This window comes from Neopelma chrysocephalum, unplaced genomic scaffold, assembly GCF_003984885.1.
Source record: "Neopelma chrysocephalum unplaced genomic scaffold, ASM398488v2 Primary Assembly neopelma1_23, whole genome shotgun sequence".
In the NCBI taxonomy this organism is placed as follows: Eukaryota; Metazoa; Chordata; class Aves; order Passeriformes; family Pipridae; genus Neopelma; species Neopelma chrysocephalum.
Genome location: NW_020897691.1, coordinates 17,870,403 through 18,014,581, shown reverse-complemented (window position 1 = coordinate 18,014,581; position 144,179 = coordinate 17,870,403). Strand labels below are relative to the sequence as shown.

The 144,179-nt window shown below is 38.8% G+C and overlaps 2 protein-coding genes across 10 annotated transcripts in view; both read right to left on the bottom strand.

The window, feature by feature from the left end:
* TIAM2 (T cell lymphoma invasion and metastasis 2) overlaps positions 1-37,517 on the bottom strand; it is a 195,245-nt gene extending 157,728 nt beyond the window's left edge. For 4 of the 7 annotated variants that reach the window (XM_027688771.1, XM_027688752.1, XM_027688822.1 and 1 more), the window contains exon 1: positions 20,668-20,767. The gene's annotated coding sequence lies outside the window, so the exon portion shown is untranslated. Of the gene's footprint in view, positions 1-888; positions 999-20,667; positions 20,768-37,496 lie in introns of those variants that run through there. The other 3 variants (XM_027688776.1, XM_027688761.1, XM_027688784.1) reach the window with 3 other exon arrangements.
* A 17,266-nt stretch (positions 37,518-54,783) lies between these two features.
* On the bottom strand, positions 54,784-138,611 carry SCAF8 (SR-related CTD associated factor 8). 3 transcript variants are annotated; one of them, XM_027688736.1, is made up of 21 exons: positions 138,360-138,611; positions 120,356-120,439; positions 118,753-118,797; positions 115,961-116,122; positions 112,988-113,144; positions 111,682-111,812; positions 108,628-108,804; positions 104,956-105,035; positions 104,432-104,552; positions 101,503-101,634; positions 101,265-101,377; positions 100,571-100,764; positions 98,404-98,504; positions 96,891-97,004; positions 96,405-96,561; positions 95,101-95,231; positions 93,944-94,088; positions 93,370-93,450; positions 92,578-92,799; positions 90,216-91,932; positions 54,784-55,039 (listed from the first exon to the last, which is right to left on the bottom strand). In XM_027688736.1, the coding sequence occupies exons 1-20, from the start codon at positions 138,387-138,389 to the stop codon at positions 90,230-90,232; spliced, it is 4,080 nt and encodes a 1,359-aa protein (XP_027544537.1). In that variant the 5' UTR covers positions 138,390-138,611; the 3' UTR covers positions 54,784-55,039; positions 90,216-90,229. The 3 variants fall into 3 exon arrangements, with proteins under 3 accessions (XP_027544537.1, XP_027544528.1, XP_027544543.1); XM_027688727.1 differs by lacking the exon at positions 54,784-55,039 and having other exon boundaries at positions 89,532-91,932; positions 138,360-138,610; XM_027688742.1 differs by lacking the exon at positions 54,784-55,039 and having other exon boundaries at positions 89,532-91,932; positions 104,956-105,032; positions 138,360-138,610.
* Positions 138,612-144,179: the final 5,568 nt, after the last annotated feature.

The following is a 144,179-nucleotide window of genomic DNA, read 5'->3' as shown; positions in this document are numbered from 1 at the left end:
AAGAATTGATCATTCCCTTAGTAGCAAACAAAAATGCAATGTTTTTAACTTGGCTTCCTTATGATATCATTTACCTTCTATAATAGCAATTGCTTTTTTTAAAACGTGGATTTGCACAATATTCAATTTGCCAGTTTCCACATATAGATACAAATTTACTGAAATAGCTGTTCACAAAATCCAAAGCCCAAGGGTGGAGTCCTAAAAATAAATATATGTAGTTTAAGTTTTTATATCCATACATGATAAGAAATCTGGTTCTTTTCTGGTGAGCCATAAAAGGGGAAGAATGGTAAAACCACAAACAGGCAAATAGAAAAGAAAAATCCATATCTTTTGCCCTACCCCCTCAAAATTGCATGGATACTTCAATGCAACCACTTGGCTAAATATTTCAAATGTTGATTTTTCAAAGTATTTAGCCATATAAACTGCCCTTTTGTTTCTGTTGGCTCCCAATATTACTAAGCTCACGAATTCTTCTTTACGTCTTATTATTAAAAAAAAAAAAAATTCAGCCAACACTGCCTTTATGGTGCAAGAAAAACCTGAGTATCATTTTCCAGTTAATTCTTCTTGATCTGCATTGAAGTGAAAACAGCAACAGCAATTTTAAGCCAGGTTTTCTAGTCATTGCACCTAATCACTACCTTTTTGAAGTATTTTATTTTCCAAGCAGTACCATAGAAAAATCTCTATAATTATAATATAAACTGAAGTCGCAAGAGTGGTAGAGCAAATGTTCTAAAAGCTTAAAATAGTCCATGCACCCAAAAAACCAAGAAGCAGCAGTAGGCAAGACTTACTGCCCTACTGAATGCCACAATCCCAGAAATATTTCAAGCAGAAAGCAGTTCTTTAATGGGAAAGACTTGCACTAAGACAGACCTGATACTGATCTCCCACCTTCCAAATGCAAGTATTTCAGTGAATGCACTTCTATCCTGTTGTTTTACACTATCATGAAAAGAAATTGCATAATTGTCACCTTCTTAATCTTTCAAGTATTCAGGTTTTTGTCTGGCTTCGGTAATCTGGGATATTGGTGACTAGGCAAGCAATTTATCTCCACTTCGATATTTTCCACTTATTTAGCCTCACACTCAGATCTCCAGCAGGTCAATGACTACATAGCCAACAGCTGTCAGTCACCGTCCTTTAATCAAGTCCATGAAAAAGCTGTTTCAAGCACCAGCCACTAGCTGGGAAAAAGAAGAAACAAAACAGTGAGGTCTATCCCCTTGAATACCACAGGTACACAATTTGCAGGTCTTTCCCTTCATTTCCTGCAACCTTCCCTCGTGTTGCATTCTTCAGGACCAGAGGACCCAGTCAGAAAGAACTCCAAATGACTCCAAACAGAAAAACGTATTTTCCCTTGCACCTGAGTTGAGGAATGAACTCCACAACACAGCAGTGAAAATTTGCATGCTGCTATTTTTCTCAAGAAGCGCTGCCCATCCCAACAATTCCTGGATGAAAAACCAGTATTCAAACAACAAAACCATAAGCTTAAGAGTTGACTCTTTAGTCAGAGAAACAAGATTTCTTCCAACTTTAAGGAATGTGACAATAACAGCGAATCTAACCCTGCTTGATAAGTGGCAGGCAATTCTCCATATAAGGTGAAAAATGTGCTAGTGCTGCTCATGCAACACTGCTAATTCCTTCCCCGTTCTCAATATTCAAGAACATAAATGAACATATAAATCAAATTTGTAAGTAAACCTTTTGCTTGCTTACAGCTATAAACCATCTAGACCATGCTCAGCACACAAGGAATTTTTAACTATTTAATTCCTTTTAAACACTTGGTATCCATATCACAGAAACTGCATAAACTAATATAAATCTGAGAGGTCCCATCCCCGTTCAATTTCTAAATTCCTTTTATACTTTACTATTACCCAGTCAACCTGCATACTCCAGCCCCTTACTAACAATATTGCTGGTGGCAGCACACTTGGCAGGCCAGGAGAGCAGCCTGGGGAGGGCGAGGAGGGGGCTGAGGGCTCAGTGAAGCCCAGGAGCCTAACACAACTACCAGTCACACTCCTCCAAGTCCCCAGGCTGATCTGTGGTGGAAGCACCAGGGTACTGACACAGGACTGCTGCTACTACTGCTAAGCACTTTTATTTCAGGTCTGATGGTCCCGTAATCTCTATGTAATAGCAACAGAAAAAATAAGCAGCATTTACCTAGTTGTGCATTACAAGAAGATGGCAGTATCACTCATTAAGAGACTGATGAAAAGACTTCCATTGATTTTAATGAGCTCTACATCAGGGTGTAACCCCAGAGGAAAGCTACTTTATATGATTCCTTCCCCTCAAAGCAAGTTAGAGCATCTGCAAAAGATGCATCAGTCCTGGAAATGAAATCCACTTTGTTGTGGCACACACCCCAGAGCCTCCCACACCCCCCCTTCACTGTTTTTTACACATTATTAATTATCTTACTGGTCCTTTTTTTTTTTCCCCTAAGGAATGATGTCATCATGGCTAGGCTTCGTGAACAAAGATTTGGGAAAGGCTCTATCCACATTTGTTACAAGGAATGATGTACCAATGACCAATAGGGCATAAAAAAAAGGAGATTCAGAACAAGTGCCCAGAGGTCTTTTGGAAACCATTCAAAATGATAAAATGATGGGATTATCAGGGACAGAAGACTTCCTAAAATCTTGTTGGCAATGATGGATTGGGGGGGGAAGGATTAATATGATTAAGTTATTAAAAAAAAAAAAAACAAACCCTCTGAGTTCATGAACTGCTTTGCAGAATTTGTACTCTAGCAGTCAGTGACTTGTATGAGAGGCATAGAGAGGAAGTTTCCACAGACATTGCACATATACATACCAAATGTGAGTGGGAAAAAAGTTCATTATTTTCTTGAACGTTAATGAGAAGACATGGGAAAGTTTGATTTGATTATTTTACCCACAAAAATTTCAGAAATATCAGATGATAGCTTCAGATTGCCAGTCTTCCTAGTTTATCCACATTCAGCCATTTTGTAATACTCCCAAGGCAAGAAAATGTAACATGATGTGCTGAGAAGGCATCATAGATCGATTAATTGCTACCATAAATGTAGGCTTCTATTAATTGGAGATTCTGTTTTGTTGACTCTTTTTGCATATCACCCATTGCATTATCATGTAAAGTAGCAACGCCCATGAAATACTATAGGGCAGCAAAGCATCACAGTGATATGCATCTGGATTTTAGGACTTGAATTACACTGTTACTTGTGTTCTACAACAGAAAAAAAAATCAGGAGAATTACCCCTAAACATTATTTAATTCTTACAGAATGACTCTTTTAAGCATGTTTACAGTCATTCACATGTAAGACTTCTCATTTCCTGGAACCTTATCTCATCTAAATTCCATATGGAAGATTTTAGTGGTCTATGAAGTTGCATACAAATTAACCACACTCCAACTCATTCAGATGAAATAAAACTAAATTTAATAGTGATGACACTAGAGCTGTCAAATTATCTCAGTACTAACAACAAAAAATTCAGATCTTTTTGTATAAATTTACTTTTAAAGGACCTTAATATAGCCTTAATTCAGAGGATAACTCTGATGTGGCTTAGTACAAACATGCTTCCAGTTGAGTTGCTTTTCATTCAGGGAATGTCTGTTATCCATGTGATAGCCAAGAGCTCACATGGCTAAACTTCAAACTTGAAGCTTTTCAGGGTTTAGTGCTTAAAGCTTCAGAGATTATGGCTCCTGAACCAAAACCAGTCCAGAAAGCATGGCAGGAACCAGGATAAGATACAGTAGAGAGAACTTCAGTGTACCTTTACAGACACGGTTTTTCCATAAACTTTCCATGAACTTTGGAGGACACCATTTAATCATTACTGTCTTTCTCTGCAAAATTACATATATATACATATATATATATATATATAAAATAAATGTGTGTATATCAATAATACATACAATAATAAATACAATAATATATAAAATATATAAATACACTTATCATAAAATGCCAATAATGAATGAAAAAAACTTCATGAAAACAATGATGAATAATTATCAACAATGCTTTGTACTGTAATACTAAGTGCAATATGATAAATAATGTATTACAGATTAAGTTTCTACAAACAACCTCAACTACAGCAATTCTACAAAGAAATCCATAGAGATGAAAGGAAAAAAAACAACAGTAAAACATAAAAGTTCCCCATAAAAAGGTCTTTGGCTGAGGAGCATAACTGCACAATAAGAACCTCCCGTCTCAAGAGGATATAGAGAATACAAGTGAACAAAAAGTTGATATCAACTTCTCATCCTGAGATCCAAAATCAGTTAGCTCCACATAGCTGCTTGAAGTATTTACCAAACAAGTTTTATTTGGCAGACTGTCTTCCCTATAATACAGAAGTCCCCATGAAATGCAAAATACTGCAAGAAACAAAAATGTCAGCATGTGGACCAGATGAAAAAGAACTGTTCCAAACTGAAGTAAATTGTTTTAAAAGAAACAAAATTGGTCAAGTACAGCTCAGAAACTGGAAAAAATCTTTTATTATGATCTTGTGATGGGGGAAAAAGAAGTAGTAAAGACAAGATTTTTAAATAACCTGGACACTTTTTTTTGATGCTTTAGCTCCATTTGTTACTCTTCATATCTGGCAAGCCAAAGGTCTTATTTTCTACACCAGTTTTATAAATAAGAAGTAGCCACTGTTTAGAACCATCTCCATCTGAATTCAGTGAATGGCAGTTAATATCTCCCCTCCTTTACGACTGGGATTTAATGTTCATAAAGTTCAAGAGAACAAACGTAATTGACTAAAGGCAAACTTGAAAGAAGCAATAAAAGTCACCCTTTTCACCTGTTCTTAGCCCTCAGTACACACTGTCATTTACAACAGAGGGTTTAGTGAATGGTCTATCAGTATTGGCCTTGGGTGACACTCTCCACTGTGCATGTGGAGATCTTGAAGGATGTGTTCTCTAACAAACATGTTGGCTCAGAGATTCGACAGTGACAATTCATCACAGATATTTTCACCCCTAGTATTATACCAACAAAAACTCAACTGTTTTATGGTACTACACCCCTGTGTATTATTGCAGGAAATATTTCATCATAACAGCATTGCTGATGGCCAAATACTGCAGCCAATCCGGATCCTGCCAGTGAAGAGCTTCCTCCCAGCAATGCATATTCTGATGTCCTGCCTAGCCCAAATTTAACTCCAGGGACAGGGCCCTCATCCCTTCCCCAAAGAAATGTTCTACTACTTATGAGATCCAACTGTGAAGATTATCTTCTTTTTATTCAGATTAAACTTCCTACTAAATTTACTACTTCCAATTTTTACCATTCATAATCCCTCACAGTGCCTTAAGTAATAGCCCCTTCTGCACAAGGGTTATAGCTTTCAGGGATGCTGATTAGCACGTTAGTCCTCTCCCCATTAAGCTGAGCTATCCCACATTCACATCTTAGTTTACTCTACTTGAACTAGCCTTCAGTATGCAATCATTTCTTACGTTCTTAAAAATACACACAATGTCCTAAACACCACAAATTTTCAGACTGCTGTGAACTGCCTGATAGTTTCTATACATTATATTCCTTTTAACTGATGCAATGCCCAGACCTGAAGGCAGTGATCCAGACGTAGCTCTGCACAACTGCAGCACACAGCAGCGCTATCCCCTCCCCGATTTCTATAATTCTAAAATTCCGGTGGTCAGTTTCTGGTGGTCAGTCATTGTTTCCATAAAACACTAGTTTGCCAGGCAAGTATATTCCATGTCTCTACAACATACTTCTCTATAATGACTACTAGCAGACTTATACCTGGTCCCATCTTCTCCTTCCTCCAGTTATTCTCAACTTCAGCTGCATGCCTCAAATTCAGCTTCATTCCCTTCATGCTTAGATCATCCTAAAAGATTTGCAAAGCATCTTGATCCATTTACAAGTATCAATCTTTTTCCTCATCCCTCTCCAGAACAATCTTGTGCTACTTTTGAAGAACACATTGGAGACCATCATGCACGTCCCTCCATTGCCAATGTGGAGGGCAATCAGCGTCAGGTGTTGGGGTCAGGCACAGAGACTCTACTGAAGCTTCATCTGAAATGCTTACTGACACCACAAAATTAATAAAATCTTTTCCATTGCCAGCGGTAACGGGCGAAATCCAAGGCAGCAAAAAGGATCTGTGGCTTTATAATATGCTACTCAAAATATCTGCTGATGGTCATAAGACAGAAAGAATACGCCAAAAAAACTGTATTATGTAGTCAGTTGGCAAATGGGGAAAATCACACACAAAATGAAATGCGTTCAGCACTGTAAAAGCAGGGCTGTGGGAAACTGTTGGTTCTCCATATAAGGATCCAATATTTTTTCAATTTGCCAGCATAGCATAAAGCACATAAAAATCTTTAAATAAAATTCTAAATGTTAACCATGAAGAACAGTTTTTACAATATTTCTTAAGAGTGTTTGTTCTGTACACCCATGAGTCTTAATTTTACAATTTGCAGCCGGTCTAAATGAAAAATTAGAGTTTTTTAAATTCTCCATAAAAAACATCAACCACCTTTTTAATTGAGAGCTAGAAAAGCGTAATTGAAAATTACTATCCTCAAGCACTCATTAGTGACAAATCCAAACCCTAGTTAAACATAGCCCTAATAGGATTAAAGAGACATGCAGGATGATGTATGCAGACCTGGTATGTAAGAAAAGCCAAAGAAAAATCTGGACCCATCCACAGAGAAGGGATCAGACAGAAAGCTCTGGGAGCAGCAGTACTTTGGTGCCAGAGGTGCACGCACGCTCCTCCTGATATCTCCCTCTATTGTTGGAGCCACAGATGATACTCACAGGTACACTCGGGACTGCAGTAGCTTAGACCATGCCTCACTGCAGCCTGGAGATACCAGTGCTGAGCCCAGAAGCTGCAAGGTCACCCAAGCTCCCACAGGAAGGAAGCAGGGCATAGCATGTCATGCACCTCACAGCAAGGCATTTTGCAGAACACAGCATCTTGTATGTTTTTAATGGTCCTTTGCCACTTCCCCTGCCACACAGAGTCCCTCAATAAGTGGGTAGTTTGGTCTACCACAGCTACAAAAATCTCACATACAGGTAGGCAGGGACCCATGCTGAGTTTCATGGTCTCAAAGTCCTTCTGCGAACATCAAAATCATTGAGCATGAGATTTCCTATTGATCACATGCCACTGGCTGCACATCTAAGGAGGCTCAGGAGGGTAAATAATTTTTTCCCAAGTCAATTTTAAATTGGCTTCCTAAATTGTCTCCAGATCCTTTCCAGACAGCAGAATGGAAATAATTAGAGGTGGTTGGAAAATGGAATTTTTGTCCTGTGGGGAAAGTCTGATAGTCCTGTACTTATTTTTATCCTGACATAGGCCAAAGTGTAAAAGCCTTAAAATATTTAGTAGAGCAAAATACCGTAAGGTATTCTGAAACAGCATCCTGAATACACTTTGACTTATTTTGCTGCTAGAGAAGAAATCAAATAGAAAACACCTTGAGCTTGATTACTCCGGGTGCCAGCTAGGTGTGAGGGGTACAAGACCCAACAGGCACTGCTATCCATGACTGCACCTGGGCTGGGAAGCAGGTAAGCTGCAGGAGGAGGGAAGCAACCAGGGAAGCTTTCGATACTGGATGCTTAACTGCAGCACCAGGAAAGGGCAACCAGTCCTGGCACCCAAGTAGTAGACAGGAACTCGGGCTGGTGGCCACCCCAAGATCACTAACGGGGACAAGGCATTGCACAAAGAACTCTTTCCAGATTTGGCAACACACAACACAGTGCTGGTCTGCTCTGTGGCCCTATCATGCAAAATCACATCTAAAGTCTGGGAAGAAACCAGACCACCACTGCAGCTCCTAATGGACAAAGTTTCTCTCCTCCAACAAGGGAAGCTGCCCAAATCACACATTTGGATGGGGAAGACCTGGGGAAGATGCCATTGCTAGGGTGGCATTCCTAGCCAGCAAGGCAAAGGAGTAGCCATCTACGCTCTACATCTCCCCACCACAACACAATTGGCACAAGGATGACCCATTCCTCACATGGACACGCCACTAGCCCACATAAATAGCTTAGTTTTCTCCCCAAGATTCTTTTTACTCCCCAAGACCACATGGAAGTCACTAGCACTGTTGGCACAAGCTGTCCACACACCTCATCCTATTCCTCTCACTAAATGTGTGAGACAGGCAGACAGCAGGAACTACACTTAATCACTGCTCCCTTGCTCATCTTCTGAAAACAAATTTAAATTACATGTTTTGGAGGTTTGGGTTCCCCCCCATTTTTAAACAAACTTTTGTGTCAGTCAGTAGTGGTTCATCTTAACTTTACTTCTGCTTACTGTGCAGCCAGAACTTGCCTACCACCCACAGGCACTCAGAGTAGCCATAGAGCTGAGACACCATGGGGAAATCCACAGAGAAGTGATCTGTAAAAGTTGTTACACAAACTGTGAACAAGAGTAGACATTCATCGCCTCTTAGGGAGAGGAATAACACATCTCCTCTCATGCTTTCCATGTACAGCACTATGCCTTCTACTGCTTAACCAGAGATACACTGCTGAACAAAGAACCTAGGTAACCAAGAAGAGTAAAACTCTTTCTTCCTGACACCATGGAGAGGGCTGCTTTATATGTCATGCAAGTAGAATGCCTCATGAGAAAACCTTCAGTGCCACCACTCTGTTAGGGGACTTCTCTGCAGCTGTTTATCTGATAGAGCCACAGAAATCCTGAGTACACATGAATTCTGCATTATCTGATTCTTGGCTTCAAGTGCCCTTGACTAGTATTCCTGATGAGGATGACACCTCTGTCTATAGGTTGCTCTAAGCCAGCACTCCCTCAGTGCAACTTTACACTGTACAGCTAAGGAGACCTTGGCATCTCTTCCTCTCCCAGGTCATCTGGCAACTGTTCCCAGAGGAACCTGTAGCATGCTGCCCGAGCGCAGCTGAAGCAGAGAGCCTGAAGCACAAAATGGCCAGACATGAACACCAGAAAAAATGCTTATACCATTGTATCTTTCTCCAAAAGCTCTTTCCAAGCCAGACCAAGATAGCAGGGGAAATAAAGGAGCCCTTGGTTATACACAGGGAAGTGAGTGATTGAATCAGTTCAAAATTTTCACCTCTGCTAACCTTTCCACATGGAAACACTGCTTCCAATAAGGTTTGTACTGAAGGTTGCTGAATCTAAAGATACAGGGCTCAAAAGAAGGCTTGACGAAGAATGTGAAACACAGTGCAGAAAAGATCTTTTGGCACTTTGGACTTAGCTGGCCACCAGATCGAGAACTGCCTGGAAAGCAGAGCCGCAGAAAAGGACCTGGGAATGCTGGTCAACAACTGGCCAAGCTTCAGCCAGCAGTGGGCTTAGGTGGCCAAGAAGGCCAATGGCATCCTGGCCCATATCAAAAACACTGTGGGACACAGCAGGACTATGGAAGTGATTGTTCCTCTGTACTCAGCACTAGCGAGGCCACATAAGTCCTGTGTCCAGTTCTGGGCCACTCACTACAAGAAGGACATTGAGGTGCTGGACCGTGTCCAGAGAAGGGCAATGGAGCTGGTGAAGTGTCTGGAGCACAAGTCTTACAAGCAATGGCTGAGGGATTCGAGAGTGTTTAGCCTGGAGAAAAGGAGGCCCAGGGGAGATTTTATTGCTCTCTACAACTCCCTGAAAGGAGGTTGTAGCAAGGTGGGAACTAGCAACAGGACAAGACAACATGGCCTCAAGCTGCACCAGGGGAGGTTTAGATTGGACATAAGGAAGAATTTCTTTGCTGACAGGGTGATTAAGCACTGGAACCAGGCTGCCCAGGAAGATTATGGAATCACCATCCCTGGAGGTGTTCAAGAAATGACTGGATGTGGCACTCAGTGCTATGGTCTTGACAAGGTGGTGTTCAGTCAAAGGTTGGATTGGATGATCCTGGAAGTCTTTTCCAATCTTAATGATTCTGTAACTGCTTCTTCCTATTTTAATTTTCTACAGAGTGAGGCAAGTTTTACAAAATTAAAAAAAAAATAAAATCATTAACAAACTCAAAGGCAGTCGGAGGCAAGATACCAAACCATGCCAGTTTCCTTTCATCAAAGACACAGATATACAGGATATATCTATAGGTTATGATGCTGACAGCTTCAAACTTGTTCTGAACAGACACAAGGAATCCCTGCCCACACTTGGAGATAACCAAAAGTCTTTTAAACACTTACCATGGCTCTGGGCCAAACTAATAAACTCTGCTGAGCCGCAGGGACATCTCTGTGCCATTACCTTGGGCTTAGCACAGCTGGCAATGTTCACAGTGCTTTGTGCTGGCTCAAACCACAGGCAGAGATCATTCCTGGCTGCCTTTACCAGAACATGGAGAGGGAAATGCCACCACACTCACAGCTTTGTCTTCAAGCCTTAACTTCAATCTTGGGGCCGTTTACACCCATTACCTGCATTATCAATGTAACAAAAAACATTTCAGGCCAGTTTTTGACTCAAGTGTCAATATTTTGACATGGACACAAAGTTTTTTGCCTGAAGGTGATGAAAAGTGTTGCAATGGGAATCTAACTAAACCAATACACTTGGCTTTAGCTTTGAATTACACTGTTTACGACAGCTTTTCTATTGAAAATTAGGAATTTACACATTTGCACGAGGCTTCTTAAGCAAACAAGCATTTTTTTTCAAGTGTTTCTTTGGAATGCTTCCTCAGCCCTCTGAAGAGTACGTCTTAGTGGGTTGGGGGGGGGGGCAGAGAAGGGGATGATGAGACATACACTGTTTACAGTGGGTAGAGCTGCCAGGGTTCTATCCAGTTTTAAGACATACAGCCTTTGAAAGCCCTTGTGTCTGGTCTTTGACTCAAAAATGACATCTCCACAGACAGACGAGGGGTATGGGGCTATAAAACCAAAGCATATTTTCTTAACACTGCTCCAGAAATATCCTCTGCTAAACGTGTAACAGATGCGTGTTCCTCATTAAAAAAGTGTTGCTATACATTATGTCTTGGCTGTAGACAGATTCTGGCAGAGATTGATACACTGTGGACATATAATTCATGTGTATAGTATGTGAAGTCTGGACCCTGCTTCTCAACCTGCTGAGGTCCTGTTGTGGATCTCGGGCCATGGAAATGGGAGCAAAGGGAGAAAGCAGGCAGACGTGGAGGACCAGTCGTGTAACTGAGAAAACAACAAAGCTATTGGACATACTTTTCCCAACACCATCCCCAGACAACCAGCTTTTATTCCCACTTGTATTGTGAACTGGGAAAGCAGCACCAATTCCAGCTACCCTTCTTTGAGAGGAAAGAGAAATCAACACTTCATGGTGACTGTTTTCTTCCTTGAGTAACCTCTTGCTTTTTGTTGAAATTTAATTTTTCGGTTTTGGAAAGGTAGGTCCTAATGATGAATTACAATATTTTTCAGCTGATTAGTGCTTAAAACCAGCCCATGTTAATCATAACTTCATAATCCACTGGGAGACCCTCAGTTTTATTCCTTGCCTGGTATTCAGACTTCCATTTAATTACTGGTTACTTAGATTTATAGGCAGATTTGCTAAAAACACTGACTCTCTGTGTGCAGACAATAACCTTTTGATGGGTATGGTAGTAAAACTGAAATTCCTATGTAAACAGGACCGAATTTTAAAAGTAGCTGGTGTACCTCTCTAATGAAATTGGCAGCACTGTGTAGGTACTTTGTCTTGGAGAATGCTAAATGGGGCATAGCCAGCATTTGCTCCATAAACTGTCAAACAAGAGAACCGCAACTGTTCGGTGATTTGTTTTTCTAATGTAGTTCTCTACTATGGGAAATGTCTTTTCCATGACCAAATGCAGAAGCTGTCAGGATCCAAAAGAAATAGAGGGGAGAAAGATGATGTCTAGAAGGTATCTCCCAACAGAGAAAAAAGGAGAAGGAAAACATTTCTCAAAGACTCAGGTTTGGTAGCAGTATGAAAAAGTAAAATGCTTAGGAAAGAATTACTTCAAGGATGCTATAGTTGAGCTTCAATTATGCTACTGTTAAACTCAAATATTTTCCATCATTAGGCAGTATGGATGATAATATTGTTGTGTATCCCAATAGGAAGATTAAACAACTATATATGCATCTAGTAACTTTCTTCTCAGGGCCTTCTACTACTTTACAAGAGGAAACAGACTTCATCACCTTAGAAAGGTAGAAAGCCCCCCTTTCATTACTGAAGAAACAAACACTCTGCAAATAAGTGGTACCTGAGCTACGCCTCAGCAAATGAAACAGTACATTAGCACTGTTTCCAAGCTTCCTATTTTGTTCTATATTCCTCTTTGCATTTCATTGCAGTTTTAAGCTCATGTCAGTACAACAGACAACAAGAGCAAGGTCATTTTATTAATAATAATAGAGCATAGGTAAATAGGTAAAGTCTTTACTCCTGATGAAAGCACGTTCCCAAATCAGAATTTTGAAAACAATCAATATGGACTGACTTTATTTCAGACAGGTGCTCTGGTGAAATCTCTCTCTCAATAATGGAAAAAGCAGCACAGCTCTCCTTTTTCCTACTTATGTTTGGACCACAGAAAAAGAAAGAAAAAAATGAAACACAGATTTCATCATCTGAATTCAAACCTCATCTGATCTGGTCCTCAGGAAGACACATAGCATTTAAGTATTTGCAATGGTTATTGAGGGATTGATTCTGGAGAAGTAATCAGATAGACAATATTTTGACCGGGGTTCAAGTATCCACAATACCCAGTAAAATAATCAAGGTGACCCTGAGCAGACTGCAAGACTCCTCTGTACGTGTAGATACTTCCCAGTGGTGCAACTGTAGCTGTTAATTAGGCCTTGCCACTACCTATTGCACACTTTCAAGCGGCTGATGTAACAGTTTGCTGCCCACTACCCTACGATTTTCCTGCCTGCTGCCAACCTAGGAACCAGTTGTTCATAATGAGAGCAAAAGGGAGGACAGGAATCTGAGAACTATTAGCAATAATATGCCAACTACAACAAATCTGCTCTAAAAGAAGGGAGTGTCAACACATATCAGTAGCCTACATTGCAATTGTTGAGAATCAGAGCTCATGTTGTTTTATGACCCTGAAATGTCAACTCAATTGCAAATTTAAAAACAATAGTTTTATCACTTTGCCAGTCATAGGGCAAATCTTAATAATCTTAGTGATATTTGATCCTTGACCAGGCTTGAGACAAGTAAGTCACAGATGCAGAGAAAACCAGAAGCCCACAGAGTAATTTAAAAAAATGAAAATCACAGCCATGGTAAGACAAACTAAAGCCCGGCTCAATCCCTACTATCCACTGCAATCTATATTACCCTTAGGGAATATTTCTAGATTAAGCTGCCTACTAGCAGCATCTTCTTTTATTGAATGCCCAGTGTATTACTGGCATTATATAAACAGATAAACCTTATGGATGGGAGAGTATTGTGAGTGTTGTGCAGATATTTCCCTTTACAGTTGTTAAGTATTACATTCTGATACAACTTAAAAATTGTCCCCTAATTCAGAACTCTATGAGTGTAGTGCACTTAGTTAAGGCAAATTTTTTTACTTTCACCAACAAAAATGATACTCTCACTAAATAAAAAATACCAAGGGAGGGGGAAAGATCAATAACAAGACCATAAACATGAGGGCACAAAAGTGTCAGCATGAGTAATTACACTATTTAAAAAAAAAAAAGTCCTTTTAATTATTTATAATAATTTAGCTTTTCAGGTGCTATTTGTGCTTTGTGATAATGAAAGAGCATAATAACACTTAGCACCATTTAACATTTTTCCATATAGGAAGTATTTTATAGCTACAGTATGCCAAACGGGGACCAGAGTTACACAGATTAATAGCTACACTGAAATCACTATTGTCAGGTGACAATGATATATTTTGTCAGTGAAAACGAACCTCAAACATGCAGCCCTGTAACTGTTCCACCATCAGTTTCTGGCTTTAGCCAGTTACTTATCTGAAAATGTGAACATCTTTAAGCAAATATTTTCTCCTGGAGATCTGACAAAGATGTGGTATATACACAAAGTATTTTAGTTCCAATAAAATATTCCTGTTGGTTTAAAACCACAATTAAAAAAAAAAATTAAATTATGGTAACAGGTTCTTTTTTCAAACAAGATGCCTTGCAGTCAGTTGGTAAAGCTTGAAAGCTGATAATTGCTTAACAAGCTTTGTATTCCAAACAAAAGTATCTTAATAGTTCAAATTTCTCTTCTTTCTGCTGTCATAAGTATAATGATCACACAAGTTAATTATAGAACATTAACATTGCCAAATGTCTCACACTAAAATGGTGACATAGTTCTATCAGAAATCACCAAAAAAATACACTAATTATTGGCGCCACTACCACGTTTAACCGTGATCGCTCTATATCTATGGGCAGTCAAGATTTGCACCATCTGGCCTAAAAGAACACTCTGCAGAGGAAGCACAGCTATGCCAACATCAGCTCCAGATTGTAGACTCAGTCTTTCCATAATAGGCTGGTTTCTTGAACTAGAATGAGAGGTGAATGTCTTATTTTTACAGCACTGCATTAAATGTTTCCTTCTAAAAGCTATTTTACTAACATTGGGGTGCTTCACAAACGAAACTAATTCAGCATACGGTTAACGCATATAAACATGCCTCCTACATCTGAAGAGATATAGTCTTTAGGAGCATTTTCAAGTGACTAATATCAAAACATCATCAATTGAAGATGACATTTTGGCAGGTAAGCATCCAAACTCTTCACAGAACCTGCAGAACACATATATAACTCTCATTTTTACACTCAATGAAGATGCACAGAGCCTTTTGAATTATGGTGATGCAATTTAAATGATTTAATTAGATTAATATGTTCTTGCCCTTGGCCGCTCTCTCACTGTAAAGTAGGAATTTCCTCTGAGCAGGCACAGCACACAAGCCAAGCTGCGACTGCTCTTCCCAGATCCAAGAAATGTGGTCTTACTTCCCATTCCTGGGAGACAACAGAAGGGTCCGCTAAATTCTTTTGACAAGCTTCCTTTCTTCACTAAGTCTAAATCCATCCTAAGAGTACAAGGAAAACAGGAGCAGTTGTTACTATGACACAGAGTTTAAAACACTAATAAGAGCTATTGAAAAGTATGCATGTTTCTACTACCTTCTGATTTACTTTTCAAATCTAAACCAGAAGTCCACTTCTTCTGCCAATGCGGTTTTTCTTTTTTAATTAAGAGACTTTAAAGTCTGAATCACTCTCTTTCTGGGGAAGACATGGAAGAAAAAGAGAGGACAGACTACTACCAACCCAAATTTATCTCAAACCATAAATTTTGTAATGGTTGGTTTCTCTAAAACTGGATACCAATTTAAAAAAAATACTATTTTTTAATTACAGTAAAAAATTGTTTTTACAGCCTTTCCTCTATTGTGTTTAAATATTGAGAGTAACAAAGTTGAATTTAACTTACTAAGCTTCCAAAAAGCAGTTAAGAACTGAAAACAAACAGCAAGACCAGTTTTCCTGCATTTGATTTTTATTAATGATTCAGAGAAATTTGGGTTTTTACGTATATGAGAAAGTCGCTGACTTAAGTGAGCAACAAACTTCCGCAACTGAATTCAGTGGAGGCCCAATTAATATAAAGAGACATTTGTCTTCTCTTTCCTAACTGGAGATAAGAAGTTCCCTTCTAAATTACATCCTAGAGACATTTGACTAAAACTATTTTCCCCCAGGCAAAAAAGTAAACATCTATAAACATTTTATACTAACACTGTAAAGCAAAAAAACAGACTGAGCACTATTAATGTGCACCTCTTTTTTTTTTTTTTCTTCATTGCATTTATAAGAAACAGGCAGTGATGCAAGCCACAAGGCTGGGATCTAATCAGACACAGTAAGGCCCTGTCTAGACAGGCAAAAGTTATTACAATCAGTTAGCGTGGTTGAAGAACTCCATTAAGATGCAGGCCAGCAAGAAAGAAACCACATTAGCAAATGGCACAGAACCACCAGGCGACAAGGCAGCCAAGGAGTGTTCTGGCACCTTCAAAATCGAGATTCTCTTTGACTCACTGGCAAGCTGGCGTGTCACAGCAGAGCTCCTTCACCAACATCGAGTTTGACAGACTATGGACATGTGGGCAGTGGGTGACTGCATAACCCCACAGTGCTCTGACCCAGTCACAGCATCGCTCAGCAAAAAGGAGTTCACAGGTGAGCAAAGGGGAGCTGGAATGCTATTCCATGATGCTGTACCCAGGCACAGTCAGACTCAGTCCCAACAGCAAGGCACCAAGTGCCCACAACAGAAGAAACACTGTTTACTCACCAGGTGAGGGTGTTATTCTCATCCCTCATCCCTCGGATTGATATCACTGGTGTTTACAGAGAAACACACTTCCCTGATATTTGTGATATAAGCACACAGATGCTAGACATAAGAAACCTATACTAAAGAAGAAAGAAAAAAAACGACTAAACAAACCATAAAGAAAAGAAAATTTAAAAATTAGTGATCAGAATTGCATATAAAGCAAAGTAAAATTGCTTCCATTGCTGCCATCTTACCCCTTGATCAAAATTTTTAAGGCTTCTCAATAACACCTATTTGCTTTGCCAACTACATATCACAGCATATTTATTACTCTTAGTTTATTACTCTTTCTCAAATAATTTAGTTTAAAATATAGAAAAAAATACACAATTCTAAAGAGACAAAGGAGGCAGTGAGATCATCCAGGAAATTTTTATCTTGACACCTATAGACAGTAGGAACACTTCTAAATTTAGACATCCCAGCACTAAATCATGGTCCAGAACAAATAAAAACAAAGCCCAGAAAAGTGCTCATATTTTAATTACTATCAACAATAAATGCTATTTTCAGCTATGCTATCCCAAGCAATGAACTACAAGCCTTGAAACTGCTATTAAAGCCCTCTCAAACTATTTGCTGAAGACAAGCAAGCATATACTTACAATACGACACATACGCTTTTGGGATGGGAGAGGAAGTTATAAACTATCCACAATTCACCAGGGAAAATCTTTCTTCTTTGAATCAAGAACATGCTTCATAATAAATTCCTTTGCTATTGTATTATATAATGTCATTGGTAGCATTTGTCCAAACTTTTCCAGTGCATTACTTTGTGTCACTGCAAGTTACTTTATAGAAGGGGGAAAAAATCCCACAGAGAATTTGAGAGTATACACAGAAACTGCTCCAACTTTTTCTAACAATTATGATTATATTATTAAATTTTCAGAAGCAATGCACTTCACTTTGGCACCATCAGAACGGTACCTTTGGCTCTAAATGGTACGGCAACCCTACCAATCGATAAGGGTGTTCAACAGCACCATGAAGGATGCTTATTATTGTGCCTACGCACAATCAAACACAAGGCTGGAGTTAAATTTGTCACTGCAAATGCAAGTAGACAGTGCAAGAAGCTCACCTGTGCAATTAGGGGGCAGGGCACTCACATGACCTCTGTAGGCATCTCACTGAAGGCAATTCAGTGAGGTCTTCAGCAGTGCTCGATGGTGATATCATTAGCTGAGCATGGAAGAGCTAAGATGTGGCTAACAAAACGCAGGTTTTGGAAGCATATCTGCTACTAAAAAAAAAAACACTGGTCTTTCAACCAACTCTTGGTCAGCTGTACCATGACTCAAGAAGAAGAATGTCCAAATCCTATAAAACAATACCATCAAGGCCAGCATACAAATACAACATAGAATCATAGAATGGTTTGGGTTGGAAGAGACCTTAAAGGTCATCTACTTCCATCCCCCATACTGTGGGCATGCAGCCTACCTCTCTTCTCCAGGTAAAAAGTAACAACCAATTATCACCTGCAGCAACAGTTATTACTTACAGATAGAATCAGTAGGGATCTAAGTTGTGACAGGGGGTGATCCCCAGGACCTGAACACCACATGAATACCTTCTGCCAGCTTCTCAAGGGACTGCAATAAGAGGAATGGAAGAAGCAACTGCACTATCAACTCAACACCATCTAAAACTACACTGCTACTGAAAGGGGGAGGTCTCATAGCACCCATCATCTCTGGCCATTGATGGCCACCTCCTGTCTTCAGATGATGCTATTACAAGTGCTGAAATGAAAGCAGTTCAGTCAGCATACTGATAGTTTTTTTTCCAGTTGTGAGCACTAACTTTCAGCCTGATCAGTGATCTGATCCGACTCACATCCAGTAGAGCCAGCGCAAGTGACATGCAGGAATTGTGTAACCAGGAACAGAAAGGACAGATTACCCATCTTCTGCTGCAGCAAAGACTTTGTTGTCTTATGCTGGGATCCAGTTTCTACTTTTCCATCAGCTCCAGGACCGAAAAACACACACACAGCTTATTTCATCTGGTTAAACAGCACCTATTCCTGTCAAAAGCCAATGTGATAATTACTACAAGTGTCATAACTGACTGTAAAACTTCTCGCTCGCCCTATGCATCAAATGCTAGACAGACACTGCAAAGAGCAGCAAAATCCAGTAAGAGCTTACAAACTCACACACTTTTTATGAAACGCTGCATGTTGTGCTGTGCTACCTACAGAGTTTATTATTTTCCAAAGCAATAATTATGCAAACACTTGGGCACTTGCTTAATTTTTCTGTTGCTAACTACTCCATTACATTTAATGGATTAATTAGCAAAAGCTCATTTTTATCCAGGGAGGAAAAGCTCCCAAGGATACATACTGGACAGGATCCTTGGGGAAAGCAGGGAGGGGGAAAAGCACCTGGGAGCACCTACAGTCACATTGCAGCTCCAAAAGCAGTTTTGGCTGCAATAACAAGTTTTGCCAACTTAAAAAAAGCTACCCTGCCTTCTCTCCACACCCTCTTCCCTTCTCTCTTACCCCCCAGTGAACCAGATCATGGAATTGATCCAGATTAAAATTACATTTGTTTTTGCTCAGTGTCTAGATCCAGATCACCACAGGGCAGCATAAGCATTTGTGCTGTTATGAACAGGGATAAGAGGCAGAGGTAGGCAGGGGCTGCCAGGGCAACCCGAGGTTATTGCAGTTTAAACCACACAAAGTACAATCATAGTCCAACTCTGTAGTTTCAGCCCTGCTATACTCATCTGACACTAACATCAGAGCGATAAGGGTGGTCCTCCCCTTCTTCCCCGCATCTCCTGCCCTCTCTCCACAGCAGTAGGGCTCAGCATCCCTCCCAGACACTCCTCTGAGAAGGCAAAGCTACAAAAAAATCTTGCAAAAAAAACCCTCTGGGGCTAGATTAGGTTTCTGCTGCATTGGTTCCTGGAACTGGCTTTCCACAGGGTTGGATGAACTGGCATAAAGGAGAGGGTCCGATGGGTCCACAGCAGAGCATCCAGAGCAAAATGTCTATATTTCTCTCAACAACAGAGAGCAAGCCTCTCCAGGACCAATTGATGCCTCCCACAGAGACCAGCCACAGAAGTAAATCCATTTGTGGGATTTTATGTCTCACTCATGCCAAAATCATAGAAGTACAGTATTGTAAGTTTAGTTAGATAAAAAAAGGTCATACAAAGTACTGGTTTCCTTTCACATTCTTTGCATATACAAAGATCCCAATGGTTCCAGTGGGATTTTCTTGTATAGCTTTACTGAAAGCTGATTAAAGAAAATGACCATTAATCCCACTGGTAACTTAAAACAAAACATCAAATTAATTTCAGTGGGAGTTCTGGATGCATACAAAACCGGTATGGTACCATCAGATTCATACACACGGCTCTCTTGGTAAATGACAAGAGCTCTGCAGACATGCAAAAAGGCAAAATTTACTCCACATTATTAAAATTCAGTACAAAAATCACCAAACCATTTGCACCAGGCTTAAAACTATTTCCACAAACCCGACCTTCTGAAATTGTCGTTGTTCACTACACTGTTTCCCTTTTCACCTCTTTCACTTTCAAAGCTCTCCCGCCGCAATCATCTTTAAACCAAGACCCACGCCAGCAAACCTTTTCATTTTGCTAATATTCTGACCTGCATTTTCCCAAGCTACTGTGCTCAGCGTTGCGCGGCCAACCCTTGAGGGAGCGGGGTTCCCCCGTAAGCGCCCACTGAAGTGCCGGGCACAGGCACAAGCATGTACCAGCTGCCGGACTCCCTGCAGGGGCACCCGAGTGCCCCGTGTGCCACCGATGGCCAGCGCCCGCGGACACGGCGCAGGGAGCGCTCCCGGAGCCGGGGACACTCATGGACGGAGACCCCGCGCTGCCGCTCCCACCGAGCTGCCTCAGCCCTACGCGGGGCGCGGACCGTGCGCGGCCGCGGCTCTCGGCTCTTTGTTCGGCGACGCCAGAGGCCGGAGCGGCCGCGCCCCGCGGAGCCGGGCAGGACGCGGCTCAGCCCCGGGGGCGCCGGCGGGGCGGCAGGAGCCCGCGGAGCCGGGAGGCAGCCGGACCCCTTCCCGCGGCCGCGCAGCCGTCCGCTCCCGGCCGCAGAGATGCACAGCGGAGTACAGGTCTCACCACAGACAGACAGACAGACACGCGGTAGCTCCTGCCAGCCCGCCGCCCATCCTCTCCCCCTTACCTGTCCGCGGGTGCGGAGCAACCCCGAGGACTTAGTCTCCGCGGCGCGCCCAGCTCCCAGCGGAGAAGTTTCTACCCCTACTTCGCTCCTTGCAGCCACAGCGACGCTTTCCTCGCCCGCCCACTCCCTCCGCTCCTCCCTCCCTCCCTCCGTCCCTCCCGTCAGGATGGGGGCGGCGGTCCGGAGTGCGGTCCGACGCCGCCCCGCGGCTCCTCCAGGCCGGGCCGGCACCGCGGGACGCCCGCGTGTCCTGGCCGAGCGGTGGGGGCTGCGGTGCGGGACGGCCCGCCCAGCGGTCAGGCTGCGGGACTGGGGGACGTGCCCATCCCGGTGGTGCCCTGGGAAGGGCTGGGCGTGCTCACCTATACCTGCTGGCCCCAGCAAGGGCAAGTGAAGGGTGCAGGATGCAGGCGTTGCCACCCCACCCTCCTCTGTTTGCCCGAGCAAGCCCTCCTGTCTTTTAGTCTTCGTTTATTTACAAACTTAACTGCGAGTTACTTAGCCGGTTAACACAACAGCGGGAGAAATTAAACCCAGGAGAAACCTCACACCTCTTGGGTTTTTCCACACACAGGTTTTTAATGGAAGAGAAACGACCTGGGATAGCTCTTCTAAAACGGGTTACACAGCGGAACGAACTCCAAAGGGAACAGCTCCGGCAGCACAGTTCGTGCAGATACTTAGGAAAGCTGGGACAGGCTCCTGCCTCTTCTCAGCGGAGGTATGAGGGCAGAGAGAAACAGACACACCATCTGCAATTGCCTGCTCTGTTCGATTCTCCTAATGCGCTTATTACCATTATTGCAACGTGCAAGCACAGCTCTGATCCGTGTTACATAATTAACCTTTGTTGTGTTGGTAGCTCTGTCACTCTACACAGGGCAATTGTGAACATGGGGAGAAGGACTTGATGTTGGAATTAGCCAGTTGTTGTTTTCCTCCCCTGACAATTTTTGCTTGGTTTCTCTCCAAAAAAACAAGATCAAAAAAGTTCTTTGCCATAGAGAGCAGCATAGTGAATGTTGTGGTAGGCCTTTGTTCCTCAGCTAGTCTGTGCCACAGACAGCCCTTAAAGTTTCCTCTACTCTCCAGGCAGGCTACACCCTGTCTTCAGAGAGGCCCAGTGCATCAGAGTAGCAAAACTGGGTGGAAGTCAATATCTACAGGAGGTTGAAGTGGAAAGCAGAGGACATATGTTCATGGTAGACTCAGCTTCTTAGACAACACACTATGTTGGAGTTTTCTGCTGGGTTCCTGCCTGCAGGTTTTTTTCTGTAATCTAGTGAAAGACGGAGTCATCAGAAGAGACTTTTCTTGCCAACAAGCGCTTTCTGTCAGAAAACACTACCTGCCCACTGTAGGACACCTAAGTGTGTGTCAGTGAGGGTTCCTGACAGCACTCCTGCCCCACAGACTAACTTAGCCAATTGTGATTATGACATTTCAATGAAGAAATCTGTACTATGACTATGAACTCTTTAAATATAAAGTACTAAATTGTTGTAAGACTACTATGAGGGGCATCTCCTACTGGTATAGTTTCCCCTACTGATCTTGCAGAGAGCATTTAAGCTAGATGTACTGTCTAGAGAACTAGAAATATACCTCATCATTACTGATGGAAGGAAGCAGAGGAACATTGCAAAATTATTATATTATGAGAATTTTTTATTATGTGAGGGTGAAAAAGAGAAGTATCAGTCAAGCATCAGTCAAAAAACAGGCTCTTTCATTGTGTTTAAGGTAATCATTCAGAAATAAGTAGACTTTCCACACAGGGTGGAAAGAGTCTGCTGAAGGTTATGCAGAGGGGCCATCTGTACCATATTTTAGTTTAACCAATGTCCTCATGGACAGAGGTCTCTGTTGCATAATTGGTGCATTTAATTTGGGGTTGGGGTGTTTATCCTGTTCCAGACCACCTTCTCCCCCCTGTGGATAGTTTTTCTTCTTTATACACCTGCAATTAGAATATCGCTTTGACTTTGTGCAACACCCCTCAAAAAAGGCTCTAGGGACAGACTTTCAACTGGTGACCATGGTGCTGGATCTATGTGCTGAGCAGGAGACGGAGCAGAACAAGTCCATGGAGAGCTGTTGGAAACAATCAGTGGCAGTACTGCTAATATGACATATGAAAAAGTCATACAAAAAGTCATATGGAAGCTCTTAAAAACTATTTGTTCTTCAACAGCTACCTCTCAAACTTTCAGGATTTGCCAGGATTGTGTTCCCAATTTATTTTTCACAGACCTCAGAGCTAACTACTTACTTTTAAAAAGAAATAGAAGCTTGAATGGTCTTATATTCAAATAACCTCTGAAACTAGGAATTTAAAGAACAAACTGAATATCATTAAAAATACTGATATCTGTGGCATTGGTAGCATTGCAGCAGTGGTGATGAGGCATTATTGCCCCTCTGAACCATACACCTTTGTTTTGCTCAATAGATTATGCTTATAGTAAATTCATATTAGTGGTAAATGCAGTTTGTAGTGTACTTCAGAGATGAAAATCTTTATGTTTACAAACACTGAACCACTTGCCCATCAAAAAAGATATTTTCTGTTGTACCAGAAAATATCATCTCCTGTCATGAATATTTAAGGTAGCATCACTGTCAAATGCTCTCAATACTGTAAATTTACTCTTAAGGCCACCATTAAAATTCCTGAGAATGTCACAAAATATGTCCCTTGCAGACTCATATATTACAATGTTTTGTGGTCTCAGATCCAGCCTTTACCTCATGACTCACTCAAGCAAAACGTCTATTGAAGTAAATGGGAATTCGGCAGAAAAAAAAGATGGAGATGGGCCAAAATCAGAAGAGGGATGGAAATACTCTGGTCTATCAAGGCAGTTGAATTCTTTATGTGGATCCAAAGTTTGCTGTTCACAGCTTAATTCTCAAGTGAGATTACTGAAGGACTTCCGATGGGACTTCAGCCATCGTGTCCTGGCTAAGTAGGCTTTAGTGAACACCATCTGTGATTGCTCCTCATGCACACCAGCTTCGCAAGGTACACAATAGAGTGTTATTTTTGTAAGAATATTCAGTTCCCCCTTTTTGCCCTGTATCGGTTGGTTTGCCCTCTCAAGGAATCATTGCGTTAGAAGTTTCTTCAATCTTAACCACTTTTATCCTCCTCCCTTTGGTTTGCTGCGGAACAGCATGTCTGACTGACTCAGTGCTTGCATGGATTTCCTCTCAGTGGTTGGTGTTCCTGCTTGTCCTCAATGTGTCTCTCTCTCTCCCTTTTAAGTAGTGAAATCCTTTATCTGTCCCCTCCTGACCTCCCTGTATGTCTGGCTTCTGGGCATCTGCTTTACTTTTGTTCTCTGCTCTCCAGCAGCCGTCCGTGTTCCATCCGGCTGCAGTGACTGGTCATCATTGGGTCTGCCTCTGCCTGTGACCCTCAGTGCTTCTGGAACCCCCGTATCCCCAGCACAAGTGGTACAGACTCTGGAGCTGCCTATTCCCTAAATTTCAACTCATAAAATCTGATGTTCTGCCAGTCAGGAGCCTGGGACCCCTTAAATATTTGGGATCTTTCTATCCTTTCTGCTCTTGTTGTCCATGCAGTATGGAATCACACAAACAATTTCTAGCTCTGTTATTGGAAAATTATATACGTGATGCAAACCATCAGGTGGCAAATATTCTACATCCTCTTCAAATGCACTTTCTTTCAACATATTTAATGAAACACAGTCTCTAAGAGTGTAATTAAGACAGAACACATTTTCACCGAGGGTAAATTAGTAAAGGTAAATTAGGAGTATGAAAATGTTTCTCTTCTACTCTCTGCATGCACACACATGCACAATACACTCAAACACACTTGGAGAAAAATGCCCATCTCCAATACATCATCAAAACAGTGTTTTGGCTTCTGTGCCCCCTCTACTGGCTGGCCTTTATGTATCTGTATTAACAAAGCCACTTTAAAAAGTTGTATTGAAATTATTGATGGTGCTGGCACCTTAGCAAAATTGGTCAGCTAATAAAACTACTGCAAAGAATAAGAATCTTTACCAATCCTGCAGAACAGTAACTCACACTTATTTGCTCTGAACATATATTCAGACTCAAAGTATTTTTAAAATATTAAGATAAGAGATGTCAAAAGCTGACGGAGTAGAGTAAAAATGCCTAAGAAAAGGAGCATCTTCAAAACACAGATGTGTGTAGGTGGGATCTTACATTAATTTTTTTGTAATTTCACACTTTTTGATGCAAAGACTTCCTCCTTTTGTGTTTTTCCCCATTAAAAACAAATTACGAAGACTGATTTATCATTCTGCATACTATATAGATCCAAATATACACATTTGTCAATATTTTGAGTTTATGCATTGAAACTTTTAAGGGAAGATGTAATTTCAAAAATAAATTATAAAAAAATCCAGAAAAATAAAATTAAATATTTGATACAAGCAAAAGTACATACAGAGGGAAACAGACAAAGGCATAAAACTTAGATAGCAGTTCCATTAGAGCTATGCTCAGCATCTGGAAAACCTGGACTGAAACCTGCACTGGTCTCATTGACATCAGTGTGACTGGTCTTTTCCAGCCAGAAGTTTTCAGCAGGAAGGCAAAGCTATTCAAAGCATGTCCAAACCCCTGAGGACTCACCAGTTCCAGTTCAGGTGTGAAAAAGGACCAGAGCAGAACTAGCTGTGGGGCTGAGAGGCCTAGAGAGTAACAGGAGTTACTCTAAAGAGTTTGAGCTGGAACATTTGAGAGAAAAAAGTAGATTGTCCCACTCCCTAAGGAGTTTTTATTAATTATTAAAAGAGAAAATATTTATTGTTCAAACAGCTGAAGTACAGTTTAATTCAAGATGTTACGAGTCAAGAACTAAAGGTATCGTTCTTAAAAAATATATATAAAAATCGATAGCTGTTCTGCAGCTTTATAATTTTAAAAACAGCAGAAAAAGTTGCCTCAAAGGGAAAATGAGCAAGCTCCCTAAACCCCTCTTGCTCATGACCCCCACACAAGACTTACCGCAGACAAGGCTTGTGGCCATGGCATTATTCTCAGGGAATACTTTGCACATGACTAGGTACCCAGGACTATATCACTGCAAGACAAAGCCACTTCTTTGCATTGACAGTGCAAATGAAAGCAATGACATTGTGCTCTTTAAAATAAGCAATACACGGGCTAATTTCTGCTGAACTTCAAGTCTCTTGTAGTTCCTGCAAGCACATCACCTCCTCCCTTGCACTCACCCTGCCATGTACACAGCTCAGCTCACCACCAGCCTGGCATTATTTTAGAGCCCCTTGCTGTTAATTCGTGCAAACAATGCTAGAACAAAAATGTTTTCTCTATTCTTTAAGCCATTGTACCAGCCAAGACAGTCAGGGAGCAGTGCATAGCAATGCATGTGTGGAGTCTCTCAGGGACCCCCCTGCATGACCACTTCCAAGTCCATGTGCCCGACCTCAGGTAGGAGAGGCTCACCAATCCTGCCAGGTCCTTCTCTTCTCAAAACCCCATCGTCTGCACAGAAAATGCCCTGGCCAAAGTCTTCAACAAAAGAGCTCTCCAAGGCCCATCTGGGATGGTAGTATTTTTCCAGTGCAATAAATCACGCTCAGAAGCCCTTGTCTGAAGCCTGTAAAGCCAATGCAGTTATATGTTGAATTGTCACATTCATCTTAAGTCCAAAAAGGAACACCTTTTCAAAAATGACTGTTGTGTGAGGGCATCCTCTGGTGAAGCCTCTTTGCCCTGTTAGACACCATCAGAGAGGGAAGATAAGGAAATGGCAACCTCTGGAAAACACAAGGTCATCTCTCATTTCATAGTTTCCGAAAGCTCTACTTAAAAGCTCCCTGTGTGAGAGGCAAAGCTGGGTCTGTCAGCTCACTCAAGATGCTAATTTCCCTTTGAGATACCAATGATACCAAAACTTTGAGTTTTAGCACATTCGGAGAACACTGATGGGGAGATGACGGGTGAGAGTCCATATCAAAGTCTTTCTCAAGCTTTTATCATGTTTGGACATTAACATTTTTCCAGTCAGAAATGGCAGAGCTGCCAGGACTGCTGACCCAACTCCTCTCTTTTAACGAGCTGGCACTGATACCATCACTGGTACAAAAGATACTACAGTCACATCATATCTTATCTGTCAGGGCAGGGTGTTTACAGACTCTTCACTTGACTTATTGTATTAGCACATGCCAGCCTACAAGACAGCTCCAAAAAGGGACTGTGCTCTCCGCCACTTCATTTAGGTGTCAGCATTTAACTTCTGTGCTCATTTAGGTCTTTTCTTCTTCTCCTTCCATTGATTCCTGTTGTTATATTGGATGTATATAAATCCAGTTCCCCTGTGAATTTATTAGTCCATTACTGCTAGGAAAAAGAAAAAGATAATCTCCCCTTCTCCATTTCTACCAGCAGACATGACTCCAGATAGAAGAAAGGGGCCAATTAATTATACAGAAACAGGATTTTTTTTACACATTAACTTTATAAAACAAACACGCGTTTAAAGGAACTTTGTAAAGGTGCTTTCTCCCTTGCAATTTCAGAGCTGTATTTATTATTTGTAAAGAAAGCATATAAGCAATGTTATATGACTAATTTTTCTTTTCAGTTCTCAATAGGTGCCAAAGCATGTTTAACATATTAGTTTTAAATGCATAATCCATGCTTTCTTGAATGTATCTTTCTTCATATAGACATGGCTTTGTAAACTGACTAGAACATCATCTCACTTCTTCATACAATCAACACTATCTGACCAAGATTTTTTGCATGAACTTTGAGGCACAGTAAGAAAAGTGTAACACTATCGCTCATTTCCATGGTTTTCATCCCCGATTCCTGTCTGTCCCAACATTTACAGCCACGACAGAGCCAGGCAGCTGTGACTTGGTTTTTACATTAATTCACTGCTAGCTCAAAAAAAGGGTGTGTTCTAATTAGGTTCCAGATTTTAATAGACCAAAGCATGTGCCTACGTGTTGTCCTGAACCAAGATGTCATCTGGAGTCCAGCCCTAAACTGCCAACACACACAGAGTTTCTTTGGAGGCCTCTTATCCAAGCACTGTCTCTGAACCTTATTAGCATGTGAAATGCAAAAAGTAGGAAAAGTGTTGAACAAACTCTGAGCGCTCGTACATGCAATGTAGAGGGCTGTGTGCATCTTAAAATCTAATAGTTGCTTAGAAAAGTAAAAAAACCCAAAACCAAGCATCTAAAACACTCTGGCCAGATACAGGCATGAGTTGTGAGATATAAGACTGCATATTTTAGAGGACTTCTAGATGTGCTGCATGTCCTGGCCTAACCTACAACACACGACTGAACTTCTTCCTGGAACAGGAAAATTATGCTATTGCTCTTTTCTATGTACTGTAGCATTTGGACTCACAGAGCTGCCCAGTGGTGACTTATTTCTTCTGTTTGCCATCAGTTGCTCCAGAAGAGTGCTTGAGCAGAGAAAAGGGTCAGCATTATGTGCCTGTGAGGCAGGCTGGTAACCTTTTACATAATGAGCCTGTACCACTGAATCCCAGACCACAAATTTCTGCAGCAGGCAGATTTTTCATAATTAAATCCTGATGAGGAACACAGACTTTAAAAGCATTGTGCCAGTCTGTACTGTTGCTTTGCACACAATCATGGAGCATAACAATAAGGGTCTGGTTGTGTGTGACCCACAGCTCTGACTTTTACTGATTTACACCAGGCAGTCCAGAGTTCAGACAGACACCCAATTTTCCTCATCCTCTATTTTGGATGTCATTTTAGTCCTTTTGAGGGCTGGCAAAGGACAGATTGGCTGGTTTAATTTTTTCCTTTCCTTCTTAGGGGTTTTGTAGGGGTTTTCATCACCATGAAATCTGAGTACCTATTTCCTTTTTGATTTTCAGAGGCAAAGAGGGACATGTGGATAATTCTAGTGGAAAGTTTGATGGAGTCCTTGTCAGCACAAGGAATTCCTAGAGAAATGAGCTGGTGGGAGACAAGGACTGACACTGGGTTTAAAGAGGAGTGTTTGGTAGGAAACTAGGGACAAGCTGGAAGCCACAGCCAATGATGTAATTAAAGCACATCCTGAGCAGCAGCAGTGGATTGTACTTATGACCGCCAATGAAGGCCCTGTGAACATGGAAGAGATGACACTTCATGGCACTGACCACTTGTATGAGGTGACTTGTGAGCCTATTGCACACTAGTCTCTGTGTGAAGGGGGTAGTTTTACTTGGAATGACTCACAACCCACTAATTGCACCTTCAGCGTCTGTGCCACGAGGAGGAGTTGGTGTGAGAGCAGTCCCCAAGAATTTAAGAGGGAAGGTGCTGCTTGGTCATTAGACAAAGGTCTTTGATAGGCAACTGCATTTTATCTTCCCTTTACATTCATTGAGCTTAATTTACCAGGTTTTTGTCTCATTTGCTGTTCTAATCACTCATTACTTCATTCCTCTGTCAATTCGAAACCTTTGAATAACCAGGTTACAGGCATTCATTATCAGTTAGTATTTACTTCCTTCTTGACTAAGTGTTGTATTCTAGATTTAATTTTTTTCCTGGTCTTTCCCTTCTCACATATTCACAGACAGCAAACATATTGCTCCTCAGAGAGAAAGATGTTAAAGAATTTTCTTTGGGAGAAGTGAATTTTTCTCCACTTCCTGAAAAGATCAACATTGCTATGAAGGCACAGATTGCTTGTCCTCCTGGTGTGGTAGGAATGAGCATTGCTACTGCACCTTTGACATTCCAGCAGAACTACCCCAAGGCTGAGCGAGCTTTTCACGCTACTTTGAGGCCTTGCCGGTGAGAAGGCAAGGCCACTGCTGCTACACTCCTCCCAGGGCTCAGTGAACATCAAACACACCCAGAGGGACATTAGGTAAGTACAGTGTGTGGCCAGAGAGAGGAGTCTGGACAGTATGAATGAGAGGAGAACTTGGCCTCCTTTTTGTTTCTTTTTGGAAGCAGAGAGGAAAAATGGGCTGTGGTAAGATGAAGACCAGTAAAAAAAATTCTGGATTTAGCAGGACTGGAATGTGCTGGTGTTCCTCGTGGGCCAGGGCTGACCAGCACACATTCCTTGTCTTTCTCTTAACCACAAGTCAGCTGAGCATGTTAATTTGAAATTGAGGCATTTGAAGTCAGTATTAATTAGAGCACGGCATCATATCCCTTGGACTGCATGGAAGTTGATGTGACAATAGACCTAGGTCTTATTTCTTGGCACTAAACACTCTTTGGTGCTATTATATTATGGTACCCAATAACAATGAACCCATAGCAACAACAGCATAAACTCCAGATCTGTTAACTACAAAGCACAACCAAGAATTATCTCTTTAACATTTTTAAATTGCTTTCAGCCTGGTTTATAAAGAAACAAGACTTAAGTGAATTGATATCTATCTACCCATCCATCAGCTTTCCTTATCATCCGTGCTGCTACTTGCAATGGATTGCATTTGAACTTTTTAATCAATTTCAAACAAATGTAGTGAAACATATCTCAAAACTGCCCACATTTAGTGTAAATCTGTTAAGGAGGTGGAGAAGTGGCCACATTAATGCTGCTTGTGATAGAAAGGTAGTCATCTTTTTTTTCTTTTGTTCGCTCTGAAGGGATTTAGGAGAAGCAGTTGGCCAATTAGCACTAATGCAGGTGGCTGCCTGAACAGCAATTTCTGCATGGCTTCTGAAAAAGCCCCAAAACACAGTGGTTTTTGCTCAGTTTCGGGGATAAGTAAAGGTAGAAGACCTATGAAGGGTCTGGAGGTAGTGGAGAATTGGCCTGAGGGAGCGGTTGGTGATTATGGGGATGTGGATGAGATGGGGATGCAGAATGAGCTCTCATGCTGTTTTTGGAAGTAGAATTGAATGTAGGAAAATATGATGCAAGTTTATAGGGAGTGTACAACAGAGACCCAGAAAATAACCCACTAGAACAGACAATTTCTCTCGTCCAGCTGCTTCAGATTCATTCCCTTGTGGAATTCCACCAAAATCCTCCTTGCTATGCACTACAGCTTCATCGCTGCAGCTAGTAACTGCAGTTGCTGAAAAAGAAAAACTGTCAAGATTTGGCTGCATATTTACTTTTCCATCTTATATGTGCTTTGGAAGCTCTTGAAAAGCACCAATCTTAAATATTATATGTTGGTTTGAGTTCAAAACCCAGGAGCAGTTTAGGCCCTTTTGGTTTTTTGCCTTTTTTTTCCCCCCTACTCTCTCAGACTCATTTAGTGAAAATAAACTATCTGACAAATGAGTGTATGCTGCTTACTTTGCAATAAAAGCTAGGCTTTCCTTCTGTTCAGTTCTCAAGATGATTGTTAATAATTACATACACATATAAATATTAATATATATACATAAAAACATTCAGATAGGTTGGGTATTGGTTTGGGTTTTTTCCAAGAATGCCTCTCCATGTGTCTCTGAATGGTTTCAGGAGGAGCTAGCTGGTTTGCACACACTTTCCATACATAAGCCAACTTTGGTTTGACACGAGACAGCTTGCAGCAACAACTGAAACACCAAGTGTGCCAGTGCTAGCCCCCTCAAGGGTACAGTCTCTGAACCGAGAACAGCAAAGGCTGATGAGTTTTGTCTCCAGAAGGACCCCAGACACAGCCTCTGAGTATTTATGGAGATAAAACACAAATAGTAGGACAAGTAGGAAACAAATACACAACACCTCTACCTATTTCTGCCTACTGGGAGCCTTTGCTTTTTCTCACTGTGGGAGGGGACCCTGTGCTATTAGAGGCATTTTTAAAGACCATGAAGTCTAATTATGCTTCCTGTGCATTAATTTTAGAGGCGTGCATATTTCTAGGGGGAACATTTCCCAGAGATAGCCAGCCTTTTAAGACTGTATTAAGAAAATCTAATGCTTTATGCACAGAACACAAGTAGCCTGAAGCATATTTCATTATCTGATCCTTTTGCAAACATTGAATAAGCAGTTGTCACAAGTTACTAGTGGAACACAATCCACCTAAGTGATTGGGATTTTTCCAAGCCTCAAAAGATGGTGTGGCAAAGCATTATCTAAGCTCCAGACTACCTCCAAAAAAAGACCTCCAAGATTTGTGTGTGATTTGTGGTCAGTAGATTTCTGAGAAAGGGTTTTATATGTAAATAACAAGGAGGGCCCTTCCCAAATGTGTAATTTACCTCCATAACGGATATTAAAAAAATCATTTCTATATATGATGGGACAGAGATGGAGCTAACTCAGAAATGATGTGAAGAGAAACTGATATCTAGCATTACTGACCTTGTGGGGTTGGAAACAGTTCCTTTATTTGTCCAAGAAATATACTGTAAAGCCTACCAGAAAGATGTAAAAAAACTGACTTTAATGAAAAACTAATAAAAAATTTTCTTTGCTTAGCTAGATTTTTTTTTCTGTTGTTCTGGTATGCACATGTTGGTTCAGTAGCATGATTATTTTTTGACAATTCTCATTATTTGTAGACCCCATGAGGGTAGAACAATTAAAAAATAATAATCTGTGGATTTCCAATGAATTTCTGCATGGTGACAAAGAAATGCGTAGGCCTGATTTTGTGTGTACCAGATATGTTTCTGATTCTCTCACTTTGTAAAACTGCATAAAGTGTCTAAAGTCTTTTTACTTTTTGTAATTCTGACCTTAAATAGGTTGAAAGGAAGTTATGATTCTCCCTTGCCTACTGAATTTCCCCTGAGCTGACTTGCAATATTGCTGCCCTTCCTTTGGCTCGGTGCATCCTTGATATATAGTCTTTCTTCAGCACAAGGAAATGTCATGCACAAATGCCTTTAATGCAAAAGGACGGGGTATAAGTGTGTGAAATACATACATGTGAGGATGCAACTCTGCCTAGCTTTGCTGAAGATTTAATGCACTCTTTTTGGTTATTCTGCAACAGCAGAATAGTTCCACCCACGAGGAAACCTTCTTCACAATAGTCCTGCTATCCAATATCCAATATACAAATTTAACTGCAAAATAAACAGCACCGTACACAGGTAAGTAACCTTTGACTAGCCAACTTACTGCAACCAAAATATTTCCCTAACTTTGTTTCTTTATGGTCTGTCCCTTCTTTCTTTTTTCTATGTTTTGTTGTCTCTCCTGAAATGTCATGACAGCAAACAGCCCACAAAAAATTATTGCCTTCTCTTCAAACACTCAGAAAACTTCTTTCGCCACAATAATTAGTTTGAATTGGAAGACTAATCATAGGAAGTTGTGCCTAGAGCAGTAGCACCATGAAAGGGCTATATAGAAATGCAAGTGTAAGTGAAATGTGACTCACAGTCACCCTTAGACTTTTTCTGCAAATGTGCCAACACAATGCCCTTTTTATACGTTAGTGATGGTGAATTTAGCTGCTTAAGTACAAGAATAATCTAGCCTAAAGCTAAAGCCACATACATGCATCTTGTTAGGTTATATGGCCCCATAGTTTGGCTTATTCACCTAAGGTCTGCTTGCCTTGCTCTGAGTAGACACCAAGATCTGCAGTGTACAGCAATGATGTCCTAAAATCTACAGTGGACCTGAAGTCTTAGGCCATGGAAAGAAGAACTGAGATTCAGGAGATGTGTTCTGTCATGGCACAATCTCTCTGACTGTATCTATACGGCTAAGTTAAACAGTAGCAGGAAACACTCAACTGCAGTTGATTGCTGGGACTTGAGCTTTACTTTATTAGACCTCTAGAACCATGATTAGCACAGTTTTGCCTCCCAAACTGTCTCTGGGCACATGTAGGGTAGGCCAAGTACCATTCCCCACAGGCAGTTCAGGTGCAGCCACACTGATTTGGAAGGCAGAAGAATTTAAGACTAAGGACATGGTTGGCTTCATCCAGGAAGTGGTCCTGGGTATTAATTTACTGGTATAGCTGTAGCCCATGCCTCCCTGAGTCAGTGAACATACATACCACAGATGAAGAGTAAAAACATGGTGAGATTCATGTTTCCTACCTACCTTACAGTGAATTTGGGAGCATAATCTAAGTGCTCTGAAATTTTCTATAAGGAACTAATGAGCAATGATTTGTTCTCAAACCTATTTCACATACATATATTATAGAATAGATGTTCCTAAGTAAAAGCCTTAAAGGGACTGACATATGCTGCTGCTTAACTAAGCTTTCTGTGAATGCTTATTTCCTGACAAAAATCAAGCCATTTACAGGCCGGCATGCTCAGTTACTCGCTTATCTTACATTCGGGTGAGTTCTTCTTTTTTTTTTTTTCTACCATGCAAGAACTGTGCATAACAAAGGTTAGACATAATTTTAAAAATTGAAGGGAATCATACTAAGTTACACATATCAGCAGTCTCCATCTCCCAGCAAAGCAAAAAGCAGTGGTTTTGGAAGCACTGAATAGTAACAGAAGTGAATTCTGCAGAGCGCTCTTATCTAGAGAGATGGGAAGTTGAGAGGAAGGATGTTCTTGGATCACATATTATGCTGCACCCAGGAAAATACAGATAATAATAGTTATCCTGATGTTTGTAAGGGCTCTGCAGCCCTAAGATGGGCTATGACAAAGAAGAGAGAGCAAGGAAAAACTATTGAATGGAGCAATCAGATATTACAGGGGTGGGTATTAAAGAAATTCCTATTAGAAATGCCAAAAAGTTCTCTAATCTTTTGTCAGCATATTTTTTTTAACAGATGAGACCACTGTAGTAATTTATATTTTGTCTTTGTTTATCATGGCATCTGCCAATCCCCCCTTTTGCATGTGTTGCTCAGTTACTCCTGTATTCAAACTGTCACAGAAGACTTCAGGGATGACCTCAGGCTCATTGCAGGTGTTGAAAGGCTTAGAGCTCAAATACATTTGTATTTAAAAATAATTCAGTTAAAATCTGGAGTCTGAACACAACTTTACTGTCGGAGAGAGGCAAAGGGAACTGTCATCAGAAACATACACAATTTGTCTGATTCAATGGGATTAATGTATGGCTTCACTCCCTTGCCCCCATTGCAAATTGGTTTTATATCCAAACCAACCTGGATAGGAAGGTAGCACACTGATAGATGAGCAAAGAAACTACATAAGCCAGGTGGGTGGGAAATGATCTGACTATTTCCTCCTCATTCTTCCAGCTCAGTGTCTGCATGGGGCAGCCTGGAGGAATTTAGGAAACCAGGACAAACTCTGGACTAGCTTTGCAAATCTAGACATTTCTTATCCTCAGGTGCTTTGGAGGACCCTAATGAAAAAAACAACTGGTAGTAGCTTGCAAGATTCTCTGCTCTTACGAAGTACCACATGGCATATCCTTTGCATTCTTTTGCATCTTCTCTCCCTCTCACTCTGAGCAGCTGTTTCTTTACAAGGAAACAACAGAATGGACACTACAGAAGCACCTTCTTTCAAACACTTTGTGAAGTGCTTGTATCTGGCTGAGAGGTAAATGGATCCAGAGATGAGGGGAGACATTGCTCTAAATTGCCACCATCCCAGTAACTGCCACCAGCCTGTAGGAACAAGCCATCGGTTTGTCTTGTAACCTGTGCTTCCTATAGAGACCCAACAGAGACAGACTAGGACCTGCTATAACACAACTAATGCACAATACCATGACCATGTCTTTCTGTTCCTTGATGTAGAAATAACCATGCTTCAAAGTGCAGTCTGGCTCTACTTTTCATCAAGGTTGTACTTGGGAGCACTGCTATTAGTGCAGCAGGGCCTTGGAGCTTTCTCTTCCATTCTCTGGAAGATGAAGACCCTGCATCTTCATGCTGTCACACTGGTTTTAGTCTGGTGGAGCTCATCAGTGCTCAGTAAAATTGCACCAGCATAAAACTGGCATAATGGCGCAGAGAATCAGGCCTGCAGGCTGCAATTTGTTCTGACATAATAGGATAAAACTATTTGTCTTATATGTACTTTCAAGTGATAGCGCTGATGAAATGTGTCAGAATAAAGGCCTGGAAAGTGGAGTCCTTTTTCTGTCCATTAATCAGGCACAGAATGGATGGGAAAGCAAAAGCTTCACCAGCCAGGCTACGTGCTGCTCTCCCAATATGTCTGCACCGAGACCCGGGTGTGCCCTCTCCCATGTGACAGGGTAGTTTTGTTTCCTTGTCCATTTATTTCATGGCATCTCTGTGGAGATCGCCATGGGGGACACCAGTCAATGTCAATGTCAGTTGTGATGCTGTTTTATTGTGCTCTGAAAATGTACCCTAGAAGTGGATCGGCAGCCCTCACCCCACAATAACAATCGGATAACCTACTTCCTCTCCTTACTGACCTACTTATTTGCACACTGGTGACCTAGATATGGAAGGCCTCGTATCTTGCTAAGGTCTCTGGGTCCTTCCACCATAAATGAGGTAGGATGTTATGTGTATGCACATTTCACCAGCATGAATTTGGTGCTAAAGAACCACCCACTGGGAGAGAAAAATCACGGTAAGGAGAGTAGCAATCAAATAAAGGAAAACATTATTTTTGCCACTTCTTATGGTTTTAGACAGGGATCATTTGCAGCAACAGAAAGGCTAGGATGAAAAGAGTAGTTATGGATTAGCAAATGGTAAAGTCAAGGGAATGTGAGAAAGAGAAATTGTTATGATTCTGCAGTTCGCTGATACAGTTTTTACTAAGTACAATCATGTAAAGTCTGAAGACCATTTGTTGTTCACAACTCAAGTTTTCAACACACGTAAATTATGAGGAAAAGTCTATACAGTGCAGTTACAGACCAGACATACAACTATTTTAACCAAGAATTATCTATTATCTGAAACAATTATCTTTTTCTGTTATATATTGCATTGCTAAAAATTCTGCAGTTATTGACATTACTGTTGTTTGGTGGGATGCATCCTCAGAAAGTGGAAATTAATGCTCCTGCATCAGTCTGGATCACTGGGACAGTCTAGTTGTTGCTGTAGGATATGCAAGAAATTAGACCCCTTCACAGACACTGACCTTGCAGTCTTTGATGTGAGAATAATGATTAATTCTGTACTCATTGTATTTTTATCAGGAGCAGATCCAAATCAGGATTCACAGTGTCAGAACTACAGATGAAAACTGAGGTCTCCAAACCTCTCGAAGTCTCATGGCAGGAGAAAAAAAAGAGTTTCTGAGCTTTACACAGACTCATTTTACATGCTGTGAGAAGCAGATGTCTACCCTCACCTACCTGCCTTCCAGCCCATCATTGTCAAGGATTTTTTGTAGCTCATGATATGTAAGAAACTGGTACTGCCAAAGCATCATACCTGGTGGCCCAGATACCTGTATCAGGGCCCTCTGGAGAAACCCTTCACACTCAACTAGCAAGGGGCTAGCACTGGGTTTGTGGTGAGACAATTTCACTATGCAGTCAGTGGACTTCTCACCTTGCACTTGCTACATGCAGTTTTTTTACTACTTATCTCTCTTGATTTTGGAACGCACTTTAAATCCATGTTCTCAGTAACAACATTTAATACAGAATCTGGAAGCCAGTAAACATCAAGCTGGCCAGAATGTTCTCAGGTCCTTCTGACATTGTCTGTTCTCATAGATGTCACTGGTGTGATGTTCACACACTGTACTTTGTCTTGGCTGTTTATATCTGCTGAGCAAGAGCTAATGTGATCCCTTCGAGCTGTCTGCCCTGGGACACACACAGTTATCCATGGTCCTCATCACCCTTTTGGGTTGAAGGTGGAAGAAAGCAAAAATGAACACCGCCTTTTGTTGCCTCATATGGCTCTAGAGCCAAATCCAAAGCCAAATCATACATTTTCCCCCAAACAGTAACATTTGCTTTTGACAAAATTCTGCTCTACTGACTTGCTTTTCTTGACAAGTACAGCTGTATTCTTCTGAATTTTCATCTTCTTCTTTCATTTTCAAAATGACCTGGTTGTTACAGCTTCTCACCATGCTGCAGCACTGTAACAGTGAATGGGAGAGGAAGAGATTGGTGAGAGGTCTGTCTACCTGCTTTGCTGTAAACCATCACTCTGAATACACTGTAAAGTATTTTCCCAATTTTACACTACTCCACCTTATTTTCTTTATCTATTTGTACCAACAGTGACCCATTCACAGACTTTGAATGTGTAGCCAGGGGAAAATGAGTTTTGCAAAAGCCATTTTTCCAAAGGCACTTGTGTGTGCCTGCAATTTGATGTATGACTTTGTGAAAGCTGTCACAGAGGTATTCCACATGCACCAGCACTGATGGATCAGCATACTGGCATGATGACACAAATACAGTATTTCATCATTGTCAGCACCTTTTGACTCTACATTTTAAAGCTGGACAATTACAAGCTCTGATTTTCCATTAGCCTCTCACATACCCCTTGCCTGTGCTAGAACAGACTTAGAGGTATGAGTCATACACCAAAAGTCCAAAATTTTGCTTACAAAATGGCTAATGGGGTAGCTCTGCATAACATAGTGACATGCTTTAGGATTACATGCAAGGAAAGAACTTCTGCTTCTATATCACTCCACAGTAAGGACATAAGACTTTCTTAAATACTTCTGCCCTAGAAACAGAGAGCTGTTGTGATAAGTCGTCAGTCTAAGGTGAAAGGAAAGCCCAATGAGGTTTTCCTGCAAGATGGAAAGCTCACCACTATGATCTCCTGTCTGGACTTCAACTCTGGCACCATGTGTCACTCTGCCATAGTTACTCAGACGTCTGGTGTGCACTGAAGTTGTATCCTTTGGCAGAAAGTCGACCTTCTTTTTAACCAAGGTGAAGCACAGCCCAGAGAAATGCCTCCTGCAAATGCACTATTGCAATAACGTTCCCTCTGACCTGTCAGGCCTGGTCACTGCAAAGAAATTAATGTTCATGGAAACAGAAGTCTCCCCTAGAATCTAGGGTGGCTGTCCAGTCCAATAGCAAGACATGCTGTGGGCATAGTCAGCTCCTGCCCCTGGTCCAGTGGGTGGCAAGTGGTATATTTTTAAATCAGAAACAGGACAAAGTACTGTCACAACAGCTGGTTGCAGATATCAGACACCAGACTGCTCTGAGGAAAAAAAGAAACCCTTATTGCCAGTGAGTCTGTAGTCTGATAACTCAAAGTTGCACACAAGGCTTCTCGATATCAAATGCTATTATGACTTTCCAGCAGCACTGGCGCAGCAGTAAGAGATTCCCTTCATCTCAGACAGGCTTTGCCACCTCATCAAAGGAGCCACTATTTCTCCCCTCTTTTCCTAACACATGCTTCTTCCTTTTCTTGTCCATTTACTTCAAAGAGTACAGCAGGTTGGGGCAGCTTAAACAAAATGAAAACTGCCAGTCAAGTTACCAAATAAAGCCAGAGGGCAGACACATGAGTAAATTCACCTTCCCAAAATACATTTGCAACAAAATAAACAAGAAACAAAAATCTGCTGGAACTTTTTACCAGGGTTAAACAGATATTAGCATGGAGTAAACCTATCCCTCTTCAATGTCAGCTGTATGCCAGGGCCTGTATCCAGACCACAGCTCTGCAGCTGGCTCCCAATGGAGTAAGCACTTAGGAGCTCCTCAAAAATGCAACACTGTCTGCACTGTTTCTAAATCAAGATGTCTTCCCCTTAAATTAGGCTCAGCACTTTGACATTACCGTTACAGAGCCTGATCGCAGCAGGATCTGCAGCCATTGTCAGCCCTCCCATGCCTGCTGCAGGAGTTGGTGGCATTGCAAGGAATGGCACCAGGCAGAGGCCAGCAAAATCCAAGGTAATGTTGCAACCCTGCAAATAGCACGAGTGTCACCTCTCATGGGGAAACAGAATAATCCCAAATCAGTGTCTGATTATTGCACTGCCTTGAAGGTGAAAAATACTACAACACACCTGGCATTTATAACATTGCTGAGCAGCCAATTTGTGACTGGTGGAGTTGCAACACCAGTGGTACGGATCTGTATGGTTTCTGGAAAAGGAAGGGTAATGTTCTAGTGGTACTCTGTGGAGCAACAATTATAACAGCATGACAAATAAAATATTAAAGGAACAGGTGTTTTGCAATGTTACCAAGGAGAATTTAGTGCTAAGACAGTGCTGTAGGCTGACACAGAGGGAGGTCATTGTTCATAGCATGTGTGTTTTCAGAAGAGGATGGGCTCAGTGTCTTCTTTGCCACATGCATTTGGCCTTTGTTCTTTTTTAAAGGCAGACAGATCATAGGATCATAGTTAGAAGGGACCTTAAAGATCATCTTCTTTCAGCCCCCCTGCTATAGGCAGGGAGACCTTTCACTAGACCTGACTGCTCAAAGCTACATCCAACCTGGCCTTGAACACTTCCGGGGAGGGAAGAAAAAGTTTTTAACAGGCTCAAGTGCTAGTGGCTGTCAAATCCTCCTGCAGTGGGTTAATGCTGATCACCTTAAGGGGTTATCACTGACTGAGAAGAGGCTTGGGACATAGTGCTGCAAACTTGACAGAGAGCCCTTATTCCTTTCTTTTGTGTCTAAAGCTAGTGGTGGGGTCATTGAAAATGCTTTCTGGTCCTACTGGCCTGGGCCAGACTGGTTGAAAGTTTCATTTTCTTCTTCTGTTATGTCGTTTCTCCGTCAGATTCAGAATTAGGTACTGGAGTCACTGACTGGCATCACTACTGGAACTGCTTTAAATTCAGCACAGGACTGGGATGACACTATATTTGACCTGTGAGAGACTCAGAAGGTATTTTTGGTTGCCCTGGCTCCTTCGTGCTGTGACAACTCTGCTCAGTACTAACAGCTGAAGGATGAGACAAAGATAATGTTACCTATGTCAACTGAGATGGGCTTGGACCCTGAGCTCAAAACTAATTTCTGGTTCATTCTGCCCATGTACCTCATTACAGTGTGGTGCCAAAGTAATGTGATGGGTGTTCAAATATCACGGTATATTGCCTGCACAAAACACAGCCAAAAGCAGGAAAGGGAAGGAAATGAGTCAAGTCACATGAGAGAGCTGAAAAATGTATGCATGTAAAGTCTTAAATAGTCGTGGAGAAAAGAAGGCTTCAGAGTGACCTAATTGCGGCCCTCCTGTACCTGAAGGGAGTCTACAAGAAAGGTGGAGAGAGACTATTTACAAAGGCATGTAGTGACAGGATGAGGGGCAATGGCTTCAAACTGAAAGAAAGCAGGTTTAAATTAGATATTAGGAAGAAATTCTTTAGTGTGAGGGTGGTGAGGCACGGGAACAGGTTGCCCAGAGAAGTTGTGGATGACCCAGCCCTGGAAGTGTTCAAGGCTAGGTCGGATGGGGCTTTGAGCAACCTGGTCTAGTGAAAGGTGTCCCAGCCCATGGCAGAAGGGTTGGACCTAGATGATCTTTAAGGTTCCTTCCAGCCCAAACCATTCTATGGTTCTATTATAAACATGGATTCAAAGAATGAGAAAATTCAAAAGCAATGTGTTTCAAACTTCTGCCAGTTATAAATGAAACTATTCACAAAGTTTCACTAAGTCTGACGTGAGCAGTTTTTAGTATGAATTCTCACCACAGAAATCCACCACTGGGGTGATAGAAATTATTTAACACTAATTTTCATGATGGTATTAATTTACAATGCAGCTAATTATTTTGTTTGAATCATTACATGCAAACCGTTGGTTTAAGAGAATGACAAATACAAGGACTTTTCTCTACATTTTTTCTTGCTATTGCAAGCTCAGTTTGTCATTAGAAAATCCCAGTTAACTAAAAAGTTTCAAGAAGTTTGGTTCACAAGCATCCTTTTCAAATGGAGGGCAGAGCCAATCCCAGTGGGTTTTGGCCCTCAGTCGCACAACACCAATAGCCAGAGAGCACAACTCTTAATAACAGATGCAATGCCTCCAGCATTCCTACAGGTTACTTAGTAACTACCTGTGAATAATGAAGGTATTCAGAGAGAATAAAGGTCACTTTGCAAATGCAATTAACAAAAGGAGGCTGAAATTTCTCAAGAACGTATTTGGGAGTGACAGGTTAGAGAAGGGCAGCAAGCAACAAAATTTTTGTTAATTAGACAGAGTGCAGGCTTTGCAAATGAGCTGAAATGAAACACAATGAGATGGTTAATGGTAGATGAGTGGGATGTTTAAACAAAGACTTGGTGTAGAGGACTTTTGAAGTGCAGTCCTAAAACACACAAAGCATTAAGGAATCTTTTTTAGATCTATAAAACAGCAGCTGATTATGGATAGATGAAAGTTAATGAACTGATATGCTCTGAAGTGTCTTCTTTTCTAGATACGGCTCTGTAACTTCCATTAGCATCCACAGACTCTTAAATACACAAACAGATTAGTCATGCATTGGATCACACCATACATTTTGTTAAGTATCCAAAGACCGAAGTGACTCATACGATCAAAATTTCTTTTCCCATGTGAATCAGATGCAGTGCTTGAGCAGAATTTTTAGAGCACCTAACTTCTTTAGGATCCTGCCTGCAGAGTGGTCACATCAATTACAAAACTGAGTTTTAAAAAGTGTATGAAAAAACACATCAAAACATCAGAAAGCAGTTGTCAGTGACATAAATGAAGTCCTACTCAGCGTTGTCCGGCCCACATGTAGCAAATTTGCTCCACTAAACATGAGTGCCTGATGTTACCAAACAGGGACAGCCTTGTTTTGCAATCACATTGCAGAGCATTAATGAAATTTTATCAAAGGCTACAATTAAAACTGTCCTCGTCCTTTTGCAAAGAGCCTGCTTTATCCAATATTTTTCCTTCAAAACCTCCCTTTGGTTTCCAGGTTGGGTATGAGTCATGTCACGACTCCCGAGGAATTAAAGAAATCGACGCATTCTATGGTGATTCACTGACAGTAGTTTTGCCATCTTCTGCATATGTTGTAACTCCAAGCAGCGACAATCGTCAGAGGATTTGCATTTGGCTTTTGTAATTCTTAATTCTCTTCCCCCCCCCCCCTAAGCTTCTCAATCTGTTTTTAATTAAAATCAGACCCAGGCAAATGTGGAATAATATGAAAAAAATCACCACCCGCACACCATGTAAGAGCTGCAGAATCTGGCAGCCTTCAAGTGTGTCACTCTCTTTTTAAAAAGGCAACTGGCCTCCCTGTGTGCATACGTCACATTCTTTGAGGAGTTTTATTTTTTCTGGGTAAACATGGCCTGTTAATGACTTCACTGGGAAGGTGGCTGCAGGCGCCTTCTGGAAACACTTCCAGAAAGTTCATGTGGGGCTCTGTAAAGTACAGCCATGCTGGCACCACTGGATGTAGTCCAGCAGTGGGACTGCAAAAGGAGATGTGAACTGGGTTAAGGAGATCCCTACCCCCTAGAGTGATCCTGAATTGCCAGGCTGAGCTCTGGGGAGCTCAAGGGGTTTTACCCCTGTGAACAGAACATGCTCTGTGGCTGCACTCAATCTTTCTGGGTCTGGGGGAGACAGCTGATTTATTTTCACAGCTGAAAATCCATTCAACCTGCCTTCTCGCCTATCTGCTTGCAGCCATCTCTCTTCTGTGACAGGCAATAAAAGCCACAGAGCTGGCCTGGCAGGTACAGGAGCTGTATTTTAACTGTGAAAGAGGTGGTTCTTTTCACTAAGCACAACACGTGTGCATACAGAAAGCTATCTGGTTGTACAAGAGCCACGTAAAGCAACCAGAGTTCATACTCGTGAGTTCTCCTTGGAGTTGACCCACAGACCTACAAATGAAGGAACGGAGAAAAGCTGTTTCTGGAGAGAGAGGAAGGTGAATCTCAATTCAAAATTCTTTAAATGTGGGGATTTCATATAAAGATGGAGGAGCAGGAGCATGTCAAAAAAAGATGGTACAAGAAGCTGGAAAGAGAAGGATAGGTGTGTTGAAGAGGGCAGAGACAAAGCAACACAAGACAGGGAAATGTCTTGGTTTTGCTAAGACATGAAGGAGACCACTGTCTTTCTTGCTCCATATAGCCTGTCCCTGGTTGACCAGTGTGGAAAGTGAGAGCTACAGCTGCTGAGGAACATACAGCAAAGCAGACAGAAACACTGATTAAACGGAAGAATACAAATTTGTCCAAGTGAATGAGTATTACCACCCTGGCTGCCACTTCTGCTCCAACTAGGCATTTCTGCTAGCTGTTTAACCTAGGCTGAGCTGCTTTGGCTTAAGCAGCTTGATGTTTCTGGGTCTTTAAGGTTTAATGCCAAAGGTAGAGGCTTTCTATCTGAAACACCCCACATGATGGAGGAGGTCTCAGTATTTCCTTCTGTTCTGGCTGAGTTATAGGAGACCTCCTTGTCTGCTTTTCTGTGTCTTTCTCATCTCCTGCTACAATCAAATTGGATGGTCTGTTACTTCAATTTATCTTTGGATTGAACCTTGCCTGAAAGCAGTTACTAACCAGTGTGCCAGGGATTGACATCAGTCTCTGCCTGACTGCAGCACTTTCTTTCACTGCTCACATTACAGATTGCCCAGGTTGAATATTCACACTGACTTCCTCTTCTCCAAGCACGAAGGTCCTCAGGCTGTGAGAAGATGAAATGAGGTTTCTCTTTTGGGCAAGTTGCTTTTCCTTTTTCCAGTGCGAACAGTTGTGTACAGTAACTCCCCTTGCAGTTCCCCACTTCTCACTCTTCTCACAGATAGCAAGCAGACAATAAAAGTTCTCTACACACCTCCATAGCCCCTGCTTCAGGAAGCATCTTCACTTGCTCTCAAATGCCCCATAAAGGTTTGTGTGCTCTGCAACCACTGCTGAACTTTATGGCATCTCAGAGAGCTGATGGGTGAAAGATTTGGCTTCACATTCCTTCTCAGTTTTCCTTTACAAGATGCCTCAAAGGTCACTTCAACTCTTTATTGGCCAGCTACATTTCAGTTTCTTGACATATGAAGATCTGGTCAAAATAGGCTCTTTTGTCAAGCTACATCCACACAGCATGACGCTAAGTCAGTTCTGACCATGCTGCTCAAAGGCAACAGAAAAGGTAGGCAGGCATGTTCAAGCACAGCTGTGCTTGGGCTAAGCCATCTTGATAGAAAGCACCTTTGTCACTCTGCTTACACCAGGAAGCTCCCATGTCAGGTTTGTCTGCTAGGGTAGAGACAGAACTTGAAGTCAGCTGACAGGGCTCCAAGGCATTGCTGTGGAAATCTGGGGGCCAGTTTACCTACGTTTTGTCCTGGCCTCTGCATTGCGCCATTCCTCCATGGCCAGCCACATGGACTAGTTCAAGGAGCAAGTGCTGTGAGCGCCCCAGTGCCCAGATATAAAAGCGAATCTCTTAGCTGTTAATCCCCAGGCCCAACTTGGGTGCACAGACTTGTGTGGGTGTTTGCTTTCCACTGAGCAGCCTGTGGATGCGCTCAGTTGCAGTGGAATCTTGAGGAATGCAGACAATTTCTGCAATAAAATTGCTAATGGTCATTGCAGGAGAATATGTCACTTCCAATGGAAATAATGACAGAATGGGCTGCAAGTATAGGGCTAGAATTAAAACGAAATTTTTCTGTTTATTTCTTCAATACGTTTTTTCCCGCCGTGTGGCTGAGTGAAAGGCTTCATCAAATTAGAGGAAAGGGGTGATGGGACTGGAGCATGAAAGCTGTGAGCCTGCCTCGGAAGGGCAAAACTGCTGGAAAACCCTCTTTACCCACCCACTCTCCATTCCCACCTCCGCCTATCGATTGTATTTTTTCCTTTCATTTGAGCGTTTTGAAACAGTTTGGAGTGGGAAAGCGCAGGCCTGCGAGGACGGACAGAAAGGACCGAGAACAGCCCCTCCCGCCCCCAGCCCCCCGGGCATTCCCTGGTTACCCGGGCGGCGGCGGCACCGCGCTGGCCAAGGGCGCCCTCCCGTGGTGGCCGAGGGAAGTACTGCCGCCAGCCTCCGGGATCTCTCCCGCACGGTCCCGCTGGAGCCCGGGACTGTCGCGGCAGGGCCGGCGGGGCGCAGGAGCCCGCCTGTGACCCGGGGGAATGACCGCTGTGCCAGAGGCGCTGGGCACCGTCGGCCACTACGCAAAACTCCAAACCAAACCAAACGAGCAAACAAAAAAAAAACCAACAAAAAACCGCCTCCAAACAAAACAAAACAAAACAAAACAAAACAAAAAGTGAGCCAGAAAAAAGTAAAGGGAAAGTAAGAAAATCTGAAATCACTTTGATTCTGAAAGGATGAAAAAATTTAACAGTGCATGAAAAAAAAAAGTGGTCAATTTATATCGGCCAAAAGGAAAATGTACAAGGGCAAAGAGCCTTTGCTTTGGAGTGAGACCACTTTTGAGAAGTGTTTTTATTCAAGTCTTCCAGTGAATGCAATCTGTCTTGTCTAAACTTCAATGGCATATATATTTCATTTGGCTAGTAATTGGCTCCCTTCACCTTTATGCAGAGACCCAGGAATGCTGACAAAGATCCCTCCCTGAAGTCTGCAGTGGCAACCACCCAGCTCCCGGGCACTGCTTCAGCCCTTTATCTCTTGGCAAGCCCATCGGGACACACCACCCGCTCCTGGGCCCGGCGGGGAGGACCTGTCATCCCAGTCCATGGGTTGCAGTAAGAAAGGTGGCAAGTGTTGGAACTGGGAAATGAAGAGAATCTCCACGACTGTGCCCCTGACAGAGGGTGGCATGACCTCGTGGATACAAAGTGCCAAATGTGGCAGACAACTGCTCTTAAATCCACCTAAGTGCCCATCCTCATCTCTGAGAATATAAAACTGCCATTGATAAGCACATTTGAAGCATGAGTGACACTTAAAAAGATATTCCAAAATAAATACAAAATGGTTCCTAACAACCTAGACTTTTTAAGAAGACAGATGAAAGGAGTTAGGCTGACTGGAATATATGGTAGCAAAGGGAACTGCAAAGAATCTGATTTTTTTAATATATAGTTTAATAATCTGAAAAGCCCAAGACTGAAGTTAAGCTTTATTACAAGACTCTTTTCATCTGCATTTGGAAGTTATATAACCCACACTCGCAGGCTGCAGCAGGTCAGTAGCTGTCTACATCAGAATGCTTTGCTGTGCTGCTGGAGCTCTGAGCTCAGACGTTCCTCCTTGGTTTACCTGGAACATGGCAGCTGCTTTGCTAGGAGTGTGTATTAAAAGACCAAAATACACACTCATGCTGGCTCTGCTGTGGCCAGCTGCCCTGAGAGGATGCACACAGCTTTGCCACAAAGCAGTGCCCAATGTGTCCAGGACCAGCAACACTCATTATAGTTTTAATGAAGCAAAACTGGTCATTGACTTCAACTCCATTGCATGGCCATGACTCAGAGCATGGTTTTGGCTTTCCTGTGCACAAACAGAAACACAGCAAGGATAGGAGGAAGGACCTACAGGGCACCAAGACAGGTAAACGTCACTGACTTTGAAGTTGCTTTTCCAAACCTGAATGGCAGCATTCATGATTCAAAGTGGTACTGCTACTGAAGAGGCTTCATCTTCAATTGGCTTCTATGTATTTCTATTATTTTTCATTGTTCTTGACTAAAGATCAAGAATCTTAGGGACAGGAGAGCTCTTGTTTCACCTCAAAGCCTAATGTGTCCCTGGAACCCCTGGAATCTCATTTAAGGTGGCAACTGAATTTTCATTTTGGGTTACTGAAAGATTAGAAATACAGTTATTACAAAAAAAGGAATTATGTTATTCTCTGTGTTTTCTTCTTGTGTCTTTTGGGTTCAATTGTCAATAGCTTTGAATATTTAGGATTAATTGATTCCCATTAACTGGGGAAACAACTGGCTAGGTTACTGTACACACTCACAGGACACGGATATCTTCATCATCCAGCACACTTGTCTCCCTTGGACTTCTATGTCCACACTGGCTCGCAGCAAGTTCAGTTACACAGGGATGTCATCATAATGTAGACAAGAGTTTCCACATGTGGCAAAGAACTGTGACTTCCTGCATAGCACTTTGTGTCTCTGCTATGAACCAATCTGTAATTATCATCCTGAACCAAGCCTTGGTCCCGCAGAAGTTTGTAAAAGCTCTGTCATGAACTTCAAGAGGCAATTGAACTACAGGAATTCAGTCTGTAATTCTTAGCACAAATATATCCTATGAATCGGTGTAGGCAAGTACTCTGTACTGTTACAGGAAGAGATAACAAAGTGATTAAATACAAGAAGGGCCTAGGGCCCGGAATGCAATTTATTACAGAACTAATTTGCTATATATAGGTTCTTCTATTGATTGTCTCCGCCATGGCACATGATGCTTTCCAAGACTGCTTTGATTTATCACCTAATATTTGTTTTGTAGTGCTTATGGAGCACCCGAATTTATGCCTATGAATAAAGAAAAAAAAATAATCACCATCTCTAGACTGGAAATTCTTAAAAACAAACAGACAAAAAGTACTGACAGCACAAAAAATGGAGCCTCATAACTGATTAAATTTTATAAACTGTGACGTTTGGGAAATCCAATGTTCTAGCCTCGAGATGGGATGGACTGCTTTTAACTGCGCTGGTATTCCCTGCAGAAGTTGACTGTAAAACTGTTTGAGAAGTGGATCTGGAATTGGAATGAATATCCTTCTCTTTGGAGATTACCTTAACAGCTAAGTAAACTCCATTTTCTTATTGTAACAGTACTTGAAATCAGTTACACGAAGTTAAGCTGCATTAAGAAATGAAGAAATTATGACAATTTCAAAGCTATGTTAACAAATCTTTCTCTTACTCTGTCACTGTGGTAAACACAGGAAGGCTGTGAGAATGCCCATGGAAAAAGAACTGGCTGATGAACACAATATGCACTCTAAAAAGAAAAAGAAAGATTCTTCTGAGTGTCTTCCAGATAGACATGACAATAGTTGTTCAAACTCTGCAGGGAATAATTGTTCAAACTCTGTAGGGATGGTTTTACTTACACTAGGGGCTGTTCCTGCTTCCTCTGCTGCGCAAAGGAGCAATTTCAGGAAACAAAAATGACAGGTCCCATCTCTGCCAATTTGTGGCTTGACTTCTTCAGAAAGGCTATTCCTCCAAATATTCCTCCTGCGAGTGCTTCAGTTGTTACCCAAGCTAAAGAAAGCCACAATACTTTGCATCTCACATTGGCCATGAAGAACCAAGCATGATTTTGAGCAAGGCAGGGCAGAGAAACTTCAGAACAGCACTTATCAGTTGCTTAATAAACCCACTGCTAGGCCATGGGAGGTTATCTGTGACATCAGACAGGGTCTTCCAGCTGGAAAGCATGCAGCTTTAAGCCTTAGCTTACCTGGACGCACTTCTACATTCTGATTTTTATTTTGCAGCTCTTTTGTTGATGAACAATAAAACTAAAATAGATCAAACAGCAGATCCTAATCTGGGTGTCGTGAATGTTTTTGATAAGAAATCCACCTGACAAAATCTGCTATAAATAAGGCTGTGGGGAAAAGAATTCCTGAAACCGTCCAAATCTATATCACACAGGACACTTCAGTGTCTCAGCAAAAGCAAGACTAACAAACATAGTTTATAGCTCTTACGTGGTAGGAATCTGATCTGGATATCACATATAATTTTGTCTGTTTTTTCAAAACAAAACCTCTTGTATACAAACAAGTAAACACTCTTTTGGTTTTGGCTAGCTTCCAGAATTTTACTGAAAGCAATAAGTAATACAGCTTTGAATACCTAGTTGCTAATTTTCCAGTTTGAAATGGATTTATTGGGATGCTTTGTGCCTAAGTCAGAGTCAGGGGCTTTACTTTTTTCAGCCTGAACTAACATAGTTGTGATTTTAAAGAAAACATCATTGTTTGGCTGACTATTACAAGGTACATCTGAAATTACTATTTTTCTGACACCCACTGAGTGTTAGAGCCCTGCACTGCCAGCTCCCCATGGAGACAGAGCATGAACTCTTAGTATGAAAGCAAAGCGAATATTGGAGTAAAATGTGAAAGGAGTCTGGGATTAGATAACAGAGAGCTCGAGGTCCTTCTGATCAGCAGCTGAGGTCCTTTTGATCCTCCACAGAACACTTCAGCAACAGTTCCCACGTCAAGGACGTTTCTGCCTGCACCAGGGCATCACCACCCTTTGAATGGCTACAAAGCTTAAGTATTCCCACTGGCAGTGAATCCACCACATGCCTTGGGAATCTGGAACAATAATTATTGCTTAAAAAATGCTCCATATTGCCACTACAGACAGCTTCAGTTCAGTTCCCAGTCAGTACCTGCTATCACTATGATGGCTGTGCTGTCCCCAGGAGTAACAATGAGCTAGGAAAAGCGCTCTCTCTCCTGCTGAAGCTCGTCTGCCATGAAATGTGCCTTGTGGAGCCATGGGTGGGCAGTGCCTTCTGCCTCACAGCAGCTCTGGCAGCAGGTCCCTGCAGTAAGGTCAGGCAGGGCACAGCTTGCGCTGTTGCCCTCTGCAACCGCTGCCTCCTACTTCTACATTCAGGAGCATTTCATTCAGCTGTTTTAGTTAATACTGAATCCACCTGTTTCCCTGTGAGCTGGAAGGTGGCAACTTTTTTCACACTGTTTTTTTCTTTTAAAGTTAATCAAACATTTTTCTGCTTATTCCTAGTGGTAGTAACACAAAGGTAGAAAATTTTTTAATGCTCTGTGCTGGCAATAGGGAGCCTTGGTGAAAAGTAGAACTTCCAGCTCTGACATGGAGTTTAAGAAAACAGTGATAACATCTGACCCTTTACCAGTGACTCCTGGAAGGCAGTGAACGTTATCATATAGAGTAATACAACGTAATTGCTTCTTGTAAGATGTAGAGGGAACAGGTACAGAACACTCAGAGCAGCTGAGGTGAGGTGAAGCTGCTGACAGAGGAGCTCTATGCACAGAAGTCAAACACAACAGGGAGTGAGAAAAATCATGGTGATAACTTCTGAAGATGTTGTTTTCCTTATATGATCATTAGTTTTGTTGATTGTTGATTGCAGTGCAGCAACTTCTTGTGAAATATCAGTGAAGTTACTTAGCTCTCTGGTGACTTGGCTTGTCTGCTTACACATTAGAATAAATGGTATGCTGCCTGGAAACTTCTGTGAGACTTCCTGTAGGAATAGATATGTTTCCAGAAGAATTTGTAACAGAAAGTTAGAACTCAGTTTTCGCTAGGAAGGCTTTCTGCCTAAATGGTAACTCTTTCTCAAAGGCAGTTTCAATGCTTTCCCTCCCTCCCGGCCCCGCATAGCAAGAGAAGTTCTCAGCCTTTTTCTCTGGTATGCAGAGAGATAACATGTTGGCAGACATATACAAGGCCTCCTTGGGCCAGAAAGGGTGGGGGAGAAGAGAAAAGATACAAAAAGCCTTGGAGGAGGCAGGGCATTGCCTTCTGCTCCTGGAGGCCTAATGCGTGCAACATTGTAAAGAAGTGGTCCTTGCATCTGAAATAAACCTGTTTTTTATTCTTTCCACTGTCTTGGCATTCTTGGGAAGAATACCTGCATATGTTTACCTTACACTTCCTTACTTTGACAAGATTTCATAGAATCATAGAATGGCCTGGGTTGGAAGGGACCTTAAAGATCATCGAGTTCCAAACTCCCTGCCATGGGCAGGGACACCTTTCATGAGATCAGTTTGCTCAGACCTCCATCCAACCTGGCCTTGAACACTTCCAGGGATGGAGCATCCACAGCTTCTCTGGGCAATCTGTTCAAGTGCCTCACCACCCTCATAGTAAAGAACTTTCTACTAATATCCAAGCTAAACCTCGATTTCTAGGTTGCAACAGAGAATTTAAAAAGCAACATAATCCTTATGAAATACGGTCTGGGTTCTAAAAAGTTTGGGCTTTTTGAGCAATAACCAACAAATAAATGACTACTGTTAAGTTTCCTATGTATATAGTTCAAAACCAAGGGAATGTAATTGTAAGCAATTTACAGCAAACTGATATTTGTAAAAGCCTGTGCTATTACAGCAATGAAGACTGGCAGTAGGAACAGAATTGCAGTTACAGGCAAGATTTGGTGTGGTTTGCTGGAGCAGAGACATGCTCATACTTTGACACCAAAATCCCTATGACACCAAAATCAGCTGTGATCTGAAGAGTCAACTGTTTCTTAGATGTCTAGTATCCAAACAACGCTGGACAAAAGACCTGTCTCTAAATCTACTATTTATTTCAGGTCTGGGCCCCGAACAGATGTTCTTATTCTTGGAATGGATTATTGTCTGCTAAGGAAATTATTCAAGACCATCTTATTTGAATGTGAAGTACATATTCACATATTACATTCAGTCAGCAAAACCAACACTCTTGCCTGCTAAGCCACACAGTCCACATTAAGTATTTGTTCTAATTGTGCAAATACTGAATTGCTCCAAGTCATCAGAATCAGCTAATACTGTTTGTAAAGCCAGCACTGCTCCCATTCAGATGTTTTAAGTTGCCAGAAATTAATGACTTTTGAAACTTTCCTTTGAAGCTGACAAAAGCTGGGTGCACTGCAGGTCTCTCCATATTCATGTCCCTTCACAAAGAAGGGCTTGTCCAGATGCCAAGGGAAAGCATGGAGAGGCATCTCAAAGGGGGATTCATCCAAAGAACAAAAAGCTCCAACCTTTGCCCTTACTGGAGTGCCAAGAGGTTTGCCTGTTTTGTTGTATTTTGTTTTTTAATCACTCCTTCAACAGATGGGCAGCAGTCACACAGAAAAGTTCACCCAACAGGATGGTCAAACTTCCAGCAGCCTCTGGTACAGCACAGACAAAAAGCTGTTTCTCCAAAATAAAGCCCTGCTCTTGGGGCAATTCCTTATGTCATTCAAATTCAAACAGTGCCATGGTCAAGCTCAAGCATGTACAGTTCTGGTGGGCCCAGCTGGCCACATACTGAGCATAAACCTCACTAATAGCTAAAGTTCTGTAGCACAGCAGGCTTACAGTACTGCAGGCCTGGTACTGCTCCAGCACACAGCTTTCACTTCTATTTTTCTGAAAAAGTTTTGATATTCAGAGTAATTTGAATGGCAAGAATGTATTCCTTTCATGGCATTGTATTTTTCTTGTACCTCAAATACTGCCACTGCGGAGTTAATTTTAAAGATGCTATTAGTATTATTTTCTATGGATTTAGTTAATTTCCAGTGCTTTATTTTCTTTGCAATGTTACTGAATCAAGGAACACCTCTTAGACATAAGAAAGCAATGTGTTGAAATAGAAAGTTTAGGTAATAAAATTAGTTAATTGACAGTTGAAGGCACCTGAAGACATGGTCTCTCTATCAGTGTAAGCCAACTTAAAATTAAACTGCTGATAAAAAGGTGTTCATTCCCACCCTCTCCGTGGTGTCAGAGATGGCACAAGATCTAAACTATTACACAGGATGGTTTTCAATCAGACCAAGAATCCTCTTAGGTATGCTGCATCTTGAGGGAGGTGGTGGGAAGGTGTGAGCAGGGCAGAAGGGGAAGATAGGCCTTCCCCTTGTGAGCAGGAGCGCAGCCTTATTTTAGCTTAAATTGACCAGGGAACTGAAATGATACCGTGTTGTCTGACCCCATTTGTATTTAAATGCACTGGTATGGACTTCACAGTAGTGAGCACTCTGTCATCCGTATGCAGCAGTGGCACCCAACTAAAAGGTTTTAAAGGTCAGGGATGTTTTGTTGATATGAATTCAGATGCTTGCTATGACCTAACCACACTGGGATAAACCCCTGCCTATATTACAGCATGGCTAGGATAATATTGTCAGGACCCCATTCTTTTTTGAAATGCAATGTGCAGTTTTTGCTCACATAAACTTAATTGCTACATGAAGAACATTTTAATAGTTTAAAATTTTATCTTTGATAAAGAAAATAAGAAGGAAGAAGGAAAAAGAGTCTAACTGGCTTTTGAACTCTGATGTGTTCAGCACACACACACATATATATATCACACATAGCAAATCAAAACCAGCTTAGACTCAATTTTTCTGCAGCTTTTTCCTCCAATACTTTTCCAGGATTACTAATTAATAGAGACCAGATGTCAAATACTTGAGTACAGCCTAAAATCTGGGATGCAATGAGCCTTATCTCCTTATTGCCCTGGGACCTCATGTGCAAATTGAATTTAAGCATCATTATTGATTTGCTAACATTTTGTGTCCCTCTGCCCTTTAACCTGTTGTAATTAACGATACAAAGGAGATCAAGGTCCAACCATATAAATACCTTCCTCTTTAACATTTTTTGCCAAAGCTTCTAACCAGTGTTCAGCAATGAGTAGGATTCCAATTAAAGACTTGTAGCTACAACATAAAAGTAGAGAAAATGATGAGAAAAAAAAATTTTGAATTTAGATCTTTATTATACAGGCCCAAAGCTGTGGTCACCATGCAGTTACACTGTAATGGGAATGATCTTGCTGAAAAGATCTCACTAAACAAATGAAAAGAGACCACAGACGACAGCATTCCAAATAACTGACACTTTAATTTGTGTGAAAGCAAAAATAAATAAAGGAATGGCAAATATGTCCTTTTCATATATGATGGGACATAGACACATTCCTTCTTTTCTATAGCTATTCAAGAGACAAAATCAGCAAATACTGCCTGAAAACACAGACCTTTCAGGTGATGGCTCAGCTAACTTTTAGCTGTTTCTCTCCCCTTGGCTATTAGATCAAGCACACATTTAGACAGGTGCATATGCCAAAAAAAGAAACACAATGTGGGGTTTTTGTATTTTATTTCTACTTCCTGCCCTTTCCTTCTCCTTTTATGACAATAACAGGAAGTAACTGGAGACATCTAGTCAGATAAAAGCCCTGGAACTTTTCCCTTCTAGTTTTTCATTATACTCTCATAATTTAAGGACTCATCACAAATTTAAAAAAGTTGAGGTGCCTTACAAGGAATTCATCATCTCTGGGATATAGATAGCCACAGTGAAGAGCTGCACGTAGACTGCACACATAGTGTTATGTAAAAGTGGTTATCTTTAAAAAACAAAACTTCTTTTAAAAATTTGTAGATCAAAACAAAGCATGTCTTATTCCCTACAGGATTTTCTTGCAACCTGTTCTTCAGTTTTTTGCACTAGGAGATGCTATAAATGGTATTAATTACAATATACAGTCCACTGTCATCTTCTGGTCCAGCAGAAGAACCTGTCTCTCCGATGGATGCAAAACTGTTCATCTGAGCAGATCATCCTCAACAGCACAAATATGCTCTAGAAACTCATAGAGTTTATGGTTTTAATTTATAAAATTAGACCTGCCTCAGACAGGTAATACTGGTATGTAATATTGCCGTCCCTGGGTTCTGTCAAAAACGGGGTACTGAGGTGCTCAGAGCCGTCTCAGTCTGCAGCGCTGGGATCCTTCTGGCACTCCAGACCCAAGAAGCGATGTGGTGCATGCTAGAACATGGGTGCACTTCTCACTTAACTCTGCAGAGCCCAGGACATGGTAAGCTGCCAGAACTTCCTTCATCTTGCCTGTTGACAAAAGGAACAATAACTAGTCATCACTGTTGCTGGAGCGTAATTCCAATTTTTAAAAAAGCCCTATAAATGAGACCTTTCTATTTTTTTTTTTAGTCATGCAAATGTTTCATTAAGAAAAGATTTGGGATAAATTTTACAGTTTCTCTGTTAGCCACACAATGATTATAAGGGAGAAAGGTCTTATACTGCATGGTTCCTAAAACATTATCCAGGATTAAACATACTATTATTTAAAAAATAAGTGTCCAGTAGCTTAGTATTTAAAATCTTCATTAAAATATTATCCCTGTAAAGAGTAATTTTTATAGCAGATTTTCTGGCTTAAAGAGCTATATTGTCTCTCACACACACTGTACATAAGATACAGAGTAAACAATTTCGAGGACTAACGAACAATAAATGAGTAAGAATTCAACAGATTAGTAAGTGGCTTATGCAAATTTGGTGTACAACTATCTCTAATACATATTAGTCATGTCCATTACATATTTATAACACCTATAAATCCTTCATAAATGACATGTTGAATGGGCTTCACAGAACCAAGGCTCAGAACAGACCACACTACATTATGCACTCTGATTTCCTGCCAATTATAATTTTCCCAGATACTGCTCTGTGAAGTCTAGGCATTTTCATTCTCAGAAAATTAAGACTTTTGGTATCTCAGACTGAGAATAGGAAAGACCAAGATTACACCTCCGATACATATTTGCTGCAGAATATGTAGAAGGAGAGGCAAAGGTACCTCTGGGAGGGTGATTCACCCATTCCCTAGGTAATCTCAAGACGGTGTACATCTTTTTTCCATGGACTCTAAGTAAAATAAAGACCAAAATTTCTTATGACTATGAATGCTTTATATCCTACCACAGGCACCTGACTGTGTTCTCCTCTTTATTCCACAAAGACCATTCATAAAGCCATCAGACCCTAGCAATTTTCAATCAGTACTTAGATGGGCAAAATTAGAAAAAGTATCATTGCTTCAATGTAATGTGAATACAGAGGTCATGCAATAAATTCCAGAATTAATGCTAAGTTTTTTGTTACATACCCTGAAATTTTCTGGAGCCATCAAAAGTAGTTTTTGTATGTATAATTATTATCCTTATCATAATCACATAAAAAGAAATCACTAAAGGAGTAGGGCTAGCAGGTGATTTGAGAGATTGCCTCACTCATCCCTGACCAATGTCATACCTGCTGATGTTTGTCTAATCTGTTTTTAAACATCTGCAAGGTTGAAAATTCCATTAATTCCCCCTGCACCTATTCCAGGGCTCCACTTTTCCTTGACACTTACATTTTTTCTCTGATGCTGATACTAAACCACCATTGTTGAAATCTAACCTATTACTGCTTTCTTCTACTGATAGCATACATGGTAGCTAAAACCCTTCCTCTTTAGAGTCACTCATTGCTACAAGAAGGTGGCTACCACGTCTTCCTTTCATCCTCTCATGACTGAACAACCCTTCAATCTTTCCTTGAAGGCATATGTGCTTTAGATCTTTGAGCACAGATTGCTCTCTTCCGGGATCCTACCTGAGCTATAGTTCCTGCAAGTGGGTGAAGCTCTTCCACTGAGGCCTTATCAGTGCTGACCAAAGCGAAATAATCTCATTTGATGCTTTGTTACTCCCCTTCCAGTAGCCTGGCCTTGTTTGAAGTAGCACTTCAGCTTGAGACCCAGTCTTTTCTGCAGAACTGCTTGGCCAGTTGTTACCCATCTATATTTATGTGCAGCTGATTATGTTGAGCTCTATGTACAGTTCTACATTTGCCCTAATTTAACTGCTGGAAACCCACTGTTTCCTAGACTGCTCTGCTACTTTATCAAGATCATTTTCAATCTCTTTGCTTCCAACGTGCTCGTTCTGCTCTATGAATTTATTAAGTGTACATTGTAACCTTTCATCCAAGCTGTCAGTGAAAATACTGAATAGTACCAGAACAAGAAAAAACACTTGAAGAACCACACTTAATGGTGTATTATTGAGAACTACCCTCTGCATATGGTTTTCAAATAATTTATGCACTCACATAACAATAATTTATTCTAGTCCGGTTCCCCTACACATAAGAATAATAACAACTGAAATATTTTGCCATACAGTCTTGTTCAAAAAAAGCAGATAATACTCGCAAATATCTTTTAAAATTAAGAATTGTGTAGACTTTCAAAATGAAAGCATTATGGAGAAAAGATTTAAAGTGATAACACAGTCTTGCTGAAAATGGATTTTACATCTATATGGCTACTTTAATGAAGTATGTCCTCTACTGAAATATTGTTCACTTTAGAATTAATGGAAGTCTTCCATAGCCTCTTAAAATTGAGTTTTGTTCAGTGAAAAGCTCTCCCGAGAAAGCAACAAACATATACAACTACAATATCTCCTTTGAAACAAATCAGTTGCACAGCTTCACAAAACTCCAAGCTGCAAAATTACTGTTTACTATTTATCTTGTATAAGTTCTGAATCAGAAACATACTAAACAAGGACTGTTAACACAAACAGGATTGGTCATATTGAGCCTTGCAAAGAAAAGGTTACCATTTACATTAATCTTTATGGAAATACAAGCCAACTCCATAAATACAGGAAGCACAGATCACTCTTCTTACATAATTTGGGTTATTTGGCAGGCCTTCTCTACTTTTCACTCTACAATATATTTTGTTTGTGACACCTGTGTTACTCACAAAAGTGAAATAATTTGCTTCCTGAGATGGAGACAGAGTCCCCACCTGCTTCTGGACTGGAAGAATGGAGGCCAGTAGAAGATGAAATACACTACAAACACCACCTTCACACAAAATTTGATTTGATTTGCTATTTAGGAGTACATCCCCTTGGATTCCCAGTGAAGAGTGAAACTGACCTTCCTCTGAAAAATACCTGGTTACAGAGAGCAGCATAAAGAGTACACACAAACACTTTTGACTTTCTCCAGCAGAAAAGAAAGACATAGGATAAAGAAGGATGGGCGAGCCAGCCTGACCCAGGACTGCTCATGACATGCAGCCTGCTGTCTGACTGCCAAGGCAGAGGGGGACTCCCACAAAAAACTCGCTTGTTATGGGAAGTCAAAAGTCCTGAAAGTCAAAAGTCAGAGAAAGAAGTGATCACAAGGGGGACTGCACTGTCCCACTCGGTGGTTGAACTGCCCCGTCCCTGTGTGGATATGCTTATGATACAGGAAGGGGTTGCATGTGCTTTGAAGAGCTCTAACACATGGATAGGATACTGCTTTGTTCCTTAAAGGCCACTGAATATTCTATATGAGGTCACCTGAGTGAGTTTCCCAATCAAGAAACATGGATCTGATTACATTCCTCTGAGGAAAACGGAGTGAAAGGATAGGCACTGGCCTGTTAGCACTGGGTGGGTCCTGCCACCACAGTGGGATGTGTTGCAAAGGCTCAAGGGCTGGCCAGGGTGGGTGTAGCCAAAGCCTGAGACACATGGGGCAAAGGTGGGCACATGACATCAGAGGTGCACCCCATCTGCGGGAAAAAGAAACCAGGTGGATGGATTGATATTACAGTGACATGAAACCATCTAGGTTGAAAATAAAGATAATTCTGCAGTTGTCCAAAACTGTTTTATAATACTGCTACATGTTTTAGAAACATACAGTGCATTTTTTCGGAATGAGTGCTGCTTTTCCATGGTGGCTGAAGTTGCGCACAGAGATACAGTTCCAATGCACACAAAATCTCTTTTTATGCCTCAGACAACTTCTAAGGAAGCCACTTCGGCCATGTGGAATGGGGTGGAGGGTCACTCAACCTGGGTTGGGTGCCCAAGGAGAGGAATCAGTTATCTGTGTTAGGGTCTAGTGCCTTTTCAGATGGCCTAAAGGTTTCCTGGCTCACTAGCATGAGAACCATCAGGACATCTTTAACGGCACTACACACCTACTGTTCAGGTAAGCAAAAGCATGATAAATGTCAGTACCCAACCAGAATTATCTGGAGTCAGTCAGTGATGGTAGTAGAATTTGTCCCATGCTCGCCTAAGTGCCTACCACAAGTGTCAGGAGCACATGAGAGGCGTGTGGGTGTCCCTCCTCCACTGTATAGCACTTGCTCTATACTACAGAGACAAAACAGTCAGCTTGGCAGTGTAAATATATTGCAAGAGTAAAGTTAAGTGAGATGAGTCCCACGCCTTTTTTCCAAAAGGAGAAACAGGAGTCTGTATTTAAACAGTGCAACATTACTGGGTTGGCTGACAAGGGGAAGATTAACAACACTCAGTGTAATTAAGACTAAGGTTATGAAATAGACATTAATAGAAAGTGCAAAACTTCCTCATGTTAGCAAGCAGCATAAAACCTATATAATTTAACTAACTTTAAATTTCATTGAAAGTTTATGGGTAGACTGGACTACTGATAATGCAATACCTCAATCTTTGTGTCTTGGTATTATAAAGACACCAGGGATATAAGGCTGAAGTGAAGCTACAATGTGCTAAATTCAAATTATACTTAATTACAATGGATAACAAAGTCTCTAAACTTTTAGATGATTTATTTAAAAATATATTTTTAAATTAACAAGAATTAGCCAGTTTAACAGTCACATGAAATGGTTTTAAAAAGTAGTATATACTATAACGTAAAACAATTTAACATTATTAGAAAAAAATCCTATGTGACATGATTTAAAAATCTGATTAACTTCCAAAGCTTTTCTGCATTGAATATGGTGGTGTATGTGATATCAGTTAGAAATGAACAATCCAGTGGCACACTATGTTCTGTACTTAAGATCTGATCAAGGTACCAAGCAATAATACAGTTGCCAGTCCTCCAAAATACAGGCTGGGACTAGATAACTTTTTATGGGAGTGAGTGAGTTCTGAGCTGGAGGGGGAATTTCACAGCCTTGCAGCAGTTTTCCTGGTGTGTGACTGAAAATGCTTGTACTGCAGTGCACAAGACAACAACTGTTGCCCCTCTGACCTCTTTACTTTCTTCTCTTCATTCAGTTAATCTATACCTATTTTTTTCACTCCATATGTATCTTCTGTTAGCAAAAATTCTGTAATCCAAACTATAACCTTATTGCAGCTGTGCAAATTTTGGCCAAATTCAGTCCTTGGCTTTATCAAATTCAGTGTTGTCAGCTCCGGAGAGTTTCTCGTGAGCTCCACAATGTGATGTTTTTCTGTAAAGCTTCTCCTTCTGAAAAGTGCAGCTCATGTGAGAATAGGAGTTTCTGTATTTCTGTTCATTTTTCTATGTTCATAGATGCAAAGAAAAGGTGCAAAATGTGATTTTTAGGTGCTCATAGGCTCAGAAGAGTCTGAGAAAAACAGAAGGCAAAACAAAAGGGATTTTTAGAGCCTTAATCTTAAGATTTCAACACTTTAAAGCCAGTCTCATAATTTTTGAAGGCACAATTCTTGAATGTTTGGCATTTGCAAAACAACAAACATCCAAATCTGGTGCCTCCCAGCTTTGCAGGCTGAAGCAGTTATCCTGCTCTGCCTTGCCATGAAGGAGAGAAAGATTTGTTTTGGGGTATGTCTACACAGTTACGTGACTGAAACTTGGCCACGAGCCAACTCTTGACATACTTGCTAGAACACTTCATCTACATTCAAGCCAAACAGTGCTCATTGGTGTGGCTACGGTATGGCAGTGTGAGCTGGGAACTACAAACAACACTTCAAGGTGTTAATGAGGAGCAGCCTTAAACTCTCCTCAGCTGAGCTTGACTGTGGGAATGCTTCTGGTTTGCTTCAAGGCAAACGCATATCCATAAACACAGCAGGGGCAGTTTAAGCAAACCCTTTTGGTATGCACTGAAGCAGTGAGGACAGGCTGAGAGTCGGGTGGTGCTGAGAGCTGGTATTCACAGCAGGAGCATCCCCACCACACCCACACATCCTGTGGGAGAGCTGGGAGCTGACAGTGTAACTGCTCCTGGGCTGCATCAGTCCTGCAGAATAGGCCTTAAACTCATCAGGACTTCCGTGCCTTGCAGGAGATGGGTCAGCCTACAGGTGTCTGTGACTGATTTAGGGAGCTGTTTGCTGCCAGGGTCCCAGTGAATGTAATTTGTCCCAAACTACTGCCTTCCCCTGGCATGAGCCAGAAGGAGGGGGAGTGCTCAGCACCACCACCTCTCTCACTCAAGAGGTAGGTTGGCTGTCGCTGCCTCCCAGTTGTGGGGCTGATGCATTCCTGTAACTGGTCACACTGGGACAAAGTAAATAAAAAGTCACTGCACAAACACTGAATATCATCTAGAATTGGCTAAGAAACTGTTTGCCAGCAGCACATAGCAGCTCCCTGTAGTGTCTCAAAGCAGTAACTGATGGTTGGGCTTCCAGTAACATGGAGGAAGCAAGCTGAAACTCACATCAGCATCCCTACCCTGAAATGGACTTGAAGCTCTTAGACCGCTCTGAGCATTTGTCAGGGCTGTATCACACTCATGGCTGGTGGCAATCCTGAGACAACCAACAACCCTAGATTTTTCTTCTCTCTCACAGCTGAAGTCTCTTCTTCAGTTTTTAGTATTGTGTCTCACCTCACTAAATACCTATGAGCAACTGTTCCTGAAAGCAAACTCTGGAGCATACAAAACAGTTCATAGCCCTTTAATATGTGGAATAGGAGGGGTACAAAGTAAAGGAACAAGAGACAGAAATGTCACAGAGTGCAGGCTTCTATTCCTTTGCAATAACTGGCCAAGCTCTATCCTATAATTTATTTTCTGTTTAATTTTTAACATCTTTTTGCTTACTCTTTCAGAAGTTCATTGCTCTGATGACTAGAATTTACAGCTTACATTTATTCATGATCAGTTTATAACCTGAGGACCTACAGGCCTGTCAGCCTGACCTCAGTGCCAGGGCAGGTCATAGAGCAGATCATCTTGAGCGCCATCACACGGCATGTACAGGACAACCAGGGGATCAGGCCCAGCCAGTGTGGTTTTGTGAAAGGCAAGTCTTGCTTGACCAACTTGATCTCCTTCTGTGATAAGGTGACCTGCTTAGTGGATAAGGGAAAGTCTGTGCATATTATCTACCTGGACTTCAATAAAGCCTTTGACATCATTTCCCACAGCATTCTCCTGAAGAAACTGGCTGTTCATGGCTTGGACAGGTACACTCTTTGCTGGGTAAAAAACTTGCTGGATGGTTGAGCCCAGAGAGTGGTGGTAAATGGAGTTATATTCACCTGGTGGATGGTCACGAGTGAGGTTCCCCAGGATCAGTACTGGGACCAGTCTTGTTTAATATCTTTATTGATGATCTGGATGACGGAATTGAGCACTCCCTCCGCCAGTCTGCAGATGACACCAGTTTGGGTGGGAGCGTTGATCTGCTGGAGGGTAGGAAGGCTCTGCAGAGGGATTTGGACAGGCTGGATCCAGGCTGAGTGAGGCCAATTGTATGAGCTTCAACAAGGCAAAGCGCCAGGTCCTGCACTTGGGTCACAACAACCCCATGCAGTGCTACAGGCTTGGGGAAGTGTCTGGAAATCTGCTTGGCAGAAAAGGACCTGGGGGTGTTGGTCAACAGCTCACTGAACATGAGCCAGTAGTGTGCTCAGGTGGCCAAGAAGGCCAGTGGCATCCTGGCCTGTATCAGGAATAGTGTGGCCAGCAGGACCAGGGCAGCGATTGTCCCCCTGTACTTGGCACTGGTGAGGCTGCACCTGAAGTGCTGCGTTCAGTTTTGGGCCCCTCACTACAAGAAGGACATTGAGGTGCTGGAGTGTATCCAGAGAAAGGCAATGGAGCTGGTGAAGGGTCTGGAGCGCAAGTCTTGTGAGGAGCAGTTAAAGGAGCTGAGGTTGTTTAAACTGTAGGAAAGGAGGGTCGGGGGGAACCTCATTGTAGCAAGGTGGGGTCAGTCTCTTCTCCCAGGTAACAAGTGACAGGACAAGAAGAAATGGCCTCAAGTTGCACCAGGGAAGGTTTAGATTGGATCTTAGGAAAAATATTCTTCACCAAAAGGGTTGTCAAGCACTGGAACAGGCTGCATAGGGGAAGTGGTAGAGTCACCATGCCTGGAGGTATTTAAAAGATGATTAGATGTGGTGCTTAGGGATAGGATTTAGTGGTGTACTTGGCAGTGTTGGGTTTATGGTTGGTCTTGATGAAGTTAAAGGTCTTTTTCCAACCTAAATGATTCTATGTCTCTATGATAAAGACACTGATAACTGTACTACCTCTGCTGGAGTTACCTTGCTTGATAGGTCCTAAGATAGCATTTCCTTTTCTTTTTTTTTACACAGCTGTATTGCACTGATGGCTGAGAGATATCTCACAGTTAATAAAAATACTTATTTTTCTCCCTCATTTTGCTGTCTCCAAAAAGTAATTGCAGAAATTTTGTTTATTTCATTGAATGCCTGACTTTATATTTGTACTACTAAATTTTATCCCAGTCTTGCAGTATCTCCTTTGGATGAAAGGTACTCATCTGTAGTTGCCTGCTAGGGTTTTATCCATCTGCAGAATGAATGTGTTTGCTGTGTCCACATGCCATCTGCTGTCTAGTAGTAGAGTCTTCTGCCTGGGTTTAGCTATGCAGTGGAGACCATCAGCCTCCTTCCCACATGCCCTTCATAGTTCCCACTTTGCAGGGGAAATACTCTTTCCAATGGCTGCAGTGCAGGAATTATGTCCCTGGTGAATTACAAGTGTATGAATAGCCATGAAAGGTGAACCGTACAATCTGGAGCTTCTCTTAGAGATCCTAAAAATTGCTTGAAAATATCAGTCTGCATTTTAATGCAATTATTTATATTTAGCTTTATTATTTCATTAAATAATTTTATTTTAGGTGCAAGTTATGATCTTACTTGTGGTATCTCTGTGACCTTAGCTGCTATTGATCAGAAAGCCAATAATTCCAGTGGTGATTCTGTCTTGTTGTGCCTGGCATTAAAAATATTTTGGCACCTTTACTTAAAATTTATAAGTTATGTGAACAGAATGCCTTTTACTTCCATGCTCTTGTTATTCTATAAATGTTTCCGTATTGATGGTAGATCAGTCCAGCACTAAATAAGCAGAAGATAATCTTTCTGTAGGTTATTTTGTTTCAGATCATTACCTCCATTTTCTAGTCAGCTGTCCCTCTGCAAATTCTAAAAGCATTGATTGAGTCTACATTGCTGTAACCACTCATTCATTTCAGTTATTCAATCAAATACCACAACATGTAAAAATTGCATCAGATTATCATTATGGGACAACAGAGCTACAGAGAATACTCAAGGCTCTTGCACCTGTTGAAGACTACTGGCTGCTATTATGCCAGCTACGGTCTCCCAATGAGTTACTACTAAATTAGTCCTGGAGGTTTAACTGGATGAACTGTTAAATAAATTTTGTTTCTACACTCCCTCATATTACATTTTAGAGATTTTGGCATGCTTAAATCTAGCTCCTAAAATAAATCTTTAATGTCCTTGTTAACAAAAAACAATGGAAATAGCTCTGTATAAATGACTATAATTAGCAAAAATAGAATTTATTATTTTACCAGCTACTGATCCCACTTTCTTTTCTGAAATACACAACCAGATGCTCTTCATGTCAACAAACATCTCCATCAGCAATACTCTTCTGCATTAACTCTGACAAAGACTGTGATCTGTTTCTAAACAGTAGTGGTTGCATTCTCTGGATACCAATGCTTTTAAAATTATCTCTCTTGCACATGCCTACTTCTAAAATATTGTGAAGTTTCATATTTATTGGGCAGTCAATATTAGGTCCTTCAAAATTTTTAGCCTGTTCAAGCATACTACTGTCAGTAGACACTATTTTTTTAAGAAATGGAAAAATTAAAGTAAAATTCAACTTCAGTTGTGAATAGACATTTTTTTTCCTAAAAAAAGACAATCACTAGAGCTAGAGTCTTTGCTCTTCAGTTCCATCACAGACCACACAATCTACAAAGTTATCCATCAGCTTCAGTCAGCCAAGGAATGCAGCCTGCTCTGGATGCTGAGGATCTCCAGAGAGCAACATAGCCAAATTCTTATCATTCCTGTTCACCAAGGGATTTAAATCAGAAATATTGTTGCTAATTACTATAATATCTTCTTACTGTAACTACCACCAGTATTTCTGAAGGGATCTGACATTATAGAAAGCATGAAAATATATTAACAAGTTATTTGAGAGAGGAAGATAAAGAAACTTTAGAAGGTAGTTGGTTTTTAATCAGATTCAACTGTCAAGAATATTAAATTCAAAAATAAACTGAAGACCCTTGAAAGCCCTTCAAGTTACCTTGAATATTCTGTTTCTTGTTTTGAACAAAAATTCAGCACAAAGGAAAATTCTTTTACTATAAGCAAAGCTTTTAGTAGATAACAGAAGGTATTGCAATAGAAGGTGTTTAAGATGTACTAAAAAGAGCAATCTTTTTCAATGCCAAGATAGCATTAAAAAAAAAATAAGTAAAATATGGTAAGTAACTTAGTACCTGTTAGGTTGTGCTCTTTGGCTCAGATCACTAACAAAAAAATCTTGCTAATCATTAGTAATTCTGCTATTATAAAATGAACAAGGATACTTTTTTCTTTAGTTGTAGAACATATTTCTTCAGTGATATAAATATTTGGAAAAACATATGTAGTACAGAGAACAAACACATCTGACCAGAAGTAAAAAGGTGCAATAAAATGGAGATAATGAAGTGAGAAGGTTTAATCAATCCAAAGAAAACTTCATGCCCATAGCTACTTTAATTATTGAATTCCTACGTATGTCAGTGTAAGATTGTTAAAATATATTAGCCTAAGTTATATACTTATTATATTTCTTGTACAGTTACAACCTAGGAAAATTGAGTCTGGTGGCTTTAAATACAACTTCTTTGGAGATTCCTAAGGATGTAGAGGACTTTCCAAAAATGTAATATGTAAAGTCTTGGGGTTTTTTTTGCAAGTACAGTGCTGCCAAATATTTTTGCCACTAAATAAATGCTATTTCAGCTGCATTTGAGCAGTAACAGTGGTAGCTAATGGCCTATTCAGTTAATCATAGTTATTCACTCCCTGGAAATGCCTCAGAATATAATAAATGTTTTGTTTTCGTTGTGGAGTGTTAAATTACAGGCATTACATAATACCCATGATATATAACCTATCTGTACGAATACAAACTGAATCCAAAACCATTCCCCTAAAATAACTGTAATACTTGGAGCCTCCAAAGAAAGAAAAATGCTGTTGTTACCCACAGAGCTACTGAAATAGCTCTGATAGCAGGGTAAGAAATGGCTATAACTAAAGTTCTGTTTTAAGTAAAATGTGCCTATTTGTCATCCATTTACAAAGGTCTGAATTAACTATTACAGAATATTTTTTAAACAAAGAAAACAAGAAACATGCTCAAATAGCTGCACCACATACATCCTTCCCTAAAGGAAAAAAGGGCTGCAGATGTAGGGTTGCTAGCTGCCCCATAAGAGACAGATCAACCACTGAGACCGATGCTCTCATTGGGTGTTGTATCAATATAGGATTTTTTTTACATTTATATAGGTTGTAGAAGTCTCTGTCAGTCTTAGCTATGCTTTGTTCGCTGCTCAGAGAAGATTATATTTATTATGCTGCATGTTGACAACCTGTCATGAGGGTAAAGCGAGATATATATTTATATGACATAACAGCTGGTTATATGTCATCTCTTTGCGGTTGCCATTATACTGATGAGACAAGGAACCCTTTGTAGTTTCTTCAGGAAGTGTCTTCCAGAGGTATTTTTAAAAGCTGGAGTTTGTTTTAAAACAATGTTCAGCTTCTGAGGTCAGAGCAAGCTGTGTTTTTCAGTTGCAATTGCCTTGCAGAAAGGATTAGATTAGTAGGTCATAAAAATATGCCCTTGGCTACTTCAAGAATTGAAGACAACCTTTGAAACAGTCTTCTGTTTGGCTTCCCGGATGAAAGAACTCCTCCATGAAAGCATACAAAAATTCAAAAGGCTTCTAAAATTAGAATATGGATGAAGTTTGGTATCACACACCTCTTTTATTTCTCCTGGAGGAAAAGATACTCAAATATTTGCTGAAGAAGTAATTTGTCAGGCCATAAAGTGATAAAAGATATATGAGGGTGTTCTAGTTTTAACTTTACTTTTGTAGAAGAACTGTTAAGAATTTACTAATGAAAAGGAAATCAAACCAAAGTGATTATAAAATGAGAGATTTCATGATTCCTAGGAAATGAAGAGCAGATCAATGCCAGACAAGCACAGGGAATGAAGCCGCAGCCAGCTCCAGAGACTAATCAAGGACACCCCCAGGCAAAGGCAATCCAAGGGGGGAAAGAGTTTAAATGAGAGGACAAGTTCACAGAAGGTCAGCACTAAAGCACTGCAGCAAATTAACCCAGTGCAGAGAAAGCGAACAGTATGTATACCAGGAGATATTTAATTACCTTAGAGCCCCAGAGGAGTAATTTAAAAGATATTGGTAAGTACACCTGCTGGGAGAACTGCAAAGAATTCACCATGCAAACATACAGGGAAAAGAAAGATAGTGAAATACAAGAAAAAACCCCTGCAAACATGTTAGAAAAAGAAATTCAGCACTGAACAACCTTGCTAGTTCAAAATAAACTCTGCCTGAGACAATACTGCTGCCGTCACCTGTAGCTCTGCAGAGACTTATTTGCCTTTGGTGGCCAAAATGTCAGTAATTTCAGGTTGCTGTACACTGGCACAGTGACAGGTAGAGACAAATTTGACTACATCCTACAACATAACTTCCGTTTGCTATCAATCAGACAAAGGCCTTTCATCAGGTTTCTCAAAACAAACTAGTTGTAATTCTGATGTCTTCTGTATCTGACGATCTTGTACTTTGGTGATGGAAGAGATTTGTAAAATCTGATGTGATATAAAACTGTGTGAGGTTGCAAGCAGTTTACAAGTTTGGATTAGAATTCACCATAATTGCAGTAACTTGGATAAATGTTCTGAAATGAATGCATTAAATCCACAAAGAGAAGGGTAAATTACCATAGAAAGATCTGCAGGGGAGTTATAGTAGCCTATAAGCAAATCATCAGTCAGGATGATATCCAGTTGCAGAAAAAGGCAGCCTGCTATACAGTCAGAGCAATACTGTAAGCAAATCAAGTAATTATTTTCCCCTACTAGCAGTGGCAAGGTCCTGACTGCAATACAGCTCTGCCTCTTGGGCTGTTGAAGGAAGAAGACGATTGGAGGGAGTCCAAGCAAAAGCCACAAAAAATTGGTAACAGATGTAGAAGAAGAGAAGGTTGAAAGAAATTGACTGTTTAGTCTAGAAAAAGTGAAGACTAAGAGAAGACATGATAACATATTTAAAATATGTAAAAGTTTGTCCTGAGAAGGGGATGATGACTAATTGTTCTCCATGTTTATCACGCAGAAGACAAGACATAGTATGCAGTTTTGGAGAAAAGCTTTCTAACACAAGGACAATCAGCCAGGTAGCAGGTTATCTACAGGTATCACATGTAATGCTGTCCCAAGAAGCGATGGGAGCAGTTGAGACAAACACCGGTGGAGATGAGGAGAGGTATGCTTGATCCTCCCTGAAAGCAGGTGAACAGCCCAGGTGATCCTGTGTGAGATCCTGTCCAGCCTCATGCTTGGCCACAGAAACACAGCACAGACCAGAGCCTTCCATCAAAGAGACTGAATACTATGATATGAACAACTGTCATTTGTCTCTAGATCCTTGCCAGGAAGGACGGAGCCTGCAGGACAAGGGATGAATCTACCAAATCCATTTAGCTGATTAATTCAATTGGCTGGAAATAGCAGAGAGCACCCACTCAGTCACCGCTGCATGCTCTTTTACCTGTTTAACATGCTCATGCTCAGTCGTACCTTAACTCCACTTTTGCTGCGAACCGCCCTTTTCAGTGGTGTGTAGGGACTGATACAGAGTATTTAAGTACACACTGCTGAGGGGCCACTGGAGGAATGAGTTAGTAAATGACTTAGAATTTGAACAGGCTATAAAAGCAATAGGCAGGGTTGAGGCTGCAGCGATACCTGGCAGGGACCAGGCTGGTCATGAAGGCTGTAACTAGAGAAGGCAAACGGCATACAGAGGAAAAGGGGTGACATGCCAACAGCTTGCACCATGGAGATTGCCACTATGGGGGCACAGCTGACAACCACCAGTGCCAAATCTCTGCCAGCAAGAGCAAGCTCCCTGGCTGTGCAAGGCCAGTGTGTTGCAGGGGCCACCCATTCCAGCCACTGGTGAGGCTGTTGTTCCCAGCTGTTGAGAAAATCAAATCAGAAACCCCAGTATGACACGGAAAGGGGAGGACAGCCTTCCTCGTGGGAACACTGAGTGAGGCCCTCAAGTTTTGCTGCATTTAGAAGAGTCTCAGGAGTAAAGACAGGGAAAGGGACTGTGAAAGGTCCAATCCCTCACAGAAGGGCAAGCCTGAGTGTGCAGATCCTAAGAGTGTCTTCGCCGTGTACACTGGTGGATTTGCAACAGGTCTCTTACTACTATTAATTATTTTTCTGTTAAGAAGCACAGAATTTAACTGACGTTAACTGGAATTTAAAAAAAAAAATCATTATAAACTGGCAAGTGGGGCTCATTGATTCACAGAGGGAGAGGCTGCATGGCCAGCATGTGCTGTTGTGGTATGTGTGCATGTGTCTTTGCACAGTGCTTCCAGGCCCCTCCATGGGTTTCCCTCTGTACTACAGTCACACACCCTGTGCTTGACTAGAGCAACCCTGGAATAAGGTGCCCTGCCTCCATTTGAAGCCTTCCAGTGGAGCAAACTCACTTTCCAAACAGCATGCACAGAGTGTAGAGCGAAACATTTCCACTTCTCTTGTCAGTGTTTTAACCTTAAAAAAAAATTATCTATAAAAACAAACTACTCTCCATTAAAAAAAAAAAATGGAGAGCAAGGGAAACATAGCCAAAGGTCTGTTCTTATGCTTGATCACTTGTAAAGACCGGATAATGTACTGTTGGAACTTTCTTCTTGCATGACAATGCAGACCATAGTATAGCTCTTGCCCTGGCAAAATCAAAATCATTGATAAATGGGATTAAACAGATCCTGTCAATAACTCAGTTATTCTTTCTACCTTCCTGTTAAGCCTAATAGCTTTCTGAAAAACTTCCTCAGGTTAGAATAAAAAAAAAAATCATACTTCAAACATTTGTAATAATGATTTACACAATTTTCCTGGTATGATGTCAAAATCACTGCATATTACAATAACTTTTACTTATATTTGTAGACAACTAATGAGACTGCACACTTTACAGAAATTCAGGTTTGATTTTTTTAATGGTCCCGGCAAGGAAAAAAAAACGTAGAAGAAACAGTACAATACTTATACAGAAATGTTTGTAATGCAACATCCTGATTACTATTTCTTTGATTGCCTAATGCCCTTTGAAAGTAATTTAAAATTAACAGCTGTTTTCACTCTTAACTGCGTCTGGAGGGTGCACCCGTAATTATAGAAAGGACCAAGAAAGAAAACACTCAAAAGAATTATTTTCTCCTTTGATTTCACAGTCACTCCAGAGTCTCTGCAGACAGCATTTGCGTGATGACTCCTTAAGTAGAATAAGACTGAAGGTGACTTCTCTATAAAATGATGTAACTAAGTGGGATGTCATCAATTTCTCAGAAAATGCTTGCTTTCTTTCATTTTGTAAGATTGCCCTATTGGGGATCTACTTTAGTGTCACCACTGAATGCCAGCACTAGGTAAGTGCTATGGATGTAGTAAATATTCCTCTTTCTGCTAAGCATCATGTCATGTTTAGATTGCTGCAAGTTGAACAATTATTACAGATATTTATGGTGGCATAAACACTGAAGAAACTATGCTAATGAGGGACTGAGGATACAGAGAATAATAATTAAAGTCTCCAAGGACAGAAGAGTTGTCTGTAACTTCCTAAATTACATGAAATTACATGAAAGTGTCCTTGTCTTTCTTAAACAATTTAGACAAAATCCCCCTGAAAGCATACAGGTTGTTAAATGAGAAGGCATCACAAAACTTCCCATTACCAGTAGGGGTAGTAAGGCCCAAGTCTGTTCCTAACACATATATGCACGAAAGTTCCTCAGCTAATAGATCACACTCAAAATGGATAACAGAAAGAATTGGAAAAAAAAAAAAGGAAATTCTGTCCTTTATCATAAATGGAAAACCAAGACTCCGAGACATAAAGCAGTTCGCCCAGTATCACACTGAAAGCCTACAGTAAGCCACATGAGATCTTAACTTCAGAGCACTCAATCCAACTTGCATTAAACTATAATTCATATAATGGATCATATCTCTAAGAATTAGTGATTTATATAAGACAGGGTGTCAACAGAGATAGGAATTCCTGATTCCCCCGACTTTTCTGAAATCATACAATTGGTGTGTTTAAATGAGAGCCCCAGATGCTCTCCAACAAGAAATAAAGCGGGGACACTTCTCATCTGAAATGAGGAATGCATAGTATGGAAACGGGCATGTTAGTCAAAATGCTCAGGTGATTAGATAAAATAAGGAGAAAAATAAAGTTGCAATGAGGGATCAAGGTTTATGGAAGTTAATATTGTACTTTTCTCTGATCTTTGGAAAACAAGCAGAAGGAAAAACGAATTTACAGAAAATCAGCAGGCACAATAACCATCACCATAAATTTCTGTATTTTGTGACTTTACTGTTTTATTTTGCAAATATCCTTGTACGAGATCTTGAAGGATAAAACAGCACATTTTTGTAACTGGTCATGATTCAAAAAGAATACAGCCTTTTTTACTATTGTACTTCATCTATGTCAAGTCCAAAAATCTTTGGACACAAAGTTCAGTCCTGGCTTAAGTGCCTTGAGAAATAAGGTGATGGTGGGCAAGAGCTGGGCAGTTTTAGAATAAATGGATGCTTGAATATAACAGACATCACACTTTGTTTGGAAGAGACAAGAGAATCCAACATGAAAGACTATGGAAGTGTATATTTACAAGTACCCACAGAATGCTTACTCGGTGTTAATCTAATCCTAGGTAGGCTGATTTCAGCACAACTACCAGGAACTATCAAACCTTTTGATTCAAAATCTGCTTTATTTCCTAGGTGCAATTCTGTTGGGATTTACACCCACCTACTGGGGAACGTTATCTGTGTCTTTCAAAACTTGTGCTTTTATACTGTACACTGTATCATGCTCAGGATGAACAGATCCTCAAAGGAAGGGAACTATGGACATGGGAAACCTCTGAGACTGAAATTATTATTTTACTTTTAGTACCAAAGGCCAGATTGCTGTGTCTTGTAATTGATTACTTTCCACAGTTATACAATGATAAGCTAAAGAGATCCAATAAAGTTAGAAGCATTTGTTTCCTGTGCTGAGAAAAAGATTTTTCAAGAACAAAGAATAAACTGGCACTTTCATTTCCTGCAAAGCAAAAATAATCTACTATGGTAGAGCAGACCTTCTTTAATGTGATGACACATTGATTTTTGGATGCAACTACAAGACAGCTTTATTTTGTATAGCAACTTCCATACAAAACATGTCTTTGTTTGAGCCTTCTTATATTTAAACAGTGCAGTAATGCAATAATACAGTTTCAATGTTCATATAAAATAAAAGCAGATACGGAGACAAAATAAGGATGCATAGCTATTTACATCTGTATCCTGATTGTCCAATAGGCACTTAAAAGTGCTGTAAATTTTAGTCTGTTTAAAAGAATCAAGCTAAATATCATACTGGACTAAAAGCAGTCAGATACCTGGAAGACTGTAATTAAAACTTCAAGGATCTTGGTGATAAGATATTTACTCATATCTAGGCTTAAGGACACTCATTGGTAGGTACTGAAATATCGTTTAATATATAGAAATAAAACTAAAAATCTGTCTTAGCTAAAATGTTGCAGCCTGGGAAACTTGCTTCATGAAAACCTAATTAAAAGCCAAAAATGATATTGTAACACACAGTGCTAATGAAAAGCTGCCTTCTGCTTCTATCAAAAATATAAGTGCCACTGAAAGCAGATGGGAAGAAGAATAATCTCAATAAATGATTTGTGAAAGATATTGGACAGAGTATTTCAGAGGATTAAACTCCTTCATGTGAAATAATTTTGAAATTCACAAAGGTAACTCCATCAAGTAAGAGCTTGCTGCTAGGAGGGTAGATTCCGTATAACATTTTCCTAACTTTTAATATGAAATTTTGAAAAATCATCTCAGTTTCAAGAAATGTAAGGTTTTTAAAAATATTTGAATAACATTTCACATTCTAGGATAGAAAAAAATGTTTTCATTAGAAAAATAAAACAATCTCACAAGCTCATTCTACACTGAACCATAATGTTAGGAATTCAGAAAACTAGAAACATGAACTGAGCAAAAGGACAAACTAGTGGTGTGTTTTAACATACCAGACTTTAAAACTTGTCGCTGCTTTATCAATCATGCTTACAACTAAGGAAGCAAATGATAAAATTTACATAAGTGTTTTTACATTATTTTCTGTTTCTTTATATTTGCCTTATTTGTTCCTTTTCCTTTAGGCACTATTGCAATGATACTCACACATGTGCTTTAAATGTAAGCACATCCAGGTGTTCTAATCAGACTAGTCATATTTTATGTGCTTTGCTGGATCAGTATCTAGATTCTTAAATTTCATATTATCCATAAAAAGAAGTGGTAAATCAAGGGGGGAGCAGTTCAATCCCCTTTTCAAAGTGTTCATGAGAAATCAAAAGCATTTATTATAACAGTTAAAGCACTGCTGAGTGACTAAATGAGCAGTCTACAGCTTCACAGAGATTATCACAGAATATTCTGAGTTGGAAGGAACCCACAAGGATCACCGAATCCAACTCTTAAGTGAATTGCCTGTACAGGGATCAAACCTACTACCTTGGCGTTATTAGCACCATGCTCTAACCAAGTGCCTGATTATGTTTCTAACAGATATATTCCAGTGGATTATTTATATGCTATCTCTTTTTGGCAGTGTTGCCCTTCAACTTCTTCAAATGTGTTTTGATCCTGAAGACTGTCAAGGATGAAATAAAAGGGTAGAAAAGAAGGCAGGAGATCTTTACATTACATATCATATTCAAGTAATGTTTAATTATTGCTTTCAGATAGTCACTACTGAGATCTTAGATACACAAAGCAAATGTGCAACCAATGGCTACCTAAACAGCATCCATCCTATCCACTTACACAGAAGGCAACAGGAAAAAACATGCTATCTGCTCTGTAATAGTAGCATAAATTGAACTGTCAGGAACTGGTCATAAATTTTCTTAAATCGACCTGCCCCCTGACAAGGAACGGTCTAATACTTTTGAAACCATCTTTACTAGGGGAGAATCTAATCTAACTGTAAATACTTAATTTGGACTAAATTCTACCATAAGATTATTTTCCTATCTAAGTGTTTATATACTTGGGCAGCATATTTTTTTCTTATTATTAAAACTAACTTCATACTCTTTTGAAACAAGTATGGATGGGTACTGACTGTGAGTCAGAGCTGACTGCTTGGACTCAGCTCTGTGGTCAGTTTGAGGGGTGCCTTCCTCACCCTCTCAGGGAGCTGGCTGAGCACGATGAGCATCTGCTCCTGACACCAGAACTGATGGTCCCATGTGTCACACTAAATTACCAACTGCTTCATTTGACATCAAGCAGGAATTTGGGAAACAGGTGAGGTAGACATCTTGCCAGTCCCGGGACAACTTTTATTGTAACTAAGCCTTCCTCTTCACAGTACTCTCTGAGTTAATGTTAGTGTCTCTAGTTGTGTCAGCATTAAATATTTAAATATGTTTTAGAATAACAAATTCTTTTTTAGGGATATGGAACGTGCTTGGATCAATGATGGGGAACTGTGATGCCTTGATAACCACAAAAACCTCAGCAATGCAGACCCTTTTCTGTGTCAGTTCCTTCCATACACCAAAGCTCAAATTTTCAGAATAACAGTGCAAATTAGGAACATTTTACAGAAGACATGCACAGCTCCTGCTCTCAAAATCTTTTCCCATTTCTAGGCAGTAAAAAGTTTGCCACGTTGGAGGTTGAGAATTGGATACTACAATGAGTAATTTTGTTGACTTCTTCCACATGATACTATGATTTCTCCTGGGCCTCTCAGATTTTTATGAGCATCATAAAAGAAAGCAAGGAGGGCTGTAAAATAAAATGAGAAGAAGCAGTTTTTTCAAAGTTTGTCAAGTTGCCCAAAGAGCTGTTTCTCAGCAGGATGAGTCTGAGATTTTGTTTCAAGCAACTCCTTTGGGAGACATCACCTTGCCTTGTTACAGGCATGCCCACTGGTAGACGAGCAACAGTAGGGTGGGTGGCCCAAAACCTAACGACATGAGCATGTGAAAAAGGGTATTTTCTTGATACTTGAAGTATCTTTAAGAAAGTTGACCTTTCAAAACTGAGAATATTCACCCAGCAGTGTATTCTCCCCTGGAAAACCCCAAGGAAAGCTTGCACTTTGCTCTGACAGGAATGAGAGTTTTCTGCACCCACAGTTACTTGGCCAGCAAAGAGGTGGATAAACAACTTCTTGTTCCTTCCCACCCCACCACTACAGCAACTTGCATTTTCCCAGGACAGCCCATGTACCAAACAAGGGTGACAGAGCTGCTGAGCAGCCATATCCACAGTATGGGCACATGGAACCTCAAGTTGAGCATTTACAGAGGCAGTGTAAAAGATGCAAACATAAAATTACCTTTAGAAAGACTTTTAAAGTTGAAATTATTTTTTGTTAAAGTTTTTTGTTGTTTAAATTGGGAAAAAAAAGAGTATTTGAATAATTTATTTAATCTAGGTTTTAATTCGTAATTTTTGTTGTTTGTTTTGTTTTTTTTCCTGCAGCTAGGTTTACTCTTACTAAAATAAATTCAATAGAATCATTATACTTTTTGCTGAGAGGATATAGTATATGATATAGTTTAATACATATTCAGATCTTGATTTCTTATAAAAGAATTATAGATATTATGTATCTTATTTTCAAGGTGATAATCTTCCATTCTCACCCTTTGAATCTATATACAGTCATTATTTGTAAACAGTATTTGAAGACCTAATCAATTTTTTTGCTTTGTAGTCACTTAAGCAATTAAGTTTGTCTTTTGCTTTACACAGGCAACACAATTTTCTTTGGTATGCCCACAAATATTCCTTCACCTGCCATGATAAGAACTGCAAAAATGCCTCTTTCCTACTATTTGGGACAAAATTAGGTTTTCTCTTAACAGACAAAATGAAAAAAATCTACTAGCTTTTTTTTTTGACAACAGCTTTAAGAAACAATTTATTGAATCTGTGTTTGATGAAACGTCATGTCCATGTAAAAACTGGAAGTGTATTTATACTATAAAAGCCCAAAGAGGTATAAAACAAAATTCTCCTTTATGTCTTTCCTCTAATTCACAGTAAAGAACGTAATGTAATCCATATTCTGTAGCTGCAGGGAATGCTACAATCACATTGTTCTTGAATACAGTGAAAAGATATTCACTATAGTATGGGAGGGGGGGAAAGCAGAAATTAAAACTTCTGAAAGATCTTAATAAAGAAATTAATAAAAACTCAGTCACTCACAAAGAAGGTTATTACATGAAAATCTCTAGTTTTCTGGCATTTTCTTTCACATTTCAACATTGTAAGAGTAAACTCATGGCTTGCTCTTAATGCACTGAGTACAAATCAATGTGAGGAAACTAAGATACAAAATCCAGCTACTATTCCAACGTATTAAAGGTAATTCTGGACTAAGGAAACCAATGTAGATTCAATGCTCTCATGAAGGCAAATCTCATCTGACCCAAACTGTACTCAAACTAAAATTATTAAAAATGAGATTAAACATTTTAGGAAAGCAAAGCAGAGCTCAAATCATGTGGTTCTTTTGATGCAAGTCTTCTTTCATCACCTCCCAGTCACTGGAAGCCAGCATGAATGAGACTGACAGTAAGTGGGTACAAATAATGTTACACTTCAAACCTATTGTATGAGCAACCAGATGTTGCATTTCCCCACAGAAAACATGTTGTTCTATAAGAACAATCCCCAGAGTCAGACACATCACAGGCTTTAGCTACCTCACTGGCATCTGAGCATTCCTTGAGGCAGAAGCAGTGTTTATCTGGAAAAGAAAGAATTCCTGGAATCATACACATAATAAGCTGCTTAAGTAATTGTTTTCCAGACTGTGTTCCAAGATGTCAACGGACTATGGCTTAGAGTGAGGAAAGAAGTACCTAAGGAAAGCAAACTCCAACACGAGGAGGTGAACTCTTAACATTAATGTGACCTATATGCTTTAAAACATTTTGAGGGATCTCAGCAGGCTGAAGAAGCTTCAAAATCTGAGTCTACACCAGTCATCTAAATCTAAATGTTTTTTCTAGGACTGGTTTGACATTTTCCTACCTCTACAAGAACAATAACCTGGGAGGTGAGAGGAAGAGCATATATATATATATAACAAAAGGTTTTCAGGGCAACTGCAGTTTTGCGTTTCTGTTTTCACATAAGAACTACAAAAATAAGACTCAATTGGATGAAAGTTTGTTCTCACAAGCAATAATACGAAGACTTTTTTTTTAAAGCTTTGAGATCCAGCATAAGACATTTCATTACAGTGCACCTAAGCCAGAAATGAACTCAGTTTGCTAGAAAGAAGCAAAAATCAAGTTGTATTTGATATAGTGATCGTGATTCCAAGAAGATGCTGGAAAAACAAGATGTTTTTGAAAAGAGGTACAAATAGAAGTAAATTACAAAGCAGAAACATGTTAACAGGAAACAGAGCTGATGAGTGTATTTCAGTGATTTAGGGAAGCCTAGTTCACAGAATTAGGCACTTATTCCAATCAAGCATTAGAAACTCAGCCATAAAGGTAAAATTAAGCACAGAAGTGCTTCACTGTGGGACCAAAAAATCCTTCAAAGCGGTATTACACAACTGTATCACACTGATGATATCACACATTAACGCATTAACATTTACACTGTGAAACTAAACTACAGATTGTTTTTTCCTCCTTTCCTTAAGATAATTTTACAGAAATTAAATTAGGGCCGCTTGGGTGCCACGGTTGTATGAGCCTACATGTTAAACTTACAAAGATGCCTTTTATGTCGTAGAAAATAGTACCTGTGATGTATTTTACATTAAGCTAATGAAACTATATATAAAATGGACTCCTGTTTTCAATATACTCCAAGTACTGAATGCTATTATTAAATATTAATACATAAATAATTTTCATGTTTTATGACATATTTACTATCACAATTAATTTATTGTCAAAATAGTATATAAAGACAATGAATTCATTAAGAAATTTCTCAGATGAGTGTAGCAAAATAAATACTATCTATTTTGAGCAAATGCATAAGTGATTAAAGCCAAAGGACTGTCTTATTCATTAGATTCCATCATATAAATAACTAAACACTATGCAAAAATTTTCAAGCATTCATAGTATTTCTCACAGGATTGATTAGTTAGAGACTCGTATGTCTTTGAAAATGTAGGATTAAAGCGATTTTCCCATTTCTGAATGGTTGCAACTGGTATGATATGCAGATGGACATCAAAACCAACACATAAATGGGATGCATAAAGAAGCGCTGCAACAACTGTCAAGGAATAGCGAGACATCTGCAGCCCTGCCAAGAGGCAGGAGATGGCAGCCAAGGGAAGGGGAATCCCTGTCAAACAGGATTTGAATTTCTTCATGTGAAAAAAAATATATTCTAAAGATAATCCAGGAGTTGGACTCTTATGATCCTTGAACAGGGCTTAAAGCAGCAGCTCTCTGGTTTCTGCAGAGTCACACCACAGTGGGCTGTGAAGAGACAGCCACGACTACACATATCCTGTGCACCCTCTACTGGTTTCACAGCAGCAAGCCACGGGGCTTGGAAAATAAATTTAATGAAGTAAAAGCAAAATCCAGGAAAGGACAGCCATCTTAACTACAAGCAATAGTAAAAGGAAATGTCGAAATTACTTTCAAAAACCAAAAGAAATGAATACCTGCAAAACCTTTTAAATTTGAAACTACAAAAAGAAAATTAATTACTGATAGTGACCCTTGCTCAAAGGTATTCATTGCAGGTTGCAAATTACAGGCCCTATGTTTCTATAGAAGTTTCTTAACAGTTGCTTAGATCTGCCTGCAGTTTTCAAAAAGACTTTAAAATAAGCATTTGTTAGATTTCAGTCTTCTGTTCTTTTTCAAGAGGACAAGTTGCATAGACTAAACTCAGAGATCTTAGCAAAGAAACTGAAGTCAGTGAGTATTTTTTTTTTCTTTAAAAAGTAAGCCAAATATTTTCCTACCAGCTATTTCAGTTGTTTCTTGTTATAGTTTCTATCAAACTAAGGAAGACGCTATTCTCATAAACACAGCATTCAGCATTTTTTGTTTTCAGAATCACTTTTTTCCCTTTAAGGTAACTTTCATAAACATCATGGCTAACAATAACAATTTCTTCTTAGTTTACAAGACTCCTCATGACTGTTGACAGGATTACATGTGAACCTCCATGGTCTGCAAAGGTGACATAACTAAAACTCCTGCATGTTTGAAATTATCAAAACCAAAATCAAAACAAAATGCCAAAGTATAACAGTATTAACCCTCAACAGCATCCAGCTACTTTGGCATCAACTGTACATTATAACCAAGTGAACGCACATATAAACCCCAGTAAATTCACTTAACATCTCTCACAAATCCTTCAATTTCACAATTCTTCAAAACTACAGTAACCTCCCTTTGGTCACTAATACCTAAACACTAAAGAAAGACATATCAAATCTTAAAAAAAAAAAAAATAAAATCAAAGGTTTGTTGCATCAGTAACAAAATCAGGAGGTGCTTTGAAAATTTTTCACAATATGCAACATTTTGCACCTTTGTGAGCTCCTGTACCATTTAATTTTAATTTTCACAAAAAGAGAATACCTTGAAAGAAAAATCCCATGAAACTCTGCTACTTGACAACTTGCTACTGCTTATGGATTTGGTTACAAAAGTGTTCATGATTTTAAAGTGCAGAATAAAATACTACATCGATAACCACATGTAAGGTGACTGAGCTTCAAAGATCTCTCCTGTTCTTGCATACAATTCACTCCTCAGTCCCGCTAGAACAGATTTCCCAGTTCTTGTGCTATTCTGCTGTTGCTTGGCTGCTCATTTTTGCATCCTCCTCTAAGTCCATTATGTTGTGATACACTCAGATGGAAATAAATATAGAAAACATAGGTTTTAAGAGAATGAAGTTAACAAAGTACTAATGTATTTTTTTCAAGGAGAACACTGTACACAGAACCAATGTACAGGGACACAGGATACAAAGAACAAAAGATAAAAGGTAAAAGAAGAAACTAATTCAAGTTTCTTATACTGCAGTCTGTACAGGCAGAAAATCTGTGTTCATTTAAAGAAATAGCATGATCCAAGAAATATCTGTTAAATTCGTTAAATTTTTCATCAGTTGAAAACAACAAATTTAATGGCACTGATGTAGAGTACAGGAACCTCACAAGGGCTTTGAACTCCTCTCACCACTTTTGACTTCATCTAGCTCTATTTTATGCAGGAGAGAATGAAATAGTGGAAGAGTAATAGTGTTTTGGTTTTGAAGAAGCAACAGAAGAAGGCACATGTTAAAGGGAGCATTTGACACGTGTCACAGATGAGACCTGGCAGTGCCCAGTATCTGTGTACCGGTACTAGGAGGGCTTAGAGCTTTGCCTGGTATTTCAAGCGTTTGGAAAAAACACATCAGAACTCACCACACTTCACAAAAGGGATAACCAGATCCTGGCTTTGTAGTTCATAGAAGGTCCCTGCACCCCAGTACCGATGATAGTTAACAAGGGGAACAACTCAGCCAGCTGCTATTCTCCTCTTCCTATATCCTGGAGCTTGCTGCAAAGAAGGGTTCAAAAACTGGATAAGGTATCCCAGACAGGCAGGTTCATTCTTTTTGCGTGCTCCTCTTGCTGCACATAACTTGAGAAGCTGCTCTTTGTAGAAAGCGTCAGTATGTTTTGGGGACACACTGGACTTTTCCCTCTTAATAAGGTAAGAGCAGGCTGCAGTGGCTGGCTGGACATCACTGCTCTATGTAGGTGGGAAAAGCATAAAGGGATAGTAAGAGTACAAGGGAACTGTTCCCTCAAAACCCACCAACGCTTCACTTTCAGACTAAAGACACAGAAAACCATGATATAGTAATCAGCTTTGAAATGCTCACTGCAAAGAGCTTTTGCCGAAGAAAAGACATGAGGGTGAAAATACAAACTGGGGAAGTATTTTGTCACTCTAGTAGAGTGCAATTTTATACCTAAAAAAACCACACCAAATTTCCTATTTCGAACTCTTTAGAAATGGAGAACAATGGCATCTAAAGGATTCCAAAGGCAGGAGACCTACAAACATCTTGGTTAGTAACCATGATGCCAATGAGATGTGTCATTTGTGCCAGCTGCTACAAAGCATGGTCAAGGCCACATGAGGAATGGGAAAGCAGATACAAATGAATGGTGTATTTGAGGTTATCAGTCTACCGACAGTATTTCAGAAGGCCAGAACCCTGAAAAGTTTCAGAATTTAACTCTTGGCCTTTTCCCAGCAAGTGAGACCTTGAAGCAGCCATCATGTGTCTATAGTATCTTCAGACACAATTCTATTTTGGAACAATCCAAACAAGCACCTACAGTGGTTTAATCATCTCTCATCTTTCTTGCTTGTAACTGGGTTCCCTTCAAGTAGAGGACCTGGTCCACAAATCTGATTTGCTAGCAATTATTATCTTGAGAAACTATTAACTTTAAATGCCTCTCCTATTTGTCACATATCAACCATGTGACAATGCTCAGTATAAAAAGACTCAGGTAGAAAAGACAATCTTGATCCTGGGTGAGCAGGAGCCTTGTGTCTACATGGCTCAAGACTAAACCCCCCCCCCAATGTGGGCCTCTGCACCAGCAAGGCACACCAGTTTGCCTGGACACATTTGCACTCTCTGTGCTACTTCACAGACCGAGACGAAAAGTTGCGGTAGGTGTTTTTCCAGCCAAGTGCTAGGGTACTTCAAGTTTCGTCTGTCACGGTTCACCAGTGCATCGTTTTCTATAGTATAAAACTGGGAACCTTATATTCTCATATAACAAAATCAATCACCAACAAACCTGAACCTTTCCTATATATGCAGTAATATTTTGTTTCACTTACTTTTTAAAAAATAAGATCCTAACCACCAAATAGTTTAAAAAAATCTGGTGCAATCAACCAAATGTTTCATAGCAAGCTAAATTTAGAACCCCGACTTAATACTTAGATTTTTAAATATTAATCTGATTTTTATCAACTGAAGATGATGTGCACTTAAATCTATATGTCTAACTTTGACTCCTTTTACACAGCAAGGGTGGAAGATAAACCAAAGATGTGTCAGCTGCAGGAACACCGTTCAGTGTGTATGGCATGTATGGCAAAAGGAAAAGTTCCTACTGAAGTTTGTGCTTCCTTTCATACACTCTAGACTGTAAATACTGTAGCTAAGCTTTCCAGAAGCTTCTGTAAAATGTATATATACACATAAGTTAATAGTTCAACAACAATAAATTTTAACATATTGTGTGTCTTGTGGTTTGTAGCTCAAGTCAATGCTAGACCGTTACTGTAGGACAAGATGTATAACTTCAAAGCTGCATTATAAGACGCTTAATAGGTCCCAGTTTAGAAAAAAATTAGTGAGACAAAAGAACAACAAAATTTCTTGAGAAGAGCCTCTAAGAAAATGTAATTGTCAAATAGATGGCTTTTTAAAAAAAAAGCCCATCAGATGGTAAAACAACCCATGAATTAAAACCTTTCCAGTTCTTCAGCAGACTTCCTACCCTTAAAATGCTAAAAATATTTAGGAAGTTGCTTTCACATATTTGTTCCTCTTGGATTTATGTTTGTTTGCTTTAATGTATCAAGATGAGAGACATTTAGAACAAATTTTCCAAGTTGGGAAAAGTGAAATCCTTCATAATTTTCAGAAAAGTTTTTGGTTAAATTTCTTCATTCTGAATAAGAAAAATTAGAGTATGTGGTGACAAGGTGGGGAATGGAGAAGAAATATGCAAGACCTTGTCATTCAATACTGCATGTAAGCATTGCATGGGACAGCTCCTGAGGCTGCTCTAGCTTGTGCATAACTTTGCAAATTTCATATTAGAAAGAGTATAAACTGCTAGAAGGTGTGAAAACTGCTGTTTCAGTTACATTCTTGAACATGCTAGAACCAGAGTATCATGACAGATATATGTGACTTTGAATAAAAATTTTATTTCCTTTTTTTTTTTACATGTTATCCATTATTTCTATTCTGGTTAATACAGAAATGTAAGAACTTTTTGTTTGAGAAGAAAATATATTGAGGAGAGTTAGGCAGCACATTCTAAAATGAAGTAAGAAAACTTTATTAACCTAGTGCATTAATTTTTCTTTAAATCTTTTTAAGAAAAAAGTGCTATTTAAATAAAACATACCCTTTCAAAAAAGCAGTATGCAGATGAAGAAAAGTAAACTAGAGGACATCATAGATTCTGAACAAAAAACAGTGACTGTATATTAAGGGGCAGCTCTAAAGTGCTGCAGTGAACAGATCTACTTAGAGAGTACAATCATTTTGGGAGAGCCAGAAGACAAGACCAATGCATTTAACTAGTTTTAATTTGCTTGCCTTCTTTCACTCCATGAATTTCCTAGTACAGAACTAAACAAGTATAATGCTGCAATTTTTTTCAGACATTTCATACCACCTATTTCCTCATACTCTTAGAATCTCAATACAATCCTTATTAGGGCTGTTTGCTCAAAATACTTATACAGAGGAACAGAATTTGAAAGGAAAAAAGTTATCCCCTAAAAGGCTTTGGCCTTGAAAGCAGCTGAAAAATGAAGGAAACTAGAACCAGATAATCTTCTGCCTCCTGCTCTTGTAAAGGCCGCTGAAGAAGAAACTGAGACACCCAAGACAAAGAGTTTGAAATGCTGGATCTAATGAAACAGCCATGTCCCACTGGTAAACAAGTGAGGCCAGGTATCACACACTGGTTTAGACTGTTCTTCAAGAACCTTATAATCTCACAAATATTTTGCCTTCCTGAGTTTCATTGAGTGTTTTTTGTTGTCGTTGTTTGGGGGGGGTTGCGTGTTCGTTTTCAATTAAGGTGCAAGCCACATTTTCTCCTTGATCAACTGAAGTGACAATGACAGAGCTTCCTTTAACTAGACAAAGGCGGATGCATTTTTAGAAAGGACTTTACACAATGAGATTATTTCTACTTAATTCCTGCTGTTGTCAAGAAAAAGCTACATTATTTATAATATGATCTCTCCTTTAGTGTGGAAGTGACATTCAGATCCAAAGTCCCTGCATCTATGGCTTATGTGAATCCTACCAATCTACATCCGAGTTAGCAATTCTGTATCCATTTAATACTCTTCACCTATTAAGGATATTTTGCACTGGCTTGCAGACAATTATAATGCTTCAGCACAATTATAATGTTCTAGTACACAAATCAATATGGCTATGAAGTTTACCCTAGTTTTAGAAACATGTCAAGTCATCTACCTTAAAGAATCTCACAATTTCCATGCATTTCAACAGAAATCTTGGTACATACTAATGCGAACACGTACCCATTACGACACAGATACGTATACAGAATATCTTTCAAGAGGAAAATTGCAGCATTAAAGTATTAAATCAGGGAGGAAAAAAATGTTCAACTAACCTATTTACAAGTTAAAATACTCTCTGACCAGATTATTTTTTTTTGCAAAGCACAAAATAGTTTCTTGTCTGAGGGCATTAGTATGATTCTATCTGATAAGAAGAAAAAACTTAAAATTAGCACTAGTGAGCTAACTATAAAAGAAAAATGACAAAGTACAGACTAAGATTAGTAAACCAGTGACACCACTGCTATCACTGTTACTATGCAAGTGCTGACGTGCATTTTAAACTCTTCAAGAGACCAGACACATTCATCTTCAACTGCACAACATAATATCCTCTTGATTTTTAAGAGTGCTCGGACCACTAGCCCCATCCTCCCTCTAATCTTTGGCAGCAGAACATCTAAAAGATACTAAGAATAAGATATTCAATGCAACTACCCTTTTTCATTGAGTTTGTGCAAGATAGAAAGGACTACAAAAATTATGGCAAATACAATTTTACCAACTTCAACAAAAACTCTATTAACAGACCTTCATCATTGACAAGAATCACTTTTCATATCCTATATGGAAGCTATTAAAGAGATGTCATGCATCTTGCTTTCAGTAGCTCTACTTGACTTTTCTTGACTATGAAATATCATGTAGATACATTAATAAAATTATGATTATTGCATATCCAAAGAACTTGTACAGACTAAGTGGAGCAAACAACATCACTAAGAAAACCCTTCAAGGGAAAAAATAAGACTAGTCACAATTAAGAAAGTCTTGCAATACAACAGTCTCTTTGTCACTGCAAAGTTTCTGCTGATGCAAAATTACTAGTAAAGCAAAATGGTAGGAAGATGCTTTTGTCAGTCTTGTTCAAATAAGCAGCTTCAAATTAAAAAAAAACATCCTGTCTTTATACCTTTTAAATCAGTATCTTATCTACATCACTATATGGCTTCACAGCACATGCTCACTTGAGAAAGCTCAATACTTGAAATGAAAATGTGCCTACTATAAAATTCAAATGAATCAGCAGATGTCACAATGGGGAAAGAAATATCATTTCATTACCTGAATCAACAATAACAAAAAAGGGAAAGAAAGGTTCTTTAATAATATGAATTAACAATAACAAAAAATTGTCATAGTTACTCTTGATGACTCCTGATACTCTGAATAGGTTTTAAAATTATAAAGTTGGAGTATGACATTTTACAAGGCATGTAATGATAGGACAAGGGGCAATGGGTTTAAACTGAAAGAAAGCAGGTTTAGATTAGATAGCAGGAAGAAATTCTTCACTGTGAGGGTGATGAAGCCCTGGAACAGGCTGCTCAAAGAAGTTGTGGATGCCCCATCACTAGAAATATTCATGGTCAGGTTGGATGCGGTTTTGAACAACCTGGTCTAGTGGAAGATGGTAGGGGGTTGGAACTACATGATCTTTAAGGTCCCTTCCAACTCAAACCATTCTATGACTCTGTCTGTTCAGCTCCCACTATCAAGTGACGAAAAAGTCATCATTATTATCATATTATTTTCCAACACATGAAAAGAAAGAGAATGAAATGCAGGAACCATTTATATCAGTTTCAAATCAAATTACCCAAAGATTTCAATTCAGAGAATATGAGTCAAGAAACTGAGTACTTTCGGTGTTGACTAACATAACATATTCTTGCACATGTTCAAAACCACTGAAACCATATTTGGAGAGACTTCTGCAATAAATTGACTCGTTTCATAAATACCTTCTATAGACAGTTTATTTTATAATTTTCCAACTGTGCTTAAGTTATGTCTGTGCATGCTACACTACAGGCTTGATTTCAGTACTCCCATCTTGACTTATTCAGGCTAAGATTGAATCACTGAACTGGCTCTAAGTATGGTATAGTGCTCTACTGAAGCAAAGGAATCTAACAGAATCTATTGCCTCAAGTCTGTAATAAAAGGAAGCACTACATATAAAAAAGAAAGTGTACCGATATTTTACAGAAAAAGGCTTCAGCAAAGAAGTGATGTCCTTACAGCAAATGAAGGCTAAGTTTCATCTTTACAGACGTAGCATTCTACTCAAATGCACTACAATGAAAGATAACGATCACAGCCTGTTTAAAATGGTAAATACATCAAACAACTTACTGATGCATAAGGTTTTCAAGAAAATGTGCATGCCTAAATAATACACTGTGCTGCCCGCAAAGCTACCTAAAATATTTTTAATTATGTTTGTAACTGAATCGTAAATGAAATTCTCCACTTGCTAGAATAAGAAACCTTTCATCACTACAAGGTAGCTTTTACCAGGTATAAGCCAGAACTGCTGCCCAAATGCCTGGCCCTCATCTTCTTTCTGTCCCATTCTCACTCCTTCCTTTGCATCAGCAGAAATAACATGTCACTCCCATGAATGACATCAAAGAATTGCTCTGGACCTCAGGACAGTTCCTTTCAGTGCACATGTTGGCTTACAATGGCTTAAATCTACAGTGAAAAATGAAAGTCTTCACTCCAGCTCTGATAGATTTTAAAAACTTCCTCCTGGCAAGTTAAAGAGACTATATTGTTTTGCTAATAAAAAGTCCCTTCTGAGTTTCTAAATATGGCTGGTTTTGATAATATGTGTCTGCATGCTACATTAATAAGAATAGAACTGTTCTAGCTGTGAACATGATGCAACCGAAAACTGTACAACAAACTTTTATTCTACAAAAAAAAAAGTTGTTAAAAATTGATGGTGTAACACATATTTACAGTAGCCAATTTATTAATGTTTGAAAGATATTAACAGAAATCATAGATTCATTAAATACATTGTTCTATACCACTACCAACCAAATTGTTTAGCATCTCTCACCTGGTAATTTACCTAAATCATACTATGAGCAACTTGGCATACTGCCAGTCCCAGTTCAGAAGAACAACAACAGATTAACTTTTAGTTTTACAGAGGCATTTAGCAAATTGTTTAAAAAGTAAAGCTACTGCCAATATGTGTTTGATTTTGAGTATTTACCTTTGAGTATTTGAAGCCTTTTCAAACTGCACATATTAAAATGAAGTAAAATCCCTTAAGTTCATAAAATATCCTTAGAGCTATTTTAAGCTTTTGGACTTTGACACAATCATATCTGCCTGATCAGAATAGTACTAGCAGGTGGTGCAGCACCATCGGTCAAGGTCTTTGAGCCAGAGTCTGCCCATGAAGGTACATTTACCTTAAACGCTGTTCATCTCAACTCCTGAGACACGTTCTGGTAATAAACACATCAGCAAGGTTCATTACAAAGCAATAGTTATTTAATGCATACCTAATGACTACTACTTGCACAACAGATAATTATTCATTCAAGTCTACTCTTTTCAAGGGCTACCCTCATTAAGCTGGCTGAATAAAAGTCCCTGTAATTGAAAAACTGAACCATGACATAGCATGAAAAATACCCCACCTCCCAGAGGAAGAGGACAACACACACATGTGTAACTTTCTTCTAGGTTCAAAGGCATGCTAATGCTTTACACTCACATGATGTTTTCATACTTTCATCCCTTTGAGGGAAGCAGAAGGGGAATTAAAACTTGCATGTTAATGCTTTAATGTTAAAAATCAAAATTCAAATCTCAGCTAAAAATGTTACCAAAGGGGCATTTATGTAACAGAATCTACCCCTGGATCTTATTATGCAAGAGAAAAACAACTTTCTTAAAACTGAGTGAAAGGATGCTTTCAGACACAGAATTGTAACAAAAGTTACGTTGAAAGAAGTTGGTGAAATGCACTTGAATGGAATAAATTGAAAATCTGACATCATCCTACAGTCAAATCTTTCACCACCAATTGGAAAAGGATACACAAGCAGGAAAGTAGGTGAAACAGGAGAGAATAGCACTACTAATTTACCTAAGGAGCCAATTCATCTCACCAATTTAAAAAGAGGTTCAACGTTATTTCACCAAAACACAAAGCCCTCCTTATTTCTATTAGAAACATGTAGGGTTTTTAGACCAACAACAGCTTTTTACTTTTTGTGCAACATTTCTGGACTTTGAGTCACTAAAAACAAAAAACCACAAAGTGCTCGAACACTACCACTATCTATCCAGAACACCAAATACATTACAAAATAAGACAATGCAAATATTTGCTTAAGTTTTGGCTTCATGCGTATCTGCATTTTAAAAAGTAAGCTAAAATCCTACTGTATATTCTTACAGTATATAATGTTCCACCTTCTAGAAGTAGTAAGAACATTGTAACAATGAGCATGAGCAGATAAATACAAGCTTGACATTACTGCAGTGAGATAAGTTTTATCTTACTACCTAAAGAAGGTGAAAGGCAAATTTTCACAACCTAGTTTCATTTCAATTTTATTGAAATTGCCTACAACATTCTGTGAGTGCTTGCACATACACAGGCACACACAGAAAAAGTGGTATCTACAAACAGTTTACACAGATATTTACATACATATATTATTTACATAAACTAATATGACTGCATGATTTTTGATGTAAAAACCATATGCTTCTTGCACATATAACTGTTGCATTGGTTTTACAAAAGTAATATAAACCTTTTGCAACAACTAGCTAAGCACATATCATAGCTGATTCCAAGTTTTTAGAGCTTGCAGATTTTTAAAAAAATACAATACCTAGAACACTGTTATCAAACAAATATGCTTTATTGGCATCTAAAAACAAAATGCACCCAACATTAAAATGTACTTTTTCATTTTTTTAAACCCACTGCAGTACGAGGAACAAATCACAAACACTTACTTTAGAGAAAACAGAGACTATAGTGTAGATTTTACAAAATCACTTTTAATCTCTGTGTTATGCTCCTTAAATAACATGGGCCATTTCTTTTTCTGCCGAATTGTAGGAACATAAAATATCACAGCTTTGTCTATACTTTAAAATTCTGCAGCAGCCTAAAAACACAGACAAGATACACCAGCACCTGTTTTCAAGTATAACAATTTCGATAGCCAACCTAAGGGTAGTATCTAAAAAATTCCATTTTCTTCCATAGGAAGTCTTTGTTTGACAAGCTGTTAATTACCTTTGTGAAATTAAAAGCAAGTGGGGGCAAGTTTATGTTTTACCAGAGAAATAAAATAAAATTAAAAAAAAAAAACAAAAACAAAACCAAAAAAATCATTTACCTACCATGTTCAAATTAAGAACAGTGTTCTATACAAGTCAGTTGTACAGTTATTTAAGTGAAAGATGAACATGAACATCGGATTAACTTAATTCTGGCAGACAAAAGTGAACTGCTACGGTCCAGTCAGCCATTTATCTATTACAGAGAGATGACAACTTTACAAAAGGTATCTTTTACCTACTGAGTGATGATTATGTCCCCTCAGTTTCTGTGCTTTCTACCACTGGTTCACTCTCTATATCAGCTTCTGTGTCACTCTTCTCTTTGTTTATCTCGACGGAAGATGTCAGTTTTTCATAAAGTTCTGGATCATCCTGCACCTGTGCAGTTGGTGGCTGACTTTCTGTCTCTGTATTTTCACCATTTACCTGGGGCATATTATCAGCTTTGCGTTGAGAAGTGGCCCCATCAAAATATTCAAAAACCCGTGGATGTGGAGGGGGGATCCAGTTGTTTGACATTCTGTCTCTTCCAAACCTGTTCCCATTAATTTCTCTGCAAAAATTAAAATCTCTGTCATCCCTATCCCTCTGTCTTTCCCAGGGTCTTCTGCGATCATCAAAATCTCTGTGAGCATCTTGTTCAAATCCTCTATTCCAACTGGGACCACTTCTACTATCAAACCTGTAGTTTACATGCCGAAACCTCTCTCTGTCTTCATGGAAGCCTTTAGGGCCACCATAAATAGGGAAGGCATGGTGCTCTCTTTCATCATAATCTCCTCTCTGGCCCCAGTGCTTGTCTGAATTGAAACCAAAATGCTCTCTTCGGCCAAGGTTATCCATACCTGGTCTTCCAAAATTTTCTCTCATGTCTATATGTGGTCTTGGAAAGTGTTCTCTTCCATCTACTGGAGGCCTTCCTATACCCTCTCTTGGATCAACTGGTGGTCGTCCAACAGAATCTCTGACATCCACTGGAGATGGTCTGTTAAGATTATCTCGGTTTTCTACTGGAGGAAAGCGATAATCTCTGTCTCCCTCCTGTTGAATGTTATCGCCTCCAAGCGGTAGTCTTTTCTCTGCATTAGAAATGTTATCAATATTTTGTCTTCCTGGTGTTCCAAAAGGTCTTTCTGTTTGATTAAAAATATCTCCTGGAGGAAAAGGACCTCGAGGTGGTGGGTGAAGAGATGGATCAAGGATTGCAGGAGGAGGAGGAATAGTACGCTGTGGTGGCATTCCTGGTTGCATTAATGGAAACCTTGGTCCAGGAGAATGGGGCATTAGGCCTGGACGGATATCTATAAGAGGCATTCCTGGCATCCTTTGACTACTAATATTTAAATGAGGCATGTTTTGCACCGCAGCTGGATGCTGCATTGCCAGAAGTCCAGAAGTACTTGAAATATTTGGTGGTGGCACTCCCATAAGTCCAGAACTACTTGAAACATTGGGTGGTGGCATTATGAGAAGCCCAGAGTTGCTTGAAACACTCGGTGGCTGTACTCCTGCCAGAACTCCTGAGCTGCTTGAGACACTGGGTGGTTGCATTCCTGTTAGAAGGCCAGGGCTGCTTGAGACACTGGGTGGATGCACTCCAGCTAGAAGCCCTGAGCTACTTGAGACATTTGGTGGTTGTACTCCAGCCATAAGTCCAGAGCTATTTGAGACGTTAGTTGGTTGAACCCCGCCAGCAAGAGAAGCACTACTGGAGACAGCAGGTAGCTGCACTCCTCCTGCGAGACCAGAACTGCTAGAAACAGTTGGTGGTTGCACTCCTCCTACAAGTCCAGAGCTGCTTGAAACACTCGGTGGCTGTACTCCCCCTGCAAGTCCAGAGCTACTTGAGACAGTGGGTGGTTGCCCTTCTCCAGTAAGCCCAGAATTGCTTGAGGCACTGGGTGGCTGCACTCCTCCAACAAGTCCAGAGCTACTCGAGACATCACCTTGCACTAAAATGCAGCAACAAGAAGGAACAGTTAACAGAAAATACCAGTGTAACACAGAGCATTCAAAACAAAATGCAGCTTAATCCATGTTCAGTTAATGCATGCAGTGATGATATTGCTGACAAGGTCTGTCTCAGTTTCTATAATGACCATATCATTTTAACCACATTGGTGATACCCAGACATTATGCCACAGAAATTAATGTCTCTACACAGTAAAGTTTATGTACAGCAGCTTAAAACTGAAAACCCCCACAACCATCACCTAATATATGCAATGAAAATATTAAAATCTTTGACATAATTCTATAAATATTATACTATCCTACCCTCACCTGCTCCTTTCCATTGCCACATGTGTAATAAAAATGCACTTTTAAGAAGTTGTCTAATGGGTTCCCAGTCTCAGCTTTCCTTCGAGACTATGAAGAAAAACATTCCTGAGCATAAACTACTAGAAATCAATGATTAGATGACGACAAAGATGGTTCCCACCGCTTTTCCAAATTAAATTCAGAATGAGAACCTACCCAGCCCAAAACTTCCTATTCTGTAGTTATTATTGCAATGGACTAAGATTTGCAAAAACTCTCAAAAGTATGATGCATCCTGTATGTAATTGTATCAGACAATAAAGATATTTCTTACCAGATCTACTGTTTTCACTGGAAGAAATCTGAAGGTCCGTAAGATGTGATCCTTTTTCATCTGGTTCTGGTTTGTTGATTGGCAGAGGATTAAAAACATTTCCAGCCGATAGTGTTGGAGTAGCTAGATTGCTAGTAACTGTGCCAACTGGCAGAACAAGACTAGTAAAAGGAACATCCTTCATTGTCTCTTGTGCAATTGGTAATGGAGGCTGTACTAAAGCTGTAGAGAAACAACAGAAGTGTATCAGAGTGATCATATATTCAAGCCTTGAAGATTAATTTGGTAGAAGTAAGGCTGATAAATCAAAGAAGTGACATTAATTACCCTTAGTGTTACATTTTTTGTTAATAATTTCTTATCCTCAATCATATTTAGGAGTTTTTGTAGAGATCATAAACTGTGGCAACCTAAGCAATCAGTACTGTAACATGTTTTTAAATGTTAAATGAATACAGTCGGAGCGCTAAGTATTACAGATTATTCAGTGACTTATACCAAATAGCTCCAGTGACAGATACATTTGTTAGAAAAGTTCAAATATTGAACTATGCATATAAATGATAAACAATTGGTCATAATTGTTTCAGTAACTCCACATTAAATGTAATTTTTCAGTCAACTTTATAAAGTAAATCTTTTTTTCAATGCCTGCTTAAACCAGCTAACAATAACTTCTGTGTTGCTATTTTCCATTACACAGGAATAACTTGCTTTTGATTAAATAAGAACGAGTATATCAAACAATTAAACTTTTCATGGTACACAAAATATTAGAAGAATCAAACTTACGTGTTGGAACAACTGGTGGGACAACAGGTGGTGGGACAACAGGTGGCGGGACAACAGGTGGAACTGGGGGAGGCATATAACCTATGTGGAAAAACATGACAAATAATTACATGGAAATCAAATAGATTTAAGCAGTAAAAGATTGCACCACTGAAGACTAGCAAACAAATTAATGGGAAGAGGCAACTGTGGTTATTGTTTCCAAAATCAACCCCACCTTCACTACAGATTATCTGCATGTGCATCTTTAAAAGTGATTTCTGTCAATAATATCCAAAGAAGAATATTAAGAGTTTCAAAATTTTAAAAACCAAGGAGATTGATTTTAAGTACCTTTAAATTTATATTTTTAGCAAAGTTAAAAAAAAAAATCTACTGTGATTCCTATTCTTAACAGAATACACTGGTAAAAATAATACCAAGATAGATATAAATAATTTTAATCTAATATGAAATTTAAGATTCAAAGGTCAACTCAAACAGTAACCAGTAGCTGATGGAAAACTATGAAAATACAGAGGCACACAAACTGCATATGCTCATCACATACTCAGTTTCATTTTTACTAACTTACCTGGAGGCGGCTGTGAAGGGTTGAAACTTGCCCTCAAGAAGGGTGGAGGAGGAATTGGGCTATAACCAGGAGGAGGCACAGACATTGTGACAGGAAAGGCAGGTGGAACCAAGCTAACAGCAGGCACAGCTGGAGCTACTGGAATCTTTTTTCATGGAAAGAAAAAACAAGCAGCTTCAATACTTAACAGTATTCAAGGACATTATAAAAAGGATAAACTGATTCAGCTGCAATTCACATTAAGCATTAAACATATCAAAAGCTTTGTATATATTCTGAACACTCTGAAGAATTAGAGTGCATTCTGAAATGGTACCTACACTATAGGCAAACAAGGACACTGGAAGAATCTGATATTATCTTTATTCTCAGATGTCCAGAAAAATACACAGGTAAACACCATACCTATTCAAGGATAAAAATTTACCTACGGGAGACGGGTGAATGCAGAAATGCAGAGAGAGAAAATGAAAATGCAGAGAGTGTGGCAATTTGAGAGCACTTAGAAAACAGTGATTCTAGTCTCGTTAAAACAGTGATTCTAGTGTAATTAGAAAAATTTACGTATTTTAGAACAGTATTGGAAAATTAAGTTTAGTGTATGTAATTATAAGGCTAATAATCCCGATAAAATTCTGAAAATTACTTAATATTTCTCAAATATGTTTCAGCTATGTGTTTTGTTATAGCACAGTATATTTACAAGTAATTAACAGCAGAATAAATGCAATATATACATGTATATTTAAATATATACAGATTACAGTGTACATTAGGAGACAGTTGAAATAAGACAATTTTTTGGAAGAGAAAGCTCAAAATTCAACACAAGTACATGCAAATATATTAACATTCAAATCATTCTATGTTAGTTCAAGCACTGAAAATGTCTATATGCATTATAGATAGATGTCTATCTATTTATTAGATGAAACTAATATAAATACAAACTTTCTGTAATAAACAACTGCAGGAAACTAAAGATTATGCTCAACCATGGCAACCAATTCTACTCTAAAATATTTCAGAGATAATGGATGCAAGACTTAAATCAAAAACATTTAAACACTTCAACTCAGCTTAAAGTTTACTGGAATTGAATAAAAGGTTTGTCCTCCAGTTTTGTGGGCCTTTTGCAACCTCAGACCAATACCAACCTGCAGCATAGTGACTGGTTGTGTGTAAGCTTCTGTCTGTGTTGTAATAACGGTACTCTTATCAACTGCAGCACTTTGCGTAGTTTGAGTACTTTCTTTAGCAGCTTCTGAGCTTCTGGCTGTTTCCCACTCTTTAAAAAAGGATGCATTTTAATATAAAAAGATAATTAATGTGTTATTTTTGTTTAAATACTAAAAAATCCTCTTCCTTCTTAAACAATAAATTTTATCTGGCATCTACATAGATTCATTACAAATAAGCCTCAAACTTTTTACGAAAAGAGCCAACTGCAATTATTATGTATTTTAAACAACATAAAGTATCTTTAACTACCTGCAATGCTGTTTAATTATATGCCTGTATACAAACCGATTTTTCAAAACTTGTCAAGTTTTTTTCGCCAATCATTCTGTTCCTAATATAGAGTATGCTCCAGTTTTCTAAACCTGCTGTTGCCAATATGTCTGTGCTATCAGCTGGCTACTGTACAATAAGAAAGAATCCTCATGTAAAACAAACCTCACACCAACACCCATTCCTTACTTCTGCTGCTTCCTCAAAAAGTTTAGTACTTCAAGTGTAACGTAGTGAATGTATTTCAGTAATGTTCCAAGTTTTAATTTTTCTGTCATTTACACTCAATTTTTACTCCAAGTAAGACTGTATTTTGACCTGAAGAACTACTGTTGCTACTATAGAAGTCTTAATCTAGTGTTTACTTCAGTATAGTCCAATCATTTGATGCTAGATCTATTTCAAGAAAATACAGTACAAGTAAATCTTTCACAAACCTAACAAACCTCTCAACTGGTTTCAGAATAGGTCTAACTTTACTTGTTTTCCTGCCTCTCTGACTTTATTGAAGAAATACCGTAAGGTTCTGCTAAGCTGTGCCTATCTGGACAAGTTCTAACTCCAACTCCAGTCTTATACCTGAATATATAAGACTTTTCAGAAGCACAAGCAGATCACAATTTCTGCACAAATTATTATTTTATGTACCTGGAAATGAGTGCGCAACAAATTTGTAACTCTCAAAAAACGCTAACCTTTATTAACTTGCCTAAATTAATTCCCCTTTGTCACCAGTTCCTCACTGTCATGACAATCAACTAGTTACTAATCTAAAAAGACAATCTAGATTTCACTATTACAGTGCCATTTATATTGCAAACAGATAGCCAGAAAAATTTATGGAAATTAAAAAAGAATATGTATTTCCTAAACAATATATTATCTGAGGATTTGCAATTACAAAAATAAACACATTTTCTAGCTATCAGAATTGTCAGAATGTCTGTACCAGTATTTACTGTTTCCTGGTCAATCATGCCACCTTCAGCAAAGCCCTCTAAATCATCCAATTTTACTTTCTCCCACGGGATATATGAAACTCCCAGGTCCACATCCCAGAATTGCTTGTATTCTGTCTTCACACCTTTATTCAAAGCCCAGGCAATCTGAAAATAAACCCAAACCAGACAATGTGGTTTAATCATATAACCTGGGAATGAAATATTTCAGATTATTTCCTTCAATTTCTGTCACTGCAGATCAATCTTCAATGTCTATTTATTTCGCAAGTATCCAGTCATAATGTCATTTTACTATCTTTTGTATCACCTGTTAAAAGCTGCATTTTTATACAGAAAGAAAGCAATTTACACTTTACTGCTTCCTTCTTCTTATTATTCTACATTTGAACGAACAGCTGCTAAACAACAAATCATCATATTAAAACTGTACTGTACTTGAAATGGACAGCATCCTTTGATTAAAATCAACTTACCTTAATAATTTTAGATCCAATTTTATAAGACCCAGAACTAAGTTTCTGAAGAGCACGATACGCATCTTGTCTATGTACCATACAGACATAAGCACAACCTCTTGGGGGAATCATCTATGGAAAAACAGCAGTGGTCTTATAAAGTGGGAAAATCAATACTTTGGATTACGCAAGTACAGTAAGTGAATACTAATACGCTTACACTGTAAACAGCTGTTACCTTAATCAGCAATATTAAGAATTTTGAGCATCAGAAAAACTTATGAGTGATACTGGCTGTGTACTTCAGTTTTAACATTTACAAGAAGCAGGAGCAAGCTGAAGGATGGGTGCTAAAAATGACATAAAAGATCTGAACAATATGGAACAGGCAAAAACTGGGACCTATGTTATGACAACTTCAGAAAAGCAGAGGTTGCTACCTCTTCTTAAGCTCCAAGTTCTCTGTGAGCTGAGCAACCACTTTTCACAGAGGTGCAAACTAGTGATTAAAAGTATCTTGCAGTTTTTAAGGGCAGAGACCTCATTCCTGAAATGTGATTTCCATTACCATGTTTAATTTATTGCATGACACGGCATGTAATCTTTGCTATTTATTATGAGCCATTTACAGTGTGGTTTGCCTTTGAAATATAACAGGCACTGGGACATTTATTGTTGTTACATTACTTTCCTTTTAGCTTTCTTAATTGCTAGTCCCTGCAAATCAAAATGAGGCTTAAATGTCTGGCTACGGGGTTGATTTTTTTTGACTTGCGAAGCTTTTTAAAAGATTCTGTAATGCCACAAAAAGTATTCCTTCTTAATTACATATTTGAATATATTAACATGGCAGGAAAATAGTAAAAACATTATCTGAAATGAATGAAATTGTATTAGATGCATTTTAAAATTGCTGAAGCAAGAGGAAACCCCCAATTTTCTCTCAGGTAGATATGTTACTTTAGGAGAAAAATACTTTCTCTTGAAGCTGATTATAGGCAACACTGAAGTACTACTCTAAACACCTAAATCCAAATTAAATAATAAGATTTGTATCTCCTGATCATAAGCATCTTTTTAACTGTCACATTTTAGAGTAAACATTTGTTTACAGTACAATTTCTTTTCTTCTAAATGTTTTATGCAGAATAAAACTTAAGTAGCCCTCTGTTGGAATGTAACCAAGAACAATGTGGATACACATCAGTTTATGTCCATTCGCCCAAGGAAAAATGATACCTGCTCCATGCCACATCACAAAAAGAGACAACTTTTGTGTTAAGACCTTGGTTTAAAAAATGTATAAATTGTTAGAGCTTAGGAAAAGCTTTTTTAGCATGAAGTGTACCGTCTTCAGTGCTTCAAAATAGAGCAGATGGAAACCAAGAGGCAATATCATAGCTGCAGTTTTTAAACTGTGATAAAATCTCATAAATATAAGCTTAAGTGGCTAAAAGGAATTCAGAAGTGTAAGCATGCCTAAATTGCTAGTCTGTAATTCCTGAAAATGAGAAACAATGCGCTTACTTACATTAATTGACTCTATTTGTCCAAATTCTTCAAACAAGTTAGTTAAATCTTGCTGTGTGGCCTTCTTGTCTACTTGACCTACCCAAAGAGTAGTACTGCAAACTGTCAAGAGATACATTCACATCAATCAAAATAGCAGAATGTTAGCTTAAATGCTCTACAGCACAAATACAAAAGGCATTATAATTACACAGCAATCACTGATCAAAAAAGCAAGAATAGTGAATCTGTTACGTACTATATAGAGATTAAATACATTAACAAAAATGTTAAAGAGTTGAAAAACGCCAAATATACTCACTACAAGTGTTCATTCTTCTTGTTTCATTTTCTTTTAAGGGAAACAGTTGTTTCAACAGAAATGAAAAACTAAAATTCTATACATTATCAGCTAAGGTATACTGCATTATAAATTACTTCCGGGAAAAAACACTTCTATTCTATTTTCCATTAAAAAAAAAATGCCTCTAGGATTTAAAGTCAAACTAACAAAGTAAGACTAAGTTCAAACTGGCTTGAAGTGTATTACAGAAGGAACTTAATACTGCAGGATTATGCACTGCATTTTCACCTGAATGGAATAAAAACTATACTATTAATTTACCTTGGGGAACACCCCAGAAAGAAAACTTAGCTGAGGTCTACTGAGCTGAAGATGTCCACAATACGTCTGATTCTTGTCAATTCCACCATAAGCCCAGATCCCCGCAACTGCCTTCCAAATGGCTACCTGTCCTCACTGCCAAACAGAAACACTTACTGACACGTAAGCTAAAACTTCCTTCTCCCATATATACATGATTCCAATTCCTTTGTCTCCCAAATATTAACCAACCTATGTGCATTCCTCTGTCAACTATCATTTTCAATTGACATCAGTACTCTGCAGTACTGAGAATGACTAGTGTTAAGATTTCTCTTGTTCCTCATTGGCTTGTAGATGGCCCTTTTGTATCTCATGGTGTTAAGCTCTATGAAACAATTCTTCAGATCTCAGCAAGTGATGATAGTGGCTGTCACTGAAAAAATTTCATTAAGTAGAATGCTTGTTGGGTGAATTACCTACTTATTTATTCATTTACCTCCCTCCAAAGTTTTCCACACTTCACTTAGCCTTCTTAATATCTCCTTTACACTTCACAGGACGTCAAATGCTGCTACTTTTCATCAGGTTACTTAACATCTCTGTCTCTCATCTCCCTGCTTTGTGGACTACTGGGAAAAATATACACCATAAAACCAATTTGTCTTTTTTCACATGAAAAGTCAGAGAAGGAAAAAAAAAAAGTATCTAAACTGTAGCACAGTCCCGAGTTTAAAGTCAGCTTGGAATGACGTAAAATATTACTGTGAAGAGAACAGAACACTCTTTCCTTTGCAAAAATGAGTTTTGAGCTGCTTATCTGGTCAGATAAACAATATGGGTTTAAGACACAAGATAGATGCAAAACTACATCAGAAACTGTGTATAACCTATCTAAACAAATTCTCAAAATACATTTTCTTTAAGTAACTGTGTAGATAAGTTCTTTTTCTCCTTACTGTCTTCCTTTTTTTTAAGTATGTAAATTCTCTGTAGAAATGACAGCAGTGCACAGCAAAACTCCGCAGAGGCTGAAATCCAATTGATTTTTTTATACTTTCTTAAGATACAACCATTATGGTCTGTTTTCTGATAGCAAATTCCACCTGCTTTGGCTCTATATTCCTTAGAAAGGACTTTAAAAAGCACAGTACAACTTTTAAAACATGGGCCTCTGAGATATCCATCAAAGTGTTCAAACTGTGTACCACAAATTTTAATATCTTATCAGCATAACAATTTTCAGATGAAGTGCTGAACATCCTCGAATGCTCCATTAAAGATAGCATTAAAGAGAAAGCAGATTGTAAACTGGGGACAGCCCCTGCTGCACTCTGTTTGAAATAAAATCATTAGTGCAACAGTGTGAGTAAAAACATCAGTAGAACAGTATGATACTTGCTTTCCTCTGAGATGACATGATGTACCTAAGTTGCATGAAACATCAGAAATGAAATTTACAAATAATAATACGGTTACTGTATTTTGTGACAATACTTAGGATAAATCTTGTTCTTTCAGTGAAAACAAAGCCTTTTTTCCCTTTAATTCTACATTATTAAAACACTAAGCAGCTGCCACTTACCACTTAGTGTTTTTGACCGTATAGGAGGCAATCCCTTTTTCTGACGTTCTTTTTCCCTTTCCCTAGCCCTTCTTTCACTGGAGTATGATCGAGATGACTTTCTCTTCCTTTCTCTTGATCTTGAGCGTGAACGTTTTCTGTGTTTACGCTTACGAGAACCAGACCGTGATCTAGACCTTCGTTTTCTTGGTGACCTACAAGATACTTAATTTTAGTGTGCTGAGTTAAAAAAAAAAATATTCTAACTTAGTTGTCTTTTAACTACAAACTTTAAGCACTATGCAGACATTTCCACTCACTCAATAATTTCCAGACGCTCAAATTGCTTCAGGAGATAAACGGAACGTCATTTGGGTGAAAAATAGAATATACACCTTAAAAACACCCAAACCAAACAAAACACATTCAAAATGTTCTATTTCACGGGCACGGGAAGCCTGTCCAGGTGGCTAGTGTTAGTTATTTCTGTTACCTGAACAAGCCTTAAAAAATTTCAGGTAAACCACAGATACAGCAAATGAACTGTCATCCAGAAAGTCTGCATCTAGCACACAATTATTAAATGAACACTTCTTTTCATTGCCAAAACCCGCTCATGACCATTTTGGAAGATATGTAATTGAAACTGACAATCAGAAATTGCAACTTATTTTCAGAAAACATTTGTTTACTTAATTCAAGCTAATTACGAAACCTTGAACGAGATCTTGAACGAGTTCTTGATCTTGAACGAACAGCTGATTTCTTTTCTTCTTGTTCAAATATCTCTTCTTCAGCAATATCCTGAGCTTCATCTATATCCATGTCCTGAGGTCAGACATAAAAGATGTTTACTAACATATAATAAATATACTCACAACACATATGACTTGAAATCATGTTAATATGCGTCTTCCTTTCAACTTCTGTAATCAAATTTTAAATAGTTTTACCTGTTGTTGAATATCCATTGAATCATCTACATTTGTTTCCACTTCTAAAAACTGCTGTTGACTACTCCCTTGTGATGGTGATGCAGAGTGCTCTGAACCAAAATGTCCTTCTTGATTCTCCTCAGGGCTTGCCTACATAACAGATAATATACCATAAAACTCCTCATATTTAAAAATACTTCCTGTGTCAAAACGTAATACTACATGGAAATAATACTACTATAATACTACTGCTACTCTGAAAAACTATTTATCAAGTTTCTCTTATTTTCCCACTTCCCATTAATATGAAAGCTGAGCTGGATGTCACTCCATTACTTTTTTTGTATCCTCCTTAAATAAAAAATCTTCAAATAACTAATATTCCTGATTATAAAAAAGATTATTATCTATTTGCTGAACCAAAAAAATGCAGTACACACAAAGTACGATTCAATTTGTTGCTTAATTCAGCTGATTTCAAAGCAAATATTCACAGACCAAATGTAGTTGTATGTACAGTGACCTTGAAAGATACCCACCTGTCACCCATGCACATGCAGTAATAAATTTTATTTTGATCTTAACATCATAAAAATATTTGCAACAACAATTGAACTAGTTAAAAAAATTCACTAGTCCAAACCTTCTTACAGTGCATGATTTAAGACAAGTACTTACTAAAAGATAAGGGAGGCTGTTACGTCATTTATGTCAACATGGCAATTACAAGAGACCTAACAAAACAAGCAGTTCTGAAAAACCACCAAAATTAAAAAAATGTAGAATACTATATGCATTGTTGATTTGCTAGAGAAAAAACTATAATGGCCTGTCCATTGCCTGAAAGTAGAGATTTGGAACAAATATCTCTAAGACATGAAATAAATTCAAGAACTAGAATAAATGAAATTAAAATACTCAGAAATGCTATCAGGACAATTTTGAAAAGTAATTTTAAATCTATAATCCAATATTGCAGGTAAATATTTCAGTGATCCTCATTATAACTAGGCTTTTAATTAAACAAATGCTAGGTGTTCTATCTGCCAAGAGAATGACAGAAAGTTAGCAGAATGAGCTGTAAAAATTTTATTTAATCTTCATATTTTTTTAAACTGCTTATAAGGAGTTAGTAAAAAAAAAATTTCCACCATAATTCAGTTAATTTATTTGCCTCTTCACTATATGTTTTGTCTCCTTTTCCTTATATTTAATTATTCTTCAACAATCTGTTTCTTGTTATCAACTCCTACATTTCTTGTTGCTGCTTCTATCCTCTCCCTCTGCTCCTCATCAGATGCTTAATAATTTTGTTTTATGCTTTATCTTTCCTTCTCTTCCCCTTAATCTTTCTCAATGAAACCTGCACATAGATTAAAGAAAATATTCCTCATAACATGCTGCAGTCATTACAAAGTAGTTCCAGCAGAAGCTTGTATCAAGATGAAAATAAAACTTGCTCTCCATACTGACTAGACAAAAAGCTGAGTGGATCTGAAGGGAAAAAACTTCAGGACTTGGAACAGAAAATCAAATAGTAAGGGGTGAGTCAAATAAATATTCTACCCATAAATATATTGTAACTTATTTTCATAGACAAAATTAATTTCAACTCTGATTTTGTTTATTTTACAGTAAATTAGGTATTCAACATTTTTATTTTCAAATTAGACAGTTACTTTTAGATATGTCACATCAAAAGCTCTTCAAACAGATGCACTCTTCAAAGTTTTATTACTTTACAACATTTTTCAGTGTTTAAAGACAAATTGCTAGATATCCACCAATGGGCAAAACTATTTAGTCTGTAGCTATGTTGTACATTCTCTCATTTACCACATTTAAATGAGAAATGAAAATAAACCAGTAATATAAAGCAGTAGAGTAAGGAAATAATATCTAGTAAAAAGTAAACTATTAAAGTCACAAATTCAAAACTCAAATTACATTCTTGATTGTAAGCTGAGCGACTGGCTCAGGCACTGGAACAGGTTGCCCAGGGAGGTGGTACAATCACCATCCCTGGAGATAAGTTTAAGAGGCATCGGGATCTGTGCTGGGTGATGTGGTTTAGTGATCTGGGGGTTACAGTGGTAGTGCTGGGTTGATGGTTGGACTTGAATAATCTTAAAGGTCTCTTCCAACCTTGATGATTCTATGACTGCACCTCTGCACAACTTAAACCAAAATCCCCAACAGATGTTTGTGAAGTTTGCGGTCACTTGGCTTTTCTATTTTACTATGAAACCAGATGCAAATACTTCACAGAAAGTTCACTTGAAAGACAGAATACTTTTGGATTTTTTTCTAATGGGATAAGGAGGGGAAAAGAGCAGCTAAATACTGAGGACTAACCTCAGCAGAAATAAACCAAGCTATTTCAGCGTAGAATAGAGATGACACAATTCACACAGCTAAGAAGGAACCTTAGGTTGTCTCAAGAACCAGCTCTTAATGAATAATTTCTCAGGAAATATGTGACTCCGAAGAATAGAGTCAGATTCTTTGACACAATGAGACAGTTATTAGTCAAGACATAAAACTTGGGGAGGAAAATAAAGTTATCCACAATCTTTACTCTGTCTTCCCTTTAAGAGACAGGAGCACAATCACTTCAGTGGTCACCTAATTCTTTCTGAAAGCAGGGGAAAAGCTTTTTTCCCCCATATAAAGAACTGAACAGCCAAAGCTCAATCACTGAGCTAAAGAGTACTCTTTCCTAAAAGAAGCAAAAGGTACACCTTACACATTTCATTGTGGGTTTTTTTCTGCTTTTAGCACTCTTTTCCACTTATTCCACAAGACTCTGTTAGGTGGTCATCTAGAGACAAAGGCTTTCATTATAAGCGAAGTATCAGTAACAAGACAATTTTTTTGTCCGGGAGTATGATTTTTTTTATCAGTGGAGAACATAATTATTACAACAGCCACAAGATGGCGTTCTTACCTTTTGAGGCTGCTGCTGCTGCTCCAAAAGCTGTTGTCTGAGATGTTCTAAATTTTGTTGCTGTAGCTGTTCAGCTAGTTGGTGAAAAAGTGAGTTGTTCACAGATTCTGGTACTAAAGGCCTAAAATGAAATAATTTAAATAAATTATTAAAAACCCAACACTACAGTTTTTCTCTTGGTTTAAACAGTTAATAAATAGATCTTCACAACTGAGTTTCAAGTTTAAAATGTAAAATAATGAGGACAATGCAACTAGTTCCACCTTCTATTATCATCATTATCACATTAACTCTATAACCAACAAAGCAAAGAATGTGCTAACTTTAAGATAAAGTCATGAAAAGTTCTGTCACAGAGACTTACAATAAAATGTATATGTTTAATTTAGTGAACTGTCTTTCCCCTTTCTACTGTTTTAGTGTACTTATGCTCTGAAATAAACATTTTCCTTATTTAATTCTGATGTTCAACTAGCATCAGGCAAATTTTAGCATTTTCCATAAGAAACATAGCTTGGTCTTACAGCTGGGAAGTGGGAGTTTCCTTTTTAGGCTCTTCATTCTGTTCAGATTCTTCCCCAAAGTCAAACCTGTCTATCAGCTTCTAGGAGAAAGCAAAATAAACATTACTGAATATTTCTTATATGTCCCTTTATGCATATTTACTTTTCAAAAGGAAAATTCTCTTACTTTTCAACTTAAGAGAAAAAAAAAAAAGTTTGGCAAATAACCTGATTAGAAAATTAAATGTCATATTGCTATTGCTACCAAACTCTTGAACGCATCAAATACAAAATTTTGTCCCTGGCTTTCTTGAGCTCTGCTTCTACAAATACAACCACATGTTCTTTCCATAGTAACTAACAGCTAATTTGGAGTAAAGCTTAAATAAAGATTAATTTCATGTAATGGTACCTTTAATTAGAAGAAATTACTACAAAGAGGCCAACTATTCAATCCTTTGGCAATCAGCAAACTGCTCTGCTCATATCAATAGAAGACCTACACAGCTTGATTACTTCACAAAGAATTACTGTATTTTCACACACGTCATTTAGACAACCTGAATTCCTTCAAATATACTGCTCCTTGAAAATAACTTTTCACACAGTCTGCAAAAAAATCAAAGCAAACAGTTACCATGTAAGAGGAAAAAGCCTTCTGAGGAATATAAAGAAAGGGATCTGACAGAGAAAAACTTGGGATAAACTTCCTGTTTTATCCACAAAGATGTCTACATTGGAGTTCTGCTGAACTAAAAAAGTTTGTCTATTTATTTTAAAAAGCCCAGAAGCATTTTAGTAGGGTTTACTTTCTTGAAGACAAAACTAAGGAACATACATGAAGAAATTCCACAAATGTTATCTGTCAGCAAGATTGCCTTCTTTTCAGCAATTATTAATTGATATAGCTGTGCTATTAAAGCCATGCCCCTGGAAGTTTTCTGAAAAGCAGAGCTAATACAATACTACAAACCACCATGACTTCTTCTCAAACCTTAATCTCAGAAGAAAAAAACAAGAGGATGAGAACATAGGGCAGTCACTTTGAAATACCAAGGCAAAAAATGGCTTCAGCAACAAGCCATGATGATCCCATAGACCGTTTTCTTTCTCAAGATTCTCTACTTACTCTCAAGTAATGGAGTCCAGCAAGAAGAGCAAAGTATAAGCTAACTTGACTGATCAAGAGTTTTTAAAACTACTTTTCCCAATGCAATAATCTAGTGTGTATGAAAGCAGGACTGAGAAAACACAGCAGAAACACAGACCATCAAACTTATGTGAGACGGGATGCTAAAATCCAGAACAACTTTCACCATATATATCTAATCCATTTAAAGCAAAGCGACTGCCTTGTTTGTGTAGTTGGAATATTTTCCAGTGAAGCACTTATAAAATGCTGCTGCTCTAAAAAAAACCATGCATTTTAGAAAAACAATCAATCAGTCTTGAACTTAAAATATTATTAATCATCATGTATCTTCCATCACGACAAAGTAAAAAGGAAAAAACCAGAATATGTACTATTTATACATCTGAGAAAAGAAATAAACGGAAAGTAGTCAATAACTCATGATATGCAAAAGAAGCATTTAGATTAACTGAGGCCAGAGAAAACCAAAGAACTTGCAGCCAAGACATGTAAACGTGTACCATGACTTTTGCTTGCGTTTGTTTTAAGTAACATATTGAAAGGAAAAATCTGAACTGAAAACCCTTAATTTTTACATGCTTTGTAAACGAATACTCTCTGAAATAATGGTAATTAATCCAAATTAAATACTGGATCCAAGTTTAATGTACCACACATACGTACAGAAAAAGCACAAAACTTTTAATGAATGTTACTTTAATTAGCTAAGAGGAAAGTATGCTCAGAAAAAGCTATAAAATTTATTAAAGACATGGATAAAGCTTTTTGTTCAAAAGGAAACAAAATTCTTCTTAAGAGTCAGGATACTCTCTTTGGAAATTAAAATAAAAGGAACAGCACAAATGCATAGGAAATGCTGATCAAAAATCTTTCTTTCCCATAACGCAAGGATATGGTTATGCAGCAAGTTCAGAAAACAGGCACTTTTGATGTTGCCAAAAGAATTTTTCACACAATACATATTAATGTGCACATCTTATTACCACAAGATGCTATAGACTGAAGAGTTTGAAAACAAAGGATTGAAAGGACTGCCAAATGTATTAAAAATAGGGATTTTTTTAAAAAGATGGATACTTATGCAGTCATCAGAAGTATTCTCCTGCGCTATTTATACTTGTTATCCAATTCACCAACATTACATCACAGAATGAAAACTACACTTCACAATTTCCTCTAGATTTAAATATTTACTGTTTATTTCTCATAAAAGCTGTTTTTTTAATGGCTGTATATAAACATCTCATCAGAATGTGAATTCTTTCAATTTGCTTCAGTTAAGCTGTCCAGTATTCAAGACAGCCACATGTACAAGTACACCTGTTCATGTAAATGCTGGAATTGAAGTCAGAGGAATAATGCCACATTCTTATTATTTTTTATATGGCAGTCCCTATTAACTGATGCATTAATTCCCTGGGATTATACCCTACTTGATGGTTACAGCTGTTATATAGGATGAGTACAGGCCATTTTCTTCCTGACTTATTTTTACAGCTGCATTACTTTCATTAGCAATGACAACTCTTAAACATAAGATAAATTGTCCTAAATCTTTAAACTGAGTACTTGTCAGTCTGAGCAGCTAATTTCCTGAAAAGGAGACTGAGTTAAGAAAAAAAAAGGTTTTTTGCTTTTCCAACTTCCTTATTCTTACTATTTATTCACTCCAAGACAATCCTACCAAGATTATCTGTAGGTTTATCTCGCAAACTGTTTCTTCCAAAGATAATAGAACTGAGTTTATTTATTTATTTATTTATTAATCTTTGAGTAGAATTTCTTCCTTTTTTATTTTGCTGGTATTATACTACTACGACTGTAATTGCCTGCATGGTTAATTGCTACCTAGCATTCAATTATATTAGTTTTCTTAAATTCCAGCATTCTGGTTTTGGGGTTTGCTTGTAGTTTGTTTTGGGGTTTTGTTGTTGTTTTTGAGTTTTTTGCAACACAAAGTTTCTTTACCTACAGGCTTGCTTGCTTTGGGTTTGTTCTACGTTCTGACATCCTTTAAAAAGTGTCGCTGGACTAGTCTTAACTACATTTATTCACTTACATCACTTTGTGGCTAAGACAGAAGTTTTCTTGGCATTTAATTTACAATGTAAGAAAATTACAAATCCAATCACTTTACTCTTCTGAGAAAACAGTGTATATTAATTTCTGCATATTACCCTTTTATTACCTTGTAAGAAACAATTCTCACTGCTGTGTGACAAAGGCTGAGGAAAAGTATGTAACAACAGCTTAACTTTGCTAAATCAAATCCATTACCATATTCAATGACTCTTATGGGTCCCTTTCAACTCCAGATATTCTATGAAGTGCATTTAGCCCTAAACTCCTATAAAAATATTTTAATTTACACTACTCTGTCTAGACATTTTTGTATTTTTAAAATACAGTTTTATAACTTTATCATATATTAATGTATTCTTAAAGTCTCTAAAGTCAAACAATAAAATCCAAAAGAACTTTTCACTTACGTATATTTTATTAATAAATAGTTCTTCAAATTTCTACTATTCTACTTCTACCTTATTAAAAGAGACACTCTGATCCAGTGGATTAAGTGTGTTAGCAGCAGCAGCTGCAGCTGTAAGTTGTGCTGTGAGGGCCTGCAACTGGACGACAAGACCAGCATCCAGAGCTTGAAGTAGCGATGGCTGAGGTTTCTGCTGCTGTATCTGCAGTGTCTGTATCAACTGCTGAAGCTAAAAGAGAAAAGATAACAAACACACTGAACAAGATTTTTTTTTTAAGCAGAGAAAGAAACAATAGACTTTTCCCCTTCCAATTAGTAAAACAAACCTCAGGAATGCAGTAGCATCTAACCTATGGCCATTATTTTGTCTTAATTCGTTTTCTTTTACAGTAAATTTTTTCCCACTTACTGGCTAATTTGTTTTCTGGGGTTGATAAGACATGCAGATGCGTCTTCCTCCTAACTTGCTCTGACAGGTTGCATGATGACTCAGGATTTCCTGCTTTCTAGGGTTCCCCCTCTTCTGTTTCTCCAGTTTGATTCCTTCTGACCTGAAAAATATCTGTTAGCCTACTCCAGCTTCCTAAGGGCCCACCTATATTAGGAAACTCTGTATGCTGTAACAACATTTGTATAGAAAAAATAACTGCACTGTGGCAAGCTCCACTTTAAGCTGATGTAACCTGCCTATAGGAAGAACTTGCACTGGTATCTCTGGATTAGTCACAAGTGAAATCTCATGCTGAAACTCAGATCTGGGCTCATAGGATGCAATTCCCTTCCTATGTTAACGAAACATAAAAAGCAAATGTACAATCCAATTACCTGGTGTATCTTCATTTTCTTAGTATAAATTCCTATCTGTATCTAATCTTTTGGAGATGCTATCCCAACGAGGAAATACAGGCTTTTTCATGTGCAGATCAATTTATCTGTTGAATAGGGATGCTTCCAGAAAAATGTACACATTTACCTTAAGAAAAAAATACAAACCCTATGGAAAAAAGCTCTCCTAAAGCACTGTGGAACTACAGGAAGCAGTCCTTTGATGTTCTGTGAGGTAAATCCCTGAAGCCTTATCTTAAGTTATTTGTGGAAAAAAGGTTGAACAAATCCAGCTAGTTCAAACTATGCTGACATTAGTCCCTGATTACCCTTACATTCATATTGCAACTCCTTATAGGGTTCTCCACTGAACTCTTGCAGGGTTCTATCCCTCCCTTCTTACTAGGCCTCACTAGAAACTGCGTAAACTGATTAGGTTGAACTTCTTTTCCATAATGCATCAAAAACGTGTGACCCTTTTTCAAGGTTGTTTTAGAGTTACCTTCTGATAATGTGAAGCAATTCTTCCTATTCTTTTAAAAACAGTTATACAGATCCCTTATACAGCAGAGCCTCTGAAAATGCTTCAACTGTTCTACCTCAGCAAGAGCTTTCACTGATTACTGCAACAGGCAAAGCTGAAGAGTTCCCCCTCCCATCTTGGCTGATCCACATAAGATGAGTAAATACAGACGGTTCACCTTGTGCTTTGCTCCCAGTAGGAAGGAATCAAACTGAAGAAGCAGAAATGGAAGCCCTAGAGTGGAAAAATCCTGAGTGGTCACCATTCTTGCTGTTTTCACATTCTTGTTGGTCACATCTTTCTTAGTCTGCCCTCTCCTATGTCTAGACTCTCAATTTACCTGCATGCATCCTCACCCATAAAACACAATTGTAAGATTAAATGAAAGTCTTTGGAGCTGGGGAGCAGAGGGGAGGCTGTGGTAGACACAGTGTCTTAGAGAACAGGAAGAAAAGAGATGGGCAGGATGGAAGCAAATGTCATAGTTCCTCTACCAATCCTAGACATCTTCATGTACATATTTATTGTGAATCCAGTCTGTCTCCACAATTCTGCTTAAGACTACTTTAAGATAAATATCCAAATGTTATTTCTTTGTGATCTGCTGTCTTTAAAACCCTAATTCCCTTCTCATCTTCATTTTTTTATCTTGCTTTGTAGTCTTCTCTTTTTTATGAATATTCTCTAGGCCATAATATTTAAAATTACCTAACTGACTTTCCATGTATTTCCCATTCTCATTTCACATCCCTTCCTTGTTTACGAGCTATTCCACTATATTTCCTTTACATTTCACAGATTATCCCAAAAACTCATTTTGCTCTGCTTTTAAATGACTCATCAATTTCTTTCAGTGCAATCAGGTGAAAATACTCCCTCCACTTGACTTACGAACAACTGACTTATGAACAATTACTGACTTATGAACAATTACAGACAACTCTGCTTAGCTGAAAACTATAAAATATGCTCACTAAGTTGTTATTGTCAGCACCAGTGCTTTATAACAGTTCACCGGTGACTGCTTCTCCTTCATATGCATGGGATTTGTTCGGTAACCCAGTAAGTAAAACAACCCATTCCTCAGTCCACATAAAAATCATAATGGCCAAGTTATGCGGGTGCCATAGCTCTAGCACAGACTGAAAAATTATGGTCTACATTTTTACAGAAAGTCAATTATGTGTGCTAAACTTATATGACTGTGGGTTCAGAGGACAAGCAGTCCTTGTGATGCTGGATATCAAGACAATTTTTTGGAGTTGAGCATTTAAAAACTGAGAAACACAGTAAGTTCCAAGCCCTTATTTTTGAATGCTGCAAAACAAAAACTGTTTTGCAGTTGAAAAAATGCTTAGCTGACAGAAAGATAAAAAATGAATCAACAAAGCACACATTTCCTGAACTAATTCATTTCCATTATATAATTTTGTATGTTTAGCTCTTCTTGGAGCATTCAGCAGTTAATATCCTTTAACTTACATTCCATTTTATACCTATATCCATGAAATCTTAATGTTGCTCTTAGCAAAAGTCATCTTCTGAGATACTTTTAAGGAACAAACAGGGTTGGTTACCAAAGGTAACAAAAAGTTTTAGTTGACAAGGAACTTTTTTGTGATGAACAACCTCACGGGATTAGTTGACATGCATATTGGACACAAAACTAAGAGATACTCCTGAAAGCATTTCTTAAGTGTACTTTAAAGACACAAGGTATCACAGAGTCTATAGTGTAACTGTCTACAAAACAGTTACCTGTTGGCCTTGAGGACTCTGTAAAATTTGTGCAACTGCAGCAAGGGTATCTGTGTTAGCAATCTGAGATACCCAAGGATCAGGTAAACTCTGCGCCACGTTGGCTGGAGTAACTGGAGTCACAGGTGTTCCTAAAAAAAGAGAAAATCCAGTATGTCAAAATATTTTAACATACAGACTTAAAAACAGTGTTAGAGAAGAAAAACATCAATTGAAACTATTTTTCTCACATACATATAGAGCACATGAAAGTAACACAACTCACATCAACATTCCTCGAGTAGCAGAATTAGTCTGTGTTAGTGCAGTTCACAGCTCTTTCCACTACTGACCTATTGGGACTACTAACAAAAACACCAATGAAGGCCAAGTAAAAATGTTTCACACACTATTCCAGAATGTTTAGTGGAAATTTTATATACCAAAAGGTAATTGTTAGCAACCTACTTGTCTGCTAGTCCGAATCTTACTGGATTCACACTTTATCCACAGGGGGAGCCTTAAGGACTCTACTAAAAATTTCAACCTGCAACAGCTGGATGGATTCATGAGGATTGCTCATTTTAATTTTTTTTCTCAAGAGAAACACTGAGACAAAATCAGCAATCCAATAATTAGTTTCATGCCATAATGCAGAAGAATCCTCCATCCCTGCAAATACTTTCGCACTTCTAGCTCAAAAGTAGAGATACACTGATGAATGCTAAATATGACTATATTACTGTTTTAAAAGTCAATTAGCATCAGAATTTAAGGAAACATTACAGTAGACCTACGATTTCAACAATTTAATATAGTCAAACTAATCAAAATAAAAAATACTAAGCTAGAAGATGCAGCAAGGCAATCCAAGAGCTGAAACTTTCACGTATCTACTTTCCCCATGAAAACTAAGTTGGATTTGTCTACCTCACTGCTTTTCAGCATGGGATCAGCAAAAGGTGGGTTACAAAGCAGGTCAAGAGCAGGTGCCAAAACTCAATTCCTATAAGGACAATTTCCCATACATCCCAACCTTGAATGAAAAAATCTCCACAAAGCAAAAAAGTTGAAAATCCATTTCCCTGCCATCTACATACATAAGTAAGAAAGGTGCTTGGAGCACAAAAAGATCCAAGTCTGCATTTATAATAATGCTTCCCCGTTTCCCTGATTCCGATGGTGGCTGTAACAGACTTCTTTCTAGCATTCATTTGATTTATCTAAAGGAAACCAGTGAGATATTTCAGCACATTAACAGCCAACATACCAAAGCTGACAGAAGTGTTTTGATTCAAAATTATGACTTGAATCTGGTTTTGTTTACCTGGTGTATTGTTGCTCATAGCAGCTGTAGTGCTGGGCAAGACAGGGGTCACAACGGGAGGAGGAATTCCTGCTGCCATATCCAAGAGAGGCTGAATAATTTCACTCTTGAACACATTATTCTTCTGCCATAAATTTAGCACTCTAACAATTTTACTCTAAAATGAAGAAAAGATAACGAGAGACCTGAATCATGTTTATCTTTTGTCTTGTTATAGATTCTGGAATTCTTAACTGGTAACGTCAGCCTGTCTAGACTGAAACACCTTTAAGTTTGCAAACAGTAAGAACTGTAAGAACACTTACAGTGGGTCACACCAAAGATGTCTCAACTGTGAACCAGAGGCTGACCCTAGGCAACTGTGATGACCCAGTACACACATAGTGACAATGTTCTCTCAACCGAAAATGAAATCTCTTAAACAAAAACAACAGTATCTGGTTCTTTTGTACCTTTACTCTTGTTAGTCCATATGGAAGGAAAATGATTTTAAAGCATTACAAATAATTAAAATAATGAATTATTAGTCTCCTAAATTTTTATAGTTAACATATATGAATGCAATTCTGATCTACCTGTGAACCCAAATCATTTATATCCACTGAAAAATGGGCATATACTAGTAAGATTGCTAAACACTTTTATTAGAAAAGCAGACTAATATTTTGCAATGTCCCTTGATGAAGTGAGGAATTTAAAAGTTCAAACTGGAACACAATTTCTTGCCTGCTGAAAATACATAGTAGTAGTTAAAAGTGTGGGTCATGGGGAAGGAAAAAAATAAATCAAAATTAAAACTTCATACAATTCTGCTAGCTGTAACTCAGCTTGCATTTCTATTTCTTTCTATTACACATCTATAGCAATAGATGCATTACACCATAAACAGATCACTGTTTTGATCTGCTTACAAATGTTCTCTTTTTTAAGTTTCACTCCTATCAAAGGTAAGATTTTGCTTTATTTTGGGGGGAAATAAAGTCAGTTGTATTATAAAGAGCAGGAAATTCTTCATAGGATCTGGTGTTTGTTGTCAGAAAGATGGTTTACTTACCTGAGTTCCACAAAACATGAACATAGAGTACTTAACCACAGTGTTTGAACCAAAGAAAAGTCTGTTTGCCCAGAACTCCAGGAGGATACCTAACTTAAAAGAGAAGTGCTGAATTTTCACTACATGGAAGATGTAACTTAGATTTCCCTTAAACAAATCTCTGAAGGCTTCCACTCAGCATTACTGTATGTGAGCCTTCCTTCTTTGAAAGTTGTTTCATAAGCAGTCCTTGACAAGTCCATCAAGGCTCTAACTTACATCTTCTATCCAGAATAGAAATATAAAAATCTTTCTGTGCCTCCATATCTATCTCCCCCTTGCACTTTCTCTGGGCCAGACGAAGGAATCGGTGGGGCAGTTTTGTTGTTACTTTAAACGAAATATTACTGCACTTCTGCTTGATTTAAAAACAAATTCCACATTTGCTCATATAAAGAGAGCTGTTGTGTTTCTCCATTATGCCTTTTAATCAGATTAAACATCAAAATCACCATATATATATATATACCAGGTATAAACGTCAATATAAACCAGGTATATATCTTGGTCTCTGACAGCATATTTTGCTGGGCGAGATATAGGGTAACTACTTTCTCAGGAGAAAGACCTTCCTATAATACTGAATCCACATGCAGCACAGCAGCAAGACTTCAGACTGCAAAACACATTTTCCCCTAACTGAGGTGAAAAATATCCTAAAAATGAACTTGATAGGACTTTTGCGGATCCTAAACAGACCATGTTTTACTATCCCTCTTCACATCAAACACCTCTAATACAATACATTAATTGTCATGCATTGAAATATCACAAGACACGTGGTGCTATTTCTTACCCTACAATAAATTTACTATGTATTTTTTAAAACCAGACACAAACTGAGTACTTGCGCCCACCCTTGTTCCAATCTCCTTCTTCAATAAGTCAAGCTATTTCTGTACTAGCATATCTCCCAAAGTAGCAAGCTAAATGATTATACAAAACACACTAATACTGTTCAAGAAAGACAACTAAATGAATAAAAATATAAGTTAACTGTCATGCCTATATATACCTAAAACACTGTGAAATTGAAGCGGTATGAATTAATCACACAGATAACCTAAAACCAGACTGGGAAAATGCCATTCAACTTAAATAACCTTTTCAGTAACACCTCAGAACTCAGTTGCAGAAGACAGACATCCTTAACAGAGCTTTTTCAGTCAAGTAAAATTTGCAGATCCCTGCAGATTCCTTGCATTTTCCTGCAGAGGTCCTAACTACTCTAGAAAGGCAGGAATCCTAAGACACCACAATGGTTGAATTTTCCTTAATCATCTTGCATAGATGCCTTGGGTTTTCAGATCTTTTTCTGAAAAATACAGCATGAATTTATGGAACTATTCAAAAAATAACCTTTGTCTTCCTGTAGCATCCTGCCTCACTTTCGACTTCACTTAATGACTCTGTTACACAAATTTCTGTGAAGACAATGCCCTCAGCAGTCCCCATCTTTTTGTAGTTATTCAGTAAGAAGAAACAGTAGCTAGTTTAAGATGAGTGACAAATATGAAGGAAGTTGAACTGCCTGCACTGTGTTACCCCTAGCCAATCTTTTAGAAACAGAATTTGGTAGCTATCTTGACTACTGTGATCGGGAACAGCTGAACTATTGGGTCAAACTATTCAAGTTACACCTTATTTAGTTGTTGGTCGATCATAGAATCAAAGGACAGATCACCTTTCCAAAAGTCTAATTAAATCTCACTGGATGTGTCTCTCCCAATTCCTACACTCAGACAAGCAAAATTGAGAAATATATTTACATGTGCACATCTCTAATTAGGTACCCTCCAGCAAGCAGAAAGTGAGATCAAAATCTTTATAGGTAACACACTAAAGATTGTTCTAATTAGAAAAATCTGTAAGTGGTTTACCTTGTCATCACCAGGACAACGGTACAAGTTCTGGAAAGTGCTGATGATGTTATTGCTGAATCTTGGAGCAAATACATCCTTTTCTTGTCCAAACTGATGCCGGGACTGTCTCACAATGGAGTCAATGACATACAGACCAGGCACCTTGTATTCTGGTTTGCACTATAAAGAATGATAATGTAAAATAAATAGATGTGAAAAATAACAGAATCCATTAATGGCAGAGTGAACACGAACAATCCTCTCTAATTTTTAAATGGGTCTAATAATTACTAAAATGTTCTCTACTTAATAAATTGTCCTGGAAAATGAAACTCTCAAAAATATTTAATCTTTAATGTTCAAATTACCACATTGATATGCAGATATGTGTAAAATCAATTTCCTACCACTAAAAAATTTAACTTTTTAAAATCTAGCTATTAAAAAGTTGAACACACAAACCACACACCCTTTTTAAATATAACTCAACAGACCAGTGAGTTAAGTGTCACGAAAGGAAGAATGTCATGCACATTATTTCAACTGAAGTTTCAGTAACCTCATGACATTAATTCTGAAGAAAGAAAATACTGGAGCTGTAAAGAATCAACAGTAAAATAATTGAGATGGCACTGACATCACTCTGGACAGGTCTACATCAGATTTGAATGGAAGATTCAGTCTTCTTGAGCTTTAACTTGAAGTGACTGCTTTCAAAAAAAATAATGCTATTATCTTCCAAACATACGATTTAAGTCCTTACGTATCAAATTGGCTTTCATCTGTTCATCTTTCATACTAATTAGGTAAGAAGTTATTATTTAATGTTACTAGTAAATTCCATGTTTCACTAAATTGTTCATGAAATACTGAAAAAACCCTCATCAAGACCATCAAAGAGAATCATCTAATCCACAGTGATCATTAACAAGGTAATCAATAAGAACATACATTTGCCTTCTCTAACCACCAATGAATAGTGCAGAACTCCCTCACTGAGTAGTACTGGACACTGAAGGCAAATGTGTAAAGATAACTCATACTCTTAGTAGCTCATGGAATGGTCACAAAAAACTAGTCCCATTCCTGACAAAGTGCCATTCTTTCATTCAGAGGATAAAACTTCCCTCAAACCTTTGAATACTGAATCGCCAATCAGAGCCACCACAACTAAAAAGCAGTATTTGGAACTCAGACAATTCTGAACTAATTTCAGAACGTGAAACTGCGAAGCGCTCCTGATCAGAGATGGATAAGATGTATACCTGCTCTCCCCCTTATGTGTTCACCTGTAGCATTAAACAGGGATCAGAGGATATTGATCCCTTTTCTCAGAGGTGGAAGAAGTCAGAGGCAATGCCCCAAAAGACAAGTGCTTGCCAAAAAAGCAGCAGTGTTGGTATACTACTAGTCTTTACTATTGCCTTGAAACATACATACGACACCTTTTCCACATAGGACTGATGCACTAGTACCTAAGTAATTCACTCATGAATGGTTCTGAGACAGTTAAAAACACCAGGCTGAAGCAGAAACCTGTTTACACTGTCCAGCCGCTGCCCAAGGGCACTGCAGAATTAACTGGGAACCAAGAAATAAAAGTTAATGAGGAAGACAGGTTATTGACACACAGTAATCTAGACTGCTTTATAAAAAGGATAACAGAAAGAAAATTGCATCCAACATTGCAGCACTAACAACCTAACTTCTCTAGCTTGTTTGTCAAAACAAAAAGGCAATTTGATCATAATTTACACCTTTTTACAAAAAGAGAACAAATTCAGTACTAAAATGACCAACTGAACAACCAGGTACAACGCAGACAAGCAGGGAAGGTTCACAAATTGGAATCCATGCATTTCCAACTGGAAGCAAAATGCAGTTTTACCCAAGAATAATTAACTGTTGCAAGAAAAGAAAGTGCTATAAAATTCTCTGTTATTCAGAATCTTTACATTAATACTACCATCTTCCCAAAAAGTAATTCTAGTCTAGTCATATAAATATTTTTTATTTTAATTTACTAGCAGGAACCACTGACTGAAAGGTTACATCTTCTGCTACAAAAATAATAATAATGGCCCATCTTCGCGAACGAAGATTTGGGGAAAGGTCTTTTTACCTTTCCAGCCTGCGCAATGGATTTTTTAGGTGAGACACAGCATGCGCTGAACTGAGCCCACCCTTTAATCCTAAGGTTCATCTGCCGGGGCCAAGCGAGCTTGGACAATGGCAGTGAGGTCCTCAGGACGTAGGTTTGTTTAGAGTGTCCTTCTCATAGATGGATGGCCACACAGGGCTAATGACCTCCATCAGGCCAGGAGACCGGGGAATCGAACCTGTGGTCGCAGCAGTGAAAGTCCTGCACGCTAACCGCTACAAAAAAGGATAAGGGTAAATGGTCATCTTCCCTTCAGCTTTAAAATCAATGGAAAAACGTGGCAGAAAATCAAAAGCATCTGTCACCAGCCAAACCACTGTCAATTGTTTTCCTGATAGCTGTTCACAGGGGCTACACTGACAGACTCTTTTAACATTAAAGGAATACATAGAGTAGTCTTAAAACAGTACTCACAGTGATTCAGATCAAAGAATAAAGTAAGAACAAAGTATTTGCCTTTCTGCATCATGGGTTAGGATCAGCTGCTGATCACTAGCAGAACCTGAATGTGACTAAAACCAGAAATAAACTAGTATGTGCTAGAAATATTAATCCATATGTATACCTAAAACTCAATTGTGTCCAATACTTTCTAATCCAAAATGAGGAAATTTTCTTTGTTAACACAAAACAGCCATGACTGACTCACCTTTTGAATGAATTTCTCAACACTCTGTACAACATGCTTGTAGAACTGAAAAATAAAACAGTACTTCAACAGAGGAGAAAATCTGAAGATGCATTACTTGTTATTTGAAGATGCAATTACTTGTTCAAGAATATTGATATCTTGATGGCAAAATCAGAAGAGGAAACTTTGGATTATTAAACAGCAATCCAATACCTACAGCTGAGTATGCAGTCTTCCTTGGAACAACACATAAAAGAGTTAATATCACTTTTTCTTGCCTTCTGAAGGTTTTTTACACTGGATTTTTTGAATGATATGCCCTTATTTAGTGAGAATTAGAAGAATAATATAATTGTTCCTTCAAAAACATATGGTTATTTCACTGTAAATGACTGAAGATGTTAGCTTAATGTTACTAAACATATAATTTCTCTGCATTTCATTTATTTTCCAAATGCTCGCTTTAATAACTTAAAAACAGGACTGTAGGAGGACCTTATAACATATACTGAGTACTTTTTCTTTAAAGTTGGTTTGTGATTTGTGCAGGTTTTTTTAAAATCTCACATATAATCACAATGGCTCTAGATCATCTCAATAACCACTCTCCACAATTAAACATTGTTATTGAAATGGTAAGAGTGGAAGCAGGATTTCCACGGTAAAACATTTTGGTATAATTTAAATGCTTAATTAATAGAACCATCTACTATCATTTACTACCTCTTTATGTTCAGTACAAATTTTTAGCATTTTCATTATACTGCAACACACAGGCTTTAACTTACATAGACATATTTAAAAGAAATCCGTGAATTTCACTCTTCTGACATCAAACTGCTCTCTCCCAATTACACAAAACACCAATATGGATTTCATTATCTGAAAATTTATCTCCTTTCTCAGCAAAGGAATGTAGATAGGAAGAGCAGAAGTTCAGTCTTTTTTCTTTTATATTAACCTCTTTTCACTTCTCCAGCTTTCACTGAGTTTCCATTTGTTTCAATGCTTAACACTAGTGGCACGTTTCTTTCCTTCATCATTTTTCAGTGACATTTTCTGCTGCTCCATTGCTGTTTGGCAACTACCTTTTGTGGTAGGAATAATCTTTAATGAGTGTACTAATGCTAAAATTTAAAAACTATTTGTACCCAAGCAACAAAAAACCTGAAATCTATGAACAATATCCATGACACGGTTATGCTAGGAATTTAGAAAAAATGAACAGCTGTATCGATCCAAAGGCATGCATATATTACAGGAGGGTGGGGAGAGGAGAGGCAAGTGTGAATTGTAGTTTTCTATTCATTCATCTGTTCCCAGGCATGTCAGTGTTTCCTTTTTAAACTGAGGAAAAAGTCCTTATCTTTCAGATCTGATAAAGAGTCGAGTTGGTATAATTCTTTCTCACATATGACAACCAGCAAATGAAAGTCACACCACAAATTAAGCCTTCCGCTGCACTCCTGAAAATCCCCTCGCTATCATATTTGATCATAACTTGGAAATTGTACACACAACAAGGCTGGAGGGAAAATTTCGAAGGAAATTCTTTACACTATTCAAAAGAAATTATTTGGACATATATGAGAAACATAAAAGAGGTCAAAAGATTTCTTACCTTTATAGCCTTGATTGCTGCCTTGGTGATCTGTGTCATTTTAGCTTTAGAAATGGGTGGTTTATAATCATTTAGCGAGTACAACTGCCAACAAAGAAAAGAAAAAGAGTTACCATAAATACATTCTGAAGTTGTAAGCAGTATAATAATGCATTATTTTTCCACAAGAAAATATAATTTTTAAATTTAATTGGATTTTATTTATTACGCAAGAAAAGACATTTCCATTTACGAAAGAATAAAAAAGCTCAATACAATAAAATATAAGATCCAAAAAGCCTAAAAGAGAGGAGGTTTTTCTTTGCAATGGTTCCTATAAATACCTAGCTTTACTAGCATTAAATACTACAGACATTGCAGGGTGAAGTTACAACACACAAACAGGGTAGCTTTCTAGGGACAAGACATTAATATACTTGAGTACCTTTATGGAAGCATAATAGAAGTTTAACTTAGTATATTCATCATCATATACCTGCTGAATCAAATCTTTTTATTTTCCATTAGGAAAAAAAATCAAGCCCAGTAAGAATGAGAATGTAACAATTTTGCCACTTCAAACAAATTGAAAAAAGTATAGACTTAAAAGTAATGTATCAGAAATATTACAAACGCTTAAGCAAAAATCAAGCTGGGTTCTCAATTTTAAACACAGCTTTGTGACTTCATTAATATCTAACCACCAAAATGACCACAGCGCACAGGTAGTGGAGTTCTGAAACACTGTTCTCCCTGGACTACTAACTCTGTTTTTACTAGTACATACATCTCCTAGCATAAGCAATCCAGAATGACAGGTATTCATCAGAAATTTGCTACACAGTGAAAACTTTACATGAACTAAATTCATAGCTATGACTAACAGGTGGTAATTGGAAACAACTCCTTCCTGCACACTGAATCCAGACTCCCTCATCCAAGGCTATTTACTTGCTTTGAAAACCTCCGATTATTCACAATATATGATTTTGAACAAAATGCCCCTCTTTTCTCCTTCAGCCCTAGGTGTTAGCAGAGAAAGGACTGGCTAGTATTTGCTACTTTCATACATAAAAAGATCAGACACAAAACGCCAAAATAGACTTAAAGATATTCTTGACTTATATTGTATTTTTGTTTACAACACACATTTAGAAGCATGTTCAGAAGTTGGTTAGAACATTTAGAAGTTCAAAAATAGAGTCCTGATAACAGGAATGACCATCCATAGAGAATTTTTTCATTTTCTTCCTAAAAACAGGAAGAATTAGAGTTCTTCCATAAAACACTCATTGAAACAAAAACAGAGCCAAAAGATCCTTCTCCTCTCCTGCTACACAGCCTGAAAGTGCAATATATTGAACCAGATTAATATCCACACAGGTAGTCACAATATCTTTAATCTCCTAGTATTTGCTCAATTTGTGGCAAACTGCTACATCAGAAAATGTAGTTCAGAATCTTTTACACTGAATAAAGTAAAATGTAACAGTAAACAGGATCACACAGAGGAAAGGATTAGACAATCTTAAATATAGGTCGCACTCCCCCAGTTGCCTATAATAATTTATCACTCTGAAGATAACAAGTAGATATTCTTCCATCATATTTGAATTTCCAAGAGACAAGGATTTCTTCTCTCTGCAAACACGAGATGCTTTCCTTTTCTGTCAAAACCAGTTTTAACTAAAACCTCCTATAGCTGTCAAAAGACAAACTGAAGAAAAAATTGGTTTGTCCAAGCATGTGTCTGTCTTCTCAGATTGAAAGGATTTCCATTAAAACTGTGAAATTATAACCCGTTCACAGCTAGACATCCACTTTTAAAACAACTGTTACTACTTTTCACTAATGCTAATTGCTGTTGCAAAATTTTCTGATTTACTTATGTGCTGCTTATACAACAAAAAGCAATATACTTCTAGAATGCAGACATGTAAATGCCCTTCATCACCACAGGGGAAAGGGAAAAAAAGAGGCAGAAAATCAAGAGTCTCCAATCAGCTTCTTCTCTGTTTTATACTCATAACTCACTGTTCAGCTTCCAGTTACTCACAGGTGACTACCAGACTGTGGGTCACTCATCCTGGTTACTGTTTGGCCGAATGATGTGCAACTACAGAAACATTTTGCTTACATTCTGTCTCTTAGCAGAATCAGTTTGGGTATTCCGTCAGCACTCTTAAAGCCCAAAACACTAGTTAGTAAAAGCAATTCACAGATATGTGAACGAACATGAAATGAGTCTGGATTCCAGAAGCCACCCTGCCTATCTGAAAACAGTCCCAGAAGAGATCGGCACAGCAGTTCCTTCACCTATGACATACACAGCTATCAGGAGGCAGAACCACTAACTCACACAGATGTGCTGGGACCACACTTTGGACACTGAGCCATTAACTGCAACTCTTCAGATGCTGACATCCAGCCAGCTCCACATCCACCAACAGCCCATCCATCAAACCCATTTTCTCTACTGCTAGGTTGACTAGAGAGCAAAACTTGGTTGCCTCTCTAGTAATGAAAACTTCAATTTTTCAACTAGCGTAGATCATTTTTTTAAGACACTGGGCATTTGAAAAATAAGGACTTAAAGATATATATATTATTTTTAAAACCTATGCTTATATCCTAGCTCATTTTTCCTGTATGCCCTTTTATACAGATGTTTAGCTAAAACAGTTTGTCTCATTATTTCCTGATTTTAGTTTTGTAAGGTTTTCATGCTCATTGGCAGAAGACAACCACTTGCCCTCACAAGAAGAAGCCTTTAAACAAACCAGGAAAAAAAGGCAACGTGGTTAAAAAGTAAAGTCAGGGAAACTATCTGAAGTAAAGTGATACATTTGAGAAAATCAGTAGTAGTATTCAAAGGGGATGGGGAGAAGTTATTTCTGGCTGGTAAAGTACATGTAAAAGACAATGCAATTAAGTTTGAGAAACAAACAGCACTTTTCAGAATAGAGAAGGAATAGCAGATCCATTAAAGTGCTTCTCCAGGACAATCAGCACATACAGAAGGATTCATAAGTGATAAAGCCCTACAGAAAAAGAACCCTCCCCTTCTCTTTTTAGATCTACACAAAGGAAAAACCTTGGAGTCTTCCCACACCAGAATTCTCCTCAAGTGTGTTTACAAGAAGGTAAACAACAAGCTCACAACGTAAAAAATAATGAAGTACTAGAACAGAACTCAAGAACAAAGGACTTAGTAGCTGTGATTCATGAATTTTCATTTAAAACAGTCTCAATCTTGTAGCTCTAAGAGACAGGAAAAGCAACATGGATTTCTGACGAGGGTTCAAGGTGAAAATTAGGAAACAATGGATCAGTTCGGTTAAATGTTTGTACCAGAAAAAAATTGTATAAATTACTCAAAATAAAAAAGTTAGTGAGTACACAGATAATTCCATGCAGCTGTTGTAAGGAAAAGCCACATCTCAGTATACTGTCCTTCTCTGAAAGACTCAGTGAGCATACTGAGAAATCACTGACATAAGATCACCTGGACTACCAAAACACATTTACCAAAGATCTCTCACAGAAGGCTCCAAAGAAACTAAGCTGTCCTAAACAGGCCCTTGCACGACCCAACCAATTACTCCTTAAATACAGCCAGCAAACAATTTAAATAAAGCCATTTAATGTGTAGTAAAGGGAATTCACAACAGATCCCCACTTGAGCCTGTGCTGTCATCTATATTCTGATTAAGACAAAGTCAGACTATCAAAAGCTGCAGAGGAACATTGGTGACGCTACTGAGTAATAAAAAGGCAGACAAATTAAGCACCAATCAGTGCACATGAAGTAGTGGATGCTGGCTTTGAAGCTGGCTATTGCCATTCAGAACAGGGATCTGCTGATACATGAGGCATTCTGTTGAACGTAATCAACTCAAGAGTAATCCAGAAAACTCTCAGTAGTAAATGCAGCAAACGGACTTTTAGAATCAATTATTTAGGTGACTGTACTAACCTGCAGGGCACTCTCAGCCTCTCAGTACTTCCGGAATTTCTGGCCTCACCCTCTAATCTCCAAAGCTGGCATGAAATCATTAGGGATAATCAAAATTATGGAAGAGCTTTAAAGTGAAGAACAAAGATGGTTTGGACTCTTCAGCCTGCAAACAGGATTACTAAGGAGATGGCACATGTCATTACAATCTGAGTCGTGAAGATTAACTGGGAAGGATGGGACTGGAGGAGCACACCACATGAGATGAGTAGGGAGCGAGCAAGAGACAGGCTGGTGGATGTGGCTTCAGACTGTCCAGTGTGGTTGTCCTTAGCCTGGAAGGGCAGCTCTGGTGTGCCTCAGAGGGAACTGACTCACCCCTGAACTGTTATCACCAACTCACTAACTCTGTACCCTGATACCATAATGAAACACACCCACTCTTTTAAATAACTGTATAAAACACAGTCAGCTATCTGTATGTTCATGTAAAATGTAGCTCTCCATTTAAAAGACCTTATTCAAATGAAGTTTAAGCCTTATCACATCAGGCAGCTGTATTTTTTCCACAGTAGAAATACAGTTCATTTTAGAGGGTCAAAAATGAAACACTGTAATCTTTAACTGGTAGATAAAACCAGGAAAAATTTCAGAGGTTTTGAAGCATGCTAGTCCCATTTACAATGCAAGCTGGAAGAACAAAGCAAGGGAGCAGACATAGAAACCCTTATGCAAACTTAAAAAAACCTGTGCTTTAGAGCTGAGTTACCATAGGATTCTGTGATTATAAAGAAAATCTGCCATTCACTAGCTATTTACCTACTTTCTGGATAAACATCAACTCACATGAAACACCTGCTCAAAAAGACAAAAACTGATCAGTAGTTCTTTAAATGTCTGATTATTATCGAAAGGTATTTGACCGCCAACTAAACCTGTTTTTTCCAGTTATCTTCCTAAGTTCCCTGTTGGAAGGATTTGCACAGTGGCAATAGTTTGCATCATTTCTTTTGTGAAAAACCAGAAAGTACAGAAATTTCCTGTTGAAATCTGAGGCACTGCTGTGTAAAGCAGTACCGTTTGTGGAGGCTCTTCTTAAAAGGTACACTAAGAATTTCTCTCCAAACACTGCACAGCTATCACCAGTTGATGATATACATATTTTGATTACATATCAAAATTTAATTTTAAAACCACCTTATACACTGATGGACCAATTTATTTTTCCTATTCATTTAGTAACTGATTTTGCACCAGAAAAAAGAATACGTTAATCTAAATAAAATCAAAATTTACCTCCCATCTATCCTAGTATCTAAGGGGCAGAAACAGTCTCCTGATATTTGCCTGGAAAAGAGTACTGATGCAGAGAGAGCTGTGTATTCACCGAAGAGTCATTCTGACACAAGAGCTCTCCTGAGCAGTCACCACAACACAAATAAAACATTTGGGAGAATGCTACAGGAAGACTGAGTGACTTGGAATAAACTGAAAAGTTAAATCCTAATTAAGAAAAACCCCAAAACTGTAAATATCCATTAAAAAAAAAATCAAAGCTTTGTTTTGTACTGTCCATTCTTGAATTATGGCACATTACTCTGAAAAGTAAAGGCGAGACATTATCACACAAGGATAAGAAAGGAACAAAGACTAAACTTCTAGAGAATGGGGGTGTGCGGAGGGCAGCGGGCAATGAGGCAAGTGTAACACAATCAGTGGCAAGTCACCAGGAGCGTGACTGTAATGGTAAGGGAAACCATTTTCAAACTTTTAGCTCAGGTTTTCAAAGAACAAGTGTTAAATAATTAAATTAGAAGGAGTATTAATGCATGATGCCCGTGTGACCTTTTGGGAATAGTTTTATTTTCCTCTGTGAGAAAAAGCATAGCCAAAGTAAAGAGAATATTTTCAAGTTACTGTAAAAAGTGCCAGTGTTTTTTTCAAGTCAGCACACTTAATAGTAGCATACATTTGATTTCAATGCCAATGAACAGTTTATTCTAGAAATCTGTGGGCAAGACTCTATACTGCCTATCTCAAATATTCTAGATAACTGAACATGCTCAACTCCAAACATATTGCCAATGATATGGGAAACTACAAAATACAAATTTAACGTTAATCTTTCAACCCGCTCATACCTAAAGAAAACACAGATCAAATTTACAGTGAATTTGTGTGTGGGGAAATTGTTTCACTACTTTCCTGTATGAGGATTCCATCCAGTCATGTGCTACATACACTGGCATTTTGATAATTAGGTGTGGGACAATCAGTAAACCTTTGATAGAAGTGCGTACATTTGATTAAATGCTGAATATAAATCACAGGAAAACCTTAAAGGGAAGGCCAGAATCTGAATGGCACTTCAGGGACAAAATGAATCCACAAAGATACAGTTACTACAAATCCTAATCTGTCTCAATCAAAGCAACTCCCAGAGTCATGATCTTGCAAAGTAAGAATCAGATGCTGGCCAAATGTCCAAGTAAAGCACGTAACAGCTTAATACCATACAGCATTAAAAGTCTTAAACGTGATCAAAGTAGTAGTGTTAACAATTGATTCTTAGACTGTCTCTAAACCTGTTTTGTTACTGTCTGAATTGTAAAAATAAATGTTGCAATAAGTTTGTATGCTAACTCAACTGTACAGAAATGTAACAGCAAGACACAGAGGGTCAAACTTGTATCAGATCTCCAATACTCCCCACATCTCTTTAGTAGGGTGTATAACACCTACTCAATCCACCTTGAAGTCACACCTAAAAAGGTGAAGTCCCCCATTCAACTGTACTTCACTCTTCCATCTCAGCCCCGTGCCACAGCAAAAAAAGTCCATAGCATGACTTACTGACACAGGAAAGTGAAAAATACAGTGTAGGAGCTTATATTGTTAACCAAGTCTATTGCTTAACAGAAATGTAGTGTTGGAAAATTCTCAGTGGAGGACCTGAGACACAGAGGCTCAGGTATGCTTGCTGATCCTGACTCATGGCCATTACCTGGGAATGGTGGAAGACCCTCTCACTATATAGATACTAAATACCTCACATTACTCTTCCATATCTTCCAAAATGTCCTAAAATTGCATATATAGCCCCCTTTTTATTTACATCCAAAGCCTCACCAAAGTCTTGCTTGGTTCTTCTCAAACTTCACCCAGCCCTAGTCAGCTTGGCTATTTCAAGTGTAAGGAACAGCAGAAGTCTGACAACAGAGATTTGGCAACTGTTCCAAGCTCCCTGTCTAGTCATGTCTCTGAGCTGAGACACAGCAGTCACTCCTACTTGGACCACATCAAAAAGGGATGGTTACTATCAGGACCACTTTTTTTCTGTTCCTTTCTACCTTCTCGTAATAATTTACGTTCACCTTTTCATTTTTTTAATTCTTGTTTGTTTGGTTGTTGTTTTTGGAGGAGTACTATTTCCAAACTTTGGGGAAAAAAATATGGGCTTGCTCAAAGATTTAATAAGCTATAAAAATCATACACTGGGATTGGGGGAAAATGCAAAGATCAGGTAGATGCTATATGTAACACAGTGACTTTCTGACCCGTATTTTTTTTCAATTCTGTTAAGAAAAGTGGTCTTCAAGAGAGGGCTTACTGACAGTCAAGGAATTTATCAGCATATTTCAAATTTTCATCATTCAGTAATGCAAACCATAGTTTTATCATTACAACAGTAATTCAAAAAGTACCTAAAGTTAAATCCATTGTAAATACCTGCAAAAAGCAAACTCTATTGCAAATAGCTGTAATGTACAAGGCAGTACACTACATGATGCTAAGCTACAGTCTAAAGCTTCTCAAGTGAAGAGCAGGCACCATGCACATGAACTTACATCCTCTGAGGATGGTCAGCTGCTTACAAAGCAAGTTATGTCACATCGCCATGGAAAGCAATGGCTCACTACACTTCCACAAAGCACAGCACTTAAGATCTTTCAGCATTCTCATTCAACAGGCAAAAGAGCCAGACAGCTGTTCCCCTACCAAAATTCTTAATAAAAATATAACAAAATAGTAACTTTATTAAAATACATCTTCATAAGTAATATGTCTTTTTTCATACCTCTGTCAAATCTTATAACCACAAGAGAAGAAAGGCTAGGAAATAATTTTTCATACAATTTTGCCACTAGAAGGCTTGAAAGCTATGAAAAACTCCAGTCTCATGTGATCCAAAGGAACAGATACTCACATACACAAATATCTGTAACACTGAAACAGCAGCTAAGGGAATAAACACCTTGATACTGATACTCCAGGACTCAGTCAATCTCTTAAGTATGAGATTTTGACCAGCATCGGGAATATTAGTTACACATCTCTCTATTGAAATATTTTTAAAGCTTTCTCTGTATGCTATCAGGACACAAAACTAAAAAGACATCAAATAATGACATCACATTAACGAGACATATATAATAGCAAGTATCTACAATCTCAGTGCAAAAACTACAAAATAAATACTTAGCAGTCAAGTCAAATACATATTAGCTTAACAAATTAGGTTAATTTCTTTCATATTTCAACGGTATTAAAATAAATCAAATCCAATTGTATATACAGAAATAATCACTGAATCGCTTACCAAATATTAATATCACCACACTGCAAAGAACAAGGAAAGAGTATTGTCAGTTATTGCTTTAAAAAAGGACACTATCAACAAATTTCTATTATGTTACATTTTACACACTCTCCTGAAATTTCATCTCTAGGAAAATTTATTTAAATTACATACTCCCATCTCTCAGTGAGTAGGATTTTTTCTTGATGCTGACTAGGACTTACTTGTGAGAACTGTTATTTAAACCCAGTCAGCATCTTGTTGCTCTTTGTGTTGCACAAAAGTGTTAAAATATACATGCACGTAGGATGACCAAGAATGGCAGATGCTCCATTCAGCATATTTCAATTTGGAGGGGAAAAAAAAAAGAAACGTTTTCTTCCAGTAACCAACCAAGACAATATAAGTTGCCAAAATTCAACATTAAAAAAGCGTAGAATGAGAAGGTTACAACTCAACAGCAACTACCTTAATACAACTGTTCTCAACCACTTAAAGGGCATGACGTGGTTTTAATGAACAAATATAAAATAACAGTCAATATGTCTGATACCCAAGTCCATGTGTTCCTTTTAACTGTTGTATTTCATTGATTCATAAAAAAAAATTGAAAAGCAACCAAGAACACTCACATGAAAAGCTCAGCTCCTGCATGTCAGTTGCATTTTACACCAATGTTTATGTTTAAAAAGGAGATCTAAATATTCATCTCAACTAATGTATTAGCAACTCAGTGAAATAATATGCAAAGGTAATACAGCAGTCTCTTCAGTCCATCAGACTTCAGCCCACAGAGAAGTCAGGTGTTACCACCACTGCCTTTGCACAGTCCTTCTCCTACCTCTTTTGAGAAAACAAAACTATGACTTTCAAATTTACTGAACCTGAACAATTTGAGATGAAACAACAAAATTCCATCTTGGTTTTCATTTATTTGAGCCAACAGCCTATTTACAATTTTCTTTAAACCCTCATAATTACTACTCTCAAAGACAGCTTCTAAGTTCTGTTGGTACAGTATGTTTTGTACAAATAGACTATGAACGTAAAATTGGAATTTAAAGAAATTCCCTAGATTCAACTCCAGTGTCCTGAAACAACTGTGAAACATGCTTACTTCAGATAGTCTCTAGAACATACTCCATTTGCTCCTGGCCATTTATAAGCCATAAAATAAAACTCCCCTTTTACTCTTCATAGTAACTCAAGATGTGTTTACAGCTTGGGAACAAAAAGCTTAGAAAAACCTTAGAGAAACCTAAATGGATCAAATGAAATAGCTAGGTAAGAGTGAGCGCTTTACTGATGCCCAAGCTTCAAAGAACAGAAAGACAGATCAGAAGATCCAGATAAAAGAGTATTAGACACAAAACCAAGGAATATAACAGGGATATTTCACTTTACGCCATTTTCTCATCTTTCCTGCCATATGGCTTATTTCCATCATTAACATTTTATCATTATTTTATAGCTAATTCTAGATCACCAAAGAGGAAAATGGATCAGCTTCTGACACAATGTCAGTCTTTACAGATTTCCATGTGTGAGCTTGGGGGCTGCCCACACTGGAGAAAGACCCTTTGTCCTTATTGCAACTAGTTTGGGAAAGTGTGGCAAAACACAGAGTTAAAAGCCTTAGAGAAGTCTAACTACAATCACATCTCTACAATTCTGAGACATGAAATATAGGAACATTTTGAAAATCAGACTCACACATTTTCTCTGCCAACTGTTTGTAGAACTCATGACAAAAGCGATTTTTGTCATGTTGATTTAAAAACATTTTTCCCCTGGGTATGGTTTACAACATCCTGCATTCACAATGAAACTTTATGATTTAAAATTTTAAAAAAACAATTAAAAAAAATAAATCACAGTTTATACTGGATGGGATTTTTCCAAGCCATCTATTTGTTATATAAATGTTCTTTCTTTCCAGTTAAGTACTCCACTCTTCTGAAAATTAAAGTGGTTATTACTGAATTATTACCGAATATCTGATAACCAAGTCATGAAGATCAACATGTTATCTGAAGCTATTCCTTTTCACATGAACCAGTTTTGTTTTGTTAATATGTACAGGAGATTCGGTATTCTGAAAGACTTCAGTCTGATCAGGTCTTTCCACTGGCTTACAACAATCTGGTTAATACATTCTAAGCTCTTCGGACTTATCCTCTGGAAAAGCCAAAAACATTTCAATGTACAATTATTTCTCTTTTTAAAACTGCAATCACATCAATATCAAAATATTAGAATTGTATTTTTATCTATCATACTAATTTCTAAATTATACACTGAGAGCCCCATAAAGTCATGCCATGGTGCCAAAATTTTTAAACCAATAGTTTTCTAGTGAGTGAAATATATAGTACTTTGCACTTTAAAGAAGAAACAGCTATGGAATAACAGGGGTGGAAAGCAAAAAATGCACATAATTAATTCTACTTTAGCTTTTAAAAGTAACTAATAAGTACCAAAACCAGAGGAAAAAAAATAAGGAAACTCTTACCACTCAACTCCAAATTCATATTTGGAAACGTTGAACCCTAAACCAAACCATGCAAGATGGTAGATCTGTTTTACTGCTCAGCCACCATCAACCCAAATCACCGTTCCTGGATATCAGATCTGCCACTCCACTTTGGGGCACATCTTCTTTTGTGCCTTCACTTCAAATGGGAACACTCTACCAGCCCTCAAAACGATCAACAGCAAACACAGTAACAAAGGTCATAAGCCTTACCTTCCACATACGTAGTTTATTATATTAAAACGTATTATATTTCTGAATGTCAAAGCGTCAGAAAAATACCCATCAGCTACCTGCTCATACAACCACAAAGACAGAAGAAAAGAACTCCCACAACCTCATGCAATCAAAAACTATATCTAGTAAAACCACCTAAGTTATGCAGGCAAACTCTTGGAAAAAAAAAAAAGTGGAAAGAAAATGATAAATTGTATATCCATAGTAGTCATTTTTGTACAAATGGTAGCTCAGTTGCCAAAAGCCTAACAGCACAAACAGCAGGCTATTACAAGAAATATGCTTTATCAAATACTTTCGTTCTGAATGTTGTGGGTTTTTTCCTGTAAGAAAGACATTTGGATTACTAGACTCCACTTTTACAACTGCCATAGGAAAGCAAACTGTTGATCATAGAATCATAGAATGGTTTAGGTTGGAAGGGATTTAAAGACCATCTAGTTCCAACCCTGCTGCCATGGGCAGGGACACGTTCCACTAGATCAGGTTGCTCAGAGCCTCATCCAATCTGGCCTGCAACACCTCAGGGGATGGGGCATAACTCAAATGACAGCAAACTCAAATAAGACTTGTTAAGATAATTTCAAGTACACTGTCAAAGATTGTAGCCCCAGGCATGATCTTAGTAAGCAGCTGAAAATGAAAGGATCTGAAGTTATGAGAGTTCAGAAGTGCATTTGTTTTAAACTGCAAAACAGTTCACTGCTGTCTAAATGAGTAGCAAGTAGGGTCAATGCTTATAACTATCCAGTTACAACACAAGAGACTCAGCAGAATCTGGAGATCTACACAACCTCTCCAGGCTCATAGGGATCTAATCCTGACCACAGTTTAAGAAACTCGAAGTGTCTGTATCTAAGACAGAAAACTAATCAATGTCTGCCCCATACTACTTTACTAAAGGAATGAGGTTCTTGAGCAAGATATGCACCAAAAACAATAAAAACAAGCCCTAACATTCTGGGCCTTTAACACAGCCTTGTGTGATCATGTCTTTACAAGGCCTGAAGTCAAGATCCTGTGGCTGGTGAAAGTCTGAGATCAGATAAATCTTTGAAAATGAGATATTAAAACTGTAAATATTTATTCAGTATACATGGAGACACATTTAATCAGGTCAACATCAATTTAATATTTACTGTATCTTGAAGAGAAAAGGGCTTTCTCTCCCTACACCCTAAAAAAAAAAAGGAAAAAAAGTGTTGCAAGCCAGCAAAGTTCAACTCTTGCTGGAAAACAAGAGAGTGAAATATGTTTCACTGATACTTCTCTTAATGTTCCTGACAGCAAACAGGAAGCTAACAAATTCTTACATATTTTGTTGTATCTTAGGGGAATTCACATAAAGATTCACTGTTTTTTTCTGAAAAGCACTACATGATCATATGGCAAAATAAAAGGGAAGACATTTTTCCCATTCACTTCAGAGGTTAAGAATGAAAAACAGAAACAGCTTTTCAGTTGTATGAATGTCCATGTACAGATCTAAGGATCACTGAGTTAACTCACAAGTATAAGTAAACCAAAAGCTTATATCCCAATTTGCTACAATAAAATTTACAAATATCAGATCATAAATGTGATACCAGATAAACAAAAAAGAAGAAAGCTTTACACTTATCATAGTTGCCGAGTCCTTCAAACAGCAGAGGATATGAAAGATCATCACACTTTCTTTACGAGCAGTAAAACATAGTGGCAGAGAAGAGGAACAGAGGTTTTCTCATTGTCTCAGCAGCTAGGAGGAAAAAAGCTCTGCAGATGTTTCAGGTGCTTCAGCCAACATGAAACATGCAGCAGAATCAAAGGGAGTAGCTTACATGTCTCTTCACCATTCCTCATACTTAACTGCTAGTATCTACTTGCACTAACCAAAGCTCTGGCTCCTCATTGCAAAAAGCATCCAAGCATCCCTTTTTTTCTACCTTCCCCAGCTATTCAGCATCAATCTCTATTTAGTATTTTCATGAGGCATACCATTTAGGTTTTTTTAGCTTCAAATGGCATTCTTTCATGAAAAAGCCACCTCATTGACTTGCAATATGCCATTTAAATAAAGTAGTCTAAAACAGAATATTTGGTTTAGCCCTCTGTTACTTTTATGCACCTGCACTTCAATGCTCAGTATTTAAAACGTAGGTCATTTCTAAGGGTCACATTTCTGAAATTGTAGTCCACTGAACTGTTCCTCACTGACATTTAAAACATATCTTCTAAAGAAATGTCATAAGGGTGACCAACATATCATGAAATGCAAATAGAGTATACAGACAACAGCATTACTGGTAAACGGTCAAGTGTCTGCTATATCCTTACCAGTGACAATTCCAGAACAACAAGTGAACCCAAAAGTAGTAATGTTTATGTACTGTTTATCATCCTACAGGACTCTCAAGACCATTATGCACACCAAAAGCTCAGGGACTCCACTTTCTGATGAACTACGCCAGGACAACCACTTTCATATGAAAAGATCAGCACCCAACTCTACAGACAAGAGAAATTAAACTTTTAATACAAAATATGCTCAAATGAACATGGCATTTCTGAAAAGGAATCAGAAGACCCATGACCTTCTTGTTCCTGAGCCTCGAGGCAGCAGCTTTTTTCTTATTCTTTTTTTTAAATATACGATTGCCCTTGTCTCAATTGCCTTTCAATTCTCATAATACACTATGCCTGACAAATACAAAAACAGCTCAAAGCTGTAGCATTGGAGGCTAACAACTACTGTGCATTGGATTCAACAATGTAAATTCCAAAACCAGGTATGCTATCAAACTGCCCTGAGTAGGTTTTACCATTCTAACCTTCTAAATGGCTGTAGACCAAAGTTGCAAGTGCCAGTCTCAGCAATTCAAAGTGAAAGTAATTTTCAGTGATTTGACCGAAGTGTGCATAGCTTATACATGGGACGTTTTTGCTTTGTTTTTAATAAAGAGAATGCAAAAAAAAAAAAAAAAGTATCGCATCATGGACAGCAAGACTTAATGAAGCTCTTATATGAAGAGATGTGTGCCTGTATGTGATTAAAGATATTGATAAGCTTGCAACTATTAGAAATACTATGTTTAATTGAACTAGATCAGTGAATTACTATTGCAGTTTTTAAAGAAGTATCTAAGTTGAATTTGCCCTTTAAATCTTAAATAAATGTCCTTTCAAGATTCCTATTATTTCATGCTTACAGGTACAATTAATATGGCTAAACAAAGTAAAACTTCAAATATCCAGTCTGTGTGGTACTTTAAAATGAAGTTGCGATCTCCATTTCCCCTAAAATAAATTACAGACCTATGACTATTTACATGCCTGTAAAACTATATACTATTATTCTACATATCTGTATAGAAAGAAATTTAAAAATAATTAAATGTGTTTCAGAATTAAAGCATTTCAAACTTGTCTGAACACAATCTTCACATTATAAAGTGAAAAATAATTTGGAAATACAAAGTTTGCCACTGCAAAAAAGACAAGTATTGCAAGGAAACTCTGGGGAGTGTAGCACCCAAAACCAACTTCGAGTACAGTACTTGAAATCTTTGTGACAATGGCTAGATTTGAAGCTGACAACAAGACCTGTAACACTGAACTGACTATGTAACAAATACTGAGTGTTAATTATACATCTGCAATTAAATCATTATCATCGGAGGGCTGGAACTATGAGGATACGTATTTGCCTCTATTCCATTTCAATTTCTTTTTATAGAGCATACAAAGAATTTGAAACATTTCAGTAATTTTCTTCTGTCAATAACCTGTTCTTGACTCTGATTTTGTGCTTTTCGGAAAAAACTCAGGGCCTGAACTGCAACCCAGAGGAAAAGGATTCTACAATCATTAGCCTTCATGATGCCAGCTGTAGCAAATGATAAACTGTGAGGCATAAAACACTGCCAATTACCTCAACAGTATACTAAGTCAGTTGTATATTATCCTAATTTTCATTTGCCAAGCAGTTATAATCAAAAGCAAAATGTCAACCATTACAGGAAAACAACACTGAGCATGTTTTATTTAGGAGTATGATTATTTCTCAGCTTTAAATATACCTTTTCCAAGACTTTAAATGTTAGAGTTAATTTGTATGTACTATTAGGTACAGCACTGACAATGCCACGTATCATCACTAGACGTTGAACAGCTTTCCGCAATAGCCAGCATTATTTCCAGTAGTCAGTGTTCAAATAAATGTGAACTATTTCCTCCTAATCAAATTAATGACAAGTCTACATATCACTTCAATCCTGACTGCTATACAGGATAGCTATAAAACAAGACACTACTCAGCTCACACACAAGTCTGGAGTAAGCTATACTACCTAGATGGACAGCTGCCTTCATTTTAGCTTCATTACAGAATACAAACACAACTCCTTCCTTTAAAAAAAACCCAAACAAACAAATCAAGCCCAGAAATACCCAACCTACAGACTTAAGTGTTTAAATGTATTGGAATGTTTTTTCTAAAGCGTCACCTTGTTTTCACCAGTAAGTTACGTAAACTGCTATAAAATTATTAACCAAATGCAAACTGCATAAGAGAAAGTATGGTAAAAGTTTTGATATGATTTAGACTACCCTATCTGCTAGGAAATTTAATGTATATCTATTTTAAGACAAAAAACTCTAGAACAGCAGTCAGACATGATTTCTGGAGCATAACATGACCTTAAAACATAATATAAACAAAGTAAAGGATTTTTACAAGTGAAGTGCAAATATTTTCTAAGTTAATCAAAACTATTTGGGTACAGCAATCTACTGACTCATACATTTCAGCTACTTTAAATATTTAGTAACCATTTTAGTTCTAAAATGCAAAATACGTATAGGTAAGTTTGACCAGAGACAATGATGGAAAGTTAAATTAAAGTCATGTTCTGCACTGGGTATAGAAGTGTTAGAGTGGCTAGCAATGACACTTGGGATTCCCTAAACATAGCAAGTCTTGTACCATTTACTTCCAGGATCAGGGGTTTAGTCATGGAATCTTTAAAAACTTCCAATCAGTGTAGCCCAGCATCCAAACACAGAGATACAGGTTAAACTATAGATGCTGTCTATTAATACTATAAGAGTATTATAAAAGAGATAAGTTGGTTAAAATGTCCGTCTGATATTCTGCATTTTCTTTTCCAACAACCCAAAGGCTACTGTTTTTCAAGCATTAGGAAATGTAAAGCATATTGTAAAGTTCTCCTCTTCAGTTCAGTTGTCACTTTAAGTTTCAGGCTTAATTATTTTTACAGTTCTTATACCTGAGTGCTCAGCAAGCCAGTCGTAAGTTGTTTTTCAATATGAAAGTAAAGACTTCTGCTCATACTAGTAAGTATATGAGGAAAACAGTCTAAATACCTTATGTTCTTCTGTTCTTGTGGCCAAATTCTTCCTTTTCCCACATACACTAATCAAATAATAAAATTGGAAAAATAAAGTTTATTTTTCTTCTAGTGGCCACAATGTGTTTTCTTCTACTTAAGAATTCAAACTGCATGAAGTGCAACACCTAGAACTGCACATCAGTTAGGGCTGCAAAACTGCTCCTGAGTTATTGGAGAGTACCTGCTTATTTTAAAACCTATCTTATTGTGGCTTGTAGAAACAACGCGTTCTATCACAGGTCAAATAGAACCATATTACTTAAAATCATTAAAATCATACTACATCCTCACAGGGGTGGGTGAGAGAGCAACTCGGAGCTCCAGTATGTGAACGGTCTGTAGAAGTATATTGTAATCAGAGATGATACTTTCTAAGGTCAATTTTAGTAAAAATCTACTTTGTGATACGGATGACTCTGTAAGAAGAAAAATACGTATTCATTTTCCTTGCTTTTACATTAACTTCAAAATATAAACACTACAAACTGACAATGAAAGGAACAAAGAGTTGCCACAAGAACCATCTTGTAATAAAATAAACATTAACTTTCAGCACAAAAGAGAAACCAGGTGCCGTATCAATACCTCAGCCTGTAAGCATGTGTTCTTGAGTGCCCGCTTTCTGCACAGTACTTCGGTGCAGAATTTGAGCTCTGTGCAGCACGTAGGGAATGTCTGCTTCCATCTCGACCACTGCGAATATACTACGCTCAAACACGGAGACAAGCCTTCAAGGCCTTTGTATTCCCATCCCCAGATTTAAAACACAGTTCCACGAGGTGTTAAAAATGCGCGCTGGCCGGGTGCGGGCACACATGTAAGCAGCGAGGAGGAGGAGGGTGGCAGGAGAGGAGAGGAGAGGGAAGGCGGGGAAGGGCACGGTCCCCCTGCCTGGCGGTCCTGGAGCCCCCCACGGCGCCCCGCGCAGCCTCCTCTGGCCGCTGCGTGAAGTTGGCCGGGCATCACCCGCCCCACTGCAGGCCAGGCGCAGGAAAGAGGCCTCCGCCTCCCGCGCCCTCCTCTCTCCTCAGTCCGCCGCCAGATCCATTCTTCCCCGCCAGCCGCCCCCAGCCTCACGGCGGAAGGAGCTGGGTGGAAGGGGGAGCGTCTCCATTACCCTCTCCACCCGCCCGCTTCCCAGGCACGGCGACAAGGGCCCTTTCCCGCCCGACGCGGGAGGGAGCCCCGGGCCGGCCTGCGGGAGCGCTCCCGCACCCCCGGGCCCCCCCGGCTCCCGCACCCTCCCCGCGGGGAGGAGGGGGCAGGGAAGGCGCCGGGCCCTGGGGCCCCGCCCGCTCCCCGGCCCCGAGGAGGGAGAAAGGGCTACACACCTCGCTGTTAAAGGCTTTCACGGCCTCCATGTCGCGGCGGAGGCGGGGGCCTGGCGGCTTCTCTCCGCGGATGGCGGCCGGGCCGGGCCGGGCGGGGGCAAGTCTCGGTCGGTGCGTGCGTGCGCTCCTCGCTCAGGGGCCGCCGGGCCTCCTCTCCATGGCGGCTGGCGCAGGGGGCGGGCGCGGGGAGACGGGGGGCCCCGCTCGTTTCCGTCTCCTCCTCGCCCCGCTTCCCGCCCGGCGGCGCCGGCGCTCCCCTCCCTCCCTCCCGTCCTCCCTCCCTGGCGCGCTGTGCTCCGGGCGGCCGCGCCGGCAGGAGATGGGCGAACAACGCGCAGCGGCTGCGGCGCGGGCGCCAATATGGCGGACACGCGGGGGCTCCTCGCAGCGCAGCGCCCGGAGCGGCGCAGAGCGGCCACAGCGCCCCCTGCCGGGCGGCACCCGCACACCGCCCGCGCCACGGGCGCTGCCGGGATGGCGGCACGTCCGCTCCGCCCGATCCCCTCCTCCTCCTCTTGCGCTTCCCTGCTCCTCCTCCTCCGAGAGCGGGCGAGAAGGGAAGGGTTACGGGAGTGCGGTGTTAAACGCCTCTCTGTGTCGTCACCGGAGGCAAGTCCAGGAGGCCTCGGGACGCCGTTTTCGCGTTTCCGGATCCCCGGACGGTTCGCCTTACCCTCCTCCCATCAAGGCCCACCGGGGAAACCGGGAACGGCACGCAGGCTTGAAGAAAAGCAACGGGAGAGAGAATCAGCGAGACGTACGAGGACAAATAACCCCCGAAAATTAAATAAGCCCATTAATAATCAATATTATTTATCAAAAGGAAAGAAGAAAACCCACAAAATCGTAATGCAAATCGATCACGAGACCCAGTGCACTTAATACATGAATATTATGGCTTAACAATCCAACACCAAAAGGTCTCCAAGTTCATCCCTAGGCATTAAGGCATTTCTGTTTGACAACCCAGGGTGTGTTCCCAGGTTAAGTTGTGGACAGGGTGCAGTTCCATGAACAGCAGTGCCACCCATACCTGCACCACCATGCCAGTCCAGCAGAGCGCCTGCCTCCCCCTGAAGAACAAACACATTGCTCAGCTCAGAAATCCCAGCAGCAACAGCTCTATCAAACAGGAGGACTTTCTTCCAGGGCATACGTTTTTGTTCCCTCAAACACAAAGCCGCCACATGACTCACCTTCATAAGGGAGAGCCTGAAGGAGCTCAGAGCCACTGAGGATGAAACCTTAGGTTTGTCTTTAGCTGCTGTTTCCCCTTGCTCGATTATGTTCTTTCAACTCTACTGACACAGCAGACATATGACAGCATGAATTAGGCTCCCGTTTGAATTGTGTTTCATTATTTTCCAGTGACAACCCTAAGCCAGGCTCTGGATAGACTGTGCCTTCCTGCTATCACAAGTACCCCTCAGACCAGAGCCACAAGGGCTCTTCATGGACAGTGAAGATCCCACTTCAGGCCTGAGCCACAGCCTTACAAACTGAAGTGAGTTTTACTCAACAAACAAGATAAGTTATAAATTAAGATAAGCCCAGCATCTGAGGCAGACCTGGAATCCTACAGCTCCATTCTTATACAAACGCAAGAGATATTATTAAGTCTTTTTATGAACGGAATTGGAAGTTCCTCCACCCTTACCCCCCAACCGGCTTACTTAGGGAAAAAGCCTATCTCTAACAACCACTGCTGTTGCAGTCTCAAGCCACCAAGAGGGCCAGGAGGCAAGAGCAAATGCCGTTATGAGAGAATGAGAGGACAGGGTCTATTCACATTGAAAAGAAAGATGGCCATGAGGTAGGGAAGGCACCCACTAGCAGCCAATACCTGCAAAACAAAATAACTGAATAAGGCTCATTAACATTTTTGATCATTTGTAAGCAATTGACTAAAGCTCTTTGCAGACTTCCTACATAGCAGGAGGTCGAGAGGCACTGGTCTTCACTTAAAGCAGGAGAGGTTCTGACCTCTCAACTGAAGGAAAGCCTTTTCCATTGTGAAGATGGCCAAGCAGTGAAGTAGGTCTTCCAGAGAAGCTGTGCAGTCTCTATCTCTTTCCAAGGTCCCATGGGATAAAGACCTTAGCAAGCTACTCAGAGCTCACAACTGAACTTGCTTTGAGCCAGAGGTTGGACCAGAGAGCTCCCCAGGTCCCTTCCAATCTGAGTAGCACTGATACTGTATGAACTGCATAGTTCAGTGCAACCGTCTGGCAAACCCTTTTCACAGATGATTTCAGAGAAGCACACTATGCTTACCAGAAGGGACAAAGCCTCTGTTCCTCTTGTTCCTCTTTTGCTCTTTTTTTTCTTCTTTCTGTGGGAATTAAGAATAAATAAAATATGAAGAGATGATTCTGTTCAAATTATTGTGAAGGCTTTACATGATACTAATTGTATTACAAGAGTAACTGCTAAAACTATTTACTTTGTACTCCTTTGTAAAACTTACTGAAATACTGAAGTTTCAAACAATCCTCCAGCATCTGGTAGCTTTCCTTTTACATGAAATTGAAGCAAGCTTATTTTCCTTATTAAAATGGATGGAATACCATGCTGCAGAAACTTTCCAGAAAAAGTTTTGAAATTGGCTTCAAAGTGATCACAAAACTACCACACAATTGCTTTTCCAGAATATTTTTTCCAGAAGCATAAAAGTTATTCCAATAAAGGAGAAACCAGAGAAGGAGGGGTAGGGTATACACTTAGAGGTACACGCACAAAGCCTTGACCTCAAAAGCAGAGTCTGAATTTGAAACTAAGTGATTTCCCTCCCCCCGTATTCAACCTGCTTGCTGTAGGTCTGTAACAGACATTTAAACAAACATTTTTACCACATAAAGAGTTTAGATAGCAAAACCTTTTAACACCCCTATTTAATTCCAGCAGTAGAAAGGAGAATGGGAGTACAGTACTTCTCTGATCTCATAAGGAGACAGCTGTCATCCAAGAATGAGAAACAGGTTACAGAATGGATACTATAATACATCTCTGATTGTACTTACATGTTCTAAGTTAAGCAAGCATACAAATGAAGTCATATGAAAACAGTACTAGTGCAGAAACACTGGCTTATTCTGGGGCAAGGCCACCTTGCCCCACAAGGCTTCTAGTTCAGTGACTTGCACTATCACTGCTAACATACCAAAGCCAGGAGATTTCTCATTGTGCTGCACAGCAGAGTAAGTGTCAACTTGCTGTGCAGCACAAGCTTTCTGCAGTTCCAGTACTAGGCACTACTGCTGAAACTCTTACCAGAAGCTTTAGTTTTGCGAACAAAGATCCGACTTGCTTTCCAACACATCAGTGTGGAATTTGCAATGATGGGGCACACTTCCTGTGTGTATGCAAACACCTAGCTTTGCAATCAGAGAGAAAAGCAGGACTGAATAGGTCTTTAATCTGCTGTTTAGTGCATTTTTTCCCCATAAGAGAAGGTAAAATAGGTATGCCTGCCTTTTTCGTACTTCTGACAAGTCCAAATATAGACTCAATAGATCAAACGAGATCAAACTGGCAAATGCTCTTAAGAAATCCATCATCCAAGTGAGCAATACCCTTTTGTTTCCTCTTAGCAGAGGAAACCACATGCAAGTGTTAGATTCAAAACCACATGCAACTGTCAGGAGGGAGAACTAGTGTTCCAGTTGGCAGAGAACACAGAAAAGTAGATCTGTTATTCGTCCCTTGTAGCTTCAGGTAAGAGAATGTCGCTCAGTTTTCTTCACAATAACTCTCCACAATTTTTTTGAATGCACAGCTACAAGTCATCCTCCATGCACACTGCCTATCTCTACTTAATTTTTCAGTGCATTTTCAAAAAGTTGCTTACTTTTTTTACTGAACTTTAGCACATTTCTCCCCTCTGTCCTTTTCACTAACTCTACCTCATCTTCCTCTTTCATTTGCATTTTCAGTCCTCCTTCACTATAACCATTGTAAAAGCTTAAACTGTAACTAAAAGTAGAGAAATAAATTTTCTGTTGAACTTCTGAGTTTCTTACAGACATAGGTTCACATAAAGAGCTCTTTCTCAAGTACTTAAAAATTTCAGAGGTTGTAAGAGAATTTTTGAACCATTGTAACCACACATTACTCATGACAGCCTGATAATTTGGAACCCCAGTTAGCTTACTACACAGTTCCTGCTTGTCAAGCTTGACTGACCATGAATACCTTGCACTTGTCGTGGCATAATAGTGTCAGACTCAGCACACCACCACAGAAACCACCTCAAGACTACTTTATTGAAAAAAGCATGTTCAAAAGCAATTGAAGGTTTAATTTACAGGCCAGCTATGGCTCTCAGAGGCACACACTATAAATCTGTGTTGATTTCAAAGTAAACTGCTTTAATCAGGAAAGGCGAGCAAAGTCTTGGAAATTACCTTTAAGTAACATTTGTCAGATTTGCCTGTAGAAGGTTTGGATAACCTGATGCAAAAATGTGCTGGAGTCACTGTGGCATTTACAACATTGCTAAGATACGCTTAGCCAGAAAGCATTTACTAATGCTTTCTTATTCTGTGTGGGGTTCTAATCCTGAAGATTGTGCCATCCTGTTTCTGGTTGTAGTGTACAATTACAAGTTAGAGTGATCATTGTTTCCTACAGCTGCATAGTCCTGTTTAGTTCTGCTCCTAACAAGACAATTCTTTTAAAATAAAGGTCAGACAATGGATTTGCAGTAACAATTATACCACGCTTGCATCATTTTAAATGTAACAGCAGAACTACAAGGATAGAACAATCTATGATTTCAGCTTGCAAGTAATGTAAAAGACATAAAAATGTTTTATAGTCAATCCCAACTACAAACATATCCATTTTTTCTTTGAGGGAAGCTCAAACTAAAGCAAAGTCATAAATAATTTTTCAGTAGATATATCTATAAATACATATAATCACCTTGAAGAATTCAATTCCAGCACTAAAAAAAAAACTTTCTAAAATATACTTAAGTATTTCAAGGAAAATTCAAGGATGATTCATTAATAAATGTCAGACATTATAAACAGCAGAAGACTGCTTATTTGGGGTAGTGCTGTTTGTAGAGCAACAAGGTGAAAAGGATTGCAGTAAGAACAATTGAGATGATGAACTGAGAACATTATCTTAAAAAAAAAAAAAGGAAAAACAAGGAAAAGATATTTTCCTGATGGCTTTTTACATGCAGGCTGACAGCATTGAGGGCAGACCTTAATCAGCAATTTGGATCATTCCTTCACAGTATGTTACTTTCTATCTCCTGCCCATACATACCAAATTTCCAACTTCCAACAATAAGGCTGCAAAAGCAGAGTTATTTCTCCCACTCTGCTAACTCATTACAGACCATAATAAAAGTGAGCACAATACACTAAGAGTCATTTCCATAGTTTCTCTTTACTGTCTCAAGCAAATAACATAGAAAAATCAGTAGTTTTGGTTCAAACTTTTTTATTTGCTTCAGTCTTAACAAATTATATTTAGACCATCATATTCATTATCTTAAAAATCTGCATAGACACGAAATCAAAATTTTAGCCAATGCTTAAGATCATTTTTTCTGTCAGAAGAATGTGCAATACCACAATAAAGACAATAAAATAAGTAGGCAGATCTCCTAAGCATAGACCTTTGCCACAGGTGTATATGGAACTGGACAAATGTTTCTGCAGTGGTTGGTCCGGACTCACCCCACTCATCTGTACTCTGATAGCTACCAAAGTCTCAGTCTGCAGAGGACCAGAAATGCAGGAGTAGCCAAGGTTTATTTCACATTGATTAAATGTGTCTTCAATGCCTAATTGACTATTGATAAAA

What these genes read in the sequence shown, in the direction of transcription:
- SCAF8 (XM_027688736.1), bottom strand. Translation starts at nt 138,389, where the DNA reads ATGGAGGCCGTGAAAGCCTTTAACAGCGAG. An exon ending in GTTGTCCTGGTGATGACAAG is followed by an intron (nt 113,145 to 115,960) that starts GTAAACCACTTA and finishes TCTTCATTTTAG; the next exon opens with AGTAAAATTGTTAGAGTGCT. An exon ending in CAATGGATATTCAACAACAG is followed by an intron (nt 101,378 to 101,502) that starts GTAAAACTATTT and finishes GTCTGACCTCAG; the next exon opens with GACATGGATATAGATGAAGC.